The 141,279-nt window shown below is 42.4% G+C and overlaps 11 protein-coding genes, 4 long non-coding RNA genes and 1 other non-coding gene across 25 annotated transcripts; 4 read left to right on the forward strand and 12 right to left on the reverse strand.

The window, feature by feature from the left end:
• Positions 35,989-40,123, forward strand: LOC8061669 (probable UDP-3-O-acylglucosamine N-acyltransferase 2, mitochondrial). The gene is made up of 11 exons (XM_002459776.2): positions 35,989-36,208; positions 36,871-37,004; positions 37,122-37,323; positions 37,409-37,485; positions 37,798-37,847; positions 38,534-38,598; positions 38,770-38,821; positions 38,893-38,963; positions 39,062-39,128; positions 39,542-39,613; positions 39,712-40,123. Exons 2-11 carry the CDS (start codon positions 36,878-36,880, stop codon positions 39,784-39,786), a joined length of 858 nt encoding a protein of 285 aa, XP_002459821.1. The 5' UTR covers positions 35,989-36,208; positions 36,871-36,877; the 3' UTR covers positions 39,787-40,123.
• On the reverse strand, positions 40,843-40,915 carry TRNAR-CCG. Its single transcript has one exon. It is a non-coding gene; the product is annotated as a tRNA-Arg (tRNA).
• LOC8059778 (GPI mannosyltransferase 1) lies at positions 42,021-45,439 on the reverse strand. Its single transcript, XM_002461919.2, has 4 exons — positions 44,783-45,439; positions 44,078-44,260; positions 42,630-43,183; positions 42,021-42,543 (listed from the first exon to the last, which is right to left on the reverse strand). Exons 1-4 carry the CDS (start codon positions 45,411-45,413, stop codon positions 42,226-42,228), a joined length of 1,686 nt encoding a protein of 561 aa, XP_002461964.2. The 5' UTR covers positions 45,414-45,439; the 3' UTR covers positions 42,021-42,225.
• LOC8061670 (protein TRIGALACTOSYLDIACYLGLYCEROL 3, chloroplastic) lies at positions 45,292-49,021 on the forward strand. Its single transcript, XM_002459777.2, has 11 exons — positions 45,292-45,509; positions 45,980-46,076; positions 46,215-46,343; positions 46,639-46,734; positions 46,856-46,933; positions 47,034-47,095; positions 47,184-47,259; positions 47,762-47,869; positions 47,983-48,158; positions 48,238-48,322; positions 48,416-49,021. Exons 1-11 carry the CDS (start codon positions 45,397-45,399, stop codon positions 48,455-48,457), a joined length of 1,062 nt encoding a protein of 353 aa, XP_002459822.1. The 5' UTR covers positions 45,292-45,396; the 3' UTR covers positions 48,458-49,021.
• Positions 49,253-51,007, reverse strand: LOC8059779. The gene is made up of 2 exons (XM_002461920.2): positions 50,543-51,007; positions 49,253-49,674 (listed from the first exon to the last, which is right to left on the reverse strand). Exon 1 carries the CDS (start codon positions 50,932-50,934, stop codon positions 50,560-50,562), a length of 375 nt encoding a protein of 124 aa, XP_002461965.1. The 5' UTR covers positions 50,935-51,007; the 3' UTR covers positions 49,253-49,674; positions 50,543-50,559.
• Positions 53,478-56,389, reverse strand: LOC8061671 (28 kDa ribonucleoprotein, chloroplastic). Its single transcript, XM_002461921.2, has 4 exons — positions 55,840-56,389; positions 55,045-55,146; positions 53,997-54,278; positions 53,478-53,823 (listed from the first exon to the last, which is right to left on the reverse strand). Exons 1-4 carry the CDS (start codon positions 56,275-56,277, stop codon positions 53,761-53,763), a joined length of 885 nt encoding a protein of 294 aa, XP_002461966.1. The 5' UTR covers positions 56,278-56,389; the 3' UTR covers positions 53,478-53,760.
• On the reverse strand, positions 57,964-60,977 carry LOC8061672 (E3 ubiquitin-protein ligase RGLG1). 3 transcript variants are annotated; one of them, XM_021454022.1, is made up of 10 exons: positions 60,540-60,977; positions 60,337-60,421; positions 60,054-60,194; positions 59,797-59,910; positions 59,609-59,706; positions 59,246-59,346; positions 59,029-59,128; positions 58,807-58,931; positions 58,638-58,723; positions 57,964-58,163 (listed from the first exon to the last, which is right to left on the reverse strand). In XM_021454022.1, exons 1-9 carry the CDS (start codon positions 60,663-60,665, stop codon positions 58,672-58,674), a joined length of 942 nt encoding a protein of 313 aa, XP_021309697.1. In that variant the 5' UTR covers positions 60,666-60,977; the 3' UTR covers positions 57,964-58,163; positions 58,638-58,671. The 3 variants fall into 3 exon arrangements, with proteins under 3 accessions (XP_021309697.1, XP_021309696.1, XP_002461967.1); XM_021454021.1 differs by having other exon boundaries at positions 57,964-58,184; XM_002461922.2 differs by having other exon boundaries at positions 57,964-58,168; positions 60,540-60,976.
• LOC8061673 (uncharacterized protein At3g49055) lies at positions 61,562-65,519 on the reverse strand. The gene is made up of 5 exons (XM_021454020.1): positions 64,115-65,519; positions 63,948-64,024; positions 63,483-63,594; positions 63,259-63,375; positions 61,562-62,174 (listed from the first exon to the last, which is right to left on the reverse strand). Exons 1-5 carry the CDS (start codon positions 65,381-65,383, stop codon positions 61,824-61,826), a joined length of 1,926 nt encoding a protein of 641 aa, XP_021309695.1. The 5' UTR covers positions 65,384-65,519; the 3' UTR covers positions 61,562-61,823.
• LOC110432860 (serine/threonine-protein kinase AFC2-like) lies at positions 66,146-71,092 on the reverse strand. 3 transcript variants are annotated; one of them, XM_021453852.1, is made up of 12 exons: positions 70,853-71,092; positions 69,743-69,935; positions 69,217-69,243; positions 68,736-68,889; positions 68,554-68,602; positions 68,348-68,462; positions 67,901-67,992; positions 67,423-67,558; positions 67,265-67,329; positions 67,084-67,181; positions 66,894-66,996; positions 66,146-66,703 (listed from the first exon to the last, which is right to left on the reverse strand). In XM_021453852.1, exons 1-12 carry the CDS (start codon positions 70,946-70,948, stop codon positions 66,557-66,559), a joined length of 1,275 nt encoding a protein of 424 aa, XP_021309527.1. In that variant the 5' UTR covers positions 70,949-71,092; the 3' UTR covers positions 66,146-66,556. The 3 variants fall into 3 exon arrangements, with proteins under 3 accessions (XP_021309527.1, XP_021309529.1, XP_021309530.1); XM_021453854.1 differs by lacking the exon at positions 69,743-69,935 and having other exon boundaries at positions 66,193-66,703; positions 70,853-71,086; XM_021453855.1 differs by lacking the exons at positions 68,348-68,462; positions 68,554-68,602; positions 69,217-69,243; positions 69,743-69,935; positions 70,853-71,092 and having other exon boundaries at positions 66,193-66,703; positions 68,736-68,859.
• LOC110432383 lies at positions 71,309-71,817 on the reverse strand. Its single transcript, XR_002449822.1, has 3 exons — positions 71,786-71,817; positions 71,632-71,704; positions 71,309-71,520 (listed from the first exon to the last, which is right to left on the reverse strand). It is a non-coding gene; the product is annotated as an uncharacterized LOC110432383 (long non-coding RNA).
• LOC110432504 lies at positions 74,865-80,486 on the forward strand. 4 transcript variants are annotated; one of them, XR_002449953.1, is made up of 5 exons: positions 74,865-75,148; positions 75,354-75,527; positions 75,675-76,752; positions 77,351-77,486; positions 79,891-80,486. It is a non-coding gene; the product is annotated as an uncharacterized LOC110432504 (long non-coding RNA). The 4 variants fall into 4 exon arrangements; XR_002449954.1 differs by having other exon boundaries at positions 75,357-75,527; XR_002449952.1 differs by having other exon boundaries at positions 75,425-75,527.
• LOC110432505 lies at positions 77,754-78,606 on the reverse strand. Its single transcript, XR_002449955.1, has 3 exons — positions 78,507-78,606; positions 78,358-78,429; positions 77,754-78,257 (listed from the first exon to the last, which is right to left on the reverse strand). It is a non-coding gene; the product is annotated as an uncharacterized LOC110432505 (long non-coding RNA).
• Positions 81,261-85,441, reverse strand: LOC110433028. 2 transcript variants are annotated; one of them, XR_002450404.1, is made up of 4 exons: positions 85,358-85,441; positions 84,862-85,269; positions 84,692-84,766; positions 81,261-81,303 (listed from the first exon to the last, which is right to left on the reverse strand). It is a non-coding gene; the product is annotated as an uncharacterized LOC110433028 (long non-coding RNA). The 2 variants fall into 2 exon arrangements; XR_002450403.1 differs by lacking the exon at positions 81,261-81,303 and having other exon boundaries at positions 84,639-84,766.
• LOC110432640 (formin-like protein 20) lies at positions 85,697-88,656 on the reverse strand. The gene is made up of 4 exons (XM_021453416.1): positions 88,615-88,656; positions 87,629-88,313; positions 86,230-86,282; positions 85,697-85,738 (listed from the first exon to the last, which is right to left on the reverse strand). The coding sequence occupies exons 1-4, from the start codon at positions 88,654-88,656 to the stop codon at positions 85,697-85,699; spliced, it is 822 nt and encodes a 273-aa protein (XP_021309091.1).
• LOC110433154 (manganese-dependent ADP-ribose/CDP-alcohol diphosphatase) lies at positions 89,232-91,300 on the reverse strand. 2 transcript variants are annotated; one of them, XM_021454882.1, is made up of 3 exons: positions 90,997-91,300; positions 90,763-90,814; positions 89,232-90,669 (listed from the first exon to the last, which is right to left on the reverse strand). In XM_021454882.1, exon 3 carries the CDS (start codon positions 90,594-90,596, stop codon positions 89,634-89,636), a length of 963 nt encoding a protein of 320 aa, XP_021310557.1. In that variant the 5' UTR covers positions 90,597-90,669; positions 90,763-90,814; positions 90,997-91,300; the 3' UTR covers positions 89,232-89,633. The 2 variants fall into 2 exon arrangements, with proteins under 2 accessions (XP_021310557.1, XP_021310556.1); XM_021454881.1 differs by having other exon boundaries at positions 89,232-90,688.
• LOC110432969 lies at positions 123,104-126,004 on the forward strand. Its single transcript, XM_021454347.1, has 4 exons — positions 123,104-123,573; positions 123,869-124,021; positions 124,444-124,649; positions 125,450-126,004. The coding sequence occupies exons 1-4, from the start codon at positions 123,160-123,162 to the stop codon at positions 125,655-125,657; spliced, it is 981 nt and encodes a 326-aa protein (XP_021310022.1). The 5' UTR covers positions 123,104-123,159; the 3' UTR covers positions 125,658-126,004.

Consider the following 141,279-nt stretch of genomic DNA (forward strand, 5'->3'; position numbering starts at 1 on the left):
CATGTACGACCTCGAGAGGATTCGGGACCTAAAAAATGAGCCCTTACATGATTACATCCGACGTTTTTCGCATATGCGCGTCAAGATCCCGAAGATTTCCCACGATGAGGCTATTTCGGCTTTCATTAAAGGCCTTCGTTTTCATGAAGCCTTGAGGAGTAAGCTACAACAAAGAATTACACCGACGGCGATGATGCAGAGAAGCTCATCAGAGAAGATGTCTGGGGAACCCAACAAAACGAGTAGACTCACTGACAGGACGACAACTGTGGACGTTTCAACAACCGAAGCCTTCAGTGCAACGATAACAGAGAAGGGTGGGACAGGTGCCACGACCACCGTGATGACTTCAGGGGCAAACGACCTCGTGACAACGACCACGAGGTGAATACAGTCAAGCATCCCACCAGCTGACGAGATTATCAGGAAGATTACAACAAAACCCTAAAAGGGTTGTGCCAGCTTCATCTCAAATCTAACCACATGGTGGAAGAATTTCGTGTCCTTAGGAGCATCTACACACAGCAGGCCGCTCAAGGCGACGCTGCCAAAACTATAGGGAAGCACGATAGGTGCAACCAAGAGGATGAGGACGAAGACCAGGACCGAGATCCACGGCACCAATACGTCAACCCAACCAATGTAGTCCACTCTATCTTTAGATGGAAGGTTTTGATTGAATCAAAGCAGGAAAGGAAACTCCTCAATATAGCCTGCCTAAACGTGGATAGCTCCGACAGATTGGTCACTGACCCAAGGTTTCCGCCCTGGTCTCACCGAGAGATATCCTTCAGCAGACAAGATCAATGGGCTACTATTCTAGAGCCAGGACATTTCCCATTGATCCTGGACCCATGCATTAACAGCGTCAGATTGGAGTGCGTGCTCGTGGGTGGTGGCAGCTCCATCGACATACTATTCCGCAACAGCTTGCCTGCCCTCAAGCTAACACCGGCGCAACTGAAACCATACGAAGCCCAGTTCTGGGGCGTTCTACCGGGCCAAAGCTCAATACCCACTGGCCAGATAACGTTGCCCGTGCAGTTTGGAATGCCAGACCACTTTTGAATAGAGTTTGTAAATTTTGTGGTCGCCGATTTTAATGGAACTTACTATGCCATTCTAGGTCGTCCTTCTCTCACCAAGTTCATGGCAGTGCCACACAATTCATACTTGGTCCTCAAGATGCCAACCAAGAAGGGCATCCTGACCATCAGAGGCAACGTTTACACAGCATACACCTATGAGGAGGAAAGCTTCAAGATCACTGAAGCCATTGACCTCTCAATCCAGATGGCAGAAACCATGTCCCAAGCAGCACAAGCCTCATCCGACCAGCTCAAGCTACCCGAGCAGCAGACCCCAAGAAAGAACATCAAGTCCAAAGAACACAAGGAAGTCCAGCTGGTCAATGGTGATCCTAAAAAAATGGCTCTCATCAGAGCTAATTTGGACGCTAAATAGGAAGACGTGCTCATCAGGTTTCTAAGGGACAACGTAAGCGTTTTCGCATAGAAACCCGTAGACATGCCCGGTGTCCCTCGAAACCTGATCGAGCACTCCTTAAATGTCTCGAAGACCGCAAGACCAATCAAGTAGGAGCTACGACGGTTCACTCACGACAAAAAGGAGGCTATTAGGATGAAAATTACATGACTTTCAGTAGCCAGGTTTATTAAGGAAGTATATCATCCCGATTGGTTAGCCAATCCGGTCCTTGTAAGGAAAAAGAATAATGAATGGAGAATGTGCGTTGATTACACCGATCTTAATAAACACTATCCTAAAGATCCTTTCGGTCTCCCTCATATAGACGAGGCGGTCGACTCAACGGCCGGATGCGAATTACTATCTTTTCTCGACTGCTACTCTGGTTATCACCAGATCTCATTAAAAGAGGACGACCAGATTAAAACCTCTTTCATTACTCCCTTTGGGGCATACTGCTACACGACCATGTCCTTTGGACTGAAAAATGCTAGGGCTACTTATCAATGCGCTATTCAACAGTGCCTCCACGATGAAATACGCGACAACCTTGTCGAAGCTTATGTCGATGATGTTGTCGTCAAAACCAGAGACGCCAACACTCTAATCGACAACCTCGATCGCACCTTCAAAGCACTAAACACGTACAAGTAGAAGCTTAATCCCAAAAAGTGCATCTTTGGTGTCTGTTGGGTATTTTAAACGCAAACAGAAAAATCCGCAAGCGCACGGATACCGATGTAGCCTTCACCCGGGAGTATTCCAGAGTATCGATTTTCCACAGGGAACGTGAGTGTACTAATTAAGATCCAAGATCGCCCAAGGATAACTATATATTATTTTTGGTGGGAAGAGAGGAAGTTTCCTGAGAGTTCTCTAGTTGATCTAAGAATCAAGAATTACTTCAAGATTATCTATTTCGGGACATCAGAACACTAACCACAGAAAGAGATGAGAAGGGGGCTAGGAAGCTCCGACTACGGTCCTACAAACACCGATCCGAACGAGGTGGAATACGTCGACCGTTAGGGCTGTCACTACCCTAAGGCTACCACAACAATCCGCAGGATTGGGTGCAATTCCAGGTAATTGCAAGACTAAACACCACATCTAATCTATTAATTACTACTCTAATGTTTCAAAGATTAGAGCACTTGATGCAAGCGGGAATCCAATAAATAACTTGAATGTAAATAAAAGTAATTAGAGAAATCAGGAATTATGAATTGAAGAACCTGGAGAACGATGAAGAACGAACCAGATGCTACAAAAGTATAATGTTGAGGAAGATCCGACAGATCCGGCTCCTCCTCCGCTCTCCTCTTCTCTCTCCCTATTTTCTAGATTACAACTAGAACTAACTAGAACTAGAACTAGAGGAACTAGAACTAGAACTAGATGAACTAGAACTAGATCTAGATGAACTAGAGGTAGAACTAGAAGAACTAGAGGGATCCTCTCTACTTGGATGAAGAATTGAAACCCTAACTTTGATTCTGTAGAAGAGGTATGATCTCCAGGGGCCAGGGGGCCTTGCTTATATAGTCTTTTCTGATGAATCTGGGCCGTCGGATCAAACCGACATTGATCGTGTGGTTTTCCTTAAAGTATTAGGTCGGTGGAGCATGATCCGCGAAACGTGTCCTGATTGGGCACTGTAGCTGGGCGGGCGCCCAGGAGAGTTGGGCGGGCGCCCTGCCTCCAAGCCCGATTTCCTTCCCGTTCGTTCCCGTGGCTTCTGGAGTCTTCTAGATGATAGAAAATTGCACGACATGTTAATATCTCTATGTAAACCCGACGTGTGGGCCTTTCTTCCGTATTTCCTGATAACCCCCTGCAAAAATACACAAACACCAAAACTCATGGAATTCTGTCAGATAAAACCCTAAGTCTAGGTGTTGGTTGCATTTGGATCTTTTTCTATGATTAGTTGACGGTTAAATGTGAGCATTAAGGACCGTCAACAAGCTCCCCCAAGCTTAACCTTTGCTCGTCCCTGAGCAAAGATGGACTCAAGAGTTTCTACAGTGGTTTTATGCTTTAAAGATACACATGCATTTAAACAAGATCTCATCTTCGGGTTAGGGTAAACTGTTAAGATTTAAACTTACTCATATTACCTTCCACCATGGGGCTTGCAACCGTCACTTGTGTCTTGAGTAGTTAAAAGATAGAACGGTCTAGTCAAGCGCCATGTCTCTTGTTCTTCGATTAACTATAGCTCTGGAGTTTTTGCAGATTTTCAAATAAAACTCAGAGATTCCTTGTATGACTCTCTCTAGTCTCTCTTTTGTGGTATTTTTAGATCCTTACCAAAGCAATAATGGTGTATGCCTTCTCTCAAAGTATGTGGTATTTTTGGTATGAGGCATAGTGACATTGCCTTCTCTCTCACCCTACTCTAATAAGGTTTTGATATCTGGAGCTCATAGGTGGGAGACAGCTAATACATACTTACAAGACATTTATTGCATAGTCAAACCATGGATCCAGAAGAACAAGTTAATAAGTCAAATCAAGATGTGCATGTGTGGCGAATGAATGATGCATGGTAATGATGGTGATAACAATGGTGAAAGTCTAATTCTACTTGTGCTCTTTTGAGGGGATACATACCTTTCTTGCTCTTTTGAAACTTTTTGAGGAGAATGAGATGCTCTATATTTTGTTTTTCTTTCCTCTCAGGTGGGTATCTTGTATCCCTAATTCTACTATCGGACACTTGTCCATTTTTACCTCTCGTCTCACTTTTTCTTTTCTTTCGAGGTTTCGGGCACTTGCCCCTTTTTATTTCCTCGTATTCACTTTTATTTTGTCTCTTTTTTTAGAGCACTCATCTTCTGAAATAATATAGCAAGTGGTAGTAACTAAGATAACTTGAGCATTTATTTCACAGGGGAAAAACAGAAATATTTTCGGCTATTCTCTTCCGGATTAGGAGTAGAATATTTTTGGGTGGTTCTGGAGATGGAAATGGATGGATATATGTGGATACGTACTTCCGAAGTAGAAGTAGCATGTATGAGTGAACGTGCAAGTGAATCTTGATTTAACCGCATGACAAGCTCCTAAGGGTCTACACAGCTTGACCACACTCAATGCTCATAAGTAGTAAAAAGTAAATGTGTGGCTCATAGTCTAGCAAGCATGTATATATGGCTGTGGTAGGAATTTAAACTCTCATTATACAGAAACTCATCATGCAACATTTTAAAGATTTTCAAAGATAAAATTCTCCAGAATTCTAGCATCTCTAGGAACAGATAAATAGCAGCTCAACCTTCTCATATTATATCCGTTAACGACTTAGACTTTAGATCAAGTACTCTTCCCACAAGTTCAGATTTAGAGCAAATCTTAATTAATAACAGTCATGCCTAAACTTGAAAGAAATTTCAATTTTGACAACTAGTCATGGCAGAGCAACTATTTATCATTTCCATGTGAGAGCTTATCATGAGGGTTCATAGAAAACTTTATTTATTTATTTATTTAGCAAACTAAGCAAAGATATATATAAGCACAGAATCTTTATTTTGGTTTTTATGATTATGCATCTTTTTATTATTTGAGTAAAATATAAACGTGAGTAGAACACTTAGCTGGATAAATGGGGTTGCTCTCCCCCAAGCTGGATTTTGACGTAATTCCTTTTGAGGTAGCTAGCAAGTGTCGGAGGTGTATTTGAATGTCGGCAGCACCTTGACAGCGATTAGGATGTCCTCCGTCTGCTAGTCTTCTTTGATCCTTGAATTCTGTGGAGCTCAAATAGACAACAAAGCTTTGTGGAACTAGTTAAGTGTTAGCACAAATATCTAGCCTTTATCATGTTGAGCCTCCTCAATAAATATTACTTTCTTTGGTAGGATCATAAATTTATTTTTATATTTTCATTTTTATAGGACAGGAATATATTTATTTTATTTTTACGCCACCACAGTGAATGTACTTATGGGTTTTATGCCATGAGCATACTCACATGGGGCTTACTATTTTTAACATTTTTATTTTCTTTTCAAGATGATGTGAACCTGATTAACTAATCAAACTATTTTAAATAATTGAAAGGAGAAAGATAACTACCAAGTTTACCTCTTGGCAAGGCGTTCGGTGTTTTTAAGTCCTCCGAACGGGACTCTCCGTTTTCTCAGTCATTCTGGGATTCGCTGGATGGCGTAGTCGGTGGTTCCGACGGTGCTTCGTCTTCGTGTATAACTATCTTCTCTTTCCACACCTGACTCAGTGCTATGGTCTCCTCAGGACAGTTCTGTTCAAGTTATATGTCTTCAGACCTTACCACTTCTCCTTCATAGTCTACCCATCCGTCCTTAATGATTTTTCCTTCTCTGGTTGCGGTTGCGTCGTCTCCTTCTTGTCCTGACCTGCTTAGAGTCTTCAACTATATAGTTAGGGTCAGTAAAATAGCGGCGTACCTTCTCAGAGGGGAAGTGCATGTGGACTTCTCCGGTTCCAATGTAGATGATTGTTTTAACGGTGCTGAGGAACTGTCTCCCAAGGATGATGGGTGGATCATACTCGTCTTCTCTCATGTCAATAACCTTTCGGAATGTCTGATCTGCTATCTGAAGCTGAATGTATGTCGGTTTTAGGGGCATGGTTCCGAACAGGAGCTGATAAGTGACTGCGGCCATTATGTTGACGTCAGATCTGGTGTCGTACAGTGTGTCTTCTAAAAAGTTGTATCCATTAATGGAGCACTGGATGCTTGGCATACTTGGGTCGTCCTTTTTGGTCAGGAAAGGCGACTTGAGTTGACGATCTTGACCTCCTTGAGCTGCAGTGACCATCTTAGCTGACTCAGTCCACATGTTCCTGTTCCTCCAGTTGGTTCTCTTCCTTGGTTCATGTCGGGATTGCTCTGAGATTTGTGTAGTCTTGTTCTTGAAGGAAAACGTCTCCTTCCTCCCCTTGATGTAGAAACTGATCTTGGCAGCACTAGCGTAGATGATAGCTCCCGAGGTGTTCAGGAATGGTCTCCCTAGGATGATGGGTGCCCTCTCATCACTACCAGTCTCTACGAAGTCTGCTGGAGCGTATAAGATACCAACTCGGACGTAGAGGTTCTTCAATATTCCCTTTGGGAAACTAAGCGTACGATCTGCAAGCTGCAAACACATGGTTGTTTCTAATAAAGGATGTGTAAAGAATTTTTCATAGAGTACCCTGGGCATAATGTTGACACTGGAGCCAAAGTCGCAGAGTGCTTCTAGGAAGTCCACCATGCCGAAGGAGATCGGGATGACGGGGCGTCCTGGATTGTCTCTCTTGACCGGCAGAAGGTCAGTAATTACTTCCACAACAAGGTTGCTCCACTAGTTATGTCCTCAAGCATCTCAGGGCAGTGATTGCCTGAGTGTCCAGTATCTCCAGTGTGTGTACTCGTTGATCTAGGTTCTTCACTTGGTGGAGTCTGGGAGTTGAAAAACTCCTTCATATTTTGCTCGAAGTGTACCTGCTCATAAAGACAAGGCAGAGATCAAGTGCATGGGCCCTGTTGGTGGAACACACCAACAGAACCAAAAGTGTATTTGTTCTCTCTAACCTTAAGCATAGTGAGCAAGACAAAGTTAATGGATAATAAGATCATGAGTGTAACATTTAAAACATTTGTCAGATCAGATCGCTCAACCTAATGGAAAGATAATCTATCTATACTTATGTTTTTTATATATATCTTCCAAAGATTGAGTGTGTAACATTTTAGCTCATATGATTAGGAGTGTGGGATCACAAAGGTGGAAGGACTAAACATGTTGAATCGATTGGGTTGGTTAATCTAGAGTTGTAAATCATACATGTTTGTCTCTTTTATTCATGTGAACGCCAGAACCAAGGAGAAGCTTATAAAAGTGATAGTCAAGTACCTTAAGATATTACCTTACTTGAAGAGTGCTGGTACAGTATCACCTTGTGGAAGCTTTCCTTTCTTAGTGGTTGTGCATCTGTTTGTAGCACCCTCCATGGATTATCTCTTATGAGCTATGTCTTCCTTGTGTAAATTATTAACCTTCATATGTCTCTCTCTTTGTCTCCAATGTGAGTTTGACTCAGGACCTCCCAGGTTGATATTGAATGTTTTCCTGCAGGGGTTAGTCCAACAAAATATCCAATATCTACTATAGCATACTATCGGCTCAAAGATCAACCTAGACACCATGTCTAATTTGATTTAGGAGGGAATTTTAACCTAAGCATCATGCTTAATTTAAAATCCTTTGGAAGTAAGATCATCATTCCTAAACTAAGCACCATGCTTACTTAAGAGATAAATGAAACTACTCCAAATCTAGACATATACTAAAGCAAATAAAGGTAGCATGAGAGCATTTATAGAGTTCTACTCAAGTGGAGATGAAGTAGTGTGATTAGTATTTAACAAATTGAGCATGTCTCAAAGGTAGGGACACCAACATAGCAACATGGCAAAGGATGTTTTTATGTAAAGTACTCCCCCAAGCTTGAATTTTGCAAAATTCAAGTTTGGATGAATTTAATTCAATGTTGTATGATGATTGGTTGTACATACCTTGTGCTTGTCATTCATCCGATCTTCTTGCTCAAATCCTAGAAAGGTTAGTGACAAGAATACCTGAAGGAATTTTTTTTACAATTATCCTTATATGCTCAATACACAAGGTAGTGTTGCAAATAATTAAAAGCTCATGTGACGATCTGATCAGTGCTTGTTTTAGGACACTAAGCTTGTCCTTGGGAAACCATCAATTTACGTCGGCGAAGTGGTTTCCCCTCCAACGCTGACCTATATCAAGAGCAACTCAACGAGATCTGCAATATTTAATATAGACATATGCATCGACAATCGCCCTTTTAAAGTTTTTATAAATAGAAAGGATGAGGGGGTTGGAGATCTCGAATGTGGTGATGTTGGAGAGACCAATGGATTGTGAAGATGTTGCATATGAGCATGGAGTAAATGAAGTGGCTATGAAATAAATTCCATGCTCATTAATGCTTAGAGTGAAATCCATGTGGTATGGTGAAAATGATAAGGTGAGTGTGGTAATAAAGGAAAATAAAAAGGATACACGGACGACTTGGTTCGAAACTGGCACAGCTACCGTTCCCCGGCAACGGCGCCAGAAAGCTTGTTGGGTATTTTAAACGCAAACAGAAAAATCCGCAAGCGCACGGATACCGATGTAGCCTTCACCCGGGAGTATTCCAGAGTATCGATTTTCCACAGGGAATGTGAGTGTACTAATTAAGATCCAAGATCGCCCAAGGATAACTATATAATTATTTTTGGTGGGAAGAGAGGAAGTTTCCTGAGAGTTCTCTAGTTGATCTAAGAATCAAGAATTACATCAAGATTATCTATTTCAGGACATCAGAACACTAACCACAGAAAGAGATGAGAAGGGGGCTAGGAAGCTCCGACTACGGTCCTACAAACACCGATCCGAACGAGGTGAAATACGTCGACCGTTAGGGCTGTCACTACCCTAAGGCTACCACAACAATCCGCAGGATTGGGTGCAATTCTAGGTAATTGCAAGACTAAACACCACATCTAATCTATTAATTACTACTCTAATGTTTCAAAGATTAGAGCACTTGATGCAAGCGGGAATCCAATAAATAACTTGAATGTAAATAAAAGTAACTAGAGAAATCAGGAATTATGAATTGAAGAACCTGGAGAACGATGAAGAACGAGCCAGATGCTGCAAAAGTATAATGTTGAGGAAGATCCGACAGATCCGGCTCCTCCTCCGCTCTCCTCTTCTCTCTCCCTATTTTCTAGATTACAACTAGAACTAACTAGAACTAGAACTAGAGGAACTAGAACTAGAGGAACTAGAACTAGAACTAGATGAACTAGAACTAGATCTAGATGAACTAGAGGGATTCTCTCTACTTGGATGAAGAATTGAAACCCTAACTTTGATTCTGTAGAAGAGGTATGATCTCCAGGGGCCAGGGGGCCTTGCTTATATAGTCTTTTCTGATGAATCTGGGCCGTCGGAACAAACCGACATTGATCGTGTGGTTTTCCTTGAAGTATTAGGTCGGTGGAGCATGATCCGCGAAACGTGTCCTGATTGGGCACTGTAGCTGGGCGGGCGCCCAGGAGAGTTGGGCGGGCGCCCTGCCTCCAAGCCCGATTTCCTTCCCGTTCGTTCCCGTGGCTTCTGGAGTCTTCTAGATGATAGAAAATTGCGAGAAACGTTAATATCTCTATGTAAACCCGATGTGTGGGCCTTTCTTCCGTATTTCCTGATAACCCCCTGCAGAAATACACAAACACCAAAACTCATGGAATTCTGTCAGATAAAACCCTAAGTCTAGGTGTTAGTTGCATTTGGATCTTTTTCTATGATTAGTTGACGGTTAAATGTGAGCATTAAGGACCGTCAACAGTGTCCCCTCCGGAATACTACTCGGCAACGTAGTCAGTCGTGACGGCATACGCCCAAACCCCTCAAAAGTCAGGGCAGTGCTCGATATGTGACCTCCCAAAAACGTAAAGGACGTATAGAAGCTCATGGGATGCATGGCTGCCCTTAGCCAGTTCATATCTCGACTAGGAGAGAAAGGGCTCCCCTTCTTCAAGCTACTCAAAGCATCAGAAAAATTCGCCTAGATAGAGGAAGCCGATGCTGCATTCACGCAGCTCAAAGTTTTCCTCACTTCCCCTCCAGTCCTCATTGCGCCTCAGCCTAACGAGAACCTCCTTCTCTACATTGCAGCGACTAATCGAGTCGTCTCTACGGTGCTTGTAGTGGAACAGGATGAACCAGGCCACGACTACAAAGTCTAGTGACCAGTATACTTCATAAGAGAAGTTTTAAATGAGTCCAAGACCAGGTATCTCCAGATACAAAAGTTAATCTACGCTATTCTAATCACTTCCAGGAAGTTGAAGCATTATTTCGACGGCCATCACATCATAGTAACTACAAGTTTCCCACTGGGGGATATCCTGCGCAATAAGGACACCAATGGTAGAATTGTAAAATAGGCCATGGAGCTATGCCCCTTTTCAATGGATTTCCAGAGTCATAAGACCATTAAGTCTCAAGCCCTGGCCAGTTTCATCATAGAATGGACAGACCTCAACGCACCGTCTGCTCAGATATCTCCGACCACTGGTTAATGTTTTTTGACGGGTCATTAAACATTAATGGCACCGGTGTTGGGATCCTTTTGGTTTCACCAAACAAGGACAAACTATGTTACGTCCTTAGAATCCTCTTCCCCGCGTCTAACAACGTGGCCGAGTACGAAGCATGCTTACATGGCATATGACTGGCCGTGGAATTAGGAGTCAAGCGCCTTTACATCCACGGCGACTCCGCCCTAGTCATTAACCAGCTAAACAAGGAGTGGGACATGACTCACGAGAAAATGGATCTGTATTGCAAGGAGATCCGCAGATGGGAAGCAATTTTTTATGGAATAGAGTACATACACATAGTTTGGGATAAGAATCAAGCAGCAGATGTGCTGTCAAAGATAGGGTCATCTCGGGCCCAGATTCCGCAAGGCATTTTTGTCCAAGACATTGACAAGCCAAGCATCGGAGGTGACCTGGTCGATAAGCCAAACAGCGAGGCACTGCTCGTCTAGGACGCCACACCGACCACCAGCAGTGATGACTGGTGCACACCTTTCATCAAGTACCTCCTAGATGGTACTGATCTTCAAGACAAAACACAGAACAAACACCTCATCCGGCGATCTATAAATTATGCCTTGGTCAATGGACGACTCATGCGCAAGAGCGCCAATACAGAAGTTTTGTTGAAGTGTATCACCCAAGATGATGGCACCAAACTCCTGGAAGACATACAAGCTGGATCCTGTGGCAACCACGCAGCCTCTCGAACACTGGTCAGAAAGGCTTTTTGAGCAGGATTTTACTGGCCGTCTGCTGTGGCCGACATCGAGAAGCTGGTCCGACGGTGTGAGGGTTGTCAATTCTTCGCCAAGAGGACTCATATACCAGCTCACGAAATTCAAACGATACCATCATCATGGCCATTTGCTTGCTGGGGCCTAGACATTATTGGGCCATTCAAACCTACTCCCGGCAATTTCAAGTTCATATTCGTACTGGTCGACAAGTTCTCCAAGTGGATCGAGTACATGCCACTAGTCAAAGCAACTTCAGAAAAAGCTGTAGAATTCCTCAATCAAATCATACACCGATTCGGGATTCCTAACAGCATAATCACCGATTTGGGTACTCAGTTCACTGGCACCATATTCTAGGACTTCTGTGATGACAGAGGCATAGTCATAAAATACGTGTCGGTAGCTCATCCCCGAGCCAACGGTCAAGTCGAGCGAGCCAACGGCATGATTGTGGACGCCTTAAAAAATAGGTTGTACAAGAAAAACGATAAAGCACCGGGAAGGTGGATGAAAGAATTGTCAGCCGTGGTTTGGGGCCTTCGAACACAGCCTAGTTGGAACACTGGTGTATCCCCCTATTTTATGGTATACGGAGCTAAGGCGGTACTCACATCTGACATAGTGTTCGGGTCTCTAAGAGTCGAGCATTTCGACCAATCTTTAGCAGACCACGCAAGAGAACTTGAAATCAATTGCACAGAGGAAAAACGGCTAGATTCTTGCCTCTGAACGCAAAGTACCTCGAAGCTATGCGACGATATTACAACAAGAACATCAAAGAGCGATCCTTCATGGTAGGCGATCTGGTGCTCAAATGGAAAACAAGCCAGGAATGAATGCACAAGCTATCCACGCCCTAGGAGGGACCTTTTGTGGTCACTGAAGTCACGCGTCCCACTTCTTACAGACTGACTTACCCAAACGGAACAAGTTTGCCTAAATCCTGGCACATAGATAAACTACGACGGTTTTAGACTCTCTTATCATCAGATATTGCAACACACATGAGTGTGCTTCTTCCACTTTTGTGAATTCCTTGTCAATGATTGCTTTTCTACCCTTGCTACCTTTCCCTACCAACCTACCCTTATGACGAGTTACGGGTAAACCAAGTGAGCATCTATCTTCTTCACGCAAGTAATCTTGACAGGCCTCTATGACTTCTTCGGCGCAATATCTCTCTATCATGGATCCCTCTAGGTGAGCCCGATTGTGTACATATCGATTAAGAATAGACATGAATCTCTCGTATGGCCACATCTCATGCAAGTACATAGGCCCGAGCCACCTGATCTGGTCAACCATGTGCATCATGAGGTGTGCCATTATATCAAAAAAGGATGGAGGGAAACATTGCTCCATTTGGCCCATAGTTTTTGCCATGAAATCCTTCAAGTCACCTAATTCATCTTCATGGATCTCCTTCTGCCCAATTTGGTTAAAGAAGTAGCACATCCTAGTTATGACCGTCCTCGTGTATAAGTGCTTTATTGCCCTAATAGCAACAGAAAGGAACACTGTCAACATCATATGACAATCATGAGCATTGAAACCGGTTAATGATAGGTCTTTCATCGATACTAGTCTCTTGATGTTGGAGGAGAAACCTATAGGGACTTTCAAGCCCTTTAGGCTTAGACAAATTGCTCTCTTCTCATCATTTGACAAGTTGTCGCTAGCTGTAGGAAGGGAGTGTCTTCCATTCCCCAGGTCTTGTGGGTGAAGCTCTAGTCTACACTGCAAAAGTATGAGGTCCTCCCTTGACTTCACTCCATCCTTTGTCTTTGCCTTTATGTCCATTAATTGCCCAATCACACTCTCAAATACATTTTTTATGTGCATGCCATCGATGGAATGACGCACAACCAAATCCGGCCAGTAAGGCAGGTATTTGAAAAAGATTGACATCTCCTTAAAGGGAATGCCTTCAATTGGAGCCTTATCTCTCTTATTGATCTTTCCATCCTTTGTCTTTTTACCATAGGTGACTTTGATGCTCTTCACCATGTTATACACGTAATGCTCGTCATGCCTTTTTGGCGCATGCCCTGTCTCAACCGTAGTACCAATGAAGTATTTCACCATCCTCTTGCTTCGGTACCTATGTCCTTCCACTAAGAAGTGTCGGTGATGCATGTACACTACCTTCTAGGATCCCTCTAGGAACAGACTAGCAGTGAAAATCAAGCATTCCGAGCATCCTAGGAATCATTTGATCTGTCCTGTAAGCGAAAACTGTCTTGGGTAGTCAGTGATGGTAACAAAGATGAGGACTCTCAATGTGAAGGCACTCTTCACAAGCTCATCCCACATTTCCACTCCCTCCCTCCATAGTATCTCCATTTCTTGCATCAATGGTTCGAGAAAAACATCTATGTCGATGCCTGGTGCTCTCAGTCTAGAAATTATCATTGTCAGCAACAGATACTTTCTCTTCATGAACAACCATGGAGGCAGGCCACGTGCTATGTGTGCCAGTCCTGTCACCAAATAGATTCATTCCATCAGTGCGCAAAGCAAACCTTACATCTCTAGGTCTTCTCCAAATTCTGGGTACTTCACATCAAAGCTCTTCCACTGTTGTGCATTGCATGGGTGACGTAGCACACCATCACCTTTCTTGCGTCCATCCGAAGCCCACCATCGCATGAGCTCTATTCCCTAGGGTTTGAGAATAAATGCCTCAAGCGATCAATTGGCGATAGATACCACATAACCAATGTAGGGATTTTCCTTTGGTTAGTACCATCTATCCCTCCTTTCTTCTTCAGCATTCTTAGTAGCGTCTCCTTTCTTTCCACACTTCTTTCTTTTTTTCTAGACTTAGTACCCATGTATTCCTCAATACAGTTGTCGTTCCTTTTGTATTGACTTGCACCACATGTCGGACAATTCATTAGGTCTTTGAAGACCCCACAATAAAGGAAACAATGGTTTGGACACGCATGTAATCGTTCCACACCAATTATAAGTCGACTAATAAGCTTCCTTGCTTGATATGTGTTGGTGGGAACAAAGTTTGGTTTAGGAAGAACAGCAGCCCATAGAGTTAATAGGTCGTTGAAGCTCCTATCGGACCTTTCATACTTAGCCTTCAAAATCAGTATGTCTAGCAAAAAACGAAGCAACGACCATCTTTTCTCAAACCCTGTTCCTCCGAGTATAAGCGTTCTTTCCTTGCCTTCTTTACTCCCTCCATGTTTTTTAACCCTTTCAATAGTAATTCTTTATCTATATTGAGTAGCATATCTTCTAGGAAGTCCTCTTCTTCTTCATTGTTGTCTTCACCATCATCATCCTCTCCACCATATCCTTCTCCATCGTCACAACCCTCATCTCCACCACCACCACCACCATCAAAGTCTTCTCTTATAACATCATCATGCATCTGAAAACATGGGCATTGTCAACTCCACGAACTTCTGGTGCATGTGTAGCCCTTGCCTCCGTACTTCTCTCACCATGATGGTCCCAAATCTCGAAGTTCTCAGTGAAACCCCTTCTTATCAAGTGAGACCTTATTTTATTTGGATCTTGGCACACTATTCGGTTTCTATAGTCACAATAGGGGCAATATATATCCTTTGTATGCTTGATCAAAGCATATCTTTTAACTGCTTCAATGAAACCATTCAATTCTTATATGTAGCTAACTTCATTTCTTTGTTTTTTTGTACATCCATGACCGGTCCATATTTAGTACCCTATATAAATATAAAAGAAAAGAAAAGCTAGCATGCATGAGAAAAGATATCATGTCACTAAATAAAAATCTGTGCCCAAATTACTTGTAATAAATAAAAAATCAAATTAGAGTCTGAATTGCTCCCCCTCTCTGTATAGATCTCATCGCAGAATCAAATATAATGTTTCTGCAAAATTCCAATAGGCTTTATGGCTGAAGAGACTCACCACCACAATCCCAACTTGTTTGAAGGTTGAAAGGCCAAAACATCCCCCTCTCCTCTTGCCTCTTCTCTTTGGCCGCCCAGAGCTAAGAACGAAAGGTGTTGTGCTCGGTTGTTAGCATTTCTTAGTGTCACTACTAAAAATAGACCATAGATCCATCCTTAGCAATGGCACCAGAAATGTCGGGTGTTGGTATCCCGTAACTATCACTACATCAGAGAGATAACCCAAGGCAACTCGAGGGCACCGGCCTTAGTAGTGTAGTCTGGTAACAATAATTAGGAATGCCGGATTGGCCTTCCTAACCATCCTTACTTACGATATGCAAAGTTGTGGCACTATGCTTGAAAGTGCACAAGGATTACAATCTTAAGTAACGGTATTTAGGTACACCAATTGATAGTTCATGAATGAAGAAGTAATATAACTGCAAGCGGACAGAACTATCATTGTAGCATTTCAACCCGTGAGTATTCAAGGGTGTCTAATTTATAATTCTCATAGGAAGGCAAAGGGATCAAACATGGTGTAACCATGATTACTTATTGAATGCTTGGTAGACATAGAGTAAGAATAAACATGATATTCAAGATAGTGGACACACATTGGATCAACCTCAAGGATAAAATAGAAGAGAAATAATAAATAAAGAATAAAGAAATAAATCTACTTGAGCAGGCATGGGTCACATATAACTATGCATAGAACTGTTAGCGGATCATCTAATTAGCAATAAATAGAGTTAGAACTAAGCCTAAGATGAGGGGAGATCCCCGCAGCTGGATACCCAGCCGATAGAGACTTTACAGAACTCCTATCGGAATACATCATCGTGGGGGAATGCAAAGGATGACAGAGCTATCACTACCCTGCCACCTACCCCTCTACCTGAAAGATACCCGTACATCCACTGATTCTCGGATACCTAAACACTATGTTCACGTAATTGGAAACAACTCCTAACCCCCATGGGCCCCACCCCTTCGAAGTGACAGGCTAGGCTAAGAGCAACCATCACATCATAGTGAACCATCATCCCATTCCTAATTCTAATCCTAATCATACTAATCTGATGAACAATGATGAACAATGATGAACATATCAAGAACATAGCACAAGAACTAAGAACTAGTTCATATACTATGAACATGATAAGAACACAATCATACTCTAGTTCATATGCATAATAATATAAAGATAAATAGAACTCGCTCATGGAAGAAGATTGAATATTATTTATACCTAGGAGATCCTTTCTTCCAAGGAGACAAGCTCTCCTTGCTAGCTCTTGCCTTGCTCTACTACTAATCTAGACTAAAGATACAAGTGAGAGGTGTGAGGTAAATTGACTCCAAATGATGTGTGTGTTGAAAAGGGGGGAGTGCCTCTCTTTTTATTGTGGAACTAGGACGGTTCGTCGCATCTAAATTTGGTAGTAGGTGAAACCGCCCTATGCATGGCGGCATGCAACCGCCTAAGAAAGATGGGCCCGGTTTGCCGCCTCCAGGGGTGCACCCGCACCCTGGGTGGGTCCCCCTGGCCACCACCTTCGCATGGTCGGTTTGGCTCTAGGCCTAGATCTCTCCCGTGGTTACGATCAGGCTCAGTTCTATGTTGTTCGGGCCTTTCTCTATTTTCTTAGTTTGCGCATTTCTAAATACGTATTTTGGTACTTAGCGCTTTCTTTGTGGTATGGCACATTTCCACTTGTTGCACTATAATTCCTACAAAATATAATCACTATGGTACAAGTGGAACTTGTTAGTAATAAAATGCATGTGTGTATATAATATGATTGCTTCTTCTCCTTTTGGATCAAGTTGACAGTTTATAATTGGTCTATAATGACTGCCAACAAGTCCCCCAAGCTTAACCTTTGCTCGTGTCGAGCAAATAATTAAGTATGGTTGTTGATCAGGAGTTGCTACTATGCTGATATAATTCAAGAGTACCATACCTATAATAAAGCATTCATTCGCAATTTAAATAAGTTGGCATGCTATCCACTCTTTACCTTGACTTCTCATGGGGCTTATAGCTTTTCCAAGTTCTTGGGTGGTTGCAAGATAGAATGGTTGTAACAGACCCACCATTCATTCATCCCTTGATAGACCATCAATCCGGTGGTTTTATAATTTTTTGCAAAATAAATAAGTTCCTCGAATGATTCTCTCGATCGCTCAATGTGTATGAAATCCTCACCAAAGGCATTTGTGTTTGCCTTTAAGACCTACCACTAAGGCTGAGAATGGAGCTTTGGGAAGGTATAAAGGTGGGCGTACTTACGACACTTGTGTTGCCAAGTCAAAGCCCGAACCATGAGGAGATACAAGTCATAGACCTTGATTGAGATGTGCAAGTGTGTGGAATTTTTGGTGGTAGTCCTATCTAAATATTTTTGGTTACTCCTTGTATCATGACGGGGATTATATATGGGCCCTAAAAAATAGATTATATATATATATATATATATATATATATATATATTCTGACGGGGATTTTGATTTTCCCGTCCATGCCCTTTGGCTTTTCCTTCATTTTTTTCATAGATAACTGATGCCCACATGTTTCAAAGGGATCTCAAAGAGGAAAATAGAGAGATGTCATGATGGTGATGTAAGGAGTAAAATTGTGTATGTGGATGCGCAAACCTCAGGGTGAGAGTTTGGCATACTTATTTGGTGGAAACTAAGGCGCAACTCTCAGGGTAAGAGTTGACATATTTTTGGTGGATGGAAGGGTGCATGTTGTGCGCAACTTCTTATTGTGAGAGTCGGCTTCATTTGGTGGATGCGTGAATCTCATATCATGGGTGCATGACCATAATCTCACTCTAGGATACCTGGCATTTGACTCAACTCAAAGCGCCGCAAGCCGCATATGACTAAAGGTGTACAAACTACTAAGCAAGTCATATGGCCTTGATAGGTATTTCATAATCATTAAGCAAGTCATATGTGAAAGGTCCTTGTTTGGTTTTGGTAATTGAGTGACAACTTAGGTGGACTAATAGTGTTCATGTGAGATACACAGGAGATTAGTCCACAGGTGATGATGTGATGACGGAGGAGCTTATTGCATATGAGACATGACATGGAGTCATGTGACCAAGGTGGAGAAGATCAAGATGAGGCTTGGCTTGATGGACCAGTTGCAAGAGTGAAGGGCAAGTCGGAGGCTTTGAAGCGAGGGACCGCGTGTGACGGCGAAGCTTGAGCAAGACTTGGCGCCGATGGACCGAGGCAACGGTGAAGAGAGGTCAAGATCGATGAACCAATACGGTCACGTGATGATATGAAGTGGATCATATCATTTGGTGATTGGTTGGTGCATGTGTTGCATCAACATCGGAGGAGATGGAATGGAATGTGCAAGGCAAAGGTATAACCTAGGGCATTTCCATTTCACCGGTCATAGGTGTGTAGAGAAGTTTATGACCGGATTTAGGATAGATGGCCGTACTATCAAGAGGGGCAAACTTGTTTGCATATCGGTCATCTAGTGCCACTTGAGCGATCTAACTTTGCATACGTGTTAGGATCGAGTGGCGCAGCAAGTTTGAGAGGCTAACTCCTTTGGGAAAATGTTTGTGAAAATGCTAACACACTTGCACTTGGTGGTGTACACTTGTTGGTGTTGGCACATTTGCAAAGGAGGTGGAGTTCCTAGGGTTGAGAGGGGTGTGGATTCCTAGGGTTGGCACATTCGGCGCTTTTGAGAAAATGAAGTGCATATTTTCTATTGCACCGGTGGGAATTTTGGAGAAGTCGCAGGAGTGTTTCTTGCTGAAAAACACTCACCGGACGCTGGTGTTGGCAGCACCAGACGCTGGTCCAGAGCATTCGGTGTGGTGTCAGTCTGTGGCATAGGTGTGCAGAGCGCACCGGACGCTGGCACCGGACACTGGGCGGTTACTGTTCTAGCGTCCAGTGGTGCGTGACGTCAGCGAGTGCGCGCGAGGAGTTTCTGACCGGTGAGCACCGGACGCTCAGGGTGCGTCCGGTGACCGTGCGAGTTTGCGGAGCTCTCTGCGCATGAGTCCGGTGTGCACCGGACGCGTTCGGTGTGAAGCAGCAGAGCGTCCGGTGCTACTGTTCCAGACGTGCGTGCGTGTGCTAGCCGTTGGCGGCAACGGTCGAGTTCAAACGGCTAGTGACACGTGGCTGTTTTTAGAGCACCGGACGCACTGTTCCAGCGTCCGATGCTACCTACAGTGAGTCCGGTGCCCACGTGTTTTGCCCAGTGAAGGGGCAACGGCTAGTTTAACCCTTGGGGCTATATATAGAAGTGGTGGCTGGCCTTGGCTGGTGCTGAGCACCCTTGGGACTTAGTGTCCATGCTTGGGGAGTGCTAGGGAAGCCTCTAACTCACTTGTGCTTGCAAGAGTGTGAATCAATAGCGAGTGAGTGATTCTAGTGCGTTGCATTGAGAGATTGCATCGAGTGGCACTAGGTGTTCGTGTTGCAAGCCGGTGGTGCTTGTTACTCTTGGAGGTTGCCACGTCCTAGATGGCTTGGTGGCTTGTGACTCCATTGAAGCACGCAAGGAGATTGTGCGGTGCTATGGAGAAGAGATTGTGAGGGGTACGGTGCTCACCCCGCGGGGATCGCGAAGAGCAACTCTAGTTGAGCAAGACGTGAAGAGCGACAAGTGGTCCGGCCGGGTCAAGTGCTAGAGCTTGTGGTAAGCACTCCACGTGGGAGAGTGTGACTTGCGGGTCACCACTAGCAAGAGGACCGGCGGCAACCTTGGAGCTTGTCTCAACGGGGACGTAGCTTGGTGGCAACCAAGTGAACCTCAGGAGAAAAATCTTCGTGTCAACTTTGTTCTTCCCGTTGGTTTGCAAGTCCCTAACACAAGCTTGTATTTACATTCATATATTTGTGCTTGTGTAGTTGCTCTTGTATTTAGTTAGCTTGTGTAGCTTGCTAGTTACCTTCTTGCTTGTGTAGCTAGAAGTAGTTCCCTTGCATGACTAATTTGGTTTGTGTAACCTTGTTAGTCACATTGCTTAGTTTGTGTAGCTAAGTAATTTGCGCTCTCTAATTTGGCATTGGTTGCCTTGTTATTGAGCTTGCTAGTGAGCTTAGGCTTTGTGCACTTTGCCTCACTAGTTTGTGTAGGAGCTCCCCCGATTTGCAAAGTACTAGTTGCATAGGTTTGTGTGACCTGCTCCTAGAATTGATTAGGTGAGCTCTTGCTAAGGTAGCACCTTGTTTGCTTGTTTAGAATCTTTTCAAGGTGCTAGAGAACTTAGATAGAGGGGTGTAGTCTTGGCTAGACCGATAGTTTTAATTCCGCTTTTGTTTCGGTTAGCCGGCGTGATAAGTTTTAGAAAAGACTATTCACCCCCCCTCTAGTCCGCCATCTCGACCCTTCAATATGTCAAGTTTCTCTTAGAACAAAGTCATAGCAAAATCTATTTATACCATATCATGTCTCGCAACAACTTAGAAAAGGATCATGCATTTGCAACCCATAAGATTTCAAGTTCTCAGAATGATACATTTTTAGCCAACAAACTTAAATCTTGATGAACACTAAATTATAACTTAGATACTAGAGAATTATAGACAAAGCAACTATTCATCATTTCAACAGAAGAGAAACCAACATATCATAGCGCACATGAGAGTGGAATTTTTTTGAAAGATGATGAAAAATTGCTGAAATTTAAATACTGAAATTAAGAACTAAAATTAAGTGCAAGAATGTAAGATACATGTTACCTCTTGTGGGGGTCCTCCCCCAAGCTAGCTCACTGCTGCAGTCCAGGGAAATGTCCCATGGATCGCAGGTAGGCCATCTGTGTCTCGTGCGGCGACGGCTTGCATCCTCAAGGTCGATGAAGCTCTGTTGGGTCTACTGCTGCCATTGGGTAGTAGTCTGGATGTGGGCATTCAGTGTACCTTAGATCTACCTATTCTGGAGCTCCAGTCCTCCCATGCGAGTGTTGAGGACGTCCAGTGTGACCTGAGGGCGAACAGGGGGTGGCATTCCCTCGGAATCTGAGGAGTGTCCTGGCTCGTGATGCCTGGATCCCCCTGCCCCAAATGCCTCTAGCTCGCTTGGGCCTACGCCTCCGTGCGCCTGCCAGCTCGACCCTCCTACCTGCCAGCTCGACCCTCTAGCCTCGTAGGGGTGAGGAATGTATCCCATCCCATCCCTAGCATAGCTTGTGGTGGAGTGTGTTGTGCTGGCTGTGCAGATGGTGCTGGCTGTGCTACTTGTGCTGCCCTTGCTGCTTGTGCTGCCTGCTCTTCTTGTTCCCTCCTCTGTGAGTTCCTGCGAGAAACAGAGCTCTTGCGTCCTCCTTTCCTCTCAATGAGGGTGAAGGTGAGTAATGGGGAATTATACAGAGCAAGATCCGGGTTAGGTAACTGGATCTCGTTTGTATATCCTGAAAAATAATATAAAATCTTTTTACCTATTTCGTCGCGTTTAATCATATGTCCATGCGAAAGATATGATTCATTAATCATGATGCGAGGAGTAGTGATGTAAATAATGGTTGTAGCAGCATGGGGATCAACACTTGCAGCAAGGTGAGTAATAAGAGATGTGCACATGATAGCAGTTAAAGTCTTAATGGAATGCAACTAATGATTAACAAGCTCAGCAACAGGTGCAACCTTAATCTTTTTGAGCGCAGCATAAAGCAACTTCAACTCTATGTCGTAAGTAAGATGTGTATCATCTCTTGAAAAGAACGAACTAGCGATCCACTTATGGAGAAGCCTCAGAGTGGGGTGATGGATGTTGGCAGAATGCCCCTGAAACTTTCCTACGACGTGTTGCCCCAAGATCAAATGCCAGTAAGCATGACGTTGGTAACCCCCGAGGGAGAAACCTAAGTCAATGGAGCACCGCTCGTGGAAACCCAAATGGTTGGCAAGATCCTTCCAATAAATACCGAAATCTCTTCCAAAGCAACGGAAGGTAATACCATAATTGACAATTTGTAGAGTGCCCAAAATTTGGATCGTCAAAAGACGTGACCCAAGCTCATGAACGGGGGCAACTCTACTCCAACCTAGATGCTTGAAAATAGTATCAAACTCAACATCCATACCTATTTGGTGCAAGAATGCGGGGTCGAATGCCGACAAATGGAGGAACTCATGTTCCTTCATGAGGTTGTATGCCTGCATCTCCCGCTCGCTCTCTAAGTCGATGAAGGGGGCGTCGGCCTCGTCAATGGCGTGGCCGTGTGGCTCCTCCTCCTCTCCTCCATGTGTCGCCTGCTCGTTCCTTGCAGGGGTTGGTTGATCTTCCCCGCGTTGGCGACGGCTCCTTCTAAGCCCAAAAATTCTATTCATGGTGGACGAGCTAGCACAAGTGTATGGTGTTTTTGCTTGGAGAGGGAAGTGTGCAAGAGGTTTTTGATAGAATTTTCTTGCACTAAGCTTGTGGAGTAGGCTATTTAGCAAAGTGGAGCAAGAGAGTGAAGAAGGGAAGAGTAAAAAAATGTGTGTGAGACGGGTGAGGTTCTCCACCCGCGATCCTCTCTATTTATAGAGTTGATCGCAGGAGGGGGAGCGCCCCCCTCAACGGCTACTAGCTGTTGCCCAAAGGCCGACCAGCAGGCCTTAGGTAGGGTGCGGCCGCACCCTAGTGCACCCACACCAGTGGTGGGCCCGCCTCTGCCCGGCCTTTTGGCTGCTGGCTCCAACGGTCACCCCAAATGCCTCTCTGGTTACGATCACACTTGGTTCGAAATCTTGCTCCAGATTTTGATTTTCCACATATTTATTCAAAATATTTTGGGTTTTCAAAAATTATATAAAAATAAGATTTGGAAATGTGAAAAAATCTATACTACAAAAAAATAATTTTTATAAGATTTTCAGAGAAACTTTATTTTTGACTAAAAATAAAACTATAGAAAGGGAAACTTCTGGAAACTAAAAATAAAAACTTTCTATAAAAAGGGAAATTAAAACGAAATTTAAAGACTTTTAAAAAAGACATAATACCTGAGCGGGGACACCTCCCCCAAGCTTGCTTGATGTCGTGGGCCCCCTTCAGATATCTTTATTGGGACACAAGTAGCACAAAATTTATTTTTATTATATATAGTTTCTTTAAGATAACTACCGAGTGCCTTCGACAAGGGCTCAACATTTATAGTCCGTTGGCAAGACTTTTCTTCCTTCATTCTTCTGTGGTTGCATGGACGAACTCAGTAGAGGTTTCCGGTTGCCCTGGGATCCTCTCTGTGTCAGTGAGTGGAATTGATGCAGCTATATGTGCTATCTGTGTTTCTATCATCTTGTTGAAACTCGTCTGACTTTTGACAGATGAACAAAGAGTTTCAAGCTTGGCGTTGATGTTCTCAACGATCTTGTCATTGTAGGACAACTTCTTGGTCAGATTTTCGTTGATTTTAGCCTGCCCTATGATCAGATCTTTCAAGGAAGGCTGATTGAACAAATTACCCTACGGGCGGTGCTGATTGTTCCACCCGTTGTTACCTTGTTGTGGTGGCCGAAACCCATTGTTGACATATGCTGATTCTTCTTGGGTTTCGGGGCAACTGTTCCCTGAATGGCCATCATCACCACAAACTTCACACGATGTGTGTAAGTTCACTGCTTGGACGGTGCCCATGTTGGGATTTGCAACTTGTCCGTCCATCCTTTGCAGCAGCAAGTCTATTTTTGCGGCAAGCACATCTGCCTCCTTCGTAGATTGTGAGCCTTTTGTGTTTTCCTTCCTTCTCCCTAGCTTTGATTTGCCACCATCTTCTCAATGAGGGTAGTAGCTTCATTAACGGTGAGAGAAAGGAATGCACCTCCAGCTGTGGCATCTACGTGCCCCTTTGACATGGCCGTGAGGCCTTCGTAGAAGTTCTAGAGCACAAGCCAGTCTTCCATTCCAAGATGAGGATAGGCCCGGATGTACTCCTAGAGCCTCTCCCATGCTTCGGGTATGGACTCAGTGAAGACTGCTGGAAGTTAGAGATCTTCCCCCTCAGAGCGCTGGTCCTGCTCATGGGGAAGAACTTGGCGAGGAATGTCGCGGAGCACTTTTTCCATGTGTCAACAGCTTCCTTGTTCTGATAAAACCATTGTTTCGCCTTTCCGGCAAGGGAAAAGGGAAACAGATGGAGCCTGATGCTGTTCTGTGCGACGTCCTTGATGACGACGGCGTTGCACAGCTCAAGGAAGTTCTGAAGGTGGGTGTTGGCATCCTCGCTTGGCAGGCCACAGAATTGGCTCGCCTGCACCATAGAGATGAGGCCAGTGCAAATCTCAAAGCTTCCATTCCCCATATTGACAGCGGGCCGAGTCGGCACGTTGGCAACAACGGGAGTGGAGTAGTCACGGAGTGTCTTGGCCATAGCGATTGGTGCGGTTCGTGCTAGAACGGTTGATTCGCTTGCCGGTTGCATAGCATAAGAAGAGACGGTACGAACCCTTCTCTTCCTTAGGAGTGTTTATGAATCACTGTGGAAGTTGGTCGGCAAGTTGAAACCGCTCATACACTATCCTGTTTTCATTCCAATAAAAAGAGGAAGAAAACAGTAAAGTTATCCTGCTTAATCTATGGCTACCAATGCTTATTATGCAATCAATGTTTATGCTAGTATGATTTTTGCCTTCCCTGGCAACGGCGCCAGAAATGCTTGTTGGCATTTCTTAGCGTCACTACTAAAAATAGACCATAGATCCATCCTTAGCAATGGCACCAGAAATGTCGAGTGTTGGCATACCGTAACTATCACTACATCAGAGAGATAACCCAAGGCAACTCGAGGGCGTCGGCCTTAGCAGTGCAGTCTGGTAACAATAATTAGGAATGCCGGATTGGCCTTCCTAACCATCCTTACTTGCGATATGCAAAGTTGTGGCACTATGCTTGAAAGTGCACAAGGATTACAATCTTAAGTAACGGTACTTAGGTACGCCAATTGATAGTTCATGAATGAAGAAGTAATATAACTGCAAGCGGAAAGAACTATCATTGTAGCATTTCAACCTGTGAGTATTCAAGGGTGTCGAATTTATAATTCCCGTAGGAAGGCAAAGGGATCAAACATGGTGTAAACATGATTACTTATTGAATGCTTGGTAGACATAGAGTAAACAGAAATAAACATGATATTCAAGATAGTGGACACACATTGGATCAACCTCAAGGATAAAATAGAAGAGAAATAATAAATAAAGAATAAAGAAATAAATCTACTTGAGCAGACATGGGTCACATATAACTATGCATAGAACTGTTAGCGGATCATCTAATTAGCAATAAATAAAGTTAGAACTAAGCCTGAGATGAGGGGAGATCCCCGCAGTTGGATACCCAGCCGATAGAGACTTTATAGAACTCCTATCGGAATACCTGATCGTGGGGGAATGCAAAGGATGACAGAGCTGTCACTACCCTGCCACCTACCCCTCTACCCGAAAGATACCCGCATATCCACTGATTCCCGCATACTTGAACACCATGTTCACGTAATTGGAAACAACTCCTAACACCCGCGGGCCCCACCCCTTCGGAGTGACAGGCTAGGCTAAGAGCAACCATCACAGCACAGTGAACCATCATCCCATTCCTAATTCTAATCCTAATCATACTAATCTGATGAACAATGATGAACATATCAAGAACATAGCACAAGAACTAAGAACTAGTTCATATACTATGAACATGATAAGAACACAATCATACTCTAGTTCATATGCATAATCATATAAAGATAAATAGAACTCGCTCATAGAAGAAGATTGAATATTATTTATACCAAGAAGATCCTTTCTTCCAAGGAGACAAGCTGTCCTTGCTAGCTCTTGCCTTGCTCTACTACTAATCTAGACTAAAGATACAAGTGAGAGGTGTGAGGTAAATTGACTCCAAATGATGTGTGTGTTGAAAAGGTGGGAGTGCCTCTCTTTTTCTAGTGGAACTAGGACGGTTCGTCCCATCTAAATTTGGTAGTAGGTGAAACCGTCATGGCGGCATGCAACCGCATGAGAAAGATGGGCCCGGTTTGCCGCCTCCAGGGGTGCGCCCGCACCCTGGGTGGGTCCCCCTGGCCACCGCCTTCACGTGGTCGGTTTGGCTCTGGGCCTGGATCTCTCCCGTGGTTACGATCAGGCCCAGTTCTGCGTTGTTCGGGCCTTTCTCTATTTTCTTGGTTTGCGCATTTCTAAATACGTCTTTTGGTACTTTGCACTTTCTTCGTGTTATGGCACATTTCCACTTGTTGCACTATAATTCCTGCAAAATATAATCACTATGGTACAAGTGGAACTTGTTAGTAATAAAATGCATGTGTGTATATAATATGATTGCTTCTTCTCCTTTTGGATCAAGTTGGCAGTTTATAATTGGTCTATAATGACTGCCAACATCGGTCGTAAGGAAGAAGAAAGAGTCTGGAGTAAGTTTTTTCAGGGGCGGTTGACTAAGCGAACCGTCTCTGATAATTCATTTGTTGATGCGATTCTGTTAAGTGAACTGCATGTGGAAATCATGGATCTTCAGCGTCGGCTCACTAAGGACAACCGCCCCTGACAATAGAGATTCACAGACGGTTCACTTAAAGGAATCGGCTCTAAGAATTTAGAGGCGGTTTTCTTAAGTGAACCACCTCTAAAACGGCTGCATCACAGGTGGTTCATAAGCTGCAGTGCGCAACGATATGGTTAGAGACGGTTTCCTATGTGAACCGCCTCTGATGAAAATGGGAGGCGTTGCTGAAATTGATTTATGTACTGTCGACGAAAGCTAGTCGGCAGTCTACCTTGGGGTATACCCACGGTAGTAGTTTATCGGTAGACGGTGCGCAAACTACGAACTCGATGGTGACGCAAGACACGGACAAGGTTTTATCCAGGTTCGGCCGCCGTGTGGGCGTAATACCTACGTCCTGCGTCTGATTGTATTGGATTGTGTTGAGAGATAATGTGTATATGACTTGTCCTCTAGGGGACCCCTGCCCCTCCTTATATATCCTGAAGGGACAGAGTTACAAGCAAAGTATCCTATTTGGTACAATGTCTCGTAGCCTTGCGGTGCACGCCGACCAGTCGTGCGCCGCACGTCTTCATCCTGTGGGCCGAGCCACCTCTGACGGTGCGGCCCATATAGGCCCATGAGGGTATAGGGGTTTATACCCCTACAACTAGTCCCCGAGCACCATGTATTGTGATGTAACACGCCGTCTTGAGCTTCTTCGATCAGTGAGGCTTGTCGTCTTCAATAAGCAGGAAAGTCGCTCAAACAGTTGCAACGGTATTTTGACCAACTCAAAAGACAGTTGATCAACATTGACATCGAAGAAGCACGTTGTTTGAAGAATGCATGGTGCTCTAAATTGAAAAAGATTTCTTTCCTGGTGAAGTGTGCCCACTTTACTTTTCTGAAAAGTATAGACCTCAAAAAAGCAAACATATTCACCGCAAGGTGAAGTGTGCCCACTTAGTCCCCGAGCCTGGTAGTAGGTGACGTAGCCACGTGGTGCCAGGGTCTAAAAAGAAAATCATCTTAAAATTCTGATACTAACATGCATCGCTAGATGCATCGTACCGATGTAGTCCCCGAGCTTGAAATTAAAATTATCTAATCCAATTCATATGTAACTGAGAAAAGCAGTCCCCAAGCTGCGGTCGGAGAGTGATCGAAGCAAGTCCCGTGCACAGCGCAGGGAGTGATTGATGAGTCTCCGAACACGATCGGTAGTCAGCACAGTCCCCGAGCACGACATAGAGACTGATCGGCCAGTCCCCGAGCGTGGTTGGGAACGTAAACGTGCTCGGTGGTCGTCACAGTCCCCGAACACGGCGTAGAGACCGGTAGACAAGTCCCCGAGCGCGTGGTTGGGAACGTAAAGTGGTCGGCACAGTCTTCAAGCACAGCGTAGAGAGTAGTCGACAAGTCCCCGAGCGTGGTTGGGAACGTAAACGTGCTCGGTGGTCGGAGCAGTCCCCGGGCACAGCGTAGGGAATAGTCGACGAGTCTCCGAGCGTAGCTTGTCGACTGAACCAAACTTCTGAAAAATAAATATAGAGAATAGGTAGTACATGATGTATAAATAAACTCTAGATAAAAAATCAGTACTGAGATAAGTTTTAGATTTTTTGCTATAAAATTAGCACAAGTAGTTAATTCATCCTAGAGCTTGTACCAGCTCTGGTCTAGCCAACAATCAGCATGAGGTGCGGAACCTAGACACGCGTGGGATTGCCAGCCTCGCCAGAGAGCTACTGCCGACCACCCGGAACGCAGAGGACGGATCTCATGCACGTGTAGGGAGGAGTCGGAGACAATACCGGCTCTGGAAAACTCGTGTAGGAGAAAAAACTAGTGTGGCTAAACAAAAAGTTGTTTTTGAAGGATAATAAAAATATTATGCCAAAAATAAATAAAATATTAGAAGTGTACTTATCTTTGGACGAAAGTCTGGTCGGTGGTGACAGAATTGTCTGGCCCTCGAGCTTTTTGACTTGCTGTCATGACGGTGGTCGCGGTTGTCGTAGCGCCGTTCTTCGCGGCGATTATTATTGCGAGTCGTGGTCAGAGCAAGTAGGCCAAACAACTTGGTCGATAGCCTGAGCAGGTCGGTGTCGTCGATCTGCCTCCCTTTGCAGTAGAGAAGCGGCGACGCGTTGTCGGCGTGGTCGGAGACGTTGCTGGTGTAGTCAAAACCGTAGCTAGCATGGTTGGAGCCGCAGGCGACGTCGGTGAATAAGTGATCGGCACAGATCGGATCTACGCCTCCTCTGCGGTCATGGCGGTGAAGCTGTTGAAGCTGACGATGAACGTGAAGCCGCCCGCCATGGCCGCGAAGTCGGGGATGATGGCCATCTTATTCGTCTAGGAGAGCTGTACGCACACCCCCTACCTAGCGCGCCACTGTCGACGAAAGCTAGTCGGCAGTCTACCTTGGGGTATACCCACGGTAGTAGTTTATCGGTAGACGGTGCGCAAACTACGAACTCGATGGTGACGCAAGACACGGACAAGGTTTTATCCAGGTTCGGCCGCCGTGTGGGCGTAATACCTACGTCCTGCGTCTGATTGTATTGGATTGTGTTGAGAGATAATGTGTATATGACTTGTCCTCTAGGGGACCCCTGCCCCTCCTTATATATCCTGAAGGGACAGAGTTACAAGCAAAGTATCCTATTTGGTACAATATCTCGTAGCCTTGCGGTGCACGCCGACCAGTCGTGCGCCGCACGTCTTCATCCTGTGGGCCGAGCCACCTCTGACGGTGCGGCCCATATAGACCCATTAGGGTATAGGGGTTTATACCCCTACATGTACTATTGATATCATGTCTTCTTTGATTAATAATCTTTTATATGTCATCATCATAGGGCCTGTTTGGTTCTTCTTGCTAAACTTTAGCCAACTATTTTTTAGTTACTCTTGGGCGAGTAGTGGGACTAAAGTATTTTAGCTCCTTTTTAATTATTGTGTTTGAAAGTTTAGCTACTAAAATAACTAAAGTTTAGCTGACTAAAATTTAGCAAGAGGAACCAAATAAGTCTATAATATTAATTTATGGAATTAAAATGATATGAACATTGCTTATTTATCTAACAATGACAGGCTATTATGATCAAAACCGTTATTATCATAATCCTGTAATCCAGCGAGACATACTTTTTGAATATTATGGTTGCTCAAAATCTAATTTGCCTTCCAACCGGTTGTGTAACTTGCCAAACTGAGCTAAAGATATGAAATCGACCTTATTACCATAATAATCAACTGAGCTAAAGACTTATCATTGTAATCCGTAATCACGGTCTTAATATTCCAGACTATAAATGTGTAATTAAAATTATAATAATGGAGTTGTGATCTAAACGGCGAGTCATGCAATTGGAACTACTGCACTAATCTTTCGGATTGTTTTTTTATCTTTGTTAGTCTGGTCCAATTGACGTGCACGCTAATCCATTTGTCTTGCACGTTACCACAAATTAATGGTCTGGGTGTGCAGTCCCATGGTCGAATTGTCGACATGTATGTATGAACAAGGAAAGTCCAAGGTTGTCGTGCAAAATCACACAGCCACACAGGTATGCCGAGAGGAGACTGGAGAGGGCTCATCAATGGCGAAAGCAACAGGCTGCGATCGGTAGCTGTGGTGGCCGTCGTGTCGCCGCCAGGCGCGCCGGTGGCGCAGGAAGCTTTTAGGCACGTGCGAGTGTGCGACGTGCCGGCGGCGCCCGAATTCTAGAAGGAAACCACCGCCGAACTACACACGCGGCGAGATGCACGTTTCACTCGGTCCATGCCTGACCACGGGCAGTGGGGGCCGCCTAGCTCGGTGAGTACTGCCTCACACAGAGGGAGAATGCCTTTCAAGTTTCAACCCGATCAAGCAGCCAGCTCGGCTCGATCGACTCGGCTCGACTCGTTAGGATAACGAGTTTACTCGCAACTATTTATACAGTATAAGACATGAAGTAATATAAAATTAGTATAAATTATAATATTTTTTCTTTAATACTATAGCTTATTAGGCTCGCGACCGGCTCGTAAGCTGACTTGAGTTGGTTCGTTATAGGTAACGAGTTAAAATCTTAGCTTGGCTCGGCTCGTTATCCTAATGAGCCGAGCCGAGCTGAGCCGAGTCAACCACGAGCCGAACTTCGAATTTTTCATCCAGCCTTAAACCCGACTAACCCAACCTATAACTAAAGAATGCACATCGTGGCCATCAAATCAAGCTTATGCTATAATAATATATATTTAATCCGAAGCTCGATCTATATTAAAAAAAATGATTTGAGATAGCTGTGGTGCGTCTTTTAGATAGCTCGCAAAAAATAATGTTGGTGGGGTGGGGGTGGGGTTGAAGATGGACAGGAGACATGAGCCGATTGCACGGGTCCAATATTTTTCTTGTTAATCCTGTTGAGTTACTATCATGTCACGTCTAATCATATTTCACATGGCAGCACATGTGATACAAATATACTCGAAATTGCTTAGGTGGGCGTGGAGCCGTGGATACACTGAAAGCGAACTTGCGCGAACAAAAGAAGGAGAATAATTATTTGAATCATAATTAATCAGAGGGAGTCGATCTTGTTCATGTCATGTGGCTCCATCGACACTCAAGGCTACCAAGTACCATTATAGCTGATTTGATTTGATTCGGTGGATTCTTATGACCATGAGCCATAGTTCACTAGATGGCCATGGGCCATTGGAGAGCACTGGGCTGAAGCCCATGTGTCGATGCCAGTATGAATATAAGTCGCACCTGCTTTTTTGTAACGGCAACGAAGAATAGGTAACTGAATCCTTGTCTAGTCAATCTTTCCCTTGGAATTTCAGCCGAGTTTCTTCCTGTTCTTCCCCGATTCATGCTACGATTCTCTCCCATACTCCATTCAGCTACCTAGGATCATAACATTTGGTATCAGTTGCAGCACAAAGTTTTAATTAAGCTGATGGATCTTTAGTACACAATTCAGTATAAGAAAGGAGCAACTAATAAGGCTGCTGATTCTCTGTCAAAATGTGAGCACCTAAATGTGGTTCTAAGCTCTATCTGAATGCATTCCTACATGGGTTCAGAAGCTGGAGGAAGGATATACAGATGATGAGCAAGCTAAGCAGTTAATGATGGAATTGGCAATAATTTCATCTGATGCTCATTCAAATTATACCCTGCAAGATGGTGTCATAAGGTACAAAGGTAGTTAGGTAGGTAATAACATCACTGCACAGTAACACATTTTGATTGCATTGCATGATAATGGTATAGGATGCCATTCAGGAGTCGGTGCTACTTGTGCTTGAAACAGTCTGTACAAGAATTTGTGAAAGGTTCTTGCGTTGCACAGTTCATTCTTGTCCAAGGTAGTGGAGATGGATTTCGGTGGCTGAATTTTGGTATAATCCTTCCACGCACTCAGCTTTGGGTAGGTCACTCTTTGAGGTACTTTATGGCTACACACCTCGTCAGTTTGGCATTGCTAATATGCAGTTGAGTGCAGTGCCAGATTTAGAACAGTGGCTAGCTGACAGGGAATTGTTGTCAGCAATTATGAGAGCACAATGAAAGCTCAAGCTAATAAGAAAAGAACTGAGCTAGAATTTGCTGAAGGTGATTTAGTATATCTCAAGCTGCAGCCATATGTACAGTCATCGGTGGCCACTCGATCAAATCAAAAGTTAGGCATTCAGGTATTATGGACCTTATTAGATCACTCAGAGGATAGTGAAGGTGGCATACAAGCTTGATCTGCCAACCAGTGCTAAGATTCACCCTGTAGTACATGTGCCGCAACTGAAAGGTCAGGTACCACCATTAACTTCGGTTAGTACGGATTTAGCAACTGTCAGTTTTGATCTAGATAGGGTGTCGTGGCCTCAAATAGTGCTGGGTGCCAAGAAGAACCCACAGATGCTCATTCACTGGCACAAATTAACTGAAGACATAGGGACATGGGAGGATACTTACCTTCTATTGACATATTTGCCATTCGATACGACCCGCTTTCTTATAACGGCAACGAAGAACAGATAACTGAATCCTCATCTAATCAATCCTTTCATCGGGATTCAGTCGAGCTCCTTCCTGTTCTTTTCCAATTCATGCTATAATTTCCTCCCATACTCCATTTAGCTATCTAGGATCAAAACATCAATCAATCAGCATATGAAAAAAGAAGGAATCAAACCACGTACTGTAAATCCAATGAGAATAGGGAAGAAAGAAAGGGGGCAACATATATAAAATCGCCCGTGTCATTCGCCATGGTGGCAAAATTAGACAGCATGAAGTATATGTGACTGAAGAGTGAAGACGCACACATATGCCTTTTCAATTTGTTGGACCACAGCGATACAATCCTATAAGTTGTTTGTACGTGGATGCAATTTACTCGTCAACCAATAATCGAAGATCGAAGTTAACTAAGATCGAAACCAAAATATTTAACCCAATCTTAAAATTTTCGTAGTGTAATTTGTAGTGTTTTAAAACGTCAGCTAAGGTGTTTAACGGTCTACCTTCTGAAACAGCTAGCTAATAGCTGACTAAATTAGGGTATAACGACAGATAGCGTCTAAATTATACATACATTGAAGCAAATAGCTTTCCTCAAACAACCGTAGCCGGAGATGGGCTGCTTGGTTCAAGTTATCTTGCCTTGCTTTGCTCGGCAATCTTGCTCGTCTCGGCAAGGATTAGGGCGCGTTTGGATCTTTTAACCGGCACTGAAGGGCCTAGCCAAGCACGGGTAGCGAGCTAGGCTAGGCGTTTGATCGAGGTCTTATTTAGTTCACGAAAAGAAAATATATATTTAAGTGTTACATCAGATATGCTGATATACATTTGAAATTTAAAGTATTAAACGTAGACTAAGGTCTTGTTTAGATTCAATTTTTTTTAATTTGAGTATTGTAGCACTTTCATTTGTATTTGACAATTATTATCTAATTATGAACTAACTATGTTTAAAAGATTCGTCTTGCAATTTACAAGAAAACTGTGCAATTAATTTTTGTTTTCGTCTATATTTAATACTCTATGCATGTGTTCAAAGATTCGATGTGATGGATGATCTTGTAAACTTTTGGAAATTTGAAGGCATCTAAATAAAGGCCTAATAAAAAACAAATTACATAGCTCGTCTAGAAATTGCGAGACAAATTTATTAAGACTAATTAATCTTATTAGCATATACTAGCAAATATGCTCGTGCGTTGCAACGGGAGAAAAAAGTAACATAAAAATAATACTCTATATTTATTTTTCTTGACATATATTGGGCTGTTATTTATGATCTCGTAAAGAACATGGTTCTTTTCTTGGTATAGCTTTTAGAGTTCTTTTTCATCTTGATTTTTTTCTTTTATCTGGAATCTTTTCTCTCCCGTTGTTTCCTGCTTTGCAAGTTTTTGTTGCTTAACATTTTTAATTGACTCGTTGTATTGCACTTATTATTGTCGATTTAGATTCCATCTGCAATTGCTTGGTACCCAAAGAGGAAATATAATACGGATCCATGATGTCTTGTTAGAGAGAGATTTTGTCTTGTGGTTTATAGATTGGACTCTTCTCGTTTTTGCTGTCTTCTAAGTCATGTTGCTTTTATGTTAATACTCTATATTTCGGTGGAGATTTTGGAAGGCAGAAGCGACAAGGACTCTGGTTGTTAGAGTGCGATTCCATCATGGTTTCGATTTTGTTGGATTTTTTTTCTTCTTTCTTCCCTCTACTGTTCGAACATGGCTCGGACATGGTGACGGAAGAAATCTATTGGCAAACTGAAATTTTGGCTCTTTATAGATAGGTATAGAATGGTTTACCGTAGTAGTTATGGCTAACCATGGATTAATTAGTCTTAAAAGATTCGTCCCGCAATTTTACAACCAAACCGTGCAATTAGTTTTTTTCGTCTATATTTAATACTCTATGCATATATCCAAAGATTCAATGTGATGGGTGAAAAGTTTTTGGTAGGGAACTAAACAAGGCCTAATTTGGTTTCAATAGGGCCTTGTTTAGTTCATGGGTGAGAAATTTTTAGGTGTCACATCAGATGTTTTATAAGGCTTTTACATGTATGCCATTATAAAAGTTGATAATTACCTACAAACTATTAAAAAAGTTGAGCTCTCACAAGTGTCACTGCTCTAAACTCTTTTTACCCTTCATGCCATTTCCGTCAGATTTGGCTCTAACTGTGTCAAACCGCGAGCGTGAAAAGTCAAAAATACCCTCAAGGCTGAATATGTAATTAATTTTTTAGCATCTTAGTGATCTTAAATGATAAAACTCAGAACTACAAAGTTGTAGATCTCAACAATATCTGTAAGTTTTGTATAAAAATTATTTTCATTGAATTTCATACAAAAATATATAATATTTTTTATACAAATCAATTAAAAATATTTTTTATATAAATATTATAGATCTTCACGAGATCTACGACTTTCTGGTTTTGAGTTTTTTTCATTTGAGATTGTTAAGGTTCTAAAAAAAATTAATTAGATATTTAGACATAAAGGTATTTTTGACTTTTCATACCTACAGTTAAACACCGTTAGAGTCAAATCTAACGGAAGTGACATAGAGGGTAAAAGAGTTCAGAGCAGTGACACATGTAAGAGCTCAACTTTTTTAATAGTTTGTAGACAATTACTAACTTTTATAATAACATACATGTAAAAGCCTCATGTTTTTATAAGATGTCAGATGTGATGTTCAGATACTAATTAAAAAACTAATTATATAACTCACATGAAAACCACAACACGAATTTATTAAATCTAACATCCATAGCACATAAGTGTTATTGTAAAAACTGTAGAATTAATTATTTTTTATTTATATTTAGGTCTTGTTTAGTTCGCAAAAATTTTAGTTTTTGGCTACTGTAGCACTTTCGTTTTTATTTGACAAACATTATCCAATCACGGAGTAATTAGGCTCAAAAGATTCATCTCACAAATTACGGACAAACTATGCAATTAGTTTTTATTTTTATCTATATTTAATTTAATGCTATATGTATGCGACTAAAGATTCGATGTGACGGGGAATCTTAAAAAATTTTACGCACTAAACAAGGCCTTAATGTTTCAAGTTAAAGTATTCGATGGACAGGGTAAAAAAAAAGTTTGGCAGGGCCTAAACGGACAAGGGAAAAAGTGAAACTACCGAGAGGCCCGGTAGCAAATACTACAAGGCCCAATACTGAACTCACCGCCCCATCAGCGTCAGCGTTCCCTCAGTCAGTCAGTCGGTCCTCCCATCGAGTCTCCGACCGGCGGCGGCGCATCACGACCTTCCCCTACCTGCTAGAGCACATCAGGGTGGTGGTTCCTGGGCAGCTTGCACTAGGCGCCGCTGCCTTCCGCCCTCTCAGGGCTCAACGGCAAAGAGGTGCAGCGACGGCGTGATGCCAGCAGCAGCTAGCAGGTACCCGTGCACCCGAGCGCCTCTTCTCATTTTCGTAGTCGGCGAGCGCCGCCGCCGGTGACCAGAGCATAGACAGGCCAGCAGTTGCTCGAGCGCGGAGGCCGAAAGAACACGAAAAAAAAAATCGATCAGTCAGCCAAAGCCCTTTACACCCACATACTAAAAACATCTAGTGCGAGTGCGATTTGAGAAAGGCAGCTTTTTCTCGCGGTTGAGTTCGTAGTTGTTCACTGCTGATCCCCTGACTCTGTCCTTTCGCTTTAGAGCGCGAGGCAGCTTGCTTTGCCATCCGCCACTGCAGGGTCACCATCAGGATCGACTAAGGCCGTGTTTAGTTCGCCAACGGAAAAAATTTCGCAATATTGTAGCACTTTCGTTTGTTTGTGGTAATTATTGTCCAACCAAGGACTAACTAGGCTCAAAATATTCGTCTCATAAATTTCGACCAAACTGTGCAATTAGTTTTTATTTTCGTCTATATTTAATACTCCATGCATGTGTCTAAAGATTTGATGTAACGGGGAATCTTGAAAAATTTTGCGTTTTTGGGTGGAAGTAAACAAGGCCTAACTAGGTTTGGATTTCTGCCCCCATTTTAGTTTTGCCCAAAACATTCACTAGAACATATGTCATTTGTTGTTGTTTTTTTTTCACTCGCCCAGGTAAAGGATGGCAGCCATCCTGCCTAGGACCATCTGCAAGGCGGCGGAGGCGGCGCTATCACTACACTCTGTGCTGCCACGCGCCGCCTGCCACTTTGCGCGGTACCTGGGCGGCGTCTCCTCTGCTTGCAGCAGTAAGTGATCATCCACTCCAGTGCCACAAAACTTAGTTCCTTTTTATTTAAAAAAATAAATAAATTTACTTTATTAATTTTGAGATATTTGTGACCCTTGACTTGCTGAACGATCAGATCCTGGCACTGCTTCAGTGGAGTTCTTGCCGTGGCACAATGGCGGGGGCCTCCTGCACCGGGCGGCGTCCGTTGACCCCACCGCTGTGGTGGAGCCCGGAGCAGTCGTGCACTCTGGTGCTGTCCTTGGTAGAGAGGTCGTTGTTGGTTCTGGAGCCGTGGTTGGGCCTTCAGTTTCCATTGGGCAGTCAACTAGGATCGGGTATTCTGATTCTTGAATTTAATTTGAGAATGTACTCTTGATTGAAGGATTTGCTGAGAATGAAGATTGGTTTTAAAATCTGTAGGTACAATGTTGTCTTAAGCAATTGCTCAGTGGGTGACTTCTGTATTATTCACAATGGAGCCTCCATTGGTCAAGACGGTGAGCATATATACTCATTTTAGTGTTTACGTCATCCCATGCCGTGAAAAAAGAAAGAAGGTACAAGGTTGCTGGTATCTGGTATCATGTGCTGAAACCTCTCAGTTGGATGTGCATGTTATACTTCAAATCGTTCGACACAGTCACTTTTTTCTAGTGAGCAGATTGCATTGCCTTTTGGCTACTCACATACCTTTTCTTTTTAAAAATACTTGGTATAATGGTATATGATAAGATTGCTTGATATACTCCTTTCAAAGAATATAATTCATATATTCTCATGATATGTTGATGTACATCTTATGGTTGCAGGTTTTGGGTTTTTTGTGGATGATGCTGGACAGGTTAAGAAGAAACCACAGGTTAGTGCTCAGTTGCTCACCATTGTTGCCCTATGGTAATTCCTTTTTTTTTTGAAGATTGTTAATTAGTAGAATCCAATTTTAAAGCTACTGACATGTTCAGAACTAAGGTTACCTTATGGCCTGTGTTACTGCAATATTCAGTGTTATCTTATATAGGTAAGGAAAAGCTTAGTCTGACATTTATCATACTTAATCCATCCTACTTACCTGAAGTCCAATAGCAAAAAAATCTTGAGATAATACATTCCCACTCAATGTTTAGTAACTAGCTGGCTTATCTCTGACTCTCTGTAGATGTTTCTTTGAGTGTCTTTAGTGGATGTGATTTGGATATCCCTTGTGAATAAAATTTAGGCTCCGTTTACTCCTCCAAACTATTTAAGTTGGTCCCTAATGAGAGTTGTCTTTTTTATTTCTCCACTTACAAGTTGAATACGAAGTTCAAATTTGTGTAGTAACAGAGGAAATTATGTTCTATATTAGAAAATTGCCTCAAGAATTTTCCCCTAACCCCCCTCCCCAGAAAAAAGAACTTAAAGCTCAACTTGTAAATGGAAAAACAAAAAGATAAATCTCATTATGGGGTATATTGGACCAGCTGAAGTAGCTCTGGGTGTAAAGGGTTGTATGAGGTAGTAACATGTACTTTTTTGTCTATACTGAAATATCTTGCTATTTGTCAGACGCTGTACGCAAAAATTGGAGACCATGTAGAAATAGGCGCAAACACATGCATTGACAGAGGCAGGTAACTTTTTAAGTGCAAGGTATTGCTGATATTGAGAACATGTGATTGCAGTTCTTCTGTTGTCTGGTCCATGATTTTCATTTAAAGAAGCTATAGGCTATCAGCTCTTTTCATTTGATTATATATTTGGCTGCAGTAGAATTTTGCTGAAACTTCTCTTATTAACTGCAGCTGGAGAGAGACAATTATCGGAGATCATACTAAGATTGATAATCTGGTCCAGGTATTATCTCTCCTACATTAGGTGTTTGCTTTTTTTCTCTGTTTCCTGTAAATTGACAATTTTTCTTGCAGATAGGCCACAATGTGGTAATTGGAAAGTGCTGCATGATATGTGGGCAAGTAGGGATTGCTGGTTCTGCAACGTATGTATAGCTTCATAGGTTACATGTTTCTTCTGCTTAGGATTGTTATATGCTTTTTGTGGGCCATTTTCAAGATTCATCCTGTTATGAGCATGCAGACTGGGGGACTATGTTACATTGGGTGGTCGAGTGGCAATTCGGGACCATGTCTCCATTGTATCAAAGGTGCTGTGTTCGCAGCTCTGTGCTTTTTGTTTTGCCTTTTGTGCATTTTGTATCAAAACTAGTTCGATTTCAGTGCAACATTGTGTTGCCTTGTCTGATGTCTTATCGTGGTTATGTTACTCCGAGCACTCTTGAATCCTTTTAGTTCTGATTCAGTTGTGCTTACAGTGGTGCAAATATTCTTTTCTTCATGCTGGGCTGCTGAGCCAAGAAGTTTATATGCAGCTTGTGTCTTCGCATCTAGTGGTTTCAGCAAATAGAATGTATAGTCAAACAAATGATGTTTCCTGTTTATAATTATGGCAAGCACCTGCATACCACCACCCCAACTTCTGAAGATGATGCCACTGAATTTTACTTGACCATCAGGCTTCTTTGTTGTTATTATCACTATTTCTGCGACCTTCTTGCAGGTTCGACTCGTAGCTAATAGCTTGGTGACAAAGGATATTCAGGAGCCTGGTGACTATGGTGGATTCCCTGCTGTAAGCATATATCGAAGGCCATACCATTTCAACTTTGCTCCCCTCTTTATCCTACTAGTATAGCAATAAATTCTAACAGTTGGCTATGCATGCTTTAGGTACCGATAAATGAATGGCGCCGGCAAATTGCAAATATGCGGTTGTTCTCAAAGAAAGATGGCATGAAGAGATAGCATCCAGCAACTCCCTCCCCAGAAAAAAAAGTTGCTGCAGCACCTCATTTTTAATAGGGCAACATTTGTTTGGCTTATAAGGTTCAGACCAGATCACCTGTAGTGGAGAACGAGGGGATGGTGTGCTTCAGCATTTCGGGTATACAATGGAATTTGACCTTTCGAAAGGTTTTTTTTTATGACTGTTGGTTATTTAACTTGGTATTAACAAAGCTCTGTATCAGTCACAGATTATTTTCTAGCTCTGTCTGCTCTTCATGCCTCTTTCAGAGATAGTACATTGTAGTATACCATCATGTTCTTAGTCATGAGTTAAGTTTCAGAGTTTCAGGCAGCAGAGGTCGCTGAGTCGATGTCAATGGCGGTGACGTGAATGTATCAGCTGCCATGTGCTCGCCGGGAGCCTAGGGCAACGAGTCAACGACGCAGCGTGGTAGCCGAGGGGTGTTCCTAGTCAAGTTTTTCTTGATCTAATGGCCCAAATTTCTATCTTGCGGCCATAACAATCAAACTATGCACATAGTTATTATCTTCATATGCTGTATGCACATGGTCCTGTTGTAGCTGTGTTTTTTTTCTCTTCTATAGATACAGTACACGGCAAAACTCTTGCCATCATTCCAGGAAAAAATGGTTTCCCACACTTTCCAGAACAAAAAAAAAATCATAGGCAAGAAGTGTTTTTTTTTTTAAGATCTACGCAAGAAACTGGACTGACATGAACAATGAGCAGGAGTACGATGCTTGAGGCTTGGTTGAGGGAGCAGAAAAGGTTCTGGTGCTAATGATCAATCATGTTTCAGCTTTTAGCTGTAGAGAAGAAGCCAAGTTCGTAAAATAGGCGTCGCACTCGGGCCTCTCGCCGACGGCCTCCAAGTCCTCACACGTCACCACGAACACGCACCGCCCGCATGCCTCGGCGGCGCTCATCCCGGCGTACCGCGCCGTCCAGCCTCATCCGGCCGGCGCACGCCTCCCGTAGCAGTGCCGGACCCAGCACGCCTCCCGTCACGCCGCCGTCCGCATGGCCAGAATCAGTATCAAAAAAAGCACGGACGACCACGATGGGACTCGAACCCACAATCTCCCGCTCCGGAGGCGAGCGCCTTATCCATTAGGCCACGCGGTCATATTGATGGCATGATGTGTAAGAACCTTTATGAATTATATATCGCACATAGTATCCCAAACGAATCCTAGAGACTCAAAGCATCTCAAGTTTGACAAAAATTATACAATAAAATAGTAACATTTATAATATCATTTTAAGTATCATTAGAGTTTTTATTAATTATATTTTTATGGTATATCTATTTGATGTGAACAATCTTTATCTCTCCAAGATTCTTAGAATGACTTATAATTTGTGATTGAGGAAGTATTTTTTTTGTTTCATTTACAAAACTGGAAAATTCAAGCAAGAGGGACCAATCGTTGTCAACTATAAACACACGTGAAATGTGACCGTGTTCTACATGAAGAGCGTGGCACAGATAGGAGAGCTTCCCTTTCTCATTTTTTCAGAACAGGCAAGGCGTTTGCCATACCTATTTACTCATGCGGGCTCACGGTCTCTCATATTGCTTGCCTCAGTTCCAACTAACTGCCATGAGTTAGCAAAAAAAAGCATGCGCCGAGGCACAAAGAAACAAAAGTATACTGCCACTTTCCTGTTCACACATGAGTAGGATCAAGGGCTGTCAGGGTTCAGGTACCAGTGTACCAGCTCGGTGTTTAAATCTAGCAGCTGGCCTTGTTTAGTTCACCCAAAAAATAAAAAAAATTCAAGATTTCCGTCACATTAAATCTTGTGGCACATGTATAAAGCATTAAATATAGACAAAAACTAATTGTACAGTTTGTCTATGAATCGCAAGATGAATCTTTTGAACCTAATTAGTTCATGATTAGATAATAATTGCCAAATAAAAAAGAAAGAGCTACAGTACCCAAAACCATTTTTTTAAACTTGCAGGTGTCACAAAACAAACTATAGAAGTCCTAGATAGTCCGCGAGACAAATTTATTAAGCCTAATTAATCCGTCATTTGCAACATGTTTACTGCAGCACCACATTATCAAATCATAGACTAATTAGGCTTAAAAAATTCATCTAGCAAAAATTCATCTGTGCAATTAATTATTATTTTTAATTTATATTTAATACTCTATGCATGTGTTAAAATATCGATACGATAGGAGCTAAACTTTAGGGAGAGGAACTAAACAAGGCGTAATCTCAACCAGCTGCAAATTCTGATAATCAAAATATAATTCTCATGTAATGTCACCACATTATCTACGGGCAAAACTATAATGATGCATTCAAGTCACATATGATCTGATACAGAAACACAAAAAAAAAGAGAAACAAACATGATCCGTGTTCTAATCATACATAAGTTGGCAAAATGGATGGAGCCCAACCGGCAACCGCTGCTATTCTTCCTTCTTGGTAGCAACCTTGTTGCCAGACTTCACCGGCAATGAGAAGAGCTGAGTGTAGTTGTGGTGCTTCATCACCATGAGCATAATAAAGGTGTTCGCAGCCAGAAACATGAGGCCTGCAACCCAGAGCTGCACAAAAACGTTTCTGCCCTTGAATTCCAGCAGGTAAGCCCACATGAGCCAATGCAGCTGGGACCCCATCCACACTACCGTACAAGCCAGACCCTTCCACTTAAGTTTCATGCTGCTCCAAGGGAGAATGAGGGGCAACAGGCAGAAGAACCACACGAAGTATTGTGCCGTCATCACCTGCTCATTTAACAAACTGAAAGTAATTACCTTAAGGCACTACAGCATGAAAGAAATATCAAGTGTATGTATGAGTCATCATATACCTTGTTAAAAGCAACAAATGCAACCGTTTGGAGAAACATGCAGAATGGAAGATCCCTAGAGAAGCGTAGAATGAGTGCCAGTTGCACGATCAGTTGAGGAAGAAATGAAGCAAGCCTCTGAATACTTGAGAACCCTTGCTGATGATGTAGATATATGTGGTAGAAATATATCGAGAAATTGTGTCTTGGGTCGGTACGAGTAAGATGGTAAAGTAATGCTTCATTTAGGAAGTCCCAACCATAAAGATAGAAGAAAATACCAGTCCAGGCAAAGAACACAGATCCAGAGAGTAATCCAAACAGGATTGCATTTCTGCTTATGAAGTTTGAAAGGAAACCCCATACAGTGGCCACAAATGATGTTGGTTCTTCTATTTGACTGACTTCGTCATTTTGCAACTGTTGTTTGGACCTCCACATTGTAAGAGTAGGCCTACCAACAGGACCAGCATAGCCCTTGCCAAGAACTATTACAAAAGGAATCGCGTATATGATTGGGTATATTCTGAAGTGCACAATAAGCCCATACCAGAAAGCTGCCTGCAATACTCTACCTGCAAAAGACGCTTAAGCTGTAACATACCAATGTTAATCTATCCAGAATTTTTTTAAAAGCAATCTTTCTTCCTAGACCTGAGTCTTCATGATATTATTTGATGCAACTGCAAAGTGAATGACATAAGTTTTTTTGGGAGTGGAGGTTCCAGAACAAGCAAGTGGCACAATTAGCAAACCATATGGTTCGAATTATGTTAACATTTGACTTCATGAAAACACCTTTGGATGAGTTTGGCTGGGCCTAAACTGGGCCCATCCACGTGGACGGGCCAGGGATTTCATCTATTCAAAAAAGGCCTTAATGAACAGAGCAAAAAAGACGAACATGAATTAGTAATGTCTTTAAGGAGAAACAGCTACACACAGTGTATATAAGAAGATAAATATCCAAAATTCAGTGGTCAAACCCTGATAAACTATATGTCTGCACAGGTGCCATAACTAGTACTTTATACACTTCAAGACAAAAAGAAATCACTAAGTACAGATTTCACTGAATATGAGTACATAAGTGTGTACTGTATTTCATTGCATAAGCAAAACTAAACTTAGCAAATGCATGAGTGGGAAGAGAGCTGTTAGCACAGGACAAACTGAGTGCTTGTAGTATAAAATATTGACTATCAAAAACAAACAGAAGATATCTAAGACAATGCATAAGTAAGCCATGGATATGAATAAGTTACATACTGTGTTTAGAATAATCATATGCATATCCTATGTTGATATGAAAAAAAAAAGTAAAAACAAACACAGAGCTATAAAAGCATACATTAGTCCATGAGAGCACAAGCTGGGACAGTTTTAATGGTCCTATCACATTCGACCATAGCAACTTTACAAAGGTAGCAATAACTGAACAAACAGCATAAGAGATTCAGAGCTTACACCCTTCATCAAACATATGAGAATCCAGAGCATGACTGCGCAGACTATTGGTTCGCAGTTTCCTCTTGTACCAATAGTGAATGTGAAGGGATTGAACAGCCAAGCTACCACAGACCACATCCGCATTTTCTCAGGAATTCCTCTTAGTTCCAGAATGGTGTCTATGAACAACCCTACGAGCAAATCTGCAGAACAAGAACATTCATACAAGACCATCACAAACTTTATTCAAGGTAGTTACACAAAGAAGAATGTCTTACTATACAACTCAGTAGTCCTGAAGCCATGATAAATCCTAGCAGTTACCGATTCAGGATGAAAAGCTCCCTTTCTAAACCAAGTGTGGTTGTAAATGTGAGCATGAAAATGAAAGTTTACTGTGAATCTAAATGCTACACCCTACATTGCGAATAAAGATCACAATCCGAACAACGTGTGTTATGATCACTCATATATAAGTGAATCAAATGGATAAGAACTAACGCACTGAAGTCTCATACATCAATTCTCAGCTAGGAGTACCTTACAGAAACAAACCCAGGAATCTCGAGCGCCCAACATAAATGAACCGTAGATCAAGCACACGACGTTCCAGAAAACAAATATACTTACAAATATGTACGGAAATTAGTTACCGTTGGCAACACAACAGATCGGGAAGCAAACAGTTCTAAAAACAGCAGCAGTGCGTGAGCAGGGCAGGCTACCTGCGGCGGAGAAGAGGAGCTTGCCCCAGGCAGCATGGAGGAGTGAGTTCGGGAGAAGCAGGAAGGCCAGGATTGGAGAGTAGCGGTAGGTCGCGCGGGCGAACGGGGAACCGCCGGCGGCCACAGAGGCGGCGGCGTCGGAGAAGACGAGGTAGTCGACGTCGGTATAGCGCACCTCGAGGTGGGCATCCTGCCACTCCCCGAACACCACCAGTGCCAGCCGCAGCGCGGCGGACACAAGCACCACGCGCCGGAGAGTCACGGCGGCGGCGGAGGCCATCGGGGGGATCGCCTGTCGCCGAAGCTGGGAGGCCGGGCCGTCAGATGCGCGGGGCAGTTGAGTAATTTCTGCTCGAACTTTGGTGGTCAGGAAGGCGCACCCTGGCCCTCCGATTCTAAACGAACGGCTTCGATGGTCCGATCTGAGGAAGCGGCTGCTACTCCTGGCCCCACATGTCATATCCCACTTTCCAGAAAACCCCCCGAAAGACCGTTGATTTTGCATCACCTTCCCCACGGACGGAGACGACGGGAGGAAGCGAGCGGATTCCATCCACACCGTCGGTCCACCACTTTTCCCCGCACCCACCACGCGGCGCCGCCCGAGCACGACCATGGCGTCGCCGTCCATCCCCGCCGCTCTCCGCCACCCGCACCTCCCCGCCGGTGGAGGCCTTCTTTTTCACTCGTCCGGGGACCCAACCTCGCGCTCCGCGCTCTCGTTTAGGTAAAACTTTCTTTCTCCGCGCCGTGAAACTTTTTGGGGTGTTGGTCGATCCGAGCGTGGTTAATTTTTTGTTGCTTTTGTTCAGCTGCCCGTATATACTTGAAACGATTGTTGTTGCATCAAATGCAACATCTAGTTTCCACTTGGAAAAACAAAATTGGCCTGGTCAACTATTTGCTCCTCTTGCTTAATATAAGAAGGATCTGTGTCCTGGAATTAGGTAGATGGATTTGTATCTGTTCGAAATTAAACAATTCAGTGGATGAATCATTAAATGCCATTACATCATCAGTGATTGTAGCCCGGTTGATTGCTTGCACTGAAAGAATCGAATGTTTTATGTCTTTGTGTTAGTGATTAGCTTGCTGTGCACCATGTGTGTTTGTGGATGATTTAACCTCTAATCTCTATGTTTTCCTGTAAAGTGATGTTGCAGTGATAACACTTTGCTTCTCTTATTGTTTAAGCAGGATAGGAGACATGCCAATGAGAAGGTGTCAGACAGATGTTGGTCCTGTTTTGGCTGCAAGGAGTCCTGGTTTGGGCAACGTTGACAATCTCCATCAGGTTTGCACTTGCAATTTCATTGATTTTTTTAGTATTTACTTGAATACTTGAATTGCCATATTCATTAAAAAAAATACTTGAATTGCCATATAATGAAGTTTATCTTGACGAATTGTTTTTCGTGGGCATGTGCTGTAGAGTTCAAGCTTGTCTAGGAGCTGGGATTTGAACCGCAAGATTGATGATGACCACGATGTACTCATAGAATGTAGGGATGTTCATAAGTCATTTGGAGACAAACATGTATTAAGAGGTGTCAGTTTCAAGGTCAGCCCTTCTCTTTCCACTTTCATTGGTATATGTTTTTCATGACTTGAATCAGAACCTGTGATTTCCTTATGTAGCAAGAAGGTGGCATGAGTCATGTAATTCTCAATCCCCAGTTGCACAAGATTTGTAATTTGAATCTTATTTAATTCTATTTTTTTAACTCACCTGTCACCACATTGCAGTCACTATGCATTCTGTCCACTGTTATATTTTGGTAGTATAATGTTTTCATGACTCAGTAGATTTGGTTTGTTGTAGTTATAGTTTAAAATAATGTTATATTCTTGTGTAGATTAGACATGGTGAAGCAGTCGGGATAATTGGACCTTCAGGAACAGGCAAGTCAACTATTTTGAAGGTTATGGCAGGGCTGCTAGCCCCAGACAAGGTTGTTCATCTTCTTAGTTTGCCTCTGTTACAACAGTGCATCAATACATTTTCGTTACAGCTTGGTCAACTGGAAGCTAAATGTGCTCTTTTTCTTTTTCTGTCTCTGCAATAACAAGCAGGGTGATGTAATCATTTGTGGAAAGAAAAGACATGGTTTAGTTAGTGACGAGGATATGGAGGGTGTCCGCATTGGTTTGGTACATATTCCTTGTATTTTGTTGCACCTGTACTAAGAAATTGCATGATTTCCTTATAGCTTCTTGTGCTTGAACATTCTGATATGGCATTGTGATACAGGTCTTTCAAAGTGCTGCACTTTTTGATTCTCTCACAGTTCGCGAAAATGTTGGATTCCTTTTGTAAGGGAACATGCCTGCCAGAAAGTCATTTTTTCAGTAATTGCTTCTGTTAAGCTTTCATCTCTGATTTATCCATTCTTTGCTTTAGATATGAAAATTCAAGCTTACCCGAGGACCACATTGGTAAATTAGTAACAGAAACTTTGGCTGCAGTAGGACTAAAGGTAAGTCAAGCTTTCATATTCGTTTAGGTAGAGCACTTGTTCCCACAATAAATTTAGCATTCAATTCATAAAGTATCTGTGTTTAAAATTTTGTTTCTGTCACAATGAGTACTTTGCATGATGGGAAACTTTTCCAATAAATTGCCTACTGTTATCTACAGATGCTATCTAATAGTAGACGAATAGCAGGCAGAGTAATCCTACATGCAAACAATGACAAGGTGGCTTCTTTATTGGTCAAGAGCAAAACAAAAAAAAAAGGACTTGATATAAGATGCCTTTATGTTTGTCGAAACGAGAATTGCACAGATTCTAAAACAAATCAGCAGTAGAGGAGCTGGTCAGCTGCAATCCATGAGTTACTGTTATATCTTTTGAATTTAGAACTGTTTTATTTTGGAGGATGATAAATTTATAATTAATCGTGTTCAATTGGGCATGAGCAGATGTTTGAGCATTTCTTGTAGTACTGTTGAATAAAACTTGATTATTTCTTGTGTAGGGTGTTGAAGATCGTATGCCATCTGAATTGTCTGGTGGCATGAAAAAGCGCGTTGCTCTAGCACGTTCGATAATATTTGATGATACAAAGGATGTAGTCGAGCCAGAGGTATTGATCATGAGCTAATAAGGCGTTTTCCTCTTTGTTACCTGATACACTCTAAATTGGAAAGTCTGTTTCTGTTTATAAGATGACACTCCTCAAATTTCTTCCTCTCGTAGGTCCTTTTATATGACGAACCTACAGCTGGGCTCGACCCGATTGCATCAACTGTCGTGGAAGACCTTATACGTTCTGTCCATATGACTGGGCGGGATGCTCTTGGTAAGCCAGGAAAAATAGCTTCCTATGTTGTTGTGACCCATCAGCATAGCACAATAAGAAGAGCTGTTGATAGGTAAGAACAAACACTACAAGTGTCACTCCATGGCCTCAGTTGTCTATTGCTAGGCTGGTAACTGATATTTGTTTTTCAGATTGCTATTTCTTCACGAGGGGAAGGTAGTTTGGGAAGGAATGACAAATGAGTTTACAACATCAACTAATCCAATTGTTCAACAGGTTACACACTACAGCTTCTGTTGTTTTTAGGCATGCTAAGAGATAGTCTTTATGTAACCAGTTTTATCACCTGGCGTTATCTTTGGATTGCAGTTTGCATCTGGGAGCTTGGATGGGCCCATAAAATATTTTTAAGACCTGACCTAGTAGTCAATGAAGCATAGGTGTTTTATTACACCCTCTTACAGATCATGCCAACAAAATCTAGAGCATCAATAATCCAACAATATCTGGAGCATCAAGAATCTGAAATGGGCTCACTATGGTGGTTGGGAGATGTAAACGCGTTAGGTTTGGCACTGTTCCATTGAGTTTAACAGGCATCTGCAGCATCATCATTTGGCCACCTCACCCTCTATACACATAGTTGGAGTACCAGCTTGTCAAATAAGCGTTAGCTTCTATACATCATTCTTTGGGGGAAACTGTGCAATCAAGCAAAAAGAAACTATATTCTTTGGGAAAACTGCACGATCATGTGAAAAAAAAACTTTAGTAAACACCCTTCTTTTTATCCTTTACATGCGAACCTGATGTAAATGTAACTGTAGTTGTTGCTTATGATATAGCAATGTCAGTCCCTCAGTTTCTCAGATGATTGTATTTATACGCTTGTCTGAACTGAAGATGGTAACAGTGTGTACTCTATTTGCGCACACAAGTTGATTTGACATTGGCAACTCTCGTCAGTTACCTTCTCATTGTTGTAAACTTAATTACTGCTGTTTAACGAAGTCAGTCTAAAACGTGTTACGGCCTTGGGCTTGGAATGTCACCACTCGAATGAAATGTGTGAGCAGCTTGGAATGTCATCACTTGAATGAAATGCGTGAGCAGGTCACGAGGAACTGCTCTGCATCAAAGATACAAGCCAACAACCAAGCTAAATTTGCCACTGATAACTGATACGACTCCAAAACTCACTGTGAATACGTACATAGAATACGTGGACCTCTCAACGATACAAACATGCGGTAACTTGTTAGATAATATGAACTGGGTATACAACAATCATGGGTGCAAAAATTCAGGTACCCTCAAATAGAATATGTGAAGCACTTTTGGACGAGTATATGTGGGTGTTAGTCACCGCAATGAATGGAGAAAGAGCGACAAAACAACCAAATCTGGAGCTTTATTCGACAGAAATCAAGACTTAAACCTAGCTCGATCCTGGTTCAATTCAATTTCTGTCATAGTTTCTAAACTGTTAGTCCCAACAATTGCCGGCTGCAATTGAACATGTAGCTCCTTTGCCAAACAAAAACTCGCAGCAGGTGATCAGCCCATAAACAATTAACCACTGTGTTGTGCGTCGGAGGCCCAGGTTTCAAGTCCAACAACCTTGTAGCCTAATCAACATAGACCGAAAACAAAGAGTTAGAGGGCAGAACAGTACGAATAAGCTCATAACAGTTTCAAAGAAGGTTCTGTGGTTTGCGCTTGCACATGTACGATTACAAAAAACTTCTCAAAGGGTTATCCGATATAAAGATATCCTTCTGACTACATTTCAAATTAATATTTCAGCTAGTGACAGTATTAATCCAACACAGGCAATGTCAAGCACACTGCACACCACAGGAGAACAGATCACAGCTTAGATGAAACAGCAGATATTATGCTTATTAGGTCCAGCAAATACCTAGTGCCACAGCATATATATTCCTTAAGTGGCACAGGCATCATATGATTAGGTGTAACAAAAATGTAGCACCACAGCATAGACATAACTAAAAAAGGCACAGGCCACAGCTTAAACAGAGTGAAGAGAAGCACAGATTTTTCAAGCTAGAATCAAGTTCTATTTCTACTCACTAATACTACTAAACATAGCAGAACCACGCCATAATGAAAACAAGGTGAGCTTGGCAACTAGGTGCATCCTACACAAGAAGTCACTTAAGCACAACAGTTCTATATACATCAAGAAAGCATGGCATGATGAAACGATTGGACACTAACATATGGACCAATGCAACATTTCCATTTGCACACAGTAACTAACAAGGGGCTTAACAAACGTTTGTTTCGGTGTGGAACATGACCCCCAACCAAAATCTTCACAGCGAAAGGGCCACAAACAATGATTAAAATCACTTATTGATCACACGGCCCTGTGTCATTCACCCGTAACACCTCTCTCTCCGTCTTGCTCTAGGGATCAACCGAAGGAGAGATCAAATCGCTAGGCGCAACTCAATGACAAGGGTGTCTAACCGGAGAGGAGAGAGCTCTCATGTCTGGCGGCGAAGTCGCTTCCGGAGCTTGCGGAGCTTGTGCTTGTTCATCTTACGCTTGCGCTTCTTCTTCACGCTGTCCGCCCACACCTCCGCGGCCCCTCCGCCGACCTCCTCCCATGCGGGGGCACTCCCAGCCGGATCTAGGCACGGGTGTATCTGGAGGCCCGGGTGGAACGAGAAGAGGGCGTCGCGGAGAGTCCCGGGTGGCGTCTGGGCCGGCGTCGAGGCCGGGAGTGGAGGAGCAGGGGCCGGGGTGGGGCCCTGCTGCAGGTGCGGCGTGATGTTGGAGAGGAGCGTGTTAAAGGGCAGCGGCGGCGGGTCGCGGACGCGGAGGAGCAGCCGGCGGAGCGGCGCGGCGGCGGCGGCCATGGGAGACGTCAGACGTGCGAGGAGCGGAGGGTTTCCTTGGGAATGGTCGAATGGAGGCTGGCTGGGCTGGGCTGATGGTTGGTTCCATTGTGTTGTTGGTCTGCTTGGTTCCTCGAGTCTGGCCGGGCCGGGAGCTTGTGGTGCGTCCTGGGCTCTGGCCCATCTTGCTACGGTTCTATATTTTAATTTTTTCTTGTTTTACAACTGTGAAACTTCAGGTGAATTTGAACGATTTTTTTTATGCAAACTGGCTAAGAGCAACTCTGTTATTCATGTTATCTAGTCTATTTTTACATTTTTAAAGTGAAAATTAAAGTCCAACAGGTGTGCTATCTGGTTTACTAAAATAGCAAAATTTTGCTATTCCTAAACTTTCGCTTGTCATATATAGCATATCGTCCTCGCTAGCTATCCTATACAAAGACTGTTGTGGAACGCTATGCATTGAGTGAGTTTTTTATTTTACACAATGGCTAAATCTTATAGTTTAGAATATAATTTTACCTAGTCTGTGAGAGATGCTCTGAGAGTCTTTATTTAGGCACACTCGGTTCAGCGCATTGACATTGATTGAAGCCGCGCATGTGAGTATGTGACTGTAATAGCTGAAATAACTCTTAAATGGAAAGCAAAGCACACTAAAAAAACAAAAGGTAGACACAAATAGGTGTCACCTTGAGAGCAACTCTAACGGTTTTATATTTTTTATTTGGCAAAACATTGAGTTTTCAAATCACAAATAAATATGGCAAAGCTAAAAAGAGTCTATCTCCAACTGTTCCCCATAATTTTTTTCCAAAAAATAATATCATGGACCCACTTGTTGCCCGCGCTTTTTTTCCTCGCGCGCCGCCGCCAGTTCACGTGGTTTTTCTTTTCCTTCGTCGCTAGGTCACGCTATTCCTCGTCGCCGCCATCCGCGCGATATTGCTGGTCGCCAAGACGTCCACGAAGAGTTGGTCATCGACGATTGCATCCAGCTGGCATTGGATGGTGGGCCACGGCGATGCCACGGAGCAATCGGTGAGAACTCCAATGGTGGCGTGCGGGAGAAGGATTAGGTGCGCGAGAGAAGGATAAACGCATGGGAGGAGTCTCTCCGTCACGTAAAAACACCAATGTCAAGTCTCGCGGACTTTTGCATATATGCACAGTTTGACCCTCTATTTGCCAAGTTGCCATTTTTGCCAAAGGCAATTGCCAAACCATTGGAGAGTAACTTTGGGCTTTTTTCTAAAAAAAACAAGAATGCCTAACTTAATTGCAAAACCGTTGGAGTTGCTCAGAGAAAGAACTCACCTTTGTGGGTGTCTTACACTACTATAAAAAACTTCTTTAACAATTGAGGTATTTTTTAGATGTAGATTAATAAAAATTTTGTCTCTAAAATAGTTTTTTAAAATGAGCTATCTTTAGAAATCCATTTTTTTGAGGCAACTGATGTCTTTAGCCATTTCGAAACATGCCTTATCTTTAGAGGTAGCTGGATCTAGAAAAACTTTAAAAAATTAATTTGTAAAGACAGTTGAATTTGAATCTAGAGTCATCTCTATAATCGATTTGTAGAGATAGCCGGATACAATCATCTCTACAAATTTATATGTAGAGCTGATGAATCTAGAACTCTTTCTGAAAAAAAAAGTTGTAACATAGTAAAAATTCATAATTTTTTTCTTTGAAAGAAGCCAAATGAAGACAAACTTTATATCAAAGTCATTTATCTTAAGAAAAGACACAAATTTGTTGATACTATTTTTTTATATTCCTAGTTAAATAAAAAAAATTAACTTATCAAGAAGCGAGATTTGCATTGTATCTATTTCGAGTACGGAGGTAGTATTAAATGTCAGTAGGGATGTTTCGTTGTAAATGCCGTATATCATCAGGCCATTGGCTAGCTTCCTCTGGTCCATGTGTCATTGAGGACGTTCCATGGTTCCCAAATAGTTAGTCTAAGACCAGTCTCAATGGCCTGTTTCAATGCATTGTTTTCAAAACAAATCCGCTGATAGAGTATCAATAAAACGAATAATGAAACAACCTCCACAATGCATGAGTTTCACTTTGACGTTTCCTAGGCTGGGCAAAACGTTTAATTACTGCAAAATGATTGGAGCACATACAAGATGGTGAAACAATTTAGCTCTCAGTGGAGATTTCATCCTGTTTCACCGTGTGGGAAACAACGCCCGCGGGGTTTCACCATGGTGAAACTACTTCCTTCTCTCTCCTCTTCGTTTCATGCAAAAAGTACAGTTTTGCTGACATGGCGCTCTAATAAATGTGCATGACATCCTAGTGAAACACCCACTGAGAAAAAATTATATTCGCTATCGAAGAAGAAAGATCAAATAACTATCGATTCTCAGTCTCTTAAAAACTTCTCTCATGTAACTCTCTCCTACAATGTTTTTATTTTTATTTTTATGACTCATCTAGCTATTCTGAGGACGCCCTGCTACGTGTTTGCATGTTTTGGGGTCACCACCGGCTGGCAGCTACAACTGTATGTTTCGTGAACATGATCTCGCCCAGAAAGCAGAAGAGCCAAACTGCTCATACACAGTATTTTCCATGAACAGATGTTAGACAAAATTTCGAATTGCATCGACAAATTGGGCTAGGTGCACCATAACAGTAGCCTACAATACATCAACTTTTGAACAGAAGAAATACATAACAAAATAGTAGTGAACTGTTCCCTCTTCACGGTGGGACGATAGAGCTCAGCAAAACAAGAAAAGAGAATGGAGGGTCTAAACCAGTATCAGACCATGCTATGATGCTCCTACCGAACAAGCCTGCAGTCCACCCCATACAGTCTCCTTAGAAACTTCGCCGCGGTCGCTCCTCTGCAACATTCACACGCAAGGCACGGCCATCCAAACTCTGTAGAATCCAGAATAAGAAGTTATATTTTTGGTGTAAGAAAAGCTTTAATTTATTGGTCATGGTATAGGAAAAGGAAAAGGACAGAATCACTCCACATCTTCGCTGTGATATTGATTATCAGTACGACCAAAGTTACTGTGGTTATGCAAATGGCAGGAATCAAGACTGACCTGTCCATCAAGGGCAGCAATAGCATCATCCAATTCGTCCTGTGTTGCCATAGTTACAAAACCAAATCCCCGCGAACGCCCAGTTTCTCGGTCATAGACAACTCTGGCATCAACTACTTTACCATGCTCGCTGAACATTTGCACCAATTTAGAATCATCCACTTGCCAAGGCAGGTTGCCAACATAAATCCTGAGAGAAGGCCCAGATTGTCTGGGAGGTCTGTCCACACGAGAGCCTCTAGGAGCTGCTTTATTTACAGTCAGAAGCCTTCCATTGACATCCTGTCCACATAAACATGTAATCAGCTTTGTTGCAAGTGAAGGAATCCATATAAGGTAGAATCAAGGAAATCTCACTATATATGTAACTGTTCTTACTAATGTAGAAATGGATTCCTTCACAAGAGCACACATAGCGTATAGATGAAGTAAATTTGTATAAAGTACTGAAGTTCACTTACAACAAAGTGTTCACTTGAACAGTACAAACACTAAAATTTATGTCCAAAACCATAGGGGGCGCCAATAGCACTTCTCTAGCTCCTCATTCAAGCCATTGGAAACCTAAGAAAAGATTCTTACGTTTGGCTCAAGTTGAAGCTTCTATGCTATAAACATTGAAAACTATATTTTCCAACACGAGTCACTGGTCGCAAGCGCAGCTGTTGGAAGACTGGAAACAGTTGGAGAAAGTGCTGACTTTTCTCTTATGACTTGTAGGTCCTACAAGAGGGTAGCTAGCACATTGCACAAATTTTGACTAAGGATGAATTTGTTAGTGTGTCAGTTCTAGCCTCCCAAACCGCTCATGCCCTAAGAATGAGAACAGCTTTTTTTTTTAGGAAGAGAATGAGAACAGTATACATGAGCTGAAGCACATTCATATGGGGGGTCAGCATTCCATGCATAACGCAAGTGTGCAAATTAGTAGCTCGCCATAGTTAAATGAGTTGCAGATGGCATAAGCAAACAGGCCATCTTAACCATAACTAAACCCAAAATCTATCAAAAACAAAAATAGCTCCAAAAAGTCATCAAATACACTCACATAGCGATGCAACATCTCCACAGCCTTGTCAGCCTCCTCGACAGTGCTCATAGTGACAAACCCAAATCCGCGACTTCTGTCTGTTTCTCTGTTGTAAATGACCTGCACAGTGACAAAGTTCATTTAAGAACAAATGAGCAAGCTCCATTTTTCAATTCAGGGGCAACAGGATCACATACGCATCCCAAAAGAGCAAACAATGTTATCCTTGAACTATCATCTAACTATATCACTAAAATGCTGACCACTCGGACATAAAAAACTGGCAAACATTCGCTAGGAAGCCACCTCAGTAGCATGGAGAGGTAAGTAAAGGGGGGGGGGGGGGGGGGGGGGCATTCTTTATAAACAAATATATATGTGCAGTGCCCTTGGATGAAAATTTGTGTTGAAAGCAACGCAATATTGAGAATCCACCCTTATGTTTAACACAGTGTAACAGGAGTTAATCGATCACTAAGTTAAGATGTAATTCTGATAAGAACTTGTAATCGCAGCACCTCATCACACAATAAGCATATCTCATTGCAAAATGTGCAGGAATAAGTTCACAAATAAGGCAACTAACTATAGCAGCTGCACCCTTGCAACTTCAAGCGCGCATTTACCACTCACCGCACAAAGAAAATGCAGAAGAAACGCAGAACTGACTACAGTGCGTTGCCACTACAGTGGCCGCGGTGCAGTAAAAGTTGAGGCAAATTTTCCGTGGTAGCGACTAGCGCTGAAGATGCTCTAAGGAAAAGTAGGATAAGGAGGAAGCAGCAGCGACTAGCGTTGAAGAGACGACGTCACCTCTGCGACCTCGACGACGCCGGCCTGCTCGAAGAGCTGCGCGAGGCGCTCGCTGTCGACGTCATAGGGTAGGTTGCCGACGTAGACCTTGGCCTCCTCGGGCGGCTCGACATACTCCCCGACCTCCTCGTCCTCGACGGCGGCAGAGGCCTCTACGGCATCGTCCTCCGCCCCCTCATCCTCCTCCGTGGCGAACGCCTCCTCCTCCTCCTGCTCCGACTCGGCCGGCTCCGCGTAGTCAACCCCGACGGAGTCGGAGGCGGAGGCGGCTAGTGGGGCGAGCGGCAGGCGGCGTGCGGAGCGGAGGCGGAGCAGGCGTCGGGGCAGCGCCGGCGCGAGGAGGACGAGGAAGGGAGAGGAAGGGGCGGGGGCGGGGCTGGGCTTGGGGAGGGAGGCGGCAGCGAGGGCGCGGAGGGACACCGCGAGGGAGGAGGCCATAGTGGCGCCGGCGCGGGGTGGAGGGAGGGAGGAGAGGAGAAGGGGATAAGAGGGGGAGGGAGGAGCAAAGCCGCGACCGCGAGAGGATTTTGGGTGGACGGACAGTGGAATAATGAACGAGGAATTGCTCGAGTCGAGGGGCCGACAGGATATTTTTTTGGGGGGCCTCCCCTCGTTTCGCTGACAAAGATGGGCTGTGCTCTCCTGTGATATGGGCTGGGCCGTTATCGGTGTAGAGAAAATTCTGAAGTTATTTGCATTTGTATTGATCGAAATCAAAGTTAGATGAATCAGACTAGTGTAGAAGGTTGTTTGGATATAGGAATAAGTCAATAATAAACAGGTTTTATATGGAGGTTTAGATAAACAAGTTTTAAGTTGTTATTCAGTTTTTTTGTGGGAATGAAGTTGTTATTGTTTAGATCCTGTATTAAAGTAACGATCTAAAAAAATATTATATTGTTTGGCTAATAAATGCACCCTAAAAACCTCTGAAATGCATATAGCTACGAGGAAAAATTGCACTTACTCCGTTCAAAAGAATATAATTCTCGCTAAACCTGAGCAAAATACTCGACACCTATTACTCTACCCGAATTATCCGAATCCGGATCCGAATTACCCGAACCCAAGGTCTTCAATCCTAATTTCGGATAACGATTTTGATTACCCAAATTAATTTGGATAATTCGAGTAATATCCTCTGGTACCCAAACTACCCAAACATTTATCTATGTCTTTTGTATTTATCATGTGTTGTTCGTTAAACATTAGAACTTATCAATTTATTAGAATATAATTCTCTTTATTTGAACAAGTGACCATAATATATTATACTCTATAAAATACTATTGAAATTCTATAAAAAATGCTACTGAAATTATATATAAATTACTATTAAAATTTTGTGTAGTTTGTTGTTTTCTAGAAATTCGGGTAAATCAGGAATACCCGAATTATTGATACCCAAAATCACGGTAGTATTTTTTTGAGATTAATGTCGGGTAGCAATTTTCATTACCTGAATTTTGGATTACTCGACCCAAAAAATCAGATAACCCAAACTCCCAGGCTTAATTCTCGCTTTTCGTGAAGTCAAACCATTTGAACTTTGACTGAATTTATATAAAAAAATAGCTAACATTCATGATAAAAAGACAAGTACCGTTATATTAGTTATAGAATATTTTCATAGTAAATTTATTTAGAGATATAAATATTAATACTATTTACTATAAGCTTGATCAAACTTAGATATTTGACCGACATGCTTCCCATAATTGCGTTCTTTTGTAGACAGAGTTAGTAGTTTGTTGAGAATGTGGATAGAGATACAGAGTATGTTTATAGAGATAAGATTTGCGTGCCTTGCGTTCATAGTCATAGGGCCTTGTGAGTGTTTGTGTAATCGCAAAAAAAAAGATACCTTATTTGTGAAAAATAGGTAAAATTCGTTTTCCACAAAGTCCATAATATGAGCCTTAGATGAATTCATTTTTCTGAAAGTTGGTTTTATCCTTTATCAACCAAACAAGATTATTAGGCTGTTGTGGTGGCCTCATCGTGTTTAACAAAATCTTGTTGTGTTGATAAAACTAAATATCCAAATGACTCATTAGGATAAAACTAAAGCGACTCATATATTATTATATTATATTATTATAAAATGAAGGAGTAGAACAGTGCAGATGCCAACGTAGTTACATCATGATCAATAGAAGAATTCAAGAATATTTGTGTTAATATATACAGTCACGGCGAAAATTAAAGGTTTCATAGCTGCCTATCCGCAATTCTGAGCTGTGAGTTGGCTGAAATCCAAGCGGTAGTAGCATGGCAGACTGCACACCGTAGACCTGCTACTCCCCTTCTGTTTGGCGATGCACCTGCGCTGCACGCATCAGAAACTAAGTTCCATCAGTTAACTACTCGTACCTGATACTAGAGTTTAGCAGCGAGACTGCTCCAGTTCAGATCCCTCTTATAATTCAGCAGTAAAGAGTCTAAAGCGAGGTATGTCAGCATCAAAATGACACTGGGCTGGAAGTTAATTCCTAAGATTAAGCTCCTTCTGATTTTTTTGCAGTGAAACAAAGCACTGAAAATGGTAGCAAGACTAGAAGAAACACATGCTGCCTACCGAGACAGGCAATTCTACTCTTTTTTTCAGTACAATTCTACTTCTACCCTCTCTATTTCTACGAGGCATTTCTGCTTTTCTCATGGCAATGGCAACATATCACCTAGAATGGTAGTCAAGTGACACTAGAAGCAGCATAGATCAATTCTGCTTCCTGTAATGTGCACAAGTTACTCCCAAGTTTTATTTCCAGCCTCAAGTGTGCAATTTGGTAACCTACCTGGGAATTTGCTGTCAACATATGGCTCACAGGCTCAGCAAGGTGGGGGCAAAGTTGTTGTTCTAGGCGCCCTTGTCATCAGCTCACTGAAGAAAACGCCAGTGAAATAATCAAATTCCATAACAACAAGCAACTCTAATAGCAGAACAACATCTAAACGCATCTACACCTAATGTTCTGGCTGATTATCGCATCATGCTGGGCTGGTATCTTCATCAGCGCCTCCAACGTGAATTCATCCTCCTTGTCGCCTTCTGACATTTCCCTGGACATAATTTCGGTGAAATCCACAAACTGCAAGGAACACGCACAGGCACAAAAGGAGGATGTTATCAAATTAAGCACATGACTGAAACATCCTCTTCTTGAAACTATCGTGATTGGCACACACCTGAAAGTTATCAAACCGCCGCCGGTTATCGTTGCAGTGTATCAGATCATCCCATGGTCCATCGCCTACTCCAACAAGCACAATCGAAAGAGGGAAATCACTGCAGAGAGCAATAAATGCATCAGGTTTCTTTTCAGAAAACTAAGAACAAGTTGCTTTGTCAGAATCTGCATATGAATAGCATTAGTTTGGCTTCGTATCCTGTTGCCAGTATAACCTGGCATCTATGAGAGCCTGAACAGTCCTTTCTTCTAGGTAGTTTTCTGATCTTGCTTCTTCCGAGTTGTTCGCATAAGGAGCACTAGAAGACGTAGGGACCTGGAGCAATACAAGCAAACAGGGCCTTATTTAAAGCAGAGGATCAATCAGATGTGTAACACTAAGAATTAATCTTGAAGTGAGAATCCTCGTGCTTATGTACATTGTTTAGTTTGTTGTTGCAGCATGAATATTAATGTTTGTTATCTAAAGAAAATATAAAGAGAAAAAAAAAATAGCAAGAGAAAACAGATTAGTGGCACATTAATAATACATCATACCAATCTACAAGTTATTCAATCAACAGAAGAAGAGTTCATACCTGCCCATCAGCTATTATCAGTAGGATGTGATATTGATAGCCGTGGTCGTGAACGACCTTGGTTGCAGTTTCTATGATTGGAGCTAAAGATGTCGGGCCTAGATAAGTAAGGATTCCACATCATTACAACCACGAAGTGCAAGCAAGACGAGTAACTTGAGAAGTGGGAAACAACAAGAAGATGGTACCGGAGAGCCGAACGTGAGGAGCGATCTCTCTGTACCGCTGCAGCGCTTCATTGACACCATTGCATACCCGTCCACCTCGGTAGAAGCTGAAGACGTGTTGATCATGCGTGGATGCTGAAAAAAGATGGGGAAGCAAACGAGCTCGTCACGTCCCTAAGCTAGTGAGGAACCATCATCTTTATGCAGTAAAGACCAAAGGACTCAGTTACTCATTGGTATTGTGGAAACAAAGCTAAGAAGAGCGGCCTAGCTCTTACTGTCACCAAAGCCGAAGCATGGGATCTGATTGTCCTCGTCGAACCCCGATAAGGTTTTGCCGATGATGCTGATGGCTTGCTCGTAAGGGTTAGGAGGCCCTCCCAGGTGATGCAGGCTTCTCCCGTTGAAACAACGTTTGCCTTAATTCCGGTTCATCAATACTACAGTCAGTCATGCACTCGACAAAGAAGTTGATAAATGATAAGCACTAGTGATCCAATGCAACGCTCACTGATCAAACAGTAGTGGTTTATATGATATAGAAAAAAAAAACCTGCTTACCTGTCCATTCGTTGCTCTTGGTGAAATCGACACCGATAATGAGGTTGGAGGACTCGAGACCAGCCAACTGAAGTGCCGCCTTCACCTGGATGTATGTTTCCAGTTTTCCCCAAGAATACGCAGGCGATGTTAAACGACAGTGGCTCAATTCAATCTGAAATGATCAAGGGTAATGATCAAAGTAGAGTTCATCGTATATATACCTGATCTAAGTTGTCGTAGTTTCTGTCAATCTTGGCGTATGGCCGTTGAGCAGGGACGACCCTCTTGTGACGAGTTGTCCAGGCGAAGACGGTCCAGAACAGTAGCAAGAATGTGGAGAAGAACATGACCGGCCTACTAGACCTTCAGCTAGAACGTTGAATCGATGGAGCTCGGCGTGAGGAGCAGGCTTTCACGGTCACACACCGGCCAGTCCGCTCCTTTATATGGGGACGACGAGGGAAACCAAGCACAGCGGCGATTGGCCCGAGAGCCGAGACGAAACTTCATGGCAAAGGACCCAGTGGTGCTGGAGGGGAACGCGGTGGACACGCTGAAACGAGTGAGGCCTCCTCTGGTCATCGCCTCATCGGGAGGTCCGTGTGGTCTGGTGCGGGGCGGTGCCTGCGACGGTGTGATTGGGTCGGATGCCATGCCATGCCACCCAACAGGAGGGAATTAGAAATGAAAGGTAAGTCGTTTATACCTGACAAGGAGCTGGTTGGTGATTAACTAGCCAGCGTCGAAATCAAATCTTGTCCTCAAATGAAACCTCAAGGACAGAAACTCTGGCATCCTTGAATTGGGATAATCTGAATTATATGGTTTAAGATGCAACTCAAAAGCATGATCAAATTTCGTTTGCAGAGAAACATCAACAAGATTTTGTTTGCAAGAAACATCAATACCTGGACGAACAGAAGCAATCCGCGTGCCACGAAACCGACTTGACTTGACTTACCTGCTCAGTGCTCACTCAGTGGAAGACTCAAAATAACTCCATGTGGGCCTAATTATTCTTCTGTGACATCCAACAGCAAGCAGGCCAGCAGCTCAGAAATAGCTCCACTCTTTATTTGTGCGTCAAATTCTCTCCTGTCTATTATTCACACAAATAGGTTCTGAGATATCCAACCACATCTATATCTGTGCACTCAAGTCAACTATCCATCTACAGAAACATAGATTTCCTCTTTACAATGTGTCATGTACCTAGAGTAGCATATGGTTATCACACTGAAGATCAAGTGAGATCTGTTTCATCTTAAAACGGAACAATCTTGTCAAAGAATGGACTTCTCAACATCTTCACTACTATATCCCAAGTGGTACTTTTACAATTACACGGTGCCTTCCAGCACCAGTCAGTTTTCCACAAAACATGCATCAACAAATTGGGAAAACATCTACATAAGAACGCAAACCGAAAACAAAATTCTACTGTCCCACTTCTAGTGAAAAAGCAGGATCTGTATATATCTGCAATCTGTATAAATATGGAGGGCCTATATTATTAGGGGTTCAGATAGCTCCATCTCATTGGACGTTTGATCTGTCTCCACTGGAGGTAACCGCACGTAGTTTAGTCCCAACCACTGCCAAGGCCAGCACATGTACCTATGGCCATTGCGATTTACCGAGTCAATACTATTATCTGATTCTTCGAGCTGTCTGTTAAGCTCCTCCAGCCTCTCTCGTAGTCTGGACGATCGCATATCTGCTAGCTTTAGAGACTTCTCTGCAGCATCACGTGCCGCCATTGCAGCAGCTGCTGTCTCTTCCTTGAACTTCAGCTTGTTTTCTAGCTCCACCATAGCTTGCTTTGCTTCGCCTAACTCCTTGTGAAGGGATGATATCTGTGCAACAAACAAAGCTCTATTAGATTTGGCTCGACTAAACAGACATGAAAGCAATGCTTCACCATAATGAGACAAATCATCCATTTCCTTGCATAAGTTGATCTGTATATGTTTGCTTGAACACAAGTTCCAAAAGCCATGACACTATATCAAGAATAAAATGGCTGTATATAAAGGATCCCTTGCAGATTATTGTAAGATTCACACAGTTGTCATTGACTCATCGCAATGCGTCAGTAATGGGGCTCAGCATCTGCTGCCACCACTGACTGCACAAGGCCTTCCTTATACTTCTACATATCAAGAGGCAAAATTTGTCTACATATATTGATGGGATAACTGCATATGGCATCTAACTTGTTTCACACTGCAATAATTTTCTACATTAAGCTGATAGTACCATATCTAGGAATGCACTTAGGAATACAGAACAGTAATGTCATTAAGTACAGAACTCCAGTTTGCAACAAAAAATGGGCAGAAACAACCTGTTGATGAAGACATTAAAAACAACAGCAAAAACTTGACAAAGATGACATGAAGTACAAAGCAATAACATATGGTTTAGCATATCTAGATTTTATCATTTTCCCTTTTCGATGATAATGTATGCTAAGCACTGCAGTCTTATGCTTGTCTCACACACTCTCTTATTGCTTATTAGTATCCAGAACATGTATGTTCAGGGTAAATTGAAACATAGGAAAATCTACTGAACATCATCTTTATAGGAATAAATCTGTTAAATATTATTCTCATGGATTGTAGTTATGCTATTCTAGGTGTTGCAAGCAAGCCTGTAATCTTTTGTGCTTTCTTATATTTGTGTAGGAGCTCACTGTTAATAAATCAAAAATATATAAGTTGCAAAGCTGATTTTGGCAGTCTAAGCATATGGGATAAGCTAACTGTTCTAAAAGTTACCCCAAATTTCCAAAAGATATCATTCTATCAGATAACCATGTTGGAAAGGTGACAAACATGATAGAATCACCAGATTCTAAGAGTAACCCCAACCTCCCGAGAAAGCACAAAAATGGCACTGAAAGCATGGAGAATAAGAACTATATGGTTAAAACACCTGAGTTTGGAACTCTTCCTCAATTGATCTACCAGCTTCAGCTTCCTCCTCTGCTGCCATCTTCCACCGTTTAATCTCCTCTTCAGCAGCTGTCACGTCCATCATCAGACCCTCAACCTGAAATAAGTGCATCAAAATGCAGTTACCAATTGATCATTGATCATAATCTTAAAGAGGCATAAGTAGTGTACTAGACATCAAACTAGACATGGGGGAGAAATTACGCTTTCATTTGCCACCCTTTCCTTCTCTTCAAGATGCTTTATTTGCTTTCTTAGCTGACCAATCTCCTTTTCTTGCCCTTCTAGCCTTGTTCTAAGTAAACCAGACTCCGCCCTTAAAGCCAGCAAATTACATAGATGATCAGGAGGAAGCAATTTACAATGGTTCAAATATCCACAACATGAGATAGCAACACAGCAATATGAATATGTTTTTCTTTCGTTGCAAAGAAAATCACTAAGCATGTCCTAGAAACCATATGGTCAGTTTACACAACCTATACAACTGCTCTCCCAAGTTCATTAAGTGATTCTATGTTCAAGAGGCAGAGAAAACAAGAACTTGAAACAGGGGATTTCTCTAACCCCTAAAACTAGGTCTCATCTGAAGACACTCTTGGTTATGCAAGATATGAACTTCACATATCACAAATCATAGAATCAAAACTCTTCTGTCACAGTAACTACCTTAGTGCTTCGACAAGATGTTGGAGCTCAACAATCTTGACCTGAGACTCCTTCATGGTATTCTCGAGAGCCCCTGCCTGCAATGTTGATTGCATAACAAACAACTTAGGCACTATACAGGTTCAGGAGCGAGCAATTCCATGTATGGTAACATCAATTGAACTTACCAGGGTATAGACCTCATCCTTCTGCAGACTCCCTGGCCTGTGCTCCTTTCTCTCGTCAAGTCCAATCTCAATGCCAGCTTCCCTAAGTCCATCCTCTGCAACCTTTAACACCTCACTGGTGGTCGCCTGCAGCGCGCTCCGGAGCAGCACACCAATGTGCTCCTTCTCTTTAATCAGTTCACCCACCCTGTCCTCCAAACGCCTCATCTTGCTCTCCTTGTCATCGATACAAGCCCCGACCTTCTCCAGGGCCATTGCCGCAAGCTCATATGCCAATTTCGTGCCTTCCAGAGACACCTTGAGGCTCTCCTCGACGTCAGTCTCCTTCCAGACAAAAACCGAGTCCGACAGGGCACTGGCAGCTTCGGCATCGACCAGCTTGACCACCTCCCGCATCTCGTGGTACAGCTTGGAGGTGCATCCGATCTGCTCCGCGAGCACGGGCCTCTGCGCGTCGAGCTTCCCCTCGAGAGCGGTGATTTTGTCACGGAGCTCGGAGATCTCGGCTTCCCGCTGGGAGAGGGACTTGGAGAGGGATTCGCCCTCGGCAGACCTGGACGCGAGCGACGCCTCGAGCTCAGAGACCTCGATGGCGATCTGGTAGTTGCGGTGTTCCATCTGCTCCCGTGCGCGATCGCGGTCGCGGTTAGCGGCGTCGATCTGGGCGAGGAGGTCGTCGACGATGTCGTTGGCGCGCTTGAGGACGCCGTACGCGAGCGCCGGGAGGCCGGAGGAGTACTTCTGGGAGGTCGGGAGCGGCGCGGCGGGGGCCGAGGAAGGGGAGGCCTTGGCGGAGATCCTCTCGAAGCCTGAGGAGAGCATGGAGGAGGCGGTGGTGGCCTCGGCCTGGAGCGCGGCGAGGGACCGCGCGGAGGCGGCGGATTCCGCCTGGAGCGCAGCGAGCGACCGCGCGGAGGCGGCGGCCTCGGCCTGGAGCGCGGCGACGGACCGCGCGGAGGCCGCGGCCTCGGCGGTGAGTTCATCCCGCTTGCGGAGCACGTCCTGCGCGAAGGCCTTGAAGCGGGCGACGCGGGACTCGGCCTCCGCGAGGGAGGCCTCGGCCACGCGGCGGAGGCGGCGCTCCTCCTCGAGCTCCGCGGCCAGGTCGAGCAGCCGCTGCTGCTGCTGCTGCGCCTGGGCATCGGACTGTGGCTGGGGTTGTTGGGCTTGCGGTAGGGTTTTGTGGGAGGAGGCGGAAGAGGTGGAGGGGGGTGGGAGGGGGTCCTCGTCGACGTCGGAGAGGACGGCGGCGTCTTCGTCGTCGGCCATGGCGTCGGAATTGGGTTGGCCGGCTTTGGGCCTTGGCGGTGGTGCTGGGGTGGGTGTCCCTCGGTCGTCGCGTGGACGGGAGGGTGTCCTCCTTGCGGCGTCGCCGGGTCGGTGTATTCTATTGGGCGCGAGCCGGGCACGGCAGGGTGGGCTGACCTGATTAGTTGCCCGCGTCGATTTTTTTTAATTAATTAAAGGCCTTGTTTAGTTTCCCAAAAATTTTACAAAATTTTTCAGATTTTTCGTCACATCGAATCTTTAGACGTATGCATAAAGTATTAAATATAAATGAAAATAAAAACTAATTACACAGTTTGGTCGGAATTGACGAGACGAATATTTTGAGCCTAGTTAGTCTCTAATTGGACAATATTTGTCAAATATAAACGAAAGTGTTAATATTCATATTTTACAAAAAAATTTGGAACTAAACAAGGGCTTTCTCTGAACACAAGGACGAACTGCTCTGTTTGGACTCCTTCTGGAAAGATGACTAGTGGCACGGCGGCGAGTTGGCCGGACCCGCCATCTCGATGCGTGCTGCTCCTTTCATTTTCTATGGACAGGTCGGTGAGGTCGCCGGCGACGGGAAAGAAAGGAGAAACAATGGCAAGATAAACTAGAAATCTTCATCCTATGTTTTCTTTCTTTCTTTGGAAGTAAACGGAATATTCGTCTTCTATTTTCTTTCTTCGGTATATATTTATTATATACTCTGATGCTTCAGGAACTCCGCAAAAGTGCCAAAACGCATCAGCAACATTCACAAAAACAAATTTCATTTCGTCCGCGATGCATATGCTCATTGCTTAACGAAACTGGTGTTGTACGAACTTGCACTTTACAAAGAAAAAATTGTACCAGTTGATTAAATTACACTTGCATTGGTATCCAACTGCAATCTTCACACACACACACACACACACACACACACATATACCAGACCGGCTCCTTGTGATCTGCTACAATCTATGTAGGTACAACCGCGGAGGCAGGACAATGGGTTCAGTTACAAATCAGTCAGTCACAACATATAAAGCGACCACGTCTACCAGCACAAGGCTGTATGCCTGTATCTCTTGCCTCTAAATCCTCAGAGCTCACCAATTGTCTCTGGATTTTGTCAGTTCTCTGTCAGATAAATGTGCCATAGCATCATCTGAGATGTCGTGGCTATTGGTTTTTGCCGTGTCTGGTAAAGAAGACATGACTCAACGCTTCTTGAGCAGTCAACCTTGCCGAGGGCTCATAGGCTAGGAGGCGCTTCAGAAGGTCAATGAAGTCCCCAGCAGAGTGATCCACATGCTGCATCACCAGGTTCTGGATCAGAAACAAGGGAGCACTGTTAGAGCGACAGATAAACAAATTCAGAAGATAGTAATACCAAGCCAAGGAGGGGACATTTGAGTGCCTTACTGCCATTGTTTGTAATAGCAAGGTGAGAAAGAAAATTGAAAACACTGGAGGAAGAACCAATCAGCCAAGCATCAAGGAGCCTTGTCACATTTACCTGAAGGCGAGGCAGTTTGAGAACAGCTCTAATGCTCTCTTTTGTTGCTGCTCCTTCTGGCCAGTTCAATCTTCCTCTTCTGACGTACTTCTCTGCATGCTGGCTGAGTTTACAGAAGGCAAACGACTAGAATTAGTCTCAGAAAGGCAGCATTACGTACAAAAATGCCAACACGTAACAAAAACCATACTCGGCTCTTTCCAGCATGTGCCGTGGAAGAGGACCTAGAACTCTCTCCATCATTGCAAGGTGTTCCAAGTTCTCGTGAGTCTGGAACAGTGTCTCACCCTATAAAATGAGGCAAATGATTTAATCAGACATGCACCTTTTCGATATCAACAGCCAAAATCAGAGAACAGAGAAATACGTACCGAGCAAAGCTCAACAAGTATACAACCAACACTCCAGATATCACACGGATAGCTCCACCCATGCCCTTACAACAGCAACACAAATATTAAGCTACTGAGCTCCACAAGTAATGAAAAGGACGTGTGCAATTAGGCAGCAGCTACAGTCAAGTTCATACCCAAAATAACTTCAGGGGCTCGATAGTGCCTGGTAGATACAATGTAACTGCGATCCTGGTGATGATATGCTGCGCTTCCAAAGTCAATCAACTTAACGGCACTTGATTTTGGCAGTTTCCTTGAGAATGATCCATCCTAGATTGAAAATTCGTAGTTAAGATAACTAGTGAAGCAGACAGTAGTTCAAGAAAAATTACAGTAAACAAGAGATAAAACTGAAGAGTGTTACGGGCTGGGCCTTAGCAGAGACAGCCATAATGGTCCGAGCACACAATCAGCAAAAGCATGCAATTGATCAGATCAAGCTAGTTGGTTTATTAGTTTGCTTCTTAGCTAAGCGATAGACAGTGGATTGTCAGTCAGATGAGATCAAGATTGTTAGCATCATTTGTTAGGGTTAGCTCTATAAAAGTAGAGATGGCACATCACACTGAATCAAGTAAACAAGTTACGCTTAATCATGTAGAGTAAAAGTACCTTGGGATCAGGTAACTTGACATAATCTGAAGAAACAAGGAGGATGTTCTCTGGTTTCAGATCAGTATGAATTAGCTGCAGACGATGCATGACTGCATGGAAATAAAGGCAGATATCAGGATACACCAGGAAAAAAAAAGTGAAACCAAGTTACAAGTATACTGGCATAAAAGATGATGATTCAAAAAGGCAAAGAAAACAATATCAAATTAGCACACAAGTATTTGAAAAATATGAAAATATTTTTCTAAATAAAGGAAGGAAAAATATGAAAAAACACTATCCATTGTATTCCAAATGTGTTATAAAATTTTGATGTTGATGAAATACTCAGTTGAAGTCAAAGAAGAGCAAGACATCAGATGAGGAAAACAAAAAAAAAATAACACTCTTAAATAAAAGAAAATTCAACATATTCAAAGTTTGCAGGGTACTGTCTCTACACACATGCAACAGATTCCAAAAGTTGCACTCCGATCTGGCGAACTAGATCAATTGGGAACGGGCGGAAGCCGGTTTTCTGCAGAAAATCATATAAGCTTGGGCCAAGCTTCTCGCAGACCTGTTCATTCATCGAAACTTATTGATTGATTCGACCCCAATGTCTACATGACAGGTTGGGGAAAATTCTATAAATCAACCATTATACTTACAATACAAATATGGCTACGATAGTCAAACCAGTTCCGTATTTGAACACAGCTGCAAAAAGACTCATAAGGATGTAACTTTCCTCCATTACAGCAGCAACATAGTTTTTAAGAAAGCCCACAATTTAATGCACAGAACTTATTTCTTTGTTTTCATAATGAGGACAAATAAAAGTATAACTTACTGTTTTCCTGCAGCATCATTTCTTGCAAGCTTCTGCAGGACATCAATCTCTATCATTGCTGCATCACTGTATTTCTTTACAGAGCGAACAATTTTAATAGCCACCATCTCTTTGCTTTCTCGGTCCCAGCATTCCAGTACTTGACCAAAAGTACCTAAACAAATAAAAAGATATCAAATATTACAGGAAGTTTTCCTGAGTCACTTGCATCATAAAAATAACATGATCCTTCAATGGTACAGCCGCACAGGTCTCCTGCGTGTCCGAGAATACAGGCACACTTATTTAGTTAATCGGTAGCGTGAGTGGGTGAGTTTTTGTTTGTTTGGGTTGTTCCCCTTTTTCTTTCTTCTTAATATAATCATACACAGCTCTCCTGCGTGTCCGAGAAAAAAAATGGCACAGGTTCTTGAACTCACTAAACTAAAATTGAATAGTCTGTATTTTGCATATGAGTATGTGATGGCAAAGAAATACTAACCTTCACCCATTTTTCTGTATATCTTGTCTGCAAAAAAAAAACATAAAAAATGATATATTAGAATGGTGCCATTCCCACAAGTGCAATAAGTTCAGAACATTTATAGGAATACAAAAGCCGATCACAAAGAGGAAAAAAAAAGGATCTTATGTCAAGATGAAACATAACATCATTGAGAGCTATAAGATAAGTCAACATGGACAACAATGAAAGCCTTGAGCCACAAGTTAGAAACACTAAATAAAACAAGAGCACCCAAGTAATAAAATATTTTTAAAAATGCTATTTGCTTAATGCAATAGTGTATAAGAAATGTCCCAAAATGGTATGAAACTAGGCATGATTGAAAAATAATGAAAAAGTTAAAATGTCGATATCCGTTCAAAAGAAAAAAAAAATGCTAACAATACAAAGAAACCCACAGCTTTTTAAATGAGTACAAGAAAAAAGGAATGTAACTCCTAGATGAATGAACATCACATATCACAGAGATATTACTCCAACAATGATAGTCAAGTGTAATTACAGCGAGAGGTCAAATTCTCTCCAACAGCAAATACGTAATGGCCATCTTTGTCGTCTTCTCTCCAGGGAGGGGAAGCATTTCGAGCCACACCCTTCGGGAGCAGAGACGAACAAGTATGGTCGGAAGGATTTGCTGATAATAGCAGGCTGGCCACATCACCAACTTCTTGCCCACAAAATGTTCCTATCTGAGCCTACACACATCCATCCATCGTTTTTTCATGCAAGAAAAAATATAGACAAATACTTCCATGTGTGATGGTCACAGAGATAACAGAGCCACATAAGAAAAAGGGAACACAGGGGTGAATAAAACAAGGAATAGCATAAGTTATCACAGACATAATACATGAGAGATTATAGCTAAGAACTTGAAAGCATGTAGTTGTAACTGAAGAGAACGTATTGCACATTCTGCCCTTTATTCCATCCATAAATGCTAACAAACTACTTGTATTAAGATGCAAACTTGGTAAGCTGTACTACTTGTATTACTATTCATAAATGCTAACAAGTGGTTCTTATCTGATTGATAAAATCCAGTTAGACCATAATCATGTAGATCAAGCATAATAACAATTGCAACAGAAGGCATTGTTGAATTATGTGAAACATTGTTCCCATTTAAGGTAGAAAGCATATATTTTTATGCTACTAATTCAGGACAAGATATTTTTCCATGAATTAAAGCATAACTTCAAAGGAGTGAAAATCTAATATGTACTGAGCCCAAATTTGCCAGTATTTTTTTTCTGGGAAATTTGCCAGTATGCCAAAACAAACTATATGCAGCTCTAGGCATGCTCTCGAAAAAAAAAACTAAGCATGCTCTAGGTCAGATATAAATCTGGTCAGATTAATCATCCTAAAAGAATTTAGCAGCACCATCGAGATCATTGGCAAACTAGTTTTGCAAGACCACTATAAAATTTCTGTAGATCTGGGCTCTAACACAACACATAAACGACCTAGACCTACAAGATCCATGTATCCGTGAATCATAATAACACATAGCTAACGTACTAGGTGATAGTTTTATGCGGAATCGCCTGCGAACCGTATCCTGAATTACAGCACATCGGAGAGCAGAGAGTCGGTGAGGGGCGTTTACCTCGGCAGCTGGCGCCACGTCCCAGCCAAACCTCGCCCGCTTGCGGGGACGGCCGGTGGCCAGATCGGCCGCGGCGGCAGCGCACTCCGTCGCCATCGCTGTTGCTCGGCTTAGCGCGGAGGAATCGGGGAAACGTCAGGAAGAGGTCGCGAAGGGAGGGGAAAACGCGCGAAGGGAAAGGGGAAAGTGGAGGGGCGTCCGTTGTAAGCGGGGTCGCGTGGGGCGGGGGATCAGGGATGGGTGCGAATCGGATGCGGTAGGCTGGTAGCGTACACGTCTCTTGTGGTTTGACCAAACCAAGGAAAGCACGCGCCGCGCCAGGATTCGTGCTTAATTTTTTTTTTTAACTAGGTAGTGTGCCCGTGCGTTGCTACGGGATAGCTAACATTTTTTATTAAAAATACACGTATCGCACAATAAAATAATAATATTATAATAAAACTTAAATACCAGCTATAAAGTGATATTTATCTTAAAGAAGCAAAGTTTCTAAACTCAAACATAGTCACGGAGAGCATGATGTTATAAGTTCACAAATTCTACTTTATAGACCTTTCGGTGATACGACCAAGATAATGTTTAATATCGGCAGGAAGAAATCTTCGATATCCATTTCTTTCGTGTGCTAGTAAATACACAAATAAGTTTCGCCGCATCTCCATACCATCCTGTCACACATTTGAGTATATGTATATATATATTATTGTGTGTCGCATGGATAATACTACGTTTTTATAAAAAAAACTTGTATAAAAACTGAGACAAACTGTTATACTCACGGTATAAATGTGTGTGGCTTGTGGTCTATTCCATGCAGACATATACTGTAGGACGAGAAATCCACTTAAGTACCTGTATCAAGATTCACGATCAGCAATATATAGAAATAGTTAAACCATATGTATTTGTTATCGTAACCGATGAGTTATTTACCCATCTATGTCCTCTGCAATGTTTTCTGCCCGTTTAAATTTTCATTTGAAAACATCCTCATTCCATCCAGGAATATGTTTATTAACTGCGGCCGTGTAGTTGTAGCTAAATCCAAGAGTGTATTTGGCATACATAAGCGCTGGTGTGTCTTTACACCACTCTTCAAGAGGTCTAGGGTCAATCATGATGAGCATTTTTTCCCGCATATCGAAAACATAAAGCATATATTTTCGAAAGGATAGCCACGCTAAAAGAAACTACAAACACGGTACGATTAGAATAGTTTATAGGGAACAATCAATAAAATGTTGAGCAAAAGACTTACGTATCTGCATTGTGCTAAGTTGTACTTCATATCCTCACATATACCAATCGCAGCAGCCATTTCTGTTGTTTTGTATTTTTTACGATATTCTGACATCTTTGTTAAAGCACACATTCTCTGAAAGCAAAGGATAACGAGAGTCAGTATTAGTATGACTCGAAACAATTAAGACAATATAATATATCACCTAATTTATCCTTTTGAAGTTAGACTCCATGCAAAAATATACTTACACAAAATCTTAAGTCTATGTAATGCTTCATAATATTATTATAATTTTTCATGATATTATACTCTCGAGCCGCCTGAAAACGAACTCCTATTTCGAAACAGTTCTCAGGGATGTCTCGATTGTTCATTAACAACTCTTGCAGATCCTGGACACTTAGAGCAATCATAGAGGGATGAAAACCTTTAACCCAAGGCTTCCTACAAAGCATTAGACATAGATGATTATTTCCTTCATATATGTATCATTAGTAAATGAAGTAATTAAAATAAGCAAGTAGCTTACTTTAAAATCGCTTCATCCTGAATTGCCATGACATAATCACATAGTAACTCAGTCATCTCTTCCTTACTCATTGGCATATCTTTCATGACCTCAAATGCCCAAAACTCATCATCTTCTTGGAGGACATCTACTTGTGAAGATATGTTGTGTGTCTGTAAATGTTGGGTGTCCGTTTGAACCACTGAGCATTCGATTTCCTTAGAATGTTTTCTCTTTTTCGTAGATGCTTGATCAGACATCTTTGGGTTTTCTATTATGGTACAGTCACTTGGAATTCCAATATTTTCATCGCTATCAAGATATGGACAACCCTTTCGTTTATTTAAGTCCGACGATAATAAAATTGCCGCAAGCTTTAGTCTAAACGCTTTCATATCATCCTGCATATTACATAGTATGAACCTAGTTAAATATTAATTACAAACCCACGGCTAGGGTGCTAGATTACCTGATTGAAATTGTCTGATAATTCATTCCCGGTCCAATATTCCATGAAATTTATTAAGAATAATCCGCATGAAAAACTACATATGAACAGAGATTTATATACACATTAGATAAAATGGCAAGTTACAAAATATATGACACCATTATTTCAACATATCCATCTTTTTGTAAGAATTTGTCACGAAAAATCTCCTTCACCGGCCAATCATCAACTTTAACATCACGCCATTTATGCTCTTTCAGGTCTTTCTCCTCATTGAATACGAATTCTATTTGTCTCCTTAATCCAATTAGCTATTTGTTCATAAAAGAAGTATCAATCAATATTTCTAAATCAAAAATATGTACAAATAGCTATGTTCTAAGACACCTACAACTTTTTTCAACTTTTTTCAAGTCATCACGTCCGAACATATCTCCCAAAGAGTCTAGCACCTGGACCTCATGTTTATCCGCGTTTATAACTGCAAGGTACCAGTGTGTATGCGTAACATTTATTGGAAGGAACACCTATAAAATCAAATAATAAACATTTTACCATCCATAACAAAATAATAATAAAAGAACAATAGTTGGTTCACAAAATTAATACCATATCATGGCCCAAGTAAGTTTGCACTCTTTGAACTAAAGCAGGACGATGGCCGCGCTTAGGGTAAATGTCGTCCACGGTCTCATTATTTTCTCCATCACGCTTCATACATGCAGTTAAACATGCAGTTTCAAGATAGACCGTACCTCCTTCCCTCTTTTTTAAACCATCCTGGGCCTTCAACAACTTAACATAAGCATCTATGACCTGCATACATTGAGGCATTAAAGAGAAAGGGCATTGAAGTTGCCAATGTTTGATTTAGAATTATGACTCTCATCTGTTACCTCATCGGACAAGTATTCATGTGGTTGAAAAAGACATTCCATGTGATTTCTCGACACTGGAATGTCATCTATGAGCACAAGCTCCTCCTTCCCAGGATTTGGTGGAATTTTTCTAACATATTCAATTATTTCTCTATCGGTTTTAGTACAAACATAATCTGAAAAAGACAACATACTTATATAGAAATAAAGTATACAACGATAGTTAGATTCTCTAAGTTAATTTATCAAAGAGAAAATATGAATACCTTCCGCGCCAACCGGTGAGGACATAGATTTTTTGGGTTTATTTTGTATTATCTTGGTTTCCGAAAGTTCATTTTCTCCAACTGTATCTACAAGAGAAGTTGATAGGGTTTTTTCTTCATGGGTAGTATCAATGCTTAATCCCTGGTCATCTGGTAGAACTTTGTGCGAAACTTCTATACCCATGCTTTCTTGCAACCGTTCAGAATCATCTGTAGAATTATTGGATTTTTCGGACTGTACAATATTATCTGAAATTTTCGCATCTGGCGTATCCATGGCGACCTAAAACAGAAATTTATGGTGAAAATAAAACTTGTTATTGATGTTCTTATGAAATAAAAAGCTACGTATGCACATAGATAATTTTTTAATTAATCTAGACTTAGCTTTATATTAATTATTTGCTTATTCTTAGTCTTAAACAATGCAATAATTAAAAACGTAAATTGATTGGTATTTAAACCACAAAAGAAAAAATATATTTGACTCATTTAGTTTTGGCCTGCGGGAGCACAAATCTTAGTCACGCAGGCCATCTGGGCCACAACCAGGTCTAGGCCGTTCACTCCTCCCACGCTGGCCCAGCTGAAGCCACCAAAAATTTGTGGCCGTCCGATCCGATCCTATGGTGTGCCTTCTTCTCCGGACGAACAAAACAGCGTTGTGGTCGTATCCCCAAACCCTAGCCTCATTCTCACCCGACGCACACACAGCAAGCAGCCGCCGCTCTTCATGGCCCAACGCCGGTGCCGTAGCATGCGCCACGGAGAAGGTGAGGGCGCTGCTGCACCACCCTCGCCGGTATTCACGCACAGCGAGTGGAAACACAGCGGAGGCAGATAACGCACGCACGCGAGGAGGAAATCCACGGCGGTGGCGCTCGTTGCTTCTTCGGCGGCGAGGTCGCACAAGGCACGAGTACCGATAGCCGAGACGCCTAGCCTCCCAGGTATGCGAAAGCTTCTAATTTAATTTTAGGGGTTGGTGAGTTAATGGGATTTGGGGAAACTTTTGATGCATGGTTTGCATTTGGGGACTTTCTTATGATATGGCTTCGGATCTGAGATATTATTGAAGAACAGGAATTTAGAAATCGAAATTGATGTGATTCCCCTTCTTCTACATGCTTAATAACCGATCTTAATCTTATTTAGCAGAGTCTAATGAAAATATTATTAGAAATACCTGCTGGCTCATAGTGAAGACCCTCGCCTGCTCGATGCAGACGTGTACGGATGTCGTAGAGGTAGAGGATGCCGGACGCCGTCTTCGGGATGGCCAGCGGTCGGACGCAGGACTTCAGGGACACTCCCAAGGAACCCTAAATGGTACACCCTAGTGCTATACTTAGGTTAGAGAGCAGCCGGAGGATGGACTCCCTAACTTTCTTATGTACTCAAGGCCGATCGTGCTCTTTCTTGGAAAGTTTGTATAATTGATATATGTCATTGATTGTTGCTTCCTTGTATGGCCAGAGTTAGGGAAGACCGCATGCGCCGGGTCCGCGTGCGAGCTGGCCAGAGGGCGAGGACTGGGGGATTGGCTTTCCTTGTTGGAAGAATGGCGGTTTACTGTACAAGATAGAATAGGGCTCCTGATTTTATTTCCAAAAAAACTCGATTTTATTAACTTTCCATTCCGTTTGTTAATTACTCTCTATTTTTGAACTTGGTACTTATATATTTTGATATTTTTAAACTTTATTCATTCAACTGTCAGCTTAACATTTCCACTGAGTTCAAATGTCATCACTAATTTGCTTAAAGTTTGACATTTTCCACTGGATAAAGCTAAAGTTGCTCTCTCTCTCTCTCAAATTTGTCATGTGTCTAGTTATTTTCTCTTTTGTTTGCTCGTATTACATATAATTCCATTATATCTGTAGCTAATAGCTAATAGAGTAAATCATATTGAATGCTACTTCTTCTCTGATCTGTAGTTTTGCTTGTAGTTTTTTCACCTTTTTCATATACTGAGTAAGGCTTTTCTATATGTCAGTTTCTTTAAATTCCTATGATGATTATAAAATTGGTTCAATAACTTGAATGCCATGAGCTTGTGAGGTACTGGACGGGTGCTTCTTTATGTGTTTTGTAGTTGTCATGATTGTCATCAAACCGTGAGACACGTCCATTCCCAATTAACACCTTGCTTATGATGAGGTGATGGCTGGGATGGACGTGTCTCACGCTTCCATGGCTGTCACGATCTTGGTTTGCTTCTATCTGTTTGTTTCTTATGCTCCGAGATCATGGCATTGAAAAAATGATAATAAATCTGAGGCGTGACATGTACCCTTGTGAATCTATTATGTCCAGTTTTAGATTAGCCTGGTGATCTCATCGAATAGGCATATCTAGTAGATAACTTTTATATTGATATTAGTATTATGAGTATCACTTGTTTGTATTGGAAGTAGTTACTTTGTGGCATTTTCCATCAATTTGTGTTTCGACAGCGTGCCCCCAAGAAGCAATTGGCTGCACCACGAAAAAATCATTACTTGCTTGGAGGCGCAGGATAAGTGAAAATATTTTTTCGTCGTTGGCGGAGGTACATCCCTGATGATTTTCTCCACTGGATAAAGCTAAAGTTGCTCTCTCTCTCTCTCAAATTTGTCATGTGTCTAGTTATTTTCTCTTTTGTTTGCTCGTATTACATATAATTCCATTATATCTGTAAAAATAGCTAATAGAGTAAATCATATTGAATGCTACTTCTTCTCTGATCTGTAGTTTTGCTTGTAGTTTTTTCACCATTTTCATATACTGAGTAAGGCTTTTCTATATGTCAGTTTCTTTAAATGCCTATGATGATTATAAAATTGGTTCAATAACTTGAATGCCATGAGCTTGTGAGGTACTGGACGGGTGCTTCTTTATGTGTTTTGTAGTTGTCATGATTGTCATCAAACCGTGAGACATGTCCTATGTTTTGGAATTGAGTGAGCAACAAGCAGCAAAAGTGGCTATTTCTATAGTTATAGACATGATAGTACTCAATATTTTACAAAATGCTCATTAACTTTTAAAATGGCTTTTAAATTGTGTGTCGGCTCTATTATCTTCTGTTGTGGGTTTATTCGCATACATGTCAATAGCCATACTATTTGGTGGATATTATGACAGTAACCATTCTTTGCTCACGACAGGCCCATGGCTTTGCCATTCCGTTTTATCGACGGCTTGGTTGTCGTGTAAGGACGTCGGGCAACAGGCTCCCACCACCAAAGTGAGGGAGCAGTGCACAACCTCTCCCTTCTTGCCTAATACATACTGAGCCATACAGTGAGTAATCTTCTTTACTAATAATTTCGATTAACATTGTGGCTTTTTCCCTTTGTAAAACTATGTGGCTTTTTCCATTCTACAAAAAATTTGCATTGGAAATTCAAATAAAAATATGAATTAACTGGTTTTGAAAAAAATTTTATGATTGCTAAGTATCACCCCAATATAATTACATAGCTAGTGAGCATAGAAATATATAGGTTGTAAGCTAAATTTGCATTCGAAATTCAAATAAAAATATCAATTAACTGGTATTGCAAAAAATTTATGATTGCTAAGTATCACCCCAATAGAATTACATAGCCAGTGAGCATAGAATAAGATAGGCTGTAAGCTATTTGTGCAGCAGGCACTGTTACTTGCGCTGCTGACCTCTAGGCCTATATTATTTAACCCTCCTGGTCTGTTTGCCCATACACCACTGTCGGCCATGGTCTGATATCTTCGACTCTTCCCCACAGACTGCACTGGTCTCCTCCCCAATGACCCATATCCTCGTCTTCTTCTATACACCCGCATCCATCCCCATACAACGTGAACTGAGCCATGTAAAAGACGATGGGTGGAGTGGCAATTGAGGCACTCAGCGACCATAGCCACGGTTGCTACCAATGTAAGGGCGATGGTGGGGCATCTGTTGGGGCGCTCTGCGGTGACGAGGAGCGACAACACAACGGTTGCGTTCGATGAGACACGACACAGTGCCATGGGCAAACTGTTGAGCTCGTTGACGTTTGGATGTATCACCAAGCAGGCTATTGCGTAGGCCTATAAACCAAAAAACTTTTGCATCAATGCTATATGCAATAAATTAGATAAATGCAACTGCCTGTCCACAAATTGGATAAATTAGATAAATGCATCTCACCTTGAAATGCATCAGCCTGTGCACAAATTGGAGAAAAAGCAATTTCGCTAAAATCGCCAGTGGTGACTCCACCTATCAAGCTCGAGCAAAATGTTAATAACTGAAGCTTTAATTGGTCAATAGATACGAGCACACCAGTAATGTAGTACCTCTCCTTGTATTCGTGTATAGATGGAGGGCAGCTAGAATATACAACTCCGATGCCGCTCGCCGCCATTCCCCGATGGTGTGACGCAAAACGTGTGGTTTCATGACGTTTATTATGATGAAGTTGTTCCTATAAGTTTCATCATTTACTGGTGACTAATTATAAAAGTATCAATCTACTATAGTGTCGCACAACTAAACAAGTACCTTTCGTCCATCACCACCACATGTCTATATATACTCCTTGGGTCATCCCTTCCTTGTATATTAGACACATATACAACAATACCAATGATATCTAGAAACCAAATTTATAAGAGTTGCGAGATTCCAAATTTAGTTCATAAAGAGTTAACTATGTGATGTTAAATATAGGCATATGAGATATATACCTGCAAAAATGAACTCATCCAAATTGTATACAGCCTGGAATGCCATAAACGTACGAGGAATTTGGGGAAACCCAAAAATACCTGTTTGTGCATTTACCGTGGAGTGTGTAGATAGATACACATAGAAGTCGGAATGCAAATGGAACATGAAGCTCATATCATCAATCCAAGTAGGCAAGAAGCCAACTCCAAAGAACTCATATTCTTGTCCTTGAACAAGTAAGCTGTCAAACCTCGTGGTTTGATCATCATAGGCAACTGCTTCCATTTTGGTTCCCTGTAAAAGTGTTATAGCCAAAAAATAGATTTACTGATCGTATCTCCTCGTCCCCCAAAATATAAATTTACTGAATGTACCTCCTCGTCCTTCAAAATTACACGCAAATATCGTGTACCACCGTGCTGCCGTATGTTGCCTTTCCAGAATACCTTAGCGTTTAATGCCCATGTTGAGAATATGTGTTCTATTCCCACCTCATGGAATTCAACCCATCTACAATCCCATCCAAATGAATGAAAATGTTAACATTTACAAACAACACACAAAATGACTGTCTCATCAACTAATTAAAGAATATTTGGACGTACATATACATATCAATCAAAATGTCTATACCTGTTAGCGGGTATCATTGCCGGAAGAGGGTCAGCAGACACCCTCTTTCTCTTAAGCGACACAACGGTGAAATTCATCTTGTTATATGTCACCTGCAGCTGTCCTGTTTATGAAAGTATGTCCCTGCTTACGGTCCTAGACGAAATGTATGTGGGAGACTATAATTTCTTATGGTTGCTATACATAAAGTCTTGAGCTGGCCTCATTTTAATTTTTTTATTTTTTGCCCTTGTTGGTATAGAGAGATTAACCAGCATGATAATTGTAGTTCGAAAACTTGTATTTCTTTATTGGGCATATTATTATTAAAAGTAAAAACGAAGCTGGCTGATGAACAGGTAGAGCATTTCTTTTACCATACCTCTGTTGTTTGTGTAGGTTGACGTCCGGGAACTCCTTGTAGGCCTGACAGCACGTCTGCAGAACGCTAGGAAATTTCGTGGCAGATGAATCCCGAGCGACCGAGCCTGGAGATAAATTGCAGAGATGAATTGCACAGATTGCTCACCTCGTCGTTGGAGATAAAAAATACAAGAGGGGACTTACAACAGCTGCAGGCAAATAACAGATGACATCAGGTGTCTGACGGCCAGACAGGACGAGGAGGTATGAATTTGTAGGTGAGGGCACGGTCAAGTCTAGAGAATGTGCGTGATAGGCGGCGCGGGATGATCGTGTATTTATATATGGTTTGCCTTCTTGATTTGCTATGGAATTGATTATTGTATTCCTAATTTGCATGACACTGAAAGAGGCAGCTTTATAATTTACAGTAATTCATTATTGCTTTCCTGCATTCTGAGAAGGCAAAATGTGACGCATCACATGGAATGTGGATTAATTTTTGCCTTCCTTATTTGTTGCGACTGATTGGGCTATAGAATTGATTTTTGTATTCCTAATTTGTATGACACCGAGAGAGAGCTTTTTGATTTCCACTAATTCAGTATTGCCTTTCTGCTTTTGAGAGAACGTGTGGCACATCACATGGAAGTATGTATTAATTTTTTCCTTCCTTATTTCATGCGGCTGATTGCTATGAAAATGATTTTTGTATTCCTAATTTGCATGACACAGAGTGGCAGTTTTCTGATATGCACTAATTTAGTATTGACTTTCTGCTTTCTGAGAGGCAACGTGTGACACAACACATAGAAGGTGGATTTTGCAGGATTGTTTTTTTTTTCCATTGTATCTAAATCAACCTCGATTTTTCCATCCTCGATTGCAAGAGTCGTCAGATGATCTTGCCATACAACGAATTCGTGGTAGCTCAGCTGCAGCGTGTGTTACCAGGTCATTAGAAAAATGCTATCTTGAATTAATTTTGGAATGAAATACGGTTTCTTGTATTATTTTGTTCCTATCCTTGGCCCTCGCTTTGTATCACCTTATATACATGAATGAAAATATCGAGCACTCGTACTTCACATGCACACATGCTTATACACCTTATATATACCATGCCTGATATGTACGTCATATGCACACATGCTCATGTACTCGTAATGGAAAGCTAGATACGATCATGGCTGTTAACACTCGTATAGACAAAATATAAACGTTAGATACAGGCAGGACTATGAATATACTTTTATCATAATGTTGTAAATTTTTTAGCACAAAAAAATAGCTATTCCGTACCAAACCATGAGTATGTTGTGTAGTAAACCAATAATAGTAAAATATAATTTATTTATTTACAACAAAACACTCAAAATGTAATTATGCCATCATATAAATATGTATAGAACATCTCCCTGTAGAGTCTGATAAGCCAATTGAAAATACCTAAGAACAACAAATATAGAGATAGTGAGATATTATTTGTGCAAAACAATATGAATCACAAAAATACAATTATGAGTTAGTAAAGTAATGTTACCTCATCTATGGCGTTAGGACCTCCTTATATACAATATTTTTTGTGAAAGTTCCATCCGTTGTTAGGGTCTTCTTATCCTTATCTTTTTTATTTAATAACGCATTCTTAGGCTTTTTTCCCATGGTATTTTTTTAGCATTTTTCTTCTCTATATTTTTTGCCTCCTCCTCTTGTGCCTCTGCATCAGCTGGTAGGGCCAGGATCTTAATATTTGTTCTTGATGTGGCTCTAGACATCGCAACGTACAACTGGCCGTGAGAGAAGACCGGTGCAGGTAGGTACACACCCACATTCGGGATGGTTTGGCCCTGTGACTTGTTGACCGTCATGGCAAAGCTCAGCCTGATGGGAAACTGCTTTCTCTTGAACTGGAATGGGAACATCTCATCATCAGACGGGCATAACGGTATTCGAGGAAGGAATACCCGCTTCCCAGCATGCTGCCCGACAACGATTTCAGCGTCGATTGTATTTCTTCGGAACCCCCGTACCACCAACCTTGTACCATTGCATAACCCATTGGCGGGGTCAATATTCCTAAGCAATATGACAGGACACCCGAGCTTGAGCTTCAAGACATGTGGTGGCAGCCCGTTGGGGGTCAGGCTATTAAGAAACTCTGATGGATAGTACTTATGTGGATCATCTACCGCGGTGTCAAAACTGTGATACACCGTCTCACCACCTTGGAACATATCAATCATTTTCATATTGATCATGTCCACCCAATCATTGCGTGTAGATAAAATCGCTCTGGTGGTGATGTAGTCTTTGTCCGCCATGTTTGCATTCAGATTTGGGAAGATGCTGTCAATCAGACTATGAAGATCTTTCTCGGCATCACCAAAGTACGGGATACAGATCTCATCTGGAATACGAACATTGCCATCTCCGTTAAGCTCTTCTGTTCCACCACCAATGCGCAACAAATAATCTGCAAACCACGGATCACTCTGAGCCCTCATGTTGCGAACAAGCTTTAGGTGGCGCATGGATTCCCAAAGATACGACCTTCGTAGAGAAGCACCGACTATTTGAGCCCTAGATCCTTTCCGCACAACAGGGAGGACTTGTCTGAAATCCCCACCAAGGACAACAGTCTTCCCACCAAAGGGTAGGTGTGACCGACCCATGATATCACGTAGGCTGTTGTCTAGCGCTTCCAAATTTTGCCTCTTTGTCATCGATGCCTCGTCCCAAATTATGAGAGCTGCTTGCTGCAACAACTTGGCAGTACCACTCTGTTTCGTGAAGCTACAACAACCGCCCTCTTGAAGAGTTAGGGGTATCTTGAAACGCGAGTGGGCCGTCCTCCCACTTGGCATTATGGCCGCTGCGACCCCAGATGTAGCTGTGGCAACGGCAAGCTTATCCTGGCTACGTAGTTTTGCGAGCAGTGCCCTATACAAAAATGTCTTTCCGGTCCCACCAGGTCCATCCACAAAGAATAGCCCGCCTTGTTTGCTGTAGACAGCTGCCATTATCTCATTGTAGGCAGACTTTTGCTCGGCGTTGAGTGAGTCACACAATAGCACATCTTGAGGATTCTGCTCAACGCTAGCTTCCTCAAATATCTCACGAGGTATATGGCTGGCATCATCATATGAGTGATCAATATCTGGAAGAGGAAATGACCTTATGTCCTTTCCCATAGACTGCAACATGTTTCTAATGTCTATCAAAACCATTTGTTGCACGAGATCTGAGGATGGATTATTGCGGCTATAGTCCTCTGACATTGCATCATAGTGTTTTGTCCACAACCCCATCACATCATGCGGTTCGCAGAATACCAATATTGTTGCAAATAGCCTTCTTAGAGAGCTAGGCATCTCGAACAAAGTAGCTTCTGTTAGACATTCATCTAGAGTATTATCCTCTTCGATTAGACCCCTCCTTTCTGCAGCTTCACGAAACGAAGGTAGTAGCACCCCATCAACTGTCCTGAGGTGTTCATATGAGGTAGCACCAGCAACATTGTTTAAGAGAACACGAAGAAAGTAGCGTTCACCCTCGGCAGGATGGGCCGAGATGACTCTACCAATTTGGAAAACAGAGTTTTTTCTTTTTTGCTAGAATTTACCATCAGACTGCCAAGTAAAATACTCTGGGAAGTCTCGATATAAGATTTTGCGAGCTTCCTCATCATGCCTGTTTGCATCGAAGTATGCTGTCAACATTGACTCTTCTACACCAGGCCTATTAACGATCCTTTCGACCTTGTCCCGTTTATGAAATGCCACCATGTGCATGTCGGGTAGATGAAGTTGCAGCTGCTGTACTGGCGGATGGTTCTTGCTCAAGTCAAAGCCATATATCCTCCATAGTGCTTCTGGAGGCGTCACCCAACGGGCGTCTCTATACTGTTTGATCTCATCAATGTTTCCTTTCCCGTCCTCTTTGTCGGTCTCCCTCATCACAACTGATGCCCTATCATGTCCCTTGTATATGTACTTGAACAAATACTTTACTGATTTAATGCTCCCACAAGCCTCAACGTTTATATGGCAGTTGAAGGTACGAAGCAAGCAAGGGTTGTAAGGCACAACCCATTGATTGTCCAAGTAGTGGCCTCGAACTTTTAGCATGCGACCATCATTGCGTCGCCGATATATGGGGTATGAATCCTTTCCTTGTGATGTTGCCTCACAGAATGGCCGTGGGTAACGGTTCTTGCATGACCCACGGCCTGCCGTGCACGGACAGGATGGATTAAGCGTCCCACAAGGACCATGCATCATATGCTTCGTGACCATCTTGTATAGCTCAGGGTATTTTTTCTTATTTGGTAGCTCTGCACTAATGATCATGTCATATTGCTCGGGACATGTGAGCCTGTACTTTCGTTCCATTATTAGCAAGAAGTGTGCATGCGGCAATCCCCTCTTTTGGAACTCTACTACATATACGTAGGCCTTCACCTTACCAAGTATGTCTTGCTCTCTTTTCGTTTCTCCTTCTTTTCTTGTGGAGTCATTTGCAGTTTTCTTGCAGCGGTTATCTGTGCATTTTTTGCCGCATACGAGTCACGTCGTCTCTTATTTATTAGCGCCTTTTGTTCAGGAGACATTGCAGCCCTTCGTGCTCTATCTAGCATGCGTTTACGCTCTTTTGGACACGTGACAATGTCATTGATGGAACTGGATGTATTGACAACACCTATATATAATAAAAAATAAATTCCAATAAATTATAGAGGTACATAATTCCGTGTTACATTGTCATGAATGACAATTGGGTTGGCCACTCTATTTTTTCTTCTCAAATAGATAACATTAATAAAAAAATAATGTACCTGGGTTTAGATCAGGTGATGCAACAGTCAAGTCAAGCATGCCACTTTGATCTACACATCTATCGGAGTAATTATCTACATATATATAATAATATTATATTAACCTTGGCCTTACCATCATACAAACACAAAAAAAATAATAATTAATCAGTAAAAAAGCAAAATGGTACATGTGTTTTCTTTATCACTCGAAACGGGTTTATATGAATTGTCTCGATGTAGCCGGTCACTATCTTCATAGCCATTGGTGTTTTCCGTGGTTGATTTAAATCCATCTGGTACAACATAATTATATTCTAAATAAGCAAACAAATGACTAATACAAGTAGGTGATATACAATACTATGTCTCACATAAACGAAAAAAATGGTAATACAAAATTCAAAAACGGAAAATTAGAATACGGTGGACCTCTGGACCCAGCAGCTAGTGAAGTTTCTGCCTTTTTTATGATATTTTTCTCTACGTTTTTTATTTTTTTCATCCCTTTGTTCTTGCATGTCTTGCCTTTTCTCTTTCCCTTTTACGTTGCACACGTTCATCAGCTTGCACTTGTGAATTTGATGATGTATGAACAGCTGTTTGAAAATAAGTTCATACAAATTTACTTAATCACCACCAATAATACAAGTGAAAGTGTCTTTGGAAAAATGTATGAACAATTACCTCCATTAATGGAGTTTGTCAAGTCTGCAAATGGCGTACGACCTTCATTGTTTTGTATAGGGTCCATTATGAACAATCTCTTTCTGATACCAGATGATAGAAATTAGATGCTATAGCTTTCCCAAAGAAGGAATACACATGAGCTAGACGAAAACGCACGGTTTGCTAGAATGGCAAATACATCTTAACTGGAATGCCAAACAACAAACAACAAGCAATGGAACTCACCTAGTTGTTTCAAGTCCCGCAACCTAAATAGCATGATATATTGAAATCAAAATCATGATTAGGCCATAAAGAAGCTGAATAAAATGAGAAGAGGTAATTAACTAAACTCAGTCACCTCTGGAACTCTTCGGTATCAACAAACTGCAGGGCCAACTGCACAACAAAGACCGAAAAGTTACTATTTATATGGGAGTGCTATGAGCAGCAGATGTTATATGAATGGCACTGCTGCATAGCCACATCCCGAGCATTGACAATTCCAAATCTAAACCATGCCAAGTGCCAAGTAGCTACACGACTTATTCATATAGAATCTATAAAAATGGAAACATCTGCAGTATATAAAACAAAATCTATGCACTTGGAATAAGGGATCCACTAAATGGAAGAAATGATACAAGAATGCATAATTCAGTATTCTATGCACTTGGAATAAGGGATCCACTAAATGGAAGAAATGATACAAGAATGCATAATTCAGTAGATCTATTAAAAGAGAAAATGTAATCGGTTCGATCAAAGGGTTGATCTACTGCTAGACTGACAATCTGAAAAACAAAAAAGATAGCATGAGCTGCTTCTGTACACTAAATAGAGAAAACTGCAGCTTGGCCTATTTTACAAAACCACGTGCAAAACCAAACCTGATTACATTGACATGAAACCAGAATCACATCTTCACTCAAGGTGTTGTACACTGAAAAAAAAATGTACCTCAAACTGGTAACAGCAGAATCAGTTGCAAAACCTTGATGCAACAGCAGAATGCCACGCGTCGCCCTCCCATTAAACATTTAAAGAGGTAACACTCAAGGGGATGAAACAACTGAACAAAATCACATTTTAATATACAAGTAAACAAAATCTCTAGTTCTCTACAATTGGAAGTTCTATCAGATGTGGATATTCAAGTAAATATTTTCATCCTCCGCCACTGGATTTCTAGGTTGTACATTATTTTTCAAACATATCATTTCATACAGAAGATTGCAAGAAAAAAAAAACAAATGCATGTGGACAGCGATTTAACATTTCAAAATCTCCTCATCAGCAGTCAAGTACCCAAAATATATAGTAGATCAGTTATAAATTGCTCTTAGGTGCTGCCATGCAAATCAGAGACCAGTAAGCTAAACTGCGACCACTTATGACAAGTAAGATAATCATATATCATATATGAATCAAAGTAGCAGTGCGTTCTCATGATTGCAAACAAATCATTTTTTTCTTTAACAACTGCAAGTAACCATAAGGCATGAGAATAGATCAATCACCTGTGCTAGTGCTAAGATGGAGTCATTGGCACACTTGTATCAGGTCCAGACTCTGGAGTTGGCAGAAACTATTTAGTATCTGCACTTGTACAATGGACTTAATTCTACAAATAAACAAAGTGCATGAGAAGAGATGAATCACCTTTGCTAGTACTGAGATGGAATGGATGGCGTACTGGTATCAGCTCCACACACTGGAGGTGACGGAAAATTATTTAGTGTCTGTATATATACAGTAGATTTAATTCTACAAATAAACAAAGGACATTCTAAATAAACATAGATATATTTATATCTCGACAATACTTAAAGCATAGATCATCATTACAAGTTTAACTAAACCAAAATAAATTATCTTGATAACTTATTGCAATTTAATACTGAACCAAGTGATAAGACAAAATACTTATGGTATACAAAGGATTGAAAAACGCTGATTTAGGTCTAAAGTGATAACACAGACTGGCATACGAAGGATTGGAAAAAGCCGATTCAGGTCTAAAAAGGATTTTAAAAAACATTATATTCAGCTCTAAACTGATTCAAACTTTGAGGGCATTTAGCCATTTCTGAAAGTTGATTTATTCAGCTCTAAACCGATTACATTTTCTCTTTTAATAGATCTACTGAATTATACAAGAATGCATAAACAAATAGATGTTGAAAGAGCTAAAAATAACAACAACAAAAACTGGAAACCACATGATTGTTATTCAAGATTGGTGAAGTAGTGGCCGGGCCTGGTGATGCAGGATGATGGATGACGTACCCGGTGTCAGAGCCGCGGCGCTTGAACGACGACTTCGGAGGAGGCGGGCGAGGTCGGCGGGACCTGATCCGCGCCGAGGGAGGAGGCGGGCGAGGTCGTCCGCGCGACCGGATCCGCGTGGAGGGAGGAGGAGGCGGGCCGGGGAGGAGGCGTCGGCGCGCCGCGCGGGGAGGAGGCGGGCGAGGTCGTCCGCGCGACCGGATCCGCGTGGAGGTCGGCGAGGGCCGCGCGGGGAGGCGGTCCACGTGGAGGGAGGAGGAGTTGGGCCGCGCGGGGAGGAGGCGGGCGATGGAGGAGGAGGCGAGGTCCGCGTGGAGGGAGGAGGAGGCGGGCCGCGCGGGGAGGAGGCGTCGCCGCGCCGCACGGGGAGGAGGCGGGCGATGGAGGAGGATGCGTCGCCGCGCCGATGGAGGAGGCGGTCGATGTCGGCGAGGTCCGCGCGAGGAGCGGGCGAGGTCGGCGAGGTCCGCGCGAGGAGGCGGGCCGCGCGGGGAGTAGGCGTCGCCGCGCCGCGCGGGGAGGAGGCGAGGTCCGCGTGGAGGGGCGGGCGAGACCGGATCCGCGCGGAGGAGGAGGCGGACCGCGCGGGACGATGTTTCGCAGGAGGCAGGACGAAAGTCGGAGAGGAGAATGTCGCACCAAAATGATGTCCCCTCTTTAGTCTTTTTAGTTGTAGGAGATTCCTCTAAAAAACCGGACAAAAATACAGCATAGCAATCACGCTCTGATCAAGAAATTTTGATATTTAACTCGGTATTTGTGCGCCTCTCAACATGTATACCCTAATTCATAGGTCTTTTGAAATATAACCCTGCGCCTGCGAATTGCTTTGAAATTTAGATTTTTTTTGAGGATTTCTCCCATTTAGTAATTCTAGCAGCCCCATTTTGCTATTTATAGGACACGCGAAAAGACGGACTACCCCTCTCTAATTTCATAAGTCTCTGTTGGACTCCCCTAACTCGCACGGAAGTTGGGAGTCGGACATTCACGGCCGTGCCTCCCATCCCTACCACCTCCTCGAGCATCACCGCCGGTCTCAGTCACCCATAGCCGACAAGGTCCACCCGCCAGCTAGCCTGCTGTTATTATTGCCTATGCTAAAATTGTATAAAAATTTTAGGCTTACAGAAGTATGGGAAGTGCTGTGAAGGAGAATGGATGGGCTAGGAGAGGGATCAGACCACCTGGGAACACAACCTGAGGGGCTAGGCAGGCTTCCAGGCGACTAGGCCAACTAAAAATGAGAGAGGGGCAATAATGTCTTTTTCCCTATCCTGAACAGTGAAAAGAGGCCCATGTTATTACTAACAGGGAGAAAATCTCAAAAAACCTTTCAAAGCAATTCGCAGGCGCAGGGTTATATTTCAAAAGACCTACGAATTGGGGTATAAATGTTGAGAGGCGCGCGAATACCGGGTTAAATATCAAAATTTCCCCGATCACCACTGCAATCAATTTTTGCCACGCATGGTGAACATGTGTGGGTAATATATGATTATGTAGTCTGTACAATACAAGGAACTGTAGAATAGACATGCTTTACAAATATCAAGGTTTATTAAATTGATGCAATTCCACAAAATACTAGTAAAAACGAAGATGGTGTGAACGAAATCATATATTTTAGTCTCAAAAAATCAAACCATCCATACAAGGACTGAAAAAGGAAACAATTTTAAGAGTGCATACAATGTAAGTTTGATCAGCCTCCTATGGTTGGACAAGGGCAGTAGCAAGAGATGCTGTGACCCCATGGCTGCGTTTAGTGATTAATCCTTCCGATCCAAGCAGTAAAATCCATGATTATTGTTAGACACATTCGTGTAAAGAAGCTGCAGCAAAGGGATTACAGCATGATTGTTTATGGGCTTATACTCGAGCAATCCTCAATAGAAACCAAGGACCATAGGGAATTTCATTTCATTATTGCAATCCTGTTTCAATGGAATTATGACAACGAAGTCGCATGAATTTTTGTGTGCTAGACAAACACTCTAATGGCTTAGAAAGGGATCTCAGTATTAGCCATTCTGTCAACACCTACAAGCAGCAGCCTGTCAGGATACACTTCGACATGACCAAATGCGCTGGTGCCAGGAGGACACTCCAAGGCAGCCTCGAGGGTGCGGTGGTGCACACCGTGTGAGTCCACAGAGTGGCCACCCTTGTGGTCATGCCCGGCAAAGCAGGCCTTGACACAGTTGTACCGGTGAACAATAGCCATCACCTCATCGTAGTTCCACATGAGAGCTGCAGGGGAAGATGCCCCGGGATCCATTGGGAGATGGCTGCATATGATGACATTTTGATGGTGCGTCGATGCGTCCTTAAGGACACCATTGAGCCAGGACAGCTGCTCCTTGCCAACTGCGCCATTGAACTTCACGAACCGCCTGTCGACGCCGACCAGACCATCAGGGCTGTTCTTGTCAGTGTTTGGGTTCTTCTCATCCAGTAGCTTCATTGCTGCTGCAGTCACAGGATGATCATTGGGCCAGCCAAGGCAACTGAAGTCATAAGCATCTAGAACAACGATTCTGAACCCGGGGCATGGCGAGAAGTCATAATAAGCGTGATCAGAATCTGTTGAAATCTTAAGCAGAGACACCAGCTTGCTGCGCGGAAGGTTGTACAGGCAGTGGTTGCCAATCATGTGATATGTTGGGCCATCAAACTTGTCAAATTCATCAAGGACCTTCTGCACCGCCCATAATGATTTATCCTTTGGGCAGTAACCATCAATGATGTCGCCAAAATTGATCGAGAACTTGATGCTGCCTTGTTCGTTCCACCTGTTGACAGCCCTTTGGAGGACGCTGATGCTGTGGCGGTAGTATCGTGGGACACCGAGGAACGAGCGGCCATCTGGGATATCAGCATACTGAACATCAGCTATGACACCAAAGGAAAACAAGGGTTCCTTTGTGGATGCACGGACTACTATTCCATTAGCCGCAGCCATCATCCGAACTTAGCTTGAAAGATCTTCAGAATAAACCAGCAACTCAGTGTGAGAGGAGACGATCCCTGTGCTCGAACTGAATATAGAAACAAGATCTGTTCAGAAATCAGAAATTATTGACCTGTTTCAAGAATAAAAAAAATAAACCAAGAAGTTCAGTTGTGCTTACCGAGAATCGACTGAAATTAGCACGCTGAAGGAGAACAACTCAAATTAGCGCGCTGAAGTGGAACAAATTGAACATGGACGAATGGATTGGATTAGTAGAGCACCACGTAGCAAACAAATTCACAACAAAATGAATGGAGAGATACAGATTTAGACTCAGCTTAGGGCAAAACAAACTCTTCGAAATGAGGAATTGATTCATATGAACAATGAAGCTGAGATTGTTTATATATACCAACGACAAAAGAAGGGAGCAGCCCACGTCCGAATGGATCTCCACTCCAACCCCACTAGACTGACGGATTGGCTGGGTAAGGGCACAGGCGAGTAGGCGACGAGATGCGGCCGTCGCCAGGGGAGCCGGCGCGCGCGGGCGGGCTGCCTGGACTTCCGCGGATTCTCCGTCAATCCTTCCAGCGCCGCGCTCGCCGCCCCTCGGGCCTCGGTCGTACAAAGTACAACCTGAAGCTCCCGTCGCCTGTGACCCGTCGTCGGTGGTCTCTGGGTCTACAGGGGAGGAAGAGAAGTCTGAAATTGCGAGGTTTGGTTTCTTCACTAAAATTTAACTCTAGTCACGTTAAAAGTTTGGACATATATATAAAGTATTAAATATAAACTATTTACGAAATTAAAAATACAGCTAGAGAGTAATTTATGAGACGAATCTTTTAAACCTAATTAGTGCATGATTGAACATTAATTATCAAATAAAACAAAAATACTATATCACCCGTTAAACTTTAATACCCCAACCAAACATCCCCTAAAGCCTTTTTGTTAGACAAAGCTGCCTACCCCCTTAAAATTCAAATAGACTCTATATTTTTCGGTGCCAAAAATAAAATAAAGCATTTCTTTTGTGGAGATTTTGCTATAATAGCCACCCATTGTGGATGAACCTGAAATGTCGAGGTATGAAACTTGATACCAGGGTTTTATTTGGCATAGCTCAATTTTAGTAATAAAGCTTTTAGAAAATAGTTTTATGAGTAACTTTCTACACTACACCATAACACTAAAATAGCATCGGACGTCCGTTACTAAAAATAAAAATTAGCGTTAAACAAACCGTTGCTAAAGGTGCCTCTCGGATCATCTATAGTGAAAAGCTTTAACAGGCTATCTGTTGCTAAAAGTTAGATCGTCGAATTGTTCGTTGCTAGATATGATGTCCGTCGCTGTATATATTTAACGACGGCTTCAATAGCAACGACAGCGGTTCGTCGCTAGAACCTTTAGCAACGGACAATCCATTGGTGTACACCCCTTTCAACAACGGATTGTCCATCACTGTTTAAAGGTTGTGGTGTAGTGCTAGACGAAACTGAGCTGTTTTGAAATAAGTGTTTAGTAACATAGCTTCACCAACTACTTCTTACATAGATGAAAGAAAAAAATGATGGACAGAGCTGCAATAAGCTACTTCATCACAACTCATGTCTTTGTGAGACAAGAAGAAAAACAACTTCATCCATAAAGCTGTTTTAGAAATAAGTGTTTGGCAAAAAAAACTCATAACAGCTCATAAAGTTGTTATGAGTTGTTGTAGTGTGCATCACTTTAATGAGAATGGAGCACACCTGTTTTTTAAGTGCAAAGTAGTGGTGGAACTAGCTAGGGATGAATCAAGAAAGGGAGCTGTTGCTGTCCAAGCTGTCTGCCAAGGGATGTTTTGGGGTAGTCATGTCTGTGAAGAACTGAAATTGAAATGTTGCTACGATGTCTGGATGTGTCGGTTAGAGCATAATAGAATCAGAGAGGGTGAATAAGGGAGTGATGCGATTTGGCTCTCATTACGTCCGGTCTAATTAGTTTATGATTGAACACTAATTGTTAAATAAAACCTACAGTAATTAAATCTAAAAAATTTCATGAACTAAATAAGGCCAAAGTTGGAGAGGTAAACGGCACAAGAGTGAGCAAATGGAAGAGACCTGAGCAATATAATATTAAAGTTAACTGTGACACAACCTATGATGTCAACATAGACAATGGCAAATGGGGATGTGTCTTACATGATGCTCTGATGGTGATGTTGTTGTTGTACACCGCAGAAGACTGGAGTCTCTAATGAGTCCGCTACATGGTGAACTTATTGCTAGCAACCATAGCATCTAAGCTGTGGCTAACGAAGGTGTGGGACATGTGATACTCGAGATGCATTGGTCATCCAAGCCATTTATTCCGATGCTTTTGATCTTAGTGGAGTAGCTTTTCTTGTTGGGGAGCTTTGTAGCTTGTTAGAGTTTAATTTCATCTCTTGGTGTGTTCAGCAAAGCCCTCGCTTTTGTAATAGAGTAGCGCACGAATTGACTATCTAAAAGCCCTAGTTTGGTTTTAGATAATTAATGAAACCTAAATTACTAACTTCTATGCTAAGTGTGTATAGATTAGACAAGGTTGGTACATACCAAGTGATGGAGCAAGAGATGATCATGGTGATGACCACAAGATGATCAAGTGCTCAACTTGGAAAAGAAGAAAGAGAAAAATAAAACCTTGTGGAGATCAAGGCAAAGGTATTGCTTAGGGATTTGGTTTTGGTGATCAAGACGCCATAGAAGGTGTGATCATGTTTAGGATAGAGAGCCATACTATAAAGAGGATAATTCTTTGGCTAAGTGATCTATCGAGTGCCACTAGATGACATTGTTCATGTGCATGTATTTAGAACCTAGTGAGCTAATTTAACTCCTTCGAAGAAAATAATTGTGAAAATACTAACACACATGCACACGATGGTACACATATGGTGGTGTTGGCACACTTTGAGAAGGAGGTGAAGTTTGAAGGGTAGAGAGAGGTTTGGAAAAATGAATTGCATATTTTTCATTACACAAGTGGAAAGTTTGGCGAAGTCGTGGGACTGTTTCTCGACGCTGAAAGCAAAGGCGTTGGACGCTGGTCTAGCGTTCGGTGCATTGTGACTTAGTGTCACTTTTCTGTGTCGAGCATCGGAACGTCCGACGGGTTCGCGTTAGTGTTGACGGTAGATAAGTGTCAATTTTAACAGTCAACAAAACATGAAAAAAGACCTAAACAATAATTATATAGGGGGTCTACTGATAAAATTCCATGAGTTTTAATGAATGCTTGTTTCTACAGGGTGTCTTCTAAAAAGAATCAAGGAAGGCCCACGTATTATGTTTACATAGAGACAAGAGGGCTACACATAACTTTTCTATAATCTAAAAGGTATAAGAAGGCTTTGGACCAAACAGAAGGCGAATCCATCCCAGAAGCCAGGTAGCCGCCCAAGGATGGGGGCGAGCGCCCCACCCAGGTAGCCAATCAAGCTCCATATCGTAGATCATGCCTCCACCACCTTTGAGGACCAATAATAATCGTTCTTCAAGGCCGGTTTGATCTGATGGTTGTGGTGCTTCGTAGAGGGCTATATAAGCAAGGCCCTTGCCCCCTGAAGGACGCACCATATCTCTTCTATAGATCAAAAGCTAGGGTTTTAATTCTCCATCCAAGTAGAAGAGGGTCCCTCAAGTTCATCTAGTTCTAGTTCTAGTTCTAGTTCATCTAGTCGTATCTAGAAAATTAGGGAGAGAGAGAGAGAGGAGGAGAGAGCTGAGGAGGAGCTAGATTTGTTGGATCTTCCTCAACATTGTACTTTTACAAGATCTGGTTCATCATTCAACAATCTGTAGGTTCTTCAATTATTATTTCTAAGTTCTAAGTTATTTATTTAATTATTTTTTATTCTATTTACTCGAACTCCGCTTGTATTTGAGTGCTCTAGTTATAGTATGTGGCTAGAATAGTAAATCTTAGCGTAGACATGGTGTATAGGCTATAATTTACCTGAGTTTGCGTCCAATCTCATGGTTACTTGTGGTAGCCCTCTCTGTCTAGCCATTGCAATCCACCTTGTTTTGGGTTGGTGTTTTGTAGGGCTTTTGGCAGTCTTCCTTCGACTAGTTTCTTCCTAGTCTCTTTCGAGAGTTAGAAAGGTACTCTTGCTCCATAGTAAATAAAGTAAACCAGATCTTGATCTACCATTCAACTTAGAAAACCCTAGAAAGTTCATCTCTTCCCACCATATATATATATATTTCTTATCTTTGTCCTTGGATGACCTTGATTTTCTAGTACACTTCACGTTTTTCGTGGAAATCGGTACTCTAGAATACTCTCAAATGAAAGCTACATCGGTACCCATGCACTTGCAGATTATTCTGTGTGCATTTAAAATACCCAACAGGGACATAGGGAGAACACTATTCGAGCGTCTGGTGTAGCATGACGTCACCACTATCACAAGGATAGTTTCAGGCTGTGTGTGTCGGACACTGAGGTGCATCCGGTGCCCCACCATCGGACACATCTAACGCACGCCCGAGCAATTTTTGACCTCTCTGAGTAGCATCCGGTCTAAGGGCCGCGCGTCCGATGCGTAACATTTGACGCGTCTGATGCCTCTTAACTCAGTGCTTTAACATTTAAGTGAGCATTGAGAATCAACGGGTCACATTTAACTATGGACACATGGCAGTGATCCAACGATGTTGTCAGGACAGCGTTAGACGCTGGGTACTGTCTGATGGCCAAGTGTCGGCGCATCCGACGCCCCCAACAAAGGGTGCTTCTAGAGCCTAATGGCTCTATTCTCTAGGGACACTTATAAATAGTTGTTGGCCGGCTCTTGGGTGTCTCTCTTGGCACTTCAACATACTTGACATCCTTATGAGCCTAAGCAAATACCTCCCACTCATCTCCTTAGATTCATCATCTTTGTGAGATTAGAAGTGATTCCAAGTGCATTTTCTTGAGTGATTGCATGTAGTGGCACTTGAGGATTGTTATGGTTATGGTTTTCTTGTTACTCTTGGTGGTTGTCGCCACCTAGACGACATGGAGCAACAAAGGAGCATTGACACGAGTTGGTGATTGTTCATGGCCATCTGCTAGGGATTCTGAGGGGTTCTTGTGTCTTCGTAGGCAGAGTGCCAAAGGTAACTCTAGTGGATTATGCATGTCATTGAGCTACCTCACTTCTAGGTAGATTCTTGTGGTGTTCATGTGAGGACAAGGTTCATACAACACCTCTTAGCCACCGAACCACCAAGTGTTGGTCAACACAACGAGGACTAGCGTTCCGGCAAGCTCATGAACCTTGTGAGAAAATTCTTTATGTCTATCTCTTGTGATTGATTGGATTTCTCCCGATGATTGGTCTTCATCATATTCATTAGTTCACTTGCCTCTACACGGCGGTATAAAGATCACATCCTCTCCTATTACATTCCTACAAAGTAGTGTAATTAGCTCTTGTTACTAGGTTAACCTTGTGTAGCTTAGTTCACTAGTGTAGTTTGTAGTGACATAGCTTTTGTGTGCCTAGTGACTTTAGCAACTACAATTGTTAGATAGGTGGCTTGCAACCTTTTTAGAGCTAGAGCAAAAAGCTCCGCTTTATTAATTACTAGCTTTTTGCTCTAGTGAGTTTGTAGATTTTCAAATAGGCTATTCACCCCCTTTCTAGCCATTTTAGGACCTTTCACTATCCTAGGTAGTTTTTATGATCTAGATGAGGACTCAGTCTTGAAATCATTGCTGACACATGTCTATTATGTACTTGCTGAAGATATGGTCAATGAAAGTTGAATTTTCCCTTAAAAAGGAAAAAACTTAATTCAAGAGTGCTTTAATTCAGATCCTTTTATATAAGTTATCAAATCTCTTCCCTTAGTGTCTATTTGATCCTCTTCTCTAAACTTTAGAGCTCTAAAAGCTTTAAAACACTTTAACTCAGTTTTGAAACTCTAAAGCTCTAATGTAAGGTGGGCTAAAATTTAGAGCTAATTTTAGACCACTTATTTGGAGGTTTAGCTTTAAAATCTAGATGAGAAAATCCAAACATGTCCTTATCCTGTGCACCAACTCACTTTAGTGCCTTTTTTTACATTCAAATGTCTCATGACTTGCGCTGCCAACCTATTCCTCTACCCTAGCATGACTTTACTCGATGAAGCTAGCATGGCTCCCCTTCCCACGTCTGTCCTCCCCTTTTATAAATTTAGCAATTATAACATAATAACACTACAAAAGAGTATATTAACATATTTATTCCTCAAATGAGTGAAGTACCGTGGAACATATAAGGATACATTTTTTGTTATCTCTAAATGACATTGTTGTTTCGTGGTATTCTTAACTGTAATCTTGCTCCGCTGGTTCTTAGGCACAACTTGAAAAAATTATAAACACTTTTACAATAAAAACAGTGAGCTTAAATAGTCTAATTTGGTATTGTCCGAGTAAGGGCGTGACGACTGATGAACTTGTCCTTGATTATGATCAAAGACTTAGAGATATTAAAAACCAATGTTTTAATTTGACAATTGCTGAAAAAGCTAGTTGATTTAGTTTTACTTTGATCATTTTCAAAAGGTTTTCACTTGCTTTCTTTCCACATCACTAGGCTAATGCTAATGCAATGTAAGTCATCACCTAGTGGTACTAGATAACCATATTAGCTTTAGAGCTCCCTTATTAATAGTACATTTATCTATGTTAGACCTGACTATGCAGTCTATTACCCCCTCCAAATTTGCAATATTCAACGATTGAGGGTTGCTTTAGGGGTTAAGACTACTCCCCCTTCCCCATGTTAGCCTTTATATTTTTTTGGATTCAAATTGATAAAATTATGCCCAAATTTCATACATTCGAGACATATTATTTTTCATATCTTATAGTTCCCCACGTGGGTTTTTTGAGAAAGAGCCTATCAATACTTTTATGTTTTTCCCATTAGTTTTTGATGGATTGTTATTCCAGTTATGATATACCAGCCATATTACTATACTAGTGTTCTCAAAATTCCATTAGGATTGTTTTCTCATACGAGCTTATGCACATAATAAATAATGCTATCAGTTTCTCCTGTTTTTGCTCATTTGATTTTAGAGAAGTTTCAAGTGCATATCAAACGCATTTTCTTCTCATATGTTTCCTACAAAGCTTCAGAAGAGTTTAACATTATATGTCATATCTCCCTGTGTGAGTTTTAAAGGGAGTATCATATACATTGATTTTATACATCACAACATTGTTCTTTAAACATGTTTATGTGGCTATTCCCAAAAAAATTCTCGCATGTCATTTTTATTTATTTTCCCCCATGGAGTTCGAAATGAGTTTATGACATTTCAATACGTTCCTCATATTTTTTGCATGGATTTTGTAAAGCAACTTTCAATGCATTGATCTCCAGCAATATTTTGTTCTATCAAAAGAGAAGATTGTGAATGGACATATCTTAAAAAATGAGACATGTTTGATGACCATTTGAGTAAAGAGAAACAAAAAACTAAACTTGTCACGGGTATGACTAAAGATGCCAGAATCTGCATTTATATAGGAATGACAAAACCGCAGCCACAAGTATATTTCCGTGCCCGCGCCCGCCACGGACAGCAGTCTGCGCCTATGCCCGCTATCTGCGGGCATGCCCACATGTGGGGAAGACAACGACGGTCTGCGGGGTAATACGATGGTGGCCTACGTGGCAGGGTGGAAGTAGGGAGGCTGGTGGGGAAGACGACTGCGACCTGCACGGTGGGGTATGGCCAGCATCGATGAGCGCAGCTGCCGGTGCTGGGCAACCTGCTGCAGATCGGCAGCCGGCCGCACCGCTACTTCCAGGCGGTGGCGCAGAGGTACGGCCCCATCGTGGAGGTGCAGCTCGGCCGGGTGCGCACGGTCGTCGTCTCGTCGCCGGACGCCGCCAAGGATGTTAGTCAATAATCAACAAAACAAGTATGATAATAATCACTGGAGACACCAATTGATATTGAAACTCCTCTGAGATCAAGACACGGATACACAAAGGTAATCTTCACTAATATATCTGGAGGTATACAAACTCAATGAGTTACATGAGTGGTAACTCAATCTTAATTGATTACAAGAGGAACAGAAATTTAAACGCAGAAGAGCTCTGCTATTGTGTTCTATATTCACCACATGACATCGCAAATATATATATAGGTGTAGTAGCCATTCATGCAACCACACACTACGTAGGGACGAAAAGAAAGATATCATGCGCCTTTAGAAAGATAACATGCAGCCATACAATTTAGGACATGCTATTTCAGATATCGTCCAATGGCAGGTGCATGCGTCCTTAGGAATTCAGAGCATATACCAACAAACTCCACCTTGAGACGAATTCTCTAGTTATGAAGAATCATCATCAAAATCCTTCATGCACTCAAAAATAATTTCATGGACTAACCGATAACTCCAATTAAACTTGAGCAAAGCTCAAACTTATTAGTAGGAACAGACTTTGTCATCATGTCTACAGGATTATCATGAGTACTAATCTTGCATATTTTGATATCACCTTGGGCAATAATTTCTCGAATGAAGTGATATCGAACATCAATATGCTTTGTTCTCTCATGAAACATTTGATCCTTTGAAAGGCATATAGCACTCTGACTATCACAAAATATAGTGGTGCAAGATTTATCACCACAAAGCTCATTATACAAACCTCTCAACCAAATAGCTTCTTTGCATGCCTCAGAAATAGCCATATACTCGGCTTCAGTTGTAGATAAAGCAACTGTAGTTTGCAAACTTGCTTTCCAACTAACAGCACATCCACCAATGGTGAAGACATAACCTGTGAGTGACCTTCTCTTATCCAAATCGCCAGCATAATCAGAGTCCCCATAGCCAACAAGTCCAATTTTAGATTTTCCAAATTGTAGACATGCATTTGAAGTACCACACAAATATCTGAAAATCCATTGGACAGCTTTCCAGTGCTCTTTACCTGGATTGGCCATGTATCTACTAACAACACTTAATGTATGAGATAAATCAGGACGTGAACATACCATGGCATACATAAGAGAACCAACTGCACTTGAGTATGGAACTTTAGACATGTACTCCACATCTCTATCTGACTGTGGGCATAAAGCTGCGGATAATCTAAAATGCGCAGCTAAAGGTGTACTCACTGGCTTTGCTTCGTGCATATTAAAGCGACACAGAACTTTATTGATATATCCCTTTTGACTAAGATATAATTTTCCAGCATGTCTTTCTCTGCTAATTTCCATGCCTAAAATCTTCTTGGCTGCGCCCAAGTCCTTCATCTCAAACTCACTATTCAATTGTGCTTTTAATTTTGCAATTTCCTTTTTATCTTTTGCAGCAATTAACATATCATCAACATACAAAAGCAAATAAATGGTTGAGCCTTCAATAGTTTTTAAATAAACACAACTATCATAATATGATCTCTTGAAACCTTGAGAGATCATAAATGAATCAAATCTTTTGTACCACTGTCTAGGAGTCTGTTTTAAACCATACAAAGATTTCTTTAACCTGCAAACCATATCCTCCTTTCCAAGAACAACAAAACCTTCTGGTTGATCCATATAGATGTGCTCTTCCAATTCCCCATGTAAGAATGCAGTTTTAACATCCAACTGCTCAAGCTCATAGTCATGCATGGCAACAATACTAAGTAAAGTTCGAATAGAACTATGCTTCACAACAGGGGAAAATACATCATTGTAATCAATTCCTGGAATTTGGCTCTACCCTTTAGCAACCAACCTTGCTTTATATCTCACTTCTTCACTTGGGGAAATTCCTTCCTTTCTTTTGAAAATCCACTTGCAACGAATAGGCTTCTTTTCTTTTGGTAATTTTACCAAATCCCAAGTGCCATTCTTTTTCAAGTGACTCCATTTCATCATGCATAGCACTCACCCAATTTTTGTAGTCGGTTGAATTAATAGCCTCAGAGTATGTAGAAGGTTCTAGGCTGGTTTCAATTTCTTCTGCCACATTCAAAGTATAAGCAGCAATATTGATTTCATGAATCAATCTCTTTGGTGGAATAATTTGCCTCCTAGGCCTATCAACAGCGATGGAACGTTGTTGTGGCGGTGGCGACTGTGAAACAATGGGAGCTTCCTCTATAATAGAGGAATCCTCGGCTATAGGTTCGTCTGGAATAGTATCAATTTCTTTTCTTGGTGCATCAATAAACTGCTCCACCTGAATACTTGATTTATGTTGACCATCAATAGAGAAATTGTAACACCCAAAAATTCGCTTTTGAATTAATAGGATTTAATGAGAATTATTTAAGCAATTTTTGTGGGCATTTAATCTATTAAATAAAATTATTTTTGTTGAAATTAAAATTTATCATAAGATTAGAAACTTGTTTGTGCATTCATGCTGAAGAATATTTTATTTTGTATTGTTTGCCTCTGGCTTGAATTTATTTGCATTCAAAATTTTATTTAGAAAAGGTTTTAGGAAAAGAAAACAGAAAAGAAAATTAAAAAAAAGAGAAAGACCCCAGCCCAGCTGTCCCCCTGGCCTATTTTTTCTCCCCGCTCGCGGCCCAAGCTCGGCCAGTATGCGGCCTGGACAGCCAGCGCCCCAGCTCCCCCTTCACTCGGCCCAGCGAGTGGCCCAGCTCGCCCCCGCGCGCGCCTCCCCCCTTCTCCCATCCGCTGACGGCCGGACCCCACCTCTTCTTTCACCGCCAGCCGGGTCCCGCATGTCAGCGCACTGTTTATCCCCCTTCCTTTCTTCTTCACGTAACCGAGCCGGGCTCTTCTCCGAAATCGCCGGGATTTCCTTGCAAACGTGTGCGCTAAGCTCCCTATAAATGCCCTGAGACCCGGTCGCGACCCCCTTTTTGTTTGACGCACACCTTGCGAAGCCTTAGCCGCCCCCATCTTGGAGATTCAGATCTCGCCGAGTTGGAAGCAAGCCCCGCACGTCGCGAGCCCTCTCTGCCCCTCTTCGGCGTGAATAAACCGTCTCGGTAAGTTCGCGGGCTGCTCCTCTTTCTCCCCGTGCCCGCGGTTTGGCTTTTGGTGCACCAAGTCGTGAGTTTGGCAAACGCCGGCGAGCTCCCAGGCCGCAACAATGGCGCGCCGCCGCAAGGAGGCTCAGCTCCGGCCGGCCCGCCGCCCGTTTTTCCCCGAAGCGATCTCAGCCGTAGGATCTGAAACCGAGCGTCCAGATTAGAAGATAACCTTTTGCTGCGCAAATTGTTAAAGAGTTCCTGAAAGTTTTTGCTATTTAACCCGCAGTCCCTGGCGGTTTTCACAGAATACGCTTTCTTCATTTAAAAGCGTATTTGAGTTTAGAGCTCTCAGATTATGTTTTCAGCTATTTACAGTTATGCCACTGATTTTATTTTGCTTATAAAATGCTCATTTTAACTCCGTTTTTGTCCATTCAAATTGCGTTAGATTCGTCTTCTCGAGATCTACATGTTAGTATCACTGTTCTCAGTTTGAAACCTTTTTAATTTCGTGGTACTATTTAATTATTTATTTACCTATAGGAAATCTTGGAAAATTCATATCTCCTACGTTTTAATTCCGATTTTCGTGAACTTTACGTTAATGTGATCGTAGCGCTGCGTAGAATATTTTGATAAACTTTTATATTTATTTTACTACTGTTTGGTGTATTGTTCTAATAATAGCTTGTTTGCTTCGTATATGATTGTCTACATTGGATTGCGTGTTGTTGATTGATGATCGAGTATAGACGGTGAGCCGTACGTTGGTGATCAAGACCTAGCCTTTGAAGAGCAGCAGGCTCAGGAGAGCTTTGATCAAAAGGCAAGTATAACTTAGGATCATTCTTGTTACCTATACACTTATAATTATACATTTATCATATGCATGTGTCCACCTTGATGACCTTAGCAAAATCATAGATGATTGTTATCCTAAATTCCTTGTTACCTATTTTGATATGCATTTGGGTAGTTCTTGCTAGTGCTTGATTATTAATCCATGATCTTGTGGCATGAATATTTGAATATACAATAAACAATAAAATAAGCTTTCTAGCAACTTGAATATAAAGGGTGGAAAGAACTCTGGCTTTTGCTGGATTGATCTTGACCCTCCATAAGGACTTATCCCTTGGCAAAAGCTGGGACAACTCGTACAACCATGAGGGCTATATGGCTCTGGCTTTAGCTCAGTATGAAGAACTTTTCTAGCTTGTTAGAGGTTACCCGAAAGGGCGGAGGGGCTGAACTGTTTTGGGTATAGTGTGGCCTCTGTCTGTATGTGTATAGGCTGCGAGTCATTGTGCCATCGGAAGGAAGGCTCTATATCTGCGCGCAAAGGAAACCTTGCGGCCCTAACATGTTAGACGAACTTTTGAAAGGTTTTATAGTGATCCCTGACGACCTCCCTTGGAAGGGGGTTAAGAGACTAGCTACCTCGGGCGAAAGGGTAAATCATGACTCATGGGTAAAGATGTACAACCTCTGCAGAGTGTTAAATCTGGTATACTAGCCGTGCCCACGGGCGGCCCGAAAAATTGATGGAATAGATGGACACTGATGAACGTGAATAATGATAATAAATGATGGTTTATTATGTTGTTTATATGTGTTATTCTTAATTCTTGTATACATTGATCATGTGGTTATGGGATTATTTATGCTACCTTGATATTTGCTATCCAATGATTAAACATGTTATCCACTATTAAAAGCTAAATGCAGTCAAACCAGTGTCAGCTGTTTGAGCCTCATGAACCCCTGGTTATACTTGTTGAGTACGATATGTACTCACTCTTGCAATTTCCCAACACCTCAGGATATGATAATGAAGATGACTGGAATGAGGATTACCGTTATGAGTACTAGGCTTGGAGTCAACCAGTCAATGTTGTCCCTGTGTGGTGCTTCCGTCGAGAGCGTTGTTTATCTCATATTATTTTTGTGTAAGACTATGTGATTTATTAATGTTCCGCTATGTAATAAACACTGCAATGGTACATTTGAGATTTGTCTACTTTTGTGTGCGACCGTTTCTGGGGCACATATGAGTCTTTTATGCATCCTATTTTGTTCTTAAAATATGGGTGTGACAAATATTGGTAGTATTGTCTTGTAACATAGCATGTTCATTAAAGATAACATTTCTGCTGATCACAACCTTTCTAGTTTCTGGATTCCATAGCTTATATCCCTTCACTCCAGATTTATATCCTAGAAAGATACACTTAACCGCTCTTGGCTCCAATTTTCCATTATCAACATGAGCATATGCAATGCAACCAAAAACTCTCAATTCTGAATAGTTGGCCGGAGAACCAGACCAAACCTCAATTGGAGTTTTCCTATTAATAGCAATAGATGGTGACCGATTAATGAGATAACAAGCAGTGGAAGCAGTTTCTGCCCAAAAATGTTTACCGAGGCCTGCATTAGACAACATGCAACGAGCCTTTGATATGATTGTTCTGTTCATACGCTCAGCTACACCATTTTGCTGAGGTGTGTAAGGAATTGTGTAGTGTCTCACAATGCCTTCAGATTTACAATAAGAATTGAACTCTTCCGAACAAAACTCCATCCCATTATCGGTGCGAAGCTTTTTCACCTTCTTTTCTGTTTGCTTTTCAACCATTACCTTCCAATCTTTAAAAGATGAAAATGCTTCTGATTTATGCTTCAAGAAATAAGGCCATACTTTCCTAGAGTAATCATCAATAATTGTCAACATATAAGAAGCACCACCTAGTGATGTCTTACGAGATGGCCCCCATAAATCAGAATGCACGTAATCAAGGATGCCTTTGGTTGTATGTGTCGAGGTATTGAATTTCACCCTCTTGTGTTTGCCAAACACACAATGCTCACAAAATTGTAACTTACTAATGTTACCATCAAGAAGCCCTCTCTAGTGAGCTCTGCCAAACCAAGTTCGCTCATATGTCCAAGACGCATATGCCAAAGCTTTGTAGCATCAGAATTAGATAGTGACTTTGAAACTGTAGCAACATTACCTATAATTGTAGTACCTCGCAAGAGATACAAATTTGCAGATTTCAAATCACCTTTCATGACAACAAGGGAGCCTATTGAGACATTCATAACTCCACCTTCAGCGGAGTATCTATAACCTTTCAAATCCAGAGTACTTAACGAGATGAGATTTCTCGTCATAGTTGGTATGTGCCTCACATTAGTCAAGGTCTTGATAACACCATCAAACATTTTAATTTGAATGGATCCAATGCCTACTATCTTACAGGGTGTGCTATCACCCATTAATACTGAGCCACCACCTTGCACAGAATTATAAGTGGCAAACCATTCTTTATGAACACATATATGAAAAGTGCAGGCTGAATCAAGAATCCACTCATCATCAATATTTGCACATCCAGCAAAAGCTACAAGCACGTCACCTTCACTGCCACTTTCAGTAGCAACTGAAGCCTTTCCTTCATCTTCAGTTTTACCTCTTGACTTAGATGTGCCATTTCGCTTTTCCTTGTTTTTCAACTTATAACACTCTGTAATATAATGATTGTCTTTCTTGCAATAATTGCAGAATTTATCACCCTTGACTCTAGACTTTGAACGACCCTTGTAGCCACTTGAACTTTTACCTCTAGATCCACTATAGGATCCCTTCTCCTTTTGCCTACCCCGAACAAACAAGCCTTCTGCTTGTGAACTTGAACTTTCAGCAGATACCATTTCTTTCATCTTTTCCTTGGCATGCAAGGCTTCATAAACTTCATTTAGGATGAGAGTATCACGACTATATAGTATAGTATATCTGAAATTTGAATACGAAGTAGGTAGGGAACACAAAAGAATAAGACCAAGATCCTCATTATCATACTTTACCTCCATTGACTCAAGATCAGCAACGATCTCTTTAAATTCCGAAAGGTGATCCAACATCTTTCCTCCATCTTGTATCTTGTGCAAAAATAGCTTTTGCTTAAGATGCATCTTGCTAGTGAGATCATTTGTCATACAGAGTTGCTCCAACTTTAACCATAGTCCTGCAGCAGTGGTCTCCTTTAACACCTCCTGCAAAATACTATTTGACAAATGGAGCTGAATATGACATAAAGCCTTGTGGTCTTTTCGCCTTTCAGCATGAGACCAATCAACGATATTCTTGCCACCAAAACCATCTAGCGCATTATCCCATTCAGCATGCGTTAGAATTGCCCGCAGCTTGACTTGCCATAGAGAAAACCGAGTGTTTCGATCCAATGATGGAATATCATACTTCAACGACGTCATGTCAAAGAATTGTAACACCCCAAAATTTGCAATTTTTCAAAATAGGATAAATTGTTAACTTGTGTATTTTTGTACCCATGAAATATAGGAAAAATAATATTTTTCTTTAAATTAAAATTTGCCATAGGAGCTAGCAACTTGTTTGAGCACGCATGTCATTGCATTTGATTTATTGTGATGAGTGGTTTTGACTAAAGTTTAAAAAGGAATTTAAATTTGGTTTTGAAAATGTTTTGAAATAGGTTTGTTTTAAAAGAAAAGAGAAATAGAAAATAAAAAGAGAAAGACTCTCCCTCTCCCTGGAAATCGGCCCGAAGGCCCAAAACCTCCCCCCCTTCTTTTCTCTGGCGCAAGCGGCAGCTGCGGCCCACTCGTTTCCCCCCTGTCACGCTCTTGGGCCGGCCCGTCTCGGCAGCAAGCCCGCGTGGGCACCCTCTCCCTCTCGCCTGTGCCGCTGACCCCCTGGTCCCACTTTCTCTCTTCCGCTGACGCCTCGGGTCCACATGTCGGACTCGTCCCTTACCTCGTGCCCGCACCGGACTCCACCAGGAGATCGATCCGGCCGCGTGGTTTCGCCGTGTTTGGCTTGCCCCGCAAGTCATGACCCCCTTAAATAGCGCCCTGGACCTCGCCGAACTCCCCCACCCCAAACCCTGGCGCAAAGCCTTGCCCAGCCGAGCTGCTGCCGCCGCCGAATAGGACCGAGATCGCCGTCGAAATCAAACTTGTGTTTCGTCGAGTCTCTGTCCCCGTAAGCTCGACGCCGAGCTTCGTTATGACCTCTCGAAGCCGCTAGACCTTTCCCCCTCCTATTTTTCGCCTTGGTATGCTCACTTTGCGGCACTGAACTTTGCAGGAGCCCCGCCGTCCGCCGATCTCCGTTGTGGCCTCACTCCGACCGCGCCTCGACTTTGTTTTGGCCCTAGAGAAGATCGCGGTAAGCTCCCCTACGCCCCTGTGTCTTTGGTTCGTCTGCTCGTCCCCTAAATCGACCAAACGCTGAACACCGGCCATCACCGGCCATGGCGCCGCCGAGGCCACGCCCAACTCCGGCGGCCGCTCCCCTCTCTCCCTCCCCACGATCTAATCCCAACCGTCTGTTTCAAATCCGACGGCTCAAATCAAAAGATACCCTTTCGGCCGCGCCTTTTGCAAAAGAAACCCCCTGCTTTTTAAAGTTCCAACCCGCAGTCCAAAGCGCACTTTCAAAAATACGTTTCTTATTTCGAAGGCGTATTTTCTTTTACTCAGATTCAGATTACGTTTTCACAAAATTACAAGTTTGCCACTGGTTTTATATTGCTCATAAAATATTCGTTTCAACTCCGTTTTGACTCGTTCAAATTGGGTTGGTTTTGTATTCAAAAGATCTACATGTTAGTCTCACTGTTTTACAAGTTTGAAACTTTTTATTTTTGTGATCTTATTTAATTAATTGTTTTTCTAAAGAAAATCTTAGAAAATCCATATATTCTTCGTTTTAACTCCGTTTTGATCCGTTCAAATTTCGTTAGATTCGTTTTGCGTAATCTATAGATTAGTAGCTCTGTTATACATGCTTCCAACTTTTTAAATCTGAACTTAGTTTTAATCTATTATTTTGTTAAAGGAAATCTTAGGAAAATCATAACTTCTTCGTTATAACTCCGATTTTCGTGATCTTTACGTCTGTGTGATCGTAGAGCGATGTAGATTTGTTTTATAAACTTTTTTATCTTTATTTGCTACTGTTGGTGTATTGTTCTAATTATAGGTTTGTTTTTCTTTGTATGATTGCCTCTCGATGATTGTTGTTGATGTGATGACTGAGTTTAGTCGGTGAGCTTTTACGTGGTGATCAAGAAGCAGTTTGTGGAAGGTTTGGAACCAAAAGAATTATCTGAGTTTCAAAGCAAGTATAGCATGGGATCATCCTTGTTTCCTAATAACTTTAATCACTTAATTCATATTGCATGTGTCTCCTTGCTAAGGATTTCCTAGTATTGATCTTATACCTTGTCACCTATGGTTTTGCATTGGGTAGCTTATGCTAGTGCTCCACTAAACCATGATCTTGTAATTTGATTAATGGAATATGCAATAAACATTAAAAGATTACTTTTTAGCAACTTTGGAAAAGAGGGCTGGAGCATTGGGCTATCTTATGGTGCTCTAGTTTCTCTCCATAAGGACTTATCTGTATCTGACCATCCGGGACATACAGTACAACTGTGAGGGCTACATGGCTCTGGCTTTAGCTCAGTATGAGGACCTTTTCTAGCTTGTTAGTGGTTACCCTTGTGGCGCAAGTGGGGGATAGCAGACCGTGGATTCCTGCGGGTGAGTCACACGGACTGACTAACGAAACCTAGCGGCCCTAACTTGTTAGACGAACCTTTGAAAGGCTTCATAGTGAACCCTGCCGGCCTCCCTAGGAAGGGGGTTAAGAGACTCGCGACCTCGGGCGAGAGGGTAAATCATGACTCACAGTGAAAGTGTACAACCTCTGCAGAGTGTAAAACTGATATATCAGCCGTGCTCACGGTCACGAGCGGCCTTGGACCAATACAGAATAAATGATCACTAATGGCAAATCATTAATGTTATTGTTGTTAATATGTTGTTTATGCTATTCTTTATTCACTTTACTTGATCATGAGTTTACTATGGGACTTGACAACTTGATGCTACTCATATGCTAAAATCGTGACAACTAAAAGCTACATGCAGTTAAACCAGTGTCTAGCCTTTGAGCCTCATAAACCCTATATTATTCTTGCTGAGTACGAGATGTACTTACGCTTGCCTTTACATTTTATTTGGATAAAAATCCCGGATGGGTACCAGATTGCTAGTTTGGAGAAGAGTTTAGGCTTGCGCTCAACCAGTCAGTTGTCCCTGTGGATTTGGAGCTTTCGCCTGAAGAACGGAGTGTCTTTCCGCTGTTTGCTATCTAAGGTTATATCTTTTATACTAAGTTCGTTATATATAAGCATTGACTATTGATATTACCCTTATTTGTGGCTATATGTGAGATTTGACTTCCTGGGCTCACATATGGTGTGTATCTGGTTTTGTTCTTAAAACCGAGTGCTACAAGAATCCTGATTGAACAGGCAATAAACCAAGCTCTGATACCACTTGTTAGTCAATAATCAACAAAACAAGTATGATAATAATCACTGGAGACACCAATTGATGTTAAAACTCCTCTGAGATCAAGACACAGATACACAAAGGTAATCTTCACTAATATATCTGGAGGTATACAAACTCAATGAGTTACATGAGTGGTAACTCAATCTTAATTGATTACAAGAGGAACAGAAATTTAAACGTAGAAGAGCTCTGCTATTGTGTTCTATATTCACCGCATGACATCACAAATATATATATATATATATATATATATATATATATATATATATATATATATATATATATATATATATATATATATAGGTGTAGTAGCCATTCATGCAACCACACACTACGTACGGACGAAAAGAAAGATATCATGCGCCTTTAGAAAGATAACATGCAGCCATACAATTTAGGATGTTCTGCCATTGGACGATATCTGAAATAGCATGTCCTAAATTGTATGTGTCACACCCTGCCTTTTAAAATAAGACCAGAGTCGTCATATGTGTGCCCAGGAAGTCCACACATATAACAAAAGAATAGAAATATCAGAATCAATGTTATATATAGCGGAAAACATATTTATAATTACACTTACAAACATCAGAGTATGCGGAAACAGTAGCTAAACTTCTTAGGCTCCATTCTTCTCAGGGACGGCTGACTGGGGGCTCCGTACACCAAGCACTTCTGACAAACTTTTAGAAAACTCCATGACATCTTTATCCTTCTTCTGAGCAGCACTTTACTACACACTGGGGGTGTGGGGGTAATAGCAAGGGTGAGTTCATGTCGAACTCAACAAGTACAGGCAGAAAATATAATGACATGCAAGGCTTAATCAAAGGAAAAGCTAACACTGTTTAACTGCAGATGAGCTTTTAAGTCGGTAAACTTTTATTACAATTCTTTTATTAAAACGACCTATTACTAAATATGAGTGAAGCATCCCAACCCTTAATTAGATGAAAAATATATTAACAATATTATTACTCATCATTATAATAATAATAATTATTAAGATCTCCGAGGTAGCAACCTCGGATAGAAACTCGGGGTGGCAACCCCATTAAGGTCATGGGATAGCAATCCCAATTAAGAACACAGGATAGCAATCCTGCCAACACGGAATAGCCATTCCGCCAAAGCACGAGGTAGCAACCTCAACCAAGTTTCGCCTCCAAGTTCCATGTGATTCCAATTTGCTCATCAAGTGAGGGTCTGGGCCGCTCGTGACTGTGAGCACGGCTGATATATCAGTTTTACACTCTGCAGAGGTGTGCACGTTCACTCCAAGTCGTGATTCCCATTCGCCCGGGGTCGCGACTCCCCAAAACACTACCAAGGTGAGCAGGCAGGGTTTCACTACGAGACCTTTCATAGGGTCCAACTAATAGGATGCCACTCGTAAGTTTTTGCCGGGGCGCGAGGGCAGCCGTGCCCATAGCAATGGGACCCCAAACTGACCGACCTCTTAATATGAATACCCAAGCTACTTCCTTACGCCTACCCGGAAAGTAACACCCTACCAGCGGAGGTCCTGATAATTAGTCAAGCCAGAGCCATATAGCTTGGAGCTGCACTGTAAGTCCCAGGGGGCCGCTCCCTGACTAAGTCCTTACGGAGAGCAGAGACGGGTACGCCCGGCAAACCGGACCACCAACAGTACCCACTCCCCCTGTCCTCAACCAAACCACGATGCTCGCAAGCACCGCAACATCTCCATCATCGAAGTGACCATTGTTCACCATTTAATCATTTATTATCATTGAAGAATTTATTAAGCAAGATCATTATTTTTATTATTATATAGATTAGATGAGTAGAGCAACTAAGCATATCTACTGTTCACTATACTACCCATGTATAAACCCAGGTATACAAGAAATATAGTAGACTACTAGTCATGTCCTTAGGGTTTGCAGTATTAAGACACATGCAATGGAAAGTAAATGTATTTAAAGTTCATAGGTACAATATGATCAAAGGGTGCCTGCACTTGCCTTAATTCCCAGTGTATATCTGCTCATAATTCTTTGGCTTCTTTCTTCTGATCTCCAACTTCTGCTTCGATTATCGGTCCTCAGCTCCTAGTCTTCACTGTTGACGAACCACGCTTCTTCTACTCGTAGCAAACAAGCAACACAAACAGACAAACAAACAATGACGACTAAGAACAAACGACAATCAAAAGAAAAGCTTAGAAAGAGAGCGTACTAAACGACACGACTGGTTGCTACGATCGTGACAACGCAAGAACGATTGAGAACGGAGCTATCGTTAATCGAACACGACTTTTGAGGTTCGTAGTGTAACGGAGAAGACGACTATACGCTGGTCGTATTTTATTTAATAAAAGAATGTGATAGACTTTTCAAAAAAATATATCAAAGTTGAATTGACCAAATTATAAGGAATTATAAAAGCTGGAGTTAAACTTTAGTCATAAACTAACTACAGACCATTCTACATCATTTAAGTCATTTAAACATTTATGATTTAGGAAGCATAAAGCAAAAGAGAGCAACTAATCGAATCATGACATGCTTCCATTTATACTAAACAAGTTATAATTAATAAAGAATCCTTTAAATTGATATTAATAATGTTATCATTTATTTATTTATAAAAGATCTAAATTAGAAACATAAGTTATTTTTAATCAAAAAGACATTAAATAAATATTAAACAAATTAATTATATACTTTATGTCTAACTAAAAGAATTATAATTAATAAATATTTAAGTTAACATTAATCAAATTAATATTAGATTATGAAAATACCAAAGTGTAAACCTAAATTGTTTCTTTTAATAATTAAAAATGGCACTCAATAAATATTAATTAAACTAATTATATTTATAAACATGGGACATGGAAAACAGTATCGCTAACAAGTCATTTACGTTGCCACGATCTGTATAGTGCTTTTAATTATAAAATTAGGTACATATATTAATTAATCTAATATTCAACTAAATATAGAAAAAACATGTGATATAATAAAAGTTAACACTACTGCATACAACGCGACGTTACGAAACTAACGCAACTGAAACGGAACAAAACGAAGTTAAAACGAATAAACTATTGCTATTTTTATTCAGTGGCAAAATCGTAATTAGGGGCATCTTCTACCTTGGTCATGTTCGTAACCCATCCATGGCTGACTGCTGCTGTTTCGTGCATGAAGGGAAGGGCCCCGGCCAAGGCAAGGGCGGCTCCACTGGCCCCATGGCGCGGCGCGCGCTGGACTCGCCTAGGCAAGCGGTGGCCAAGGCAGGGGAGGGGAGTCCTCCGTGACCTGATGGCTGCTTGTGCCCTGCACGGCAGGGGCGCGAGAGGGCCTCGACCGAGAGGTCCAGAGGCGCCTGAGACCGCAGGCAGCCAGCGCGAGGCGTGGAGGGCGGCGCCAGAACGGCTTCAGGGGCGGGATGGCCAGAGACAAACGAAAAAAAAGAAACCAAAGTCAGTCATGGTGGTTCGTCGGAGATGGAGAAGAAAGGATGGGAACGTGACTAAATGAACATGGATTCACAAAACAAAAGACATGCCGGTGTAGAGGACGACGAGACGAACCTCGGGACGGTAACGGTTTTCGCAGGGGATGACTGAGGCGTCCGAAAAACCTCGCCGAACTTTCACCGGAGAAGTTCGCCGGAAGTGAGATCCAAAACTTCGGCGATGGATCTGCGGGGCTACGAGCGGCGGCTCGGAATAAGGGTTGTACTTCTGGAATCAGCGCGTCGAGGGCTACGCCGGCATATATATATAGGTCTAGGGTTTGGAAAAGTTTTGGAATTTCTTAATTTCGGGATTTTAAATAAATCATTTTCAGTTTCAAAATAATTCTAGAAAAAGCTGAAATCATTTTAAAGCCCTGAAAAATATTTCCAAAATTCTAAAAATTAAAGGAAAACTTTTAGAGATATATTGAGAGTTGATCAATCCAAATAAAGTTTTTGATGTCAATGAAAAAGAATTTTAGAGCATATAAAAAATAGATTTTGTTCTAGAAAATTGGGGAAAAGTCTTGAAAAGGTCCGAAAAATTTTTGGGAAGCATCGGACCACGTCTAAACGTGTTTTTTTAAATCTTAGCACACATAAAAATAATAAACTCAAGTAATAGACAAGCATGATAGCAACTAAAGCTCGTCTAATTAATTCAAAAACATTTGAAAAGCACCACTTTTCTTTGAAAAAAATATATAAAAATCTAAACTATTGTTGACAAATTTTATCTATATATTGAAACCATTCATTTTATTTAGTATTTTCTAATAACAACCCGATATAGAAATTTCGGGGTGTTATAGTATGGCTGCATGTTATCTTTCTAAAGGCGCATGATATATTTCTTTTCGTCCGTACGTAGTGTGTGGTTGCATGAATGGCTACTACACCTATATATATATTTGCGATGTCATGCGGTGAATATAGAACACAATAGCAGAGCTCTTCTGCGTTTAAATTTCTGTTCCTCTTGTAATCAATTAAGATTGAGTTACCACTCATGTAACTCATTGAGTTTGTATACCTCCAGATATATTAGTGAAGATTACCTTTGTGTATCCGTGTCTTGATCTCAGAGGAGTTTCAACATCAATTGGTGTCTCCAGTGATTATTATCATACTTGTTTTGTTGATTATTGACTAACAATTTTTATTTATTTTCCCCCATGGTGTTCGAAATGAGTTTATGACATTTCAATACGTTCCTCATATTTTTTGCATGGATTTTGTAAAGCAACTTTCAATGCATTGATCTCCAGCAAGATTTTTTTCTATCAAAAGAGAAGATTGTGAATGGACATATCTTAAAAAGTGAGACATGTTTGATGACCATTTGAGTAAAGAGAAACAAAAAACTAAACTTGTCACGGGTATGACTAAAGATGCCAAAATCTGCACAGATATAGGAATGACAAAACCGCACCCACAAGTATATTTCCGTGCCCGCGCCCGCCATGGACAGCAGTCTGCGCCTATGCCCGCTATCTGTGGGCATGCCCACATGTGGGGAAGACAACGAAGGTCTGCGGGGTAATATGATGGTGGCCTACGTGGCAGGGTGGAAGTAGGGAGGCTGGTGGGGAAGACGACTGCGACCTACACGGTGGGGTATGGCCGGCATCGATGAGCGGAGGAGCAACAACAGTCGAACAGGGAGTGTCAGAGGTGGAGGCTTCAAGGTGTGGAGGAGAACCGGAGCAAGGAGACACATGAGTGGGGTTTGTGGAGGCTGGAGTCACGCGCGATGCTATGACTATGTCCACGAGTTGAGGAAGTAACGAGGTGGGCTTGCACTCGCGTGGACGAGTGGGCGACGACGGCACTAGGTGCCTAGGTGGGGATTGGGAATTTGGATAGAAACCCTAAATCTAAAGAATATATACCTTTTATGCAGTGGTCCCATATGTCGGTGCGGGTTTGATGGGTTTGCGGGTGTGGACATGCTACTTTTTAAATGTCTAGCTTTGCCCGTTAGGCACAACTATGTATCCATGCTCGTGCCCGCGGGCATAGGTTCTGGCCTGTATCTGTGCCCACTAGGTCGGATATTGTTGGTAGAAATTAACTGCACTCCATTTAAATAGATTTAAGTAGGATTATCCGCAAGCACACAGATATCATACTAGTGTCACATTTTACCCGGAGGTTTTAAATATTGTATCCACATGGAACAGTTGTGATGATGACAAAGTATATAGACTTAACCCTACAATAAGGCTAGATCATATCAAGAAAAAGGAAATAGCTAATGTACTCTAGTTCTAATTTCGATAAACTTTATATAATATCATCTTATCGGGCAAGTAACCCGAATAGGAGAAGAAACAGAGTAATCTCCTACCAGGCACCTATAAGCCTATCAGTCCTATCAATGGGAAGTGGACTACAGAGGAATCAACGCAGCTATAAAGTCACCTATGCGAACTACCAATGTCCGGTTGATCAGGGGACATTCACAAGTAAACCTAGCCTAGGCACCACACCTACACTATGAAATTCTACTTCAACCAATGCGTCCATAGATCAAAGCACTCAATATGAGTTGTGAACCAAAGAACAAATAAGAACAAGTTGCTTACTTAAATCAGAATGGTAAGTACAAAAGTAACTTAGAACGTAGCTCCGGGCGAGGGAACTGGATCCAGACGAATACAGCCACGAAGAAGCACCGACAGACTAGAACTCCTCTAGAATCTCTACTCCTCTACTCAATCTCTCTAATCTCTAAACAAGACTAGATCTAGAAGAACTAGTCTCTCCTAATTGCTACATCTAGATCAACTAGATCTAGATGAACTAGAACTAGATCAACTAGAGGGACCCTAACCCTAATTATGTAGAGAATATGAAGCACCTGGGTGTAGAATGCCTTCTGGGGGTCTGCCCCTATTTAGAGCCCAGTGGGATTGACGTACACCGTAGGATCAAACTGACTGAACCAAAGGCCGAGATGCATCAAGAGAGACGGTGGAGGAAGCTTCCGGAAGATGGCGGCTAGAAACCCTAGGGGGCACCGGCCGGCGCCAGGGTGGGGCCGGTCGCCCCCACCTTGCCTCCTCTGTGGGTCTCGTTCCTTCAGGTGTCCTCTAGACCCTTCCTGACCCCATTGGCGGTGTTGTTGCATCGTGGTTAAGTTTCATGTTTATTTTGCACTTGAATCCCTCTTTTCAGCTCTCTATGAAATAAACCCTGGAAAACACAGAATATGCAAAACTCATGAAAATTATCATATTAAACCCTAGACTAATGTGTTTTCATGTGTTCCCTTGTGTCTAAAGTTCTAATAAATATTGACGTTATCGACCGTCAACAATTCCCCAAGTTTACCTTTTGCGAGTCCCTTGGCGAACAACCGAAGCCTAATTAATAAACTTAGATCAGGAGTTGCTACAATACTTTCATTTCTTTTAAGTACATTTGCTTTTAAATATAAATTTTCCTCTGGTCTAACTTTCAAACTTACCCATTTCACCTTTAACCATAGAGCTTAACAGCTTTTGCATAAGTCTTGAGTAATCGAAAGATAGAACAATCAAGTCAAGCACTATGTCTCAAATTCTTCATAGTACTAATATTTCAGAGTTTTGCAAGTTTTCGAAATAAAACTCAGAGCTTAATTGTATGGCACCTTCAAGTCTCTTATTATAATCAGAAGCTTATATTTAAAGTAAATATAAGCTTGAGTGGATGTAATTCAAAATTGCATAATGATAGGTTAGTGATACTTGGTGCTGCCATTATTAATTTTCTCACTTCAAACCTGAAATGGTTAGTGACAAGAATATTCATAGGAATATTTTGATAATTATATTTCTATGCTAAAGGTGCAAGCATAATTCTTTTTTTAAGAGTGGTTATTTTTGAACACAAAGTTGTTCTTGGGAAACCTTTTGATTGTTATCATTCGAGTTGGTGAGGTGGTTTCCTCTAGAGCATTAGCCTTTGTGCACCTATATTCAGATTACACGAGATCTATAATATTTATGATAAACTTATGCATCTACAACCACCCTCTTAATGATTTTATGAATAGGTAGAATAAGAGGGGTTGAGGATCTCGTGTAAGATAATATTAGAGACTAATTGATTCAGAAGATTTCTCATATGAACATGGGTCTAATAGGGTGTTTAATGAAATAATTCACATGCTCGATAATATGATCTCCCTTTTCAAACTCCAAGGGTGTCTCTTATGGTTATCTATAGGCAATAAGTTTGCCTCTATTATTTCATGCCTATGACATTTATTAGATATTTTATTTTCTAGGATTTCCCATGAATTGATGTCCCTAAGGTTGGTCTCATCTAAAGCTTTCTCTAAACTTGGGTGAGTTTTGTTTATCAAAGAAATTGATTTAAGCTCAACATTTGAATTTAGACCAAGTTTAGATGCTAGTGCTAAAACTTCATCTTCTTCCATCCATTCTTTGACAATAGCATATGTATTTCTAATATGTTCTACACGTTCCTGCTATTGTTGTTGCTCTTCAAGGGTATTCCTATAATCTTCATTACTCCTATTCTTATGATGTATTGATGGATTTCTAGGGTCATTATGAGGTTTAGTAGAAGGAGCATATAAAGATTTATTGGGGTCAAGGATGGGTTCAAAGACATTTAATATAGGCATAGAAGGGGGAAAGATAGAATTTATTTCTAAGTGGCTTGGCTCTCCTTCTATGGCATCACTTGGCATGTCATCCTTGAATTCTTCCCAATGTCTTTTTAGGAAGGAAAGGAAGTTGACAATGCTTTTTTTCAAGATACTCATCTAAGAAGATCTGATATGCATCAATTTATGAGCATCTTGGCTAACTGGAAATCTAAATCATTAAAGTGGAATTTTAAAGATTTAGGATTGATAGCTAAATCTTAAGAATGATGTGATTGTATTTTAGTTATTAAGACTTCTATTTTTAGTTTAGATAATAAATCCTTTTCTTCTTTTGGGGAGTTCAGAAATAGCCAGAGCAACTCTTTTGAGCATAAACTCTTGCTTTTAAAATATAATAAAGGACTCTCGAGAAGATAAATCAAGAGATTCCTTATAACTCTTGGTAAGATCCAAATGTTGAATAAACATGGGGCCTAGCAAACCAAGGTTAGGATTAATGATCCCATGATATATTTGAGAAGGGTTTATGTAGACATGGGCATAGCTTATAGATATTATAATAAGGTTTATGCTTTAAGCTTTTGCACATGCCATAAAGATAGGTGTGGAATTTAAATAAATATCCATAAGGATAAACACAAAAATAATGAAGAGACTGAGATAAAAACAGGAAAAGATAAAAGTATAATACAAGATTAAGCTAAACTAAGTCAAAATCAGCAAGCTGTTCCCCGACAACGACACCAAAAATGCTTGTTGGTATAAATTAACTGCACTCCATTTAAATAGATTTAAGTAGGATTATCCGCAAGCACACAAATATCATACTAGTGTCACATTTTACTCGGAGGTTTTAAATATCGTATCCACAGGGAACAGTTGTGATGATGACAAAGTATATAGACTTAACCCTAGAATTAGGCTAGATCATATCAAGAAAAATAAAATAGCTAATGCACACTAGTTTTAATTGCGGTAAACTTTGTATAATATCGTCTTATCGGGCAAGTAACCTGAATAGGAGATGAAACAGAATAATCTCCTACTAGGCAACTATAAGCCTATCAGACCTATCAATGCGAAGTGGACTACAGAGGAATCAACGCAGCTATAAAGTCACCTACGTGAACTACCACTGTCTGGCTGATCAGGGGACATTCACAAGTAAACCTAGCCTAGGCACCACGCCTACACTATGAAATACTACTTCAACCAATGCGTCCATAGATCAAAGCACTCAATATGAGTTGTGAACCAAAGAACGAATAAGAACAAGTTGCTTACTTAAATTAGAATGGTAAGTACCAAAGTATCTCAGAACGTAGCTCCGAGCGAGGGAACTGGATCTAGACGAATACAACCCTGAAGAAGCGCCGATAGGCCGAAACTCCTCCGGAATCTCTACTGCTCTACTCAATCTCTCTAATCTCTAAACAAGACTAGATCTAGAAGAACTAGTCTCTCCTAATTGCTACATCTAGATGAACTAGAACTAGATCAACTAGAGGGACCCTAACCCTAATTATGTAGAGAATATGAAGCACCGGGGTGTAGAATGCCTTCTGGGGGGTCTGCCCCTTTATTTATAGCCTAGTGGGACCGACGTGCACCGTAGGATCAAACCGACTTAACCAAGGGCCGAGATGCATCAAGAGAGGCGGTGGAGGAAGCTTCCGGAAGATGGTGGCTAGAAACCCTAGGGGGGCACCGGTCGGCGCCAGGGTGGGGCCGGTCGGCCCCACCTTGCATCCTCTACGGGTCTCATTCCTTCGGGTGTCTTCTAGAGCCTTCCTGACCCCATTGACGGTGTTGTTGCGTCGCGGTTAAGTTTCTTGTTTATTTTGCATTTGAATCCCTCTTTTCAGCTCTATGTGAAATAAACCTTGGAAAACACAGAATATGCAAAACTCATGGAAATTTTCAGATTAAACCCTAGACTAATGTGTTTTCATGTGTTCCCCTATGTCTAAAGTTCTAATAAATATTGACGTTATCGACCATCAACAAATACTCATGGGTACACATGTTTTTTTCTACCTATTGCCATCCTTAGAGCATCTCCAAGAGATTAGCCAGAATGATTATCTAAATTTAGTGATTTAGCTATTTTGTAATAAATCTTAAAAAACTAGACCACTCCAATAGACTATCTAAATTAAGACTATATTCAAAAGCCTACCACGTCACCTGATCTCCCGTCTTATCAGATCGTGGCGACGTTGTTATTTGTCTCGTATACTGCCTAGGGTCTCTGCAAGTTTTTAAGATCTAAATAGCTAGAGCAGGATGAATAGGTTATTTAAGATTCTATAAGCTTAAGTAGACAAGTTTGTTAGTAAAATAAATAGCGAAGCAATTCTAGCACTACCACAACTAAGCTATTGAAGCCACGTATATAAGTCTAGTTCATGGCTAAACACTAAACCACACCAATAAGGAAAGACAACACCTAGCTCTACTCCATAACCTAGAGACAAAGCTACACAACTAGCAAGATAAGCAAGTAAGTAAAAGAATGAGGAAAGATTCTTATACCGACATTGATGAGTAGAGATATATCCAATAATCAATCACAATGTATGCAAAATAAGGAATCCTCGGCAAGAGATGACACACGATTTTTTTACCAAGGTTCACTTATTTCCCAGCAAGCTAGTCCTCGTTGTGGCGATACACCCACTTAGTGGATCATGAGCTAATTGGCAATCCAAAGCCAAACCCTCAGTGGGTGCCGCACATTCACTTACAAGATGGGGATCCTCCAAGCCATGAGCAATCTACTAGAGTAGCCAATTGCAATCTCCCATGGAAAAGGCTCAAGAACCCCTCATAAATCACTTGGTGAGGCTCAAAACAATCTCCAATCACAAGCTCAACACCTCCGCTACTCAAAACCATCTAGGGTGTCGAGAAACACCCAAGAGTAACAAGAAATTTGTAGCAAACTCAAGGACCAAGTGCCACTAGATGCAACTCTCAATGCAATACACTTGAATCTCACTCAATCTCACTAGGATGAGAAATCAAGCAAGGAGGTGAGTGGAGGGGGTGTTCTCTAGCTCAAAATATGTCTCAAGTATTCAGATGTGCAAGAGAGAAGCCCCCAAACATGGTCACCTTCCATTTATAACGTTTCACCTGAGGGCTAGCCGTTAGGGCCAAACTCGGGGGTGTCAGACGATGCGATGCTTACCCGTCACACGTGGTCCAGGGTCCGATGCTCGCCTGCCATGCGCGTTAGATCACTGCCATGTGTCTCTCTTTGTGATCCGTTGATCGTCAACGGTCACTTAAACGTTAATGAACTTTTGAAGCACGCATCAGACGCGTCAGATGCTAAGCATCGGACGTGCCACCTAACACTCAATGCTACTTAGAGAGTTCTAGGAACTCTCTAAGACACGTTGAACGTGTCCGATGCACGCCAACGTCTGACACACACAACGTCAGTGCGAGTACTAGACGCGCCAACACCTGAGCATCAGACGCTCCGTTGCACAAACAAGAAATGCCTTTCTACGTTGCACTCGTCGGACGTGGCCCAGCATCCGACACTGTCTGACCCAACATTTGACGAGTGTTCACACAAATTCGCCGAAACTTTTCTACCTCTCAAACTTCACCTCCTTTACAAATATGCCAACACCACCAAGTGTACACCACCAATGTGCATGTGTGTTAGTCTTTCACAAACATTTTCTTCAAGGGAGTTAGGTTAGCACTTTAGCACTTGATCTGAGAGATGACCGTGATTTCCCCTCTTGATAGTCGGCTATCTATCCTAAATCCAGTCAATCACTTCTCTACTCAACTTAGACCGGCAAAAGCAAAACCCTATGGTTATATCTTTGCCTTGATCGCTTTGCTCCTTGTCCACCAGTAAGTGCTTTACCATGATCTTCATTTTAAGCTTCATCTCTTTGTGATTATGTCGCCACCACTCCATGTCATATTTCTCCATCATCACATGTGTTCCCATGCCTAACTCAAATCACTTAAAAACAATGATATTTAGCAATTTGATGTCATTAATGATCAAAACCAAACTTGAAATTGTGATGGCTGCCCACCGGATTGGAAAGAGAACTGCTGCATCTGGGCACCGAAACCGGTGGGAGGCACCACCCACTGGCGTAGCAGTTCGGCTCTTCCGTTTTCCATCCAATCCAGATTCACGAGCTTTCTGCAACCACCAGAATACTGGCTTCCTTGACCCATGGAACTACCAGGCAAGTGGGGCATGAGAGAAGGCCAGACGCCATACCCCCTCACGTAGTTGCTGAACAAGAGGACATGGTGGCAGGGACATGGGGGGTGCTTGCAAGGGGGTGATGGGCAGCAGATTGGTGAGGGAGTTGGGCGGAAGTAGCTGGGGACGCACCTTGTTCACGGGAAACGGCAAGGGAAGGCGGGAGAAGGGAAATGCCAAGCGGGCGAACAACCGGATGGCGAGCGATGTGGGCTGTCCAGGAATAGAGAGCGGAGGGGAGGGATGGAGAGCAATAAGATTTGGATAGTCACCTGGAGAGGCTGTTGGAGAACTTTTCTTTTCAAATAATAGCTAAATTAGCTTTAGGCCTTGTTTAGTTCCCAAAAAAATTTACAAAATTTTTCAGATTCTCTGTCACATCGAATCTTTAGACGTATGCATGGAGTATTAAATATAGGCAAAAATAAAAACTAATTGCACAGTTTGGTCGGAATTGACGAGACGAATCTTTTGAGCCTATTTAGTCCATAATTGGACAATATTTGTCAAATACAAACAAAAATGCTACAGTATCGATTTTTCAAAAAATTTTGAAACTAAACAAGGCCTTACAAAATGTTTTAGATCATCTCTCGGAGATGCTTAGATATGACTTTCTTCACGGTATAGCTACTAACGCAGAAGACCTCAACCTTACATGCTGATAAAACTCCCGAACTTTGGTTTTGTTGGCGATGAGATTTTTTAAACTAATCCAAATTCATTCCCACAAGAAATTAAATTCAAAACCTGAAATTGTTACTAAAGCGCGTGCAACTAACTTTTTCGCACTCTTTAAGTTGACGTCTTTGACATGTGCCGAAGATAACTCACTCGAGGAAATGTGTGCTAAATAGGTGTCTATTTTGACCATCGTTTTATTTCCTAATTAGATGATATTATCAACTTAATTAATAATGATTGGCTGATAAATAGAAAATACTTATTGCAAAATTAGATTTTGTCTTTTAGAATGCATTATATTTATAAACGAATTTTGAATCTAGCATGAACTATATTATAGGGCTTTTGAGTATATATACCTAGAATAGATGAATAAATACAAACTGTTAGTTCCATCCTTTCATTAGGCCTTGTATACTTGCAAAATATTTTATAAAATGTGAATAATATCAATTTTGTTTGTTTTTGACAAATATTGTCCAATCATGGACTAACTAGGCTCAAAAGATTCGTCTCGTCAATTCCGACCAAACTGTATAATTAGTTTTTATTTTTATCTATATTTAATACTTAATGCATACGTCTAAAAATTCGATGTGATGGAGAATCTAAAAAAATTTTGCAATTTTTTTTTAAACTAAACAAGGCCTAACCACTTGCATTTTCATCACGATCTTCACGAATTTCAGGCAATTCATTAACTGTTCACTTCAAGCTCTCCACGTGTCATAATCGGACCAGTTGGCTTGGCTGGTGCTGATTGATATGCCACGGCGTTTGCCATTGCCAATGCTTTTAGTTTCTGAAGGAGAGGACGTCCGCCTTGCAGTTGCAGCAGCGACTGGTGGTGGTCGGAGACGGCCACACCCGCAGAAATGTCACCGCCACCAATCCTCCTGCTACAATCCGCGCCATTTCTTTCTTCGCTTGCCTCGCCTGCCGCGAAAAAAATATCTCCACCGGCTGGACCCACGTGTCATACACTCTAATGCCGTGAGGGAGGTTCCATTCGGAACTCCGAAGCTGTATAAAATAATTAGTCGATGCAAAAAATAAGAGGAGATTGTTCATTTTTTTTGCCCCCTTTTCAGTTGTCTTGGCCTGTTCTTTCCCGGTGATGGGCGCCGGCCTCCTCCTCGGCGACGCCGCCAGCCTGGGGGCCTACCACGCCCTACGCCGCCGGAGGACGCACCTCTACCGTCGCAACTGGGGCTCCAAGCCCCTGCCGCGCCCGCCGGTCTGGCTCGGCGCGGCCGCTCGTGTTTCACGGAATCGCGACGACCGCCGTGGCCACGTGCCCAGGTTCGCCGCCTCCGCCTCGGGCGGCCGTGACGAGCCCGGGGAGCTAGCCGAGGACGAGGCGCAGAGGAAGAGGGAGCGGGAGGCGGAGCTGAATCGCCGACTGAAGGAGGCCGAGGAGATGGAGGAGTTGGAGCGCACCGCCGAGCAGCTGCAGAGCCAGGCCGCCGCCGAGGCCCCCGAGGAGTCGGAGGAGGAGAAGCGTGAGCGTGTACGCCGCGAGCTCCAGAAGGTCCTACTACTCTTAACCTTTAATACTAGTACTTAGAGCTTGCCATCGTAAAGACACTCACTAGTCACTAGTTGTCTACTCCTAGTTCACTACACACGCCAAACGGCAACGAGCATGCAAACTGCCTGTCTTCCTCACCAAACACAAATATACCAATACGCGTGCAAGCGATTACTACTACCCCCAACAAGTTAACACGTTCTCGGCCATTTGTGACGCACCTACGAGGTTGTAATTTTAGCTGTTCGCACAACAGAGTGAGACAAAAAATCATTTTGTTGCGTGAGCTTTGCAGGTGGCGAAGGAGCAGGCGGAAAGGAGGGAGACGGCGAAGCAAATGTTTGAATTGGGGCAAAGGGCCTACGGGAAAGGAATGTATGGACGCTCAATTGAATTCTTGGAGGCTGCACTCACTATCATACGTCCCTCCTCTCTCCTCGGTGGCGAGGTAATATCTCTGTAGTTGAGAATTTGAGAAAGGATGAAAACGGTCGGAAATGGTCGAAAACGGAATTACAATGTAGAAAACGAAAGCGGTCGGTACGGAATATTCCTATATTTTAGCAATTAAAGAGTACAAAAAAAGAATAAAAATGGTTGTGAAACCAACTGAAACTGACAAAATTTTATGTTTGACAAAATTCGAAAACAGTTTCATAATATAGAAAACGATATCATAATGTAGAAAACGAAAGCGGTCGGTACGGAATATTTCCGTTCCGTTTTCATCCTGGATTGAGATTTCTGTAGCTTTCTCATCTCTGGCTGTATGCCAATTAACTCTTTTCGAGTTTGTTGGAACTTGGAAGGGAAAACCTATGGCTAAGATTCTGTACGCATCTTTGTGATATAGTGTGTACCTTTTTCCAGATCCAAATTTGGCTTGCAATGGCATATGAAGCCAATAGGAGGCACAAGGATTGCATTGCATTGTACAAAGAGTTGGAGAGTACCCACCCTATGATCAACATCAGACGGCAGGCAGCTGAACTTAGATACATTTTAGAGGCACCCAAGTTGAAGATATCAAACGACGAGGTGGTCACAATACCACAAATTGGGAGCAGCTGGGATTGGTCAGTTATCAATCTGAGACTCTGCTCTTTCCATTCCCCGTCTCCATGCCATTTGGCTATGGAATTTAGTTTCTGTGTACGTGGGCATAAATTTGTTGGTGCCTTATAATTGTTCTACCCATATATTGAAGAAGTTCTTCGTGTTCACTTTGCTTGAAGGAACTTTGCCGGTTGCGAAAAGCCAGATAAATATAAAGTTGTAGTCGCGTCAAGTCTGCAAACACTTCTTTCTATTGAAATTATGTATATTTAGCTGTATCTTTTTGCCTGTATGGTGCTTGTGATCTGCTTGAAATCTCACTTGTATGGTGTTTTATTCCTATATCATTCTCTTTTTGACTGAAGGCTGAATGGTGAATCCTTCAGCTTGTAACTAATGTCTAGTTTTCTTTCATTGTTTCTTCAAACCTGCATGGCTATGGACAAGTGTTCAAGACACATCTTTCCATAGAGAAGATATAGCTACCGGGTTATCTTTGTTGACATCATTCTTTAGCTACTGTACATCCTAGAACCAATAACCTTTTCTTACCCCTGATTTAGCTACTATACATCATTCTTTAGCTACCATACATTATTCTTTAGCTACTATGCATCATTCTTTAGTACTTGAGTTAAATGCTTAAACTAGAGATAATTACCACCATTGTAAACAGTTGCAAAGCATCCCCTTCCATGGAAGCCTTTTCTGTTTTGCATGCTGCTGCTTCCTATCCCCATGATTTCATTTCAAGCAATGTAGAGTGATCCACAATCTCATTCACATCTTGCAATATCATGATATTTGTTATGTGAATCAGGTATGCTGGAACATGGAGCGACAAAATCAAGGAACAAGAGGACAAGAAAAGAAAGATGATTGCTGCTAGCAACCAAGTTCAACCTTCTCCAAACATCTTTGGAGACTTCTCTTTCTTGCGACTGCCAAGTGAATGGAAGAAGAGTGCATGGGTGATTGTTACTTTGTGGGTCCTTTTGATTGGAACAGCAATCTATCTGCAAACATGAACAACTCCTGCAACTCTGAAACATGCCACTCGCATCTTTGCCAGGCACTGATCCATGGTTCAAACCCAGAGATGTTGCTAATATGGCCGTGCCTCAGACTCCTCTAAGACATGATAGGCCCTGGTGGATTGCATTTGTTATTTTAGGCGTGCTATCCAAGAATGCATCGTATACTCTTCCGGACTGGCATGGGCCATTTGTCATTTGAAGATTTTCTTTTGCTGCAATGTAAATACTAACTATTGTAACTAGCAATGCAAGCAGATGTCATCTAGTTCAATTGATTAGCAGTTCACCTGTGTGCTCGTATACACGATAATATTGCATCTGGAGTTGATTTTTTATTACCTTGGTAGGAGTTGATACGTGCTCTGAATGAAAGATATAAAGTGTGTCAGACTTGTCATTACTCTGTTTTAAACTTTAATTTACCCCACAATCCAAAAACTTTTTAAGATTTTCTGTCACATCAAATTTTGTGGCACATACATGGAACATTAAATATAGATCAAAAAATAATTATTTATATAGTTTGTTTGTAATTTGAGAGACGAATCTTTTGAGCTTAGTTAGTCTATGATTAAACAATAATTATCAAATACAAACGAAAGTGCTATAGTAGTCAAAGCCAAATTTTTTCACCACCTAAACAAGGCCTAAGAGTTGCACTTTGGAAATCAGTGGATCATTTGAAGTTCGATGACAATTTCTTAACTTCTTTCCCCAAAATTTTTCACCACTTAAACAAGGCCTACAGTAGAACATTTTTTAACTCCTTTCCCCAAAATCCCAAATCATCTGACATGTACCCAACTTTACCGAGACATGTGTATTTGTTAGTACTTCACCTATCTGTAGGCCATCTTTTGCTCGCCATTCTTTTCTCATTTATCGAAACCCTTGCACTTTGACATGTCTTCTTGCCCTAATCGGACAGTCCGGTGCATGCAATTGAAGAATGTACTTCCAATGGCGAGCTCTGAACCCCAATAGCTAGCGGAGGTCATCCTCCGGTGATTATCTGGTGGGTTCACAATACCTTGGCCGAGTTCTCCTATACTCCTATGCGTTCTTCTACACAATGACCACTCCAACAGTCGCATTTTTTAAGTCCTTTGACAATTGTCCAGTGCCCATCAAAACCATTGGTTGGATCATCTTTAAGTCCTTTGACAATTGTCTGGTGCCCATCAAAGCATTTGGTTGGAACTGGATCATACTATTGCGAGTAGAATGTAAAGTACGAGAACTTAATGAACTCGGGTGTGTCTTTCTTTATTCCATTGATCGGTATTTATGCAGGTTAAGGGGGAAGGGGAAACTCTCCGCCCAAGTAATCGAGTCCACGAACGAGTTGTGGGGGCATGCCCGTTGGGGAACCGGTCTTCATGGGCACGTATGGGTGGGGAAAAGGCCCGTTGGGGAACCGGTCTTCACGGGAACTTCCTCTCCACCTTCGAGCTGTTAGGATAGACCCTGGGGAAAGAATCCGATGAGATCATTTGGATTAACCGTAACACTCCCCCTTAATCGAATCGCCTATTGAGATCAATGGATCGTATTGCTCCTCCAAAAATTCATGTAGGATAAAAACGAGGGAATACTTGTGTGTTTGTGCTATAGTAAAACTCCTTAAAAACGCTTGAAAAAAGAGAAAGTTATAGCACTTCATGATTGCCTCATTGTAAATTGATATGAGAAAACCTTTATAGGAGAAAACTCATGTTGTAGTTTAGAGGACAATATATGTCTTTGATACTCCTTTAAAAACTCCTGTTGGGAAAATAAGGAATAGGACACTCTTGTGTGAATATGATCTCATTTAAAACTTCTTATGAGAAACCTTGTGAGGAAAAACTCATAAAGAGAAAAGAGTGTAATATGATGGTGTAGACAGGCTAATGTCTAGGGGATTGTTTGTTGATATTGCTCTTGATATAGCCTGTCTCCATCTGTGCAACACAAGCCACATTATCTTCGTAGATAATGGTTGGAGCTGTGATAGCTTTAAGACCACATGACTGTTGTATGTGGTTGATCATTCTATGAAGCCAAACACATTCACGTGAGGCCTTGTATAGTGCGACTATTTCAGAATGATTCGTGGATGTTGTTGCTAAGGTTTGTTTGGATGATGTCCATGATATGGCGGTTCCATTTTGTAAGAATACAAAACCAGTTTATGATCTGTCATTGCGGGGATCTGATTGATATCCAGCATCACTGTATCCTATCATATCAGAACTTGTTCCTCTTTGAAAGAATAGTTTGAGATCTCTTGTGCCATTAACATATCTGAGGATCTATTTTACTCCTATCCAACATCTCTTGGTAGGAGCGGCACTATGCCTTGCTAGCAACTTCACTGCGAAAGCAATGTTAGGCCTGGTGCTATTGTAAGGTACATCAGTGCTCCGACAACACTAAGGTCCTAGGATTTCCTCCCCCTCATCTTGTGGTCTTAATGAATTAGTGTTTAGTCCTAAAGATCGAACAACCATAGGGGTTGGAAGGATATGCTTTGTCCATATTGAATCTCTCCAATACTTTCTAGACATATGCAGATTGATGTACAAAGATTCCAGTTGAAAGATGCTCAAGCTATAGGCCTAAGCAAAATTTGATACTCCCTTTTTGATACATCATCATTTCCCAAGATGGTCGTATCAGGGTATTCTGATGTCCCAACATCAATAATTGAGTGCACTGTTGATGTGGGTTGTGAAGGTTGAACCTCTACTGAGTGTTCCTCAACATGAGGTTGAGATGCATTTACTGGGTCGAAAGATGTGGTCTTCCGTTTCCTTTGCTTGCTAGAAGCTGCATCTATGGAGATGGTCATACTTCTCCCCCTCTTACTTGGGAGTTGAGTAGTTTTGTTTGGTACCTCTACTATTTTTGGTACATTTCTCGCTGGATTATAGGATTTTGTAACACACCTATAATTAGTAAATGCGTCTGGCATGTTGTTCGCAATGTATTGCAAGTTGATGATTTTCTGAACTTAGAGTTTAGACTATGAAGTACGTGGATGTCACACCCAATTTCATGGAAGAAATTGAATGCATAAACTTATGTGCGCCCAGAGATCAATCACACACATAAGTCACAAATTAAATACCATCATCGCAGTGTTTACAACAAACGTAGTTATTACATCACAAAGTCTGGCATAACAGCGGAAATATAAATATGATAATCTAAGATAACTATCTCATGGCCCTCACACAGGGAAGGTCGACTGGTGAATCACAAGCCTAATAGTCCTCAGGGTAGTCCTCATAGCCACCACCATCTGTTACCCATCCGGGATTTTTATCCAAAGAAAAGAAATATACAAGCGTGAGTACATCTCGTACTCCACAAGTATAGCATGAGGATTTATGAGGCTCAAACAGGCTAAACTAGGTTCACTGCATCAGCTTTTAGTAGGTCAGTGTTTTATCATTAATTATTATAGTTTATGCTTAAGCTCCCAAATATCCCATATGATCAGTTATAAGAACCATAGTAAGTCATTAAGTCACATTAAAGCATAATTATACATCATCAAGTACCATATAGCCATCAGTAACCAGTTATTCTGTGAGTTTTCCGGGCCGCTCGTGACCGTGAGCACGGCTGTTATAACAGTTTTACACTCTGCAGAGGTTGTGCACTTTCACCGTGAGTCGTGTTGCCCATATGCCCGGGGTCCGTCGACCCCCAAACACTACCAAGGTGAGCGGGCAGGGTACACTATGAAGCCTTCCATAGACCTATTCTAACCAGTTAGGGCCGCGAGGTTTCCTCGGCAGGCAGATGTAGAAAACCCCCCTTTCCTATGGCACATTTCCATCGCGGCTATACTCATAGAAACAGGGGCAGCCCTACACCCAAAGTGGCAAGCGCCTCTTGCGCCCTTTCGGGTAACCTCTAACGAGTTAGAAAATGTCCTATTACTGAGCTAAAGTCAGAGCCATATGACTCTCCCGGTTGCACTGTAAGTCCCAGCTTTTGCCGACAGATAAGTCCTTACGGAGGGTCTAGGACAACCTGACCAACAGTCATTTGTACCATAGCCCTATGTTCCATTTATCATAATCATGTTTAATCAATTAACCATGGTTCCATCACTGATTTCAGATCATATATAATTGGAGTTAGAGCACTAGCACTTCTACCCATATGCAATAAAAACCCTTAGGAACAAGGTAATTGTCATCAACAGCTAGGATGTCCTTATAGTTTGCAATATTATACACATGCAGGGTGAAATGCTTAAAAATAAGTAGGACAACAAGGTAGGCCCATGCTATACTTGCCTTGGTTCACGTACTCCTGCTGGTCTTGCTGGTCCTGCTGATCCCCAAAGAGCTCCGGACTCCCGAAATACTCCTCACCGTCTGGGCTCGATCAATACATCACAATCATCACGCATACCAAGACAAACATGCAAGAGAACAATTCCTAAAGTTAGAACAGTACACCAGTAGTAAATAAATTAAATAAAAGTTTTCCAAAATCATCTACGTGCTGCTACGATCACGTCAACGCGAAATTCACGAAAATCGGAGCTAAAACGACCAAGTTACGACTTTTCGACGATTTCCTATAGGCAAATAATTAATTAAACCTAACCCTGAAAATAAAAGTGGCAAACTACAGAAACAGCAGTACTATCATGTAGAGAATTTAATTACGAATCTAACGCAATTTGAACGGGTCAAATCGGAGCTATAACGAATATTTTATGGCCAAAACACTGCAGTGGCAATTCTGTAATTTTCTGAAAACGTAATTTGACCTAACCGACGGAATTTACGCTTTCTAAAAGACAAAACGTATTCAACTGAAGGCGCTAAGGACCGCGGCTCGAATCCTGAAATCCAGAGGGGCTCTTTAAGCAAAATTTCCCCCCGAAGGGGTACGGTGCATCCAAGGCCGTTGATCTCTTGATGAACGCCCGAGATTAGAAGGGGAAAGGAAGGGGGAGGGGATGGGCGGCGCTCCTGGCCGGCGCTGCAGCAGGAGGCGGCGGCGCTCCATGGCCGGCTGGCCCGAGCTCGCCGGAGCACTTCAAGAGGGGGCTACGGCGCGCGGTTTTGCGAACTAAAACTACTGGGAGAGAGAGGAGGGCAAGGGAAACTCAATCCCGACCTCGGAAAGACCCGGGACTCGCCCGAGATGCCGCACCACGGCCGGCGGCGGCGGGTTACTACGGCGAGCGCGGCTGGGGGCTAGCGGGCCTCCAAACGCTCGGCAAGAGGACGGGGAGGGAGCGGGGAAGAGTGAGAAGCTCACCAACGCGACGAGAATCGACGAAACGGCTCGGGACGGCGGCTTCTCGCGGAGGTTGCGGCGGCGGTTTACTGCGAGCTCCCGGATGAGGGCAGAGGCGAGGAGGGGAAATGGGAAGGGGAGGGTGCTCTGGCGCGCGCTCTGCCCACTTCTACCCGAGCGCGGGGGGGAAAGAGGAGTCGTGGGGGAGCGGGGGCGCGGTTTTCGGCCTGGGAGGTTTCCAACCGAGAGAGAGCGAGGGAGTCGGGGGTGCGGTTGGAGGTAGGGGGAGGTCCTGACGGGTGGGCCCCACCCGTCAGCCACCAGCAAGAGAGGGGGAGGCGGCTGGGCCAAGCCCAAGAAGGAGAAGGGGGCGCGCGGGGTTTTTGGGCCAAAATGGCCGAGAGAAGGGGAGAGGAGGAGAGAAAAGCTTTTCATTTTTATTTTCCAAACAAAATTTTCAAACTCTTTTCCAAATGAGTTTTTGAACCCAATATCTTTTCTTCAAATCCACTCATCACATAAATAGATGCACCAGCATGTATGCAACAAATTATTGGCCTAACTTATGTTTTAATTTTATTTTCTCCAAATTTATTTATTTTCCTATATTGAAAATGCTCACAAAATTATTTAGCAAAGCCAAATTCATCTATTTTGAAAAGAGTCAAATTTTGGGTGTTACAATTCTACCCCCCTTAAGAATAATCTCGTCCTCGAGATTCGGTGATGCTTACTCAAACAGATGTGGATACGACTTTCTCAGGTCCTCTTCTCTTTCCCAGGTGGCTTCATCTTCGGTATAACGATTCCATTGCACCTTACACATCTTTATAGTTCTGCTTCTTGTAACTCTGTCTGCAGTTTCCAAGATCTTTATCGGGTACTCTTCATAAGTGAGATCTTCTTTAACGGTCAACTCTTCTATAGGAATCTGCTCTTCGGGTACCCGCAAACACTTCTTCAACTGAGAAACATGGAATACATCATGTACACCTGACAAACTCTCAGGAAGTTCTAACTGATAGGCTACTTCTCCCCGTCTTGCAAGAATCCTAAAAGGTCCGACGTATCTTGGTGCTAGCTTACCCTTCACATTGAATCTCTTCACACTCCTCATAGGAGATACCTTCAGATATACAAAATCACCCTCTTTGAAGCTCAAGTCCCTTCTTCGGGTGTCGGCATAACTTTTCTGCCTTGACTGTGCCACTCTTAGATTGTCCCTAATCATCCTCACTTGTTCTTCAGCACTTCTTAGGACGTCTGGTCCAAACACCTGTGTCTCACCAGTTTGATTCCAGAATAAAGGTGTCCTACACTTGCGACCATACAAAGCTTCAAATGGAGCCATCTTGAGACTCTTCTGGTAGCTGTTGTTATAGGAAAACTCAGCATACGGCAGACTTTTGTCCCAGCTAGTGCCATACTGCAGAGCACAAGCTCTAAGCATATCCTCCAAGATTTGATTAATTCTCTCTGTCTGTCCATCAGTCTGGGGATGATAAGCAGAACTGAAGTTCAGCTTAGTTCCCAAGGATCTATGTACTTTGTGCCAAAAGTGTGACGTAAACTGAGTTCCTCGGTCGGACACGATCTTCTTTGGAACTCCGTGTAAGCACACAATCCTTTCCATGTACAGCTCGGCTAACCTTGCCCCTTTGTAGTTGGTTTTGACTGGTAAGAAATGTGCAACCTTAGTGAGTCGGTCTACTATTACCCAAATCGAGTCATACCCACGTTGAGTACGTGGCAACCCGGTAATAAAGTCCATACCGACTTCTTCCCATTTCCATTCGGGTATCTGCATTGGTTGCAACAACCCTGCAGGTCGTTGGTGCTCAGCTTTCACCCTCTGACAGGTGTCACACAAAGCAACATACTCTGCCACATCCCTTTTCAATCCATACCACCAATATCTCTCCTTTAGGTCCAAATACATCTTGGTACTCCCAGGGTGTATTGAATAAGCAGAGTCATGCGCCTCACGCAGAATTGTATCTCGGATAGCCTTCACTTCAGGCACACATATCCTTTTCCCAAACCATAGGGTACCATTCTCATCTATCCTGAAGCCTGGTGCCTTTCCAAGCACTACATTATCTGCTATCTCTTTCAATTTCTCATCCTCCAACTGACTCTTACGTATCTCTTGTTCCAATGTTGGCTCTATCTCTAGACCCATGGTATGATTCACAAAGCCTATGTTGAGGTGTTCTATTTCGGCTCGCAACTCAGCTGGAATAAATGTCAGCTGAAGTCTGTTGACATAGCTTTTCCTACTGAGTGCATCTGCAACTACATTTGCTTTCCCAGGGTGATAATGCACTTCCAGGTCATAATCCTTGATCAACTCTAACCAACGACGTTGCCTCAGATTCAGGTCTGACTGGGTGAAGATATACTTTAGGCTCTTATGGTCTGTGTAAATATCACACTTATGACCAATCAAGTAATGCCTCCAGATTTTTAAGGCATGGACCACTGCGGCTAGTTCCAGATCATGAGTAGGGTAATTCAACTCATGTTTTCTCAACTGCCTAGATGCATAGGCCACTACTCTTCCTTCTTGCATGAGCACACAACCTAAACCTGAGCGAGAAGCATCACAATAGATGGAGAAGCTCTTGCTTAAGTCAGGTAAGGTCAACACTGGAGCTGTGGTCAACCTCTTTTTTAACTCCTCAAAGTTAGCCTGGCATTTGTCTGACCAAACAAACTTAGCACTCTTCTCTAATAAGGCCGTCATGGGCTTAGCAAGTTTAGAGAATCCTTCAATGAATCTCCTATAATATCCGGCCAATCCCAGAAAACTACGGATTTCACTCACATTGGTCGGGGGTTTCCAATTCAACACATCTCGCACCTTGCTGGGGTCCACGGCTATCCCTCCATTGGAGACCACGTGTCCCAGAAAGGAGACCTCCTTTAGCCAAAACTCACACTTGCTTCTTTTGGCATATAGCTTATGTTCTCTAAGCTTCTGCAAGACTAGCCTCAGATGCTCTGCATGTTCCTCTTTAGTTTTGGAAAAGATGAGTATGTCATCAATGAACACCACTACAAACTTATCCAAGAACTCCATGAACACCTTGTTCATGAGATACATGAAATATGCGGGTGCATTGGTTAGCCCAAAAGACATAACTGTGTACTCATACAGGCCATACCTAGTAGTGAAGGCTGTCTTAGGTACATCCGAAGCACGGATTTTCAATTGGTGATAACCGGATCGAAGGTCTATTTTTGAGAACACACAAGCACCTTTTAACTGATCAAACAGATCATCAATTCTAGGCAAAGGGTACTTGTTTTTGATGGTTACTTCATTTAGTGACCGATAATCCACACACATTCTCCTGGTGCCATCTTTCTTATCAACAAAGATAACGGGTGCTCCCCAAGGTGATGAACTAGGACGAATAAAACCCTTCTCTAGCAACTCCTTAATTTGCTTCTTAAGTTCCTCTAGTTCATTCACTCCCATTCTATAAGGTCTTTTAGCTATAGGTGCAGTTCCAGGTAAAAGTTCAATAAGGAATTCGATGTCTCGGTCAGGTGGCATACCTGGCAATTCATCAGGGAAGTCATCCACCACTTGGTTCTCCTCATTGACCTCATCAGTCAACTGGTTCACGGTAGCAGTTGGAGGTGCTTGCACTGCCACTTCTACACAAATTCTATCCCCTTTAGGTGATGTTACTACCACAGACTTCTCCTGACATTGAATCACTGCCCGATGTTGCTTCATCCAATCCATCCCAAGGATAAGGTCAATACCAGAAGTTCTTAGCACAATGGGGTTTACTTTGAACTCTACCCCCCTTAGAGAAACACTAGTGGAGGGACTCCAATAGTTCGCTGGCATAGTACCCCCCGGTGAATTCACTAGCATTGAGTTTTTCATGGCACATAAAGCTATGCTATGTACTCTAACAAAAGCTTGCGAGATGAAAGAATGTGAAGCTCCGGAATCAAAAAGTACAGTAGCAGGGATGGAGTTGATACTGAACGTACCCAGCATGACCTCGGGTGCCTCCTGAGCTGATTCAGTAGACACATGGTTCACACTTCCAGTGTGGGGTGGTCGAGCATTGGGCCTCTGATTGTTGTTCTGATTCTGTGGAGCTGAGGGGTTCTGCTTCTTCGGGCACTGATAGGCATAGTGACCCACTTCACCACAACGGTAGCAAGCATTGGGGTTGTTTGCCACTGCTGTCTTCACTGGAGCATTGCTGGGCACACCTGGACGTGGTGCCTGGGGGTTAGCTTGCTGCTGAGGGCGTTGATTACCAAACTGCTGCTGGTATTGGGGACGCTGCTGGTTCTGGTTTTGGTTGCGCGGAGGGTACTGGCCCTGATTCCACTGACTAGGGGGCCTCTGGTTCCTGGGAGGAAAGCCCTGCTGAGGAAACACGCGCGGACGAGTGTTGCTGCTAGATGCTTGCCCCTGAATCTTCCTCTTCTTAGCATCCATCTCTTTGCGCTTATTGTCAATCACAATAGCACGGTTCACAAGTTCCTGGAAGCTGGGGTAAACATTGGACATCAGCTGCAGTTGCAGGCCATCATACAGTCCTTTCAGAAAACGACGTTGCTTGTCAGAATCCTTGGCCACTTCACCCGGAGCGTAACGTGACAATTGAGCGAACTTGTCACGGTACTCAGCGACAGTCATGGAGCCTTGCTTGAGAGCACGGAACTCCTCTTGTTTGAGCTCGATGAGCCCCTCTGGAATGTGGTAAGACCGGAAACTCTCTGTGAATTCCCTCCAAGTGACAGGCGGTGCATTGTCTGGGCGTCCATATTGGTAGGACTCCCACCACTCTTGTGCAGCCCCTTGCAGTTGTCCGGAGGCATACAACACCCTTTCCATGTCATTGCACTGAGCAATGTTCAACTGCTTCTCCACAGCTCTTAACCAATCATCGGCTTCTAAAGAGTCACTAGCATGTGTAAAGATAGGGGGACGTCCCTTCATGAACTCTCCCCTCTTATCTCGGACCTGGACCGGTGGTGGTACAACGGCGGGCTGGTGATCCAGGAGATCCATCATAGTTTGCATCAATTGAGTTTGCATCAACATGAGCTGCTCCATTGTCACAGGCTGTGGTGGTGGCGGTGGGTCCACCGGTGCGCCACGGCCACGTCCACGGCCACGGCCTCGACCTCGACCACGGCCTCTTCCTCCTTCATCAGCCGTCTGTTTCCAACAAAGGAATAAGCTTTTAGAGACCTTTCCATAATTAATAACTGGTTATAATATCAAATAGGCTTTGCTGAAATTTTTCTGGACAGGATGCAAAATCAGCAGTGCAGTATTTAACTCATAACTCGAGTTTCTGAGATCCAACAGAGGCGTGCCATACATGCTTGGAAAGCTTATAAATTTTTTTACAACTTTTGTTCAGACCACTTTTACAGATTCTGACATTATCTTGATCAAAAACAGGGGTAATGCGAATCTGTTCTGGGCTCTAGTCTGCGCAATAGTCCCAGATTGTAACAAGGATATCTCCCAGATCCGAGCAGGTTTTAACGTGGTTCCAGTTGCAAATGTGAGATACATCAGTCTAGTTTCCTCCACAAAATTTTCAAAGTTTTTGGACGTACCACTTCAGAGATAAAAGTTAAACATCACAGGCTGCTCCAGAAAAACAGCACAGCGACAGCAGAAAATACCAACCCAACTAAGCATTCGATAATTAAACTTAAGGTAACGGAAGTTTGTAGATAAATCCACAACCTTCCAGCAGTCATTACAAAGATTCGAATCATGCAAAAACACAAACAAATTCAACGGACACATCAATTGTTCACAAGCACTCCAAACTCAACTGACATAACGGGACTACGAAATAAAACAACTATGGCATCCTAGGCCTATGGTGCGTCGCCGGAGATGCTAGGAGGTGCGGTCTTCTTCTTGTAGAGCGGTGGCAACTCAAGCTGCTCTCTAAGGCTGTCCACCATCTCCTGGAAGCGATCTATGGAATCCTGCTGATCACGTAGCTCCTCCTGTAGGTCATCATTGGCCATCTGCAGGACATGCATATGCCTAACAGTTGCATCCAATGGCGTGTCAACCTCCTGCGAGTTCTCGATAGACCAAGTACCAATAGTAGAATCATGGCGAGGGAGAAACTTATACTGGTCAGCTCTCATGGCCTCGTAGCGAAGGCCATGGTAGTGAGTGTAAGCCATCTGGGCGGCATCCTCCATGCTGTCCTGTGCCTCAGCTCGCCTAGCAACGTGTCCATGGATGCTCTCCACCATATAGCTGTCATGTGCCTCATTCCCCACAGTGATGGTAAGATCCGACCTCCAGTAGGTGGCCTCATAGGGGTGTGTGTACTCCGCACAGCAGTACCTAATGCCAATCTCCTTATCGGCATAGTAAGTATCCAACATCTCCCTAAGCAAGTTGTGGTAGTAGGCTGTCATTGAAGGATACTTGTAGTGGATGGTGGTAGTCCATCCTGGGTTTTCTTCCTCAGGACCGGCTGGAGGCACCACCTCTGGTATAGCAGGGGCAGCAGGTGCAACTGGTGGAGCTGGTGGTGCAGGTGCAGCAGGTGGAACAGGTGCTGTGGGTGGAGGTGGAACAGGTGCAGCTGCTACAGGGGAGTCCATCCAGTTCTCATCATCATCATCCACCTCTGTCACCATCGCTGGGTCCTCTTCCTCCATGGGGACGGTCTCATTGTCAGAGATGTCCACCACTGGCTGGGACGACTGGGGCGTGAACTGAGAGATGTAGCTCCTGGTGCTGGCACGGCGAGACCTCGTGACAGGCGGCATCTATAAATTTTATTTTAAGATTAGATCAACATTTTGGCAATAGAATAAGTGATATAAGCATAATAAATTTTATAAAATAACAAAAAGTAAGGTAGAGAGCATTAAATAAATAAAACAAAAACTCTATATCGACTATTGCTACCTAGGCTTGCGTCCTACAGTCAACACGGCTTTGATACCAATTTGTCACACCCAATTTCAAGGAAGAAATTGAATGCATAAACTTATGTGCGCCCAGAGATCAATCACACACATAAGTCACAAATTAAATACCATCATCGCAGTGTTTACAACAAACGTAGTTATTACATCACAAAGTCTGGCATAACAGCGGAAATATAAATATGATAATCTAAGATAACTATCTCATGGCCCTCACACAGGGAAGGTCGACTGGTGAATCACAAGCCTAATAGTCCTCAGGGTAGTCCTCATAGCCACCACCATCTGTTACCCATCCGGGATTTTTATCCAAAGAAAAGAAATATACAAGCGTGAGTACATCTCGTACTCCACAAGTATAGCATGAGGATTTATGAGGCTCAAACAGGCTAAACTAGGTTCACTGCATCAGCTTTTAGTAGGTCAGTGTTTTATCATTAATTATTATAGTTTATGCTTAAGCTCCCAAATATCCCATATGATCAGTTATAAGAACCATAGTAAGTCATTAAGTCACATTAAAGCATAATTATACATCATCAAGTACCATATAGCCATCAGTAACCAGTTATTCTGTGAGTTTTCCGGGCCGCTCGTGACCGTGAGCACGGCTGTTATAACAGTTTTACGCTCTGCAGAGGTTGTGCACTTTCACCGTGAGTCGTGTTGCCCATATGCCCGGGGTCCGTCGACCCCCAAACACTACCAAGGTGAGCGGGCAGGGTACACTATGAAGCCTTCCATAGACCTATATTAACCAGTTAGGGCCGCGAGGTTTCCTCGGCAGGCAGATGTAGAAAACCCCCCTTTCCTATGGCACATTTCCATCGCGGCTATACTCATAGAAACAGGGGCAGCCCTACACCCAAAGTGGCAAGCGCCTCTTGCGCCCTTTCGGGTAACCTCTAACGAGTTAGAAAATGTCCTATTACTGAGCTAAAGTCAGAGCCATATGACTCTCCCGGTTGCACTGTAAGTCCCAGCTTTTGCCGACAGATAAGTCCTTACGGAGGGTCTAGGACAACCTGACCAACAGTCATTTGTACCATAGCCCTATGTTCCATTTATCATAATCATGTTTAATCAATTAACCATGGTTCCATCACTGATTTCAGATCATATATAATTGGAGTTAGAGCACTAGCACTTCTACCCATATGCAATAAAAACCCTTAGGAACAAGGTAATTGTCATCAACAGCTAGGATGTCCTTATAGTTTGCAATATTATACACATGCAGGGTGAAATGCTTAAAAATAAGTAGGACAACAAGGTAGGCCCATGCTATACTTGCCTTGGTTCACGTACTCCTGCTGGTCTTGCTGGTCCTGCTGATCCCCAAAGAGCTCCGGACTCCCGAAATACTCCTCACCGTCTGGGCTCGATCAATACATCACAATCATCACGCATACCAAGACAAACATGCAAGAGAACAATTCCTAAAGTTAGAACAGTACACCAGCAGTAAATAAATTAAATAAAAGTTTTCCAAAATCATCTACGTGCTGCTACGATCACGTCAACGCGAAATTCACGAAAATCGGAGCTAAAACGACCAAGTTACGACTTTTCGACGATTTCCTATAGGCAAATAATTAATTAAACCTAACCCTGAAAATAAAAGTGGCAAACTACAGAAACAGCAGTACTATCATGTAGAGAATTTAATTACGAATCTAACGCAATTTGAACGGGTCAAATCGGAGCTATAACGAATATTTTATGGCCAAAACACTGCAGTGGCAATTCTGTAATTTTCTGAAAACGTAATTTGACCTAACCGACGGAATTTACGCTTTCTAAAAGACAAAACGTATTCAACTGAAGGCGCTAAGGACCGCGGCTCGAATCCTGAAATCCAGAGGGGCTCTTTAAGCAAAATTTCCCCCCGAAGGGGTACGGTGCATCCAAGGCCGTTGATCTCTTGATGAACGCCCGAGATTAGAAGGGGAAAGGAAGGGGGAGGGGATGGGCGGCGCTCCTGGCCGGCGCTGCAGCAGGAGGCGGCGGCGCTCCATGGCCGGCCGGCCCGAGCTCGCCGGAGCACTTCAAGAGGGGGCTACGGTGCGCGGTTTTGCGAACTAAAACTACTGGGAGAGAGAGGAGGGCAAGGGAAACTCAATCCCGGCCTCGGAAAGACCCGGGACTCGCCCGAGATGCCGCACCACGGCCGGCGGCGGCGGGTTACTACGGCGAGCGCGGCTGGGGGCTAGCGGGCCTCCAAACGCTCGGCAAGAGGACGGGGAGGGAGCGGGGAAGAGTGAGAAGCTCACCAACGCGACGAGAATCGACGAAACGGCTCGGGACGGCGGCTTCTCGCGGAGGTTGCGGCGGCGGTTTACTGCGAGCTCCCGGATGAGGGTAGAGGCGAGGAGGGGAAATGGGAAGGGGAGGGTGCTCTGGCGCGCGCTCTACCCACTTCTACCCGAGCGCGGGGGGGAAAGAGGAGTCGTGGGGGAGCGGGGGCGCGGTTTTCGGCCTGGGAGGTTTCCAACCGAGAGAGAGCGAGGGAGTCGGGGGTGCGGTTGGAGGTAGGGGGAGGTCCTGACGGGTGGGCCCCACCCGTCAGCCACCAGCAAGAGAGGGGGAGGCGGCTGGGCCAAGCCCAAGAAGGAGAAGGGGGCGCGCGGGGTTTTTGGGCCAAAATGGCCGAGAGAAGGGGAGAGGAGGAGAGAAAAGCTTTTCATTTTTATTTTCCAAACAAAATTTTCAAACTCTTTTCCAAATGAGTTTTTGAACCCAATATCTTTTCTTCAAATCCACTCATCACATAAATAGATGCACCAGCATGTATGCAACAAAGTATTGGCCTAACTTATGTTTTAATTTTATTTTCTCCAAATTTATTTATTTTCCTATATTGAAGATGCTCACAAAATTATTTAGCAAAGCCAAATTCATCTATTTTGAAAAGAGTCAAATTTTGGGTGTTACAGTGGATCTGAGTTGGAGATGTCTGGGGCATCCCAATTGATTCCCTGGCATTGTTTGTGATGTGGTAAGTCTCCCCCTAATGCTGGGAAATGATCTTCATCGAAGATACAATTAGCGTACTAGGCCCTAATGAGATACAATAGGCTTCACATACTTTATGATCGACGGAGATTTGTATCCCACATAGATCCCCAGTTTTCTTTGGAGGCCCATTGTTGGTGAGATTGGTACGTATGTAGCGCAACCAAACTTTCATAGATGGGAAATGCTTGGGGGATTTCCATGTACTAGTTACAACGGGGACGTTGCATGCTATGCAGTTGGTCGCAATTGGATCAGTTCAGCAACGTGTAAGACTGCATGACCCTAACATGAGGTTAGTAGATTGCAATTCTGCAGTAGTGGTCTAGCAACGAGCTTGATTCTCTTGATAAGAGACTCGACTAACCCATTTTGTGTGTGGACA

This window comes from Sorghum bicolor, chromosome 2 (assembly GCF_000003195.3).
Source record: "Sorghum bicolor cultivar BTx623 chromosome 2, Sorghum_bicolor_NCBIv3, whole genome shotgun sequence".
NCBI lineage: Eukaryota > Viridiplantae > Streptophyta > Magnoliopsida > Poales > Poaceae > Sorghum > Sorghum bicolor.

Coding starts and splice junctions, on each gene's coding strand:
- LOC8061671 (XM_002461921.2), bottom strand. CDS start 56,277: ATGGCCTCCTCCCTCGCGGTGTCCCTCCGCGCCCTCGCTGCCGCCTCC. Junction 55,147..55,839: donor GCGTCGTCGAGGTCGCAGAG/GTGACGTCGTCT, acceptor GTCACTGTGCAG/GTCATTTACAACAGAGAAAC. Junction 54,279..55,044: donor TGGAGATGTTGCATCGCTAT/GTGAGTGTATTT, acceptor TTATGTGGACAG/GATGTCAATGGAAGGCTTCT.
- LOC8061670 (XM_002459777.2), top strand. CDS start 45,397: ATGGCGTCGCCGTCCATCCCCGCCGCTCTCCGCCACCCGCACCTCCCC. Junction 45,510..45,979: donor CGCTCCGCGCTCTCGTTTAG/GTAAAACTTTCT, acceptor TTGTTTAAGCAG/GATAGGAGACATGCCAATGA. Junction 47,260..47,761: donor TGGCTGCAGTAGGACTAAAG/GTAAGTCAAGCT, acceptor TTTCTTGTGTAG/GGTGTTGAAGATCGTATGCC.
- LOC8059778 (XM_002461919.2), bottom strand. CDS start 45,413: ATGGACGGCGACGCCATGGTCGTGCTCGGGCGGCGCCGCGTGGTGGGT. Junction 43,184..44,077: donor TCTCATATGTTTGATGAAGG/GTGTAAGCTCTG, acceptor CGTCTTTTGCAG/GTAGAGTATTGCAGGCAGCT. Junction 42,544..42,629: donor CATTTGTTGCTTTTAACAAG/GTATATGATGAC, acceptor TTAAATGAGCAG/GTGATGACGGCACAATACTT.
- LOC110432640 (XM_021453416.1), bottom strand. CDS start 88,656: ATGCTCGAGGAGGTGGTAGGGATGGGAGGCACGGCCGTGAAT. Junction 86,283..87,628: donor CGCCGCGGCTCTGACACCGG/GTACGTCATCCA, acceptor TTTTTTTTTCAG/TGTACAACACCTTGAGTGAA. Junction 85,739..86,229: donor TTTCATGTCAATGTAATCAG/GTTTGGTTTTGC, acceptor TTTGTTGTGCAG/TTGGCCCTGCAGTTTGTTGA.
- LOC8061672 (XM_021454022.1), bottom strand. CDS start 60,665: ATGTTCTTCTCCACATTCTTGCTACTGTTCTGGACCGTCTTCGCCTGG. Junction 59,129..59,245: donor CAGGCTCTCATAGATGCCAG/GTTATACTGGCA, acceptor TGCTCTCTGCAG/TGATTTCCCTCTTTCGATTG. Junction 58,724..58,806: donor ATAATCAGCCAGAACATTAG/GTGTAGATGCGT, acceptor CGTTTTCTTCAG/TGAGCTGATGACAAGGGCGC.
- LOC110432860 (XM_021453852.1), bottom strand. CDS start 70,948: ATGGCGACGGAGTGCGCTGCCGCCGCGGCCGATCTGGCCACCGGCCGT. Junction 69,244..69,742: donor AGAGAATTTGACCTCTCGCT/GTAATTACACTT, acceptor TTTTTTTTGCAG/ACAAGATATACAGAAAAATG. Junction 67,993..68,347: donor ACTTTTGGAATCTGTTGCAT/GTGTGTAGAGAC, acceptor ATTTCCATGCAG/TCATGCATCGTCTGCAGCTA.
- LOC8061673 (XM_021454020.1), bottom strand. CDS start 65,383: ATGGCCGACGACGAAGACGCCGCCGTCCTCTCCGACGTCGACGAGGAC. Junction 64,025..64,114: donor AGGATGAGGTCTATACCCTG/GTAAGTTCAATT, acceptor TCAACATTGCAG/GCAGGGGCTCTCGAGAATAC. Junction 63,595..63,947: donor CATCTTGTCGAAGCACTAAG/GTAGTTACTGTG, acceptor GCTGGCTTTAAG/GGCGGAGTCTGGTTTACTTA.
- LOC110432969 (XM_021454347.1), top strand. CDS start 123,160: ATGGGCGCCGGCCTCCTCCTCGGCGACGCCGCCAGCCTGGGGGCCTAC. Junction 124,022..124,443: donor CCTCTCTCCTCGGTGGCGAG/GTAATATCTCTG, acceptor ACCTTTTTCCAG/ATCCAAATTTGGCTTGCAAT. Junction 124,650..125,449: donor ATTGGGAGCAGCTGGGATTG/GTCAGTTATCAA, acceptor TATGTGAATCAG/GTATGCTGGAACATGGAGCG.
- LOC8059779 (XM_002461920.2), bottom strand. CDS start 50,934: ATGGCCGCCGCCGCCGCGCCGCTCCGCCGGCTGCTCCTCCGCGTCCGC.
- LOC8061669 (XM_002459776.2), top strand. CDS start 36,878: ATGGCAGCCATCCTGCCTAGGACCATCTGCAAGGCGGCGGAGGCGGCG. Junction 37,324..37,408: donor GGGCAGTCAACTAGGATCGG/GTATTCTGATTC, acceptor TAAAATCTGTAG/GTACAATGTTGTCTTAAGCA. Junction 37,848..38,533: donor AGGTTAAGAAGAAACCACAG/GTTAGTGCTCAG, acceptor GCTATTTGTCAG/ACGCTGTACGCAAAAATTGG.
- LOC110433154 (XM_021454882.1), bottom strand. CDS start 90,596: ATGATGGCTGCGGCTAATGGAATAGTAGTCCGTGCATCCACAAAGGAA.